This window comes from Rhinopithecus roxellana, chromosome 11, assembly GCF_007565055.1.
Source record: "Rhinopithecus roxellana isolate Shanxi Qingling chromosome 11, ASM756505v1, whole genome shotgun sequence".
Classification (NCBI taxonomy): Eukaryota; Metazoa; Chordata; class Mammalia; order Primates; family Cercopithecidae; genus Rhinopithecus; species Rhinopithecus roxellana.
This window is the reverse complement of record NC_044559.1, coordinates 52,317,070-52,458,668: the sequence shown is the minus strand read 5'-3', so window position 1 is coordinate 52,458,668 and position 141,599 is coordinate 52,317,070. Positions and strand designations below refer to the sequence as shown.

Genomic DNA, 141,599 nt, shown 5'->3' with positions numbered 1-141,599 from the left:
CAAGAGCTGCTCCCCTGCCCAGGATGGGGCCAGCAGGGGGCAAGGGGCGGTCACGAGGTGGTCATCCATTCCCCTGGAATGCTGTGTTTTGGGGGACCCTTGTCTAGTGAAGGGAGTGGCTCAGCTGTTTTGGGACAAGCCCATCTGAGCCTGGAGCATGGTTTGGAACAGCCAGAGCCTGGGAGGTGCTGGGGGAAGCCGCCTTTGCAGCTGAGCCCCGTCCAGGTCCCAGCCAGCCCCCAGCCCTGCCTGCTCCAGGCCAGGTAGGCTGCAAATGCACCCTGAGCTCTGAGAGGGCAAGGGAGGGGCTGACGTAGGCCTGGCATAGAGTGGGGCACAGTGCCTGGTGGGCCCTCCCCTCGCCCTGCCTGTTTCCAGTACTCAGTTCCCCATCTGCAAACTGTAGGACTGAACCAGACATCCCCAGGGATTCTAGGACGCTCAGACTCCAAGGACCATCCCCCATTCAGCCAGGGGCCGCCCCTTCATTTCCTCGGGCCAGGCCTTGTAAAGGGTGGGCCCCGCTGAGGACCTCCAGGAAGCTGATCCACCTGACTTGGGGGCCATGCCCTGGGCTTTGGAATATGCGGGGGGCCCCAGAGGTCAGCCCTGCCTCAGCTGGCCCAGGTCCACGTCCAGTGATCTGTGGGACCCTCTGAGTCTGTGCTGGCTGGACAGGCTCCTGCCACTCCGCCCTGAGCTGCAGGGTCCTGAGACCAAGGCTCCTTGACAGTGAGCAAGACCTTTAGGCGGTTTCTGTGCCCTCAAGGAGGAGGGTGTGCAGGGAAAGGCAAGGAGGAGTGGGGGACGGGGGCACAGGCCTGGACTCCAAGTCCAGGGCAGCTGATGTGAGGGCAGGGGGCCTCTCAGGGGACACCCAGGGTGACCACCCTGGCCCCCACTCTCCCTTCACAAAGGCCGCACCTCAAAATCCACAGGGAGGACAAAGGCCTCCGTTTGGGGCCAAGGCTGCCTCTTCCCACCAGCAGAGGCCTGGAGAGTCCCTCCCCACACACAGACCCCCGAGCACTCAGAGCCTGCCCTCTATCTCCTTCCTTCTGTCACCTTCTCCAGGGTCCACAGTGGAGGCTGGGATATCCGGCAGGGCCCTGGGCGGGAAGGAGTGGGGATGGGGGTGCCTCTGAGCACAGGAGGGCCTTTTCAGGGCAGCAGCCATGACCCAGGAGCCTCCTCAGTCAGGTTGAGGTGGGGGCTGGGGTGGAGGCTGGGGTGGGGGTGGGGGTTGGGGTGGGAGCTGTGGTGGGGGTTGGGGTGAGGGCTGGGGTGAGGGTTGAGGTGGGGTTTGGGTGGGGTTGGGGTGGGAGCTGTGGTGAGGGTTGGGGTGGGGCTGGGGTGGGGGTTGGGGTGGGGGTTGGGGTGAGGGCTGCGGTGGGGGTTGGGGTGGGGCTGGGGTGGGGGTTGGGGTGGCGGCTGGGGTAGGGGCTGGGGTGGGAGTTGGGGTGGGGGCTGGGGTGGGGGTTGGGGTGGCGGCTGGGGTGGGGGCTGGGGTGGGAGTTGGGTTGGGGGCTGGGGTGCCCCTAGTCTGCCAGGGCTTCGAAGTGGCCATCATGAGGATCAGGCATTAGGGAGCCTGTGCCCACCCACCCACTCATGAGCTCCCCAGCAAAGGAGGCCCCGAGGCTGCCAGTGGGGTGGTTCCTGGCTCCTGGGTGAAATTCACCTGCCAAGGAGCTCCACCAACTCCCCAAGCATCCCCCACCCCCCACCCCAGCAGCTCTACATCCTCCCATTACCTGGGAAAGGCCAGCCGGTCGCCACGGACCTGCATGAGGCACACTGGCTCCGTGTCAAAGTCAGGCATGAATATTTCACAAGCGGCATCATAAATAATGCACTTATTTAGAAAGACACTGAATATTTTATAGACTGAAGCGCAGCCCAATTTAAAGAGGGGATCTACATTGTGAGGGGCTGGATTTCTCGTCCACATGCTGAAGACCAGAGTGGCACAGGGGGGCACACACCTGGTGCCCACTCTGGCTGCAGCCCCCACCCCTGCTGACCCCACCTGTCCTCATCAGGGTCCCTTTGGGCCCCACACCTGCCTTCCCAGAGCCTCCCTCTGCTTTAGGGGAGTAAATGGAAGCTGGGTTCCCGGAGAACAGACAGAACCTTCCAGGGCCCGGGCCTTCCACCTCCTTCCTCCACCCCCTGGACTCCGTTCTCCATTTCTCTTCCCAAATGGAAGTTTCTTTTCGGATTTTTACATCTTCCATAATGAATAGCTTTTCTAGTACTTTATTTTATTAAAACTTATAATTTATTTTAAAAACCAAATTCCAAGACAAAGATGTGAGCCCCAGAGGACGTGCTGAGGTGAGGTGGGTGGGGCCAGGCAGGGCTGGAACAAGGGTGGGAGGGGCCAGGCAGGGCTGGGGTGAGGTGGGCGGGGCCAGGCAGGGCTGGAGCAAGGGTGGGAGGGGCCAGGCAGGGCTGGGGCAAGGGTTGGCAGTGCCAGGAAGGGTTGGGACAAGTGGGAGGGACCAGACAGGGGCTGGGGCAAGGGTGGGAGGGGCCAGGCAGGGCTGGAGCAAAAGGTGGGCAGGGCTAGGCAGTGTTGGGGTGAGGTGGGCGGGGCCAGGCAGGCCTGGGAGGGGCTGAGGCCCCAGCAATGGGGGCAGTCTCATCTGGGAGAGGGACCCTCCTTCTCCTTCTCACGAGGTCTTCTCTTTTCCTCCTTTGCGGTTAGAATTGATACTGTTAACGTTCTTCTGATGTAATTAACCATCTTGTTAGCCCTGGCTATTAGGTTGATTTTCCCTCATTCTCTCGGTGTCCAGTGTCTGAGCCTGGAACCATCACTTACTTAGTATTTTAGGAATTTTGACAGGAGATTTGTTTCCTGCCTCTGCCTTTTCCTGGAGATAAGGGACTGTGCCTCGGGGGACCCGCAGGCTCTACACCTGCCCAGGGCCAGCAGCAGTGGGCAGAGAGGGTCCTCTTCCCTTGGGTCAGCCCGGCCTGGCCTCCCAGGCTCACCAGCTGCCCCTTGAGGGCCCTGAGCCGCCATTCCCCGCTGCAGGCTCCAAAGGCCGCATTCGTAAAACCCTGACTAACAGACACCTGTTCGCACAGGCCCAACCCAGAACTGGCTCTTCCAGCCGTCTGTGAGGCCTGACCTACCACCGGAGCTGCCTCAGTCAGGTCCGGGCCACTGGAGTGCGGAGGCCGGGGTGCCTGGAGGCAGGGGCGCTGGGGTGCTGCGGCTGCCGCGGAGAAAGCGTTCTCGTGGTCTGGGGTTGGTCTTGAAGAAAAATGGGCAACGTGCTTCTTGTCTGAGGTTTCTGTATGAACAGGAAGCTGAGAACCCGTGTGTGCTGAGCTATCCTGGGTGCTTGTGGTCTTTTGAGAGGTGGGGAAGTGGGCGAGAGGGAGACATTGATTCAGACAAGAAAGGAGGGAAGGGAGAGAAGAGGGAGGAGGCTGCACACAAGAAGGGGCCCGACTGGGAGTTCCCCCACCCCCCACCCCATCAGGAAAAAGCCCAGTGGACCTCGCCCCACCAGGCCCTGCCTGAAGCACCTGGATGCCCACAGCCAGGCCCTCGATGTGACCACGGCTAAGATCAGCCTGGCTTCCCCAGGACCCCACCGTGCCCCAACCTGCGGTCCCTCCAACCCAAGTCTGGTCCACGCGGAGGCTGAGAGCCTGTCTGCACCACTGCCTGGGGCAGCCCTCCTTGGGCCCCAGGGCTGGCTTCTGGGCCTAGGGGTGACCCCTGCTGCTGGAGGGAAAGGCTCTCCGCCCAGTCCCTGGGTCTCTGGCCATTGGGCCCCAGAACTGATTCCTGATGACCCTCGTATTCAAAGCTAAGGCCGAGGGTGGGTTTCAGGAAGGTCCCAGATGCAGGAATCCCAGGCACAATCCCACAGCTGGGCCTGGCGCCTCTCCCAGGGGCTGGGCCCCGGGGCTCCCATGGGCCTCTCCCAGGGACCCCGGCCCATGCATTGATTCGTGCACTTCCTGCCCTCCCGCCCAGCAGCTGCTCCCGGCCACCTTTCCCTTCTCTCATTGACCCCTGCCCTGCCAGTGCCAGAGGCCCCCCAGAGCCGCATGGAAGGTCCTGCTCAGAGAGCACCTGGGCACCCAGCCCCCGCGTCCCTCCTCCTGTCTCTCCTCCTCCTCCCACTTCTCCCAGCTCCCACCCCGCACTTCCTCTGTGCCCTCCCACGGTGAGGCAGCACGGAGCAGAAAGGCAGGCTCCTCCAGGCCCTCCCGGGCCTCCTTGCTTCCAGAGCACCCAACACCTGAGGCCTCCTCAGCCTTGACCAAGTGCGGGGTGCCCAGGCCCCTGCTGTGGCTCTGGAGAAAGGCCAGGCTCCTTCCCAGCAGGGTGGGCATCCGGCCAGCCCGAGCAGCTGAAGCACTGACCTCAGGACCCTCACCTCCTGCCCACCCCACCCTCCTGTCTGGGCCAGGCCGGGGGCCAACTTGCACCTGCTGCCTGGGTCTAGCCCTCGTCTCTTCCTCCTCCCGCCTCCTGGGTACCTTCGGTGCTCCACCACCCACAAGCCCCTCCAACCTGGGGCAGTGCTGGCTTGGACTGTGCCACGGGCCATCCAGCTCAAGGCCCGGCCTTGCCAAGGCCCACAATACCTTACCTGCCAGTGCTTCTACCCTGGGCCTCTCCAAGAAGCTGCTGGCACCTCCCCACACGCCTCTGCTCTGTAGGTCAGGGGTTCCCAGGGCCCACCCTGAGGCCCCTACCCCCTCGCCTAGTCCCCACCACAGGGCTCCTCTGCCCAGATGTCCCAGGTCCAAAGTGGAGGCTCAGCCTTGGACCTCAGTCAGCTCCTGGCCAGGGTGTGAGGGGTGGGTTGCAGCTGCATGGCCTCACCGCCCGCCAGGCCTGCGGAAGGGAGGACATGCCCTCCCACAGACCCTGTGATGGCGGACTGCCATGGAAGGTGTCTAGGCCCTTTTGGGCATCCCTTGCCCCCGTCTAGGTCCCCAGGTACTTGCAGGAAAGAGGGGGTGAGCACAGCCTTCTCTAAGGGAGCACCCAAGTCCTGGCCAAAGTGACCCCCCACTCTGGGCCTCCACAGTCCAGGCAGCCACCTCTTCAGTCTCTGCCCTTAATGTGAGGTAGAGTGGATAGAGGGACTCCCTCCTCTGACCAGCTGGGCAGGCAGGGAAACCCGGGCATGGGAGCCCAGGGCTGGTGGCCATGCCTGGAGGGAACTGGCTGCATCTGCAGCCCAGGCCACAGGCCCCAGGACACCCAGACCTCTTGGCAGGACTCCAGGGTTAAAAGGCAGTTTGTGGCTCCATTTCTCCCCTGATCATGGGCACCTTGAAGGGGCTCTGGGCACCAGCGGGACAAACATCATAGGGAAACTCAGCAGCCAACCTACCACCAGGACCCGCCTGTCCTCTGCCCTCCCAGACCCCTGGTCATGGGTCCAGCAAGCTCCCAGGGAGGGCACGTCAGGCACTGGGCCCATGGACACACTACAGAGAAACGCCACAATTGTTGGGGGCATGCGACTAAGACGTCTCCTAACCGTCGGCACCCACGGGGCGCGACTCTTTCCAAAACCCCACGTTAAAACAGCTGCAGGAGGACGGAAGGGGCCTCGTGCCCATCCCCTGCTGCTACTCCCCACCCGGCCCTCAGCCTCCTGCCGCCGGAGCTCCGCCCACCTGCGGCCGACTCTTCTTCATCGCGAGCCCCATAAGCAAGACTACCTTGAGGCCAGTAGGTGCTTCCTGAGAGTTTGGGAATAACAGGGGAACTACAGCAAATAGCAGCAATTTTAAAAGCAAACCAGGCATCAGCCCTTGCCATCCTCAAGCCATCACCACCCCTGCCCAGGATGGAGCTCCAGTGGCTGCACACTTCCCCCAGGGCTCGCCCTGCAGCTGCCTCTTGGCTCCTGGGAGGAAACTCCACATTTCAGCTGCTTTATACCCAGAGAAGCCTCCTGCCTCCCTCCCCAATCCTAGCAGATCCTGGGCCTTTCCTGCCTACCTGGGCTCCTGGAAATAACTGGCCGAGCCTCTCTGTGTGTCTGGCACAGCATGGGGCCCAGAGGCCAGAGCCACCGGAGGTGCCCTGCAGAGAGGGTGGGGTTACGAAATCCCCCCACCATCCCCCCACTGCAGAACACACCCTGGGCCCAGCTGGGCTCTAGAGGTGCACAGAGGAGGGAACTGAATTCTTTCAGGAATTGGAGATGCCCTTGTGGTTGAGGAGGAGCTGGGGCTGGGGCAGGGTCCAGGGCTGAGGCTGGGGTTGGGGCTGGAGCTGGGGCTAGGGCTGGGGCTGAAGAGGAGCTGGGGCTGGGGCCGGAGCTGGGGCAAGGGCTGGGGCGGGGGCTGGGTCTGGGTCTGGGGCCCGGACCCTCCATCATTTGCTGGGCTCGTGTTCAGAAATGGAGGAATCTCAGGACCGGTCACTGTGGTCTGCGGGGCGGCAGGCCTGAAGCTGGCCCTCTCTGCAGAGGACACCTTGGGGACTGCTGCTCAGCCTGGAGGCCAGAGGCGGCTCTCACCTCCCCCGCGGCCCCAGCCCCAGGAGGCTTTGAGCAGAGCTGGCTATCTTGTCCCATCACTGTCTGTGTGGGGTCGTCCTGCTCCCCCAGGAGAGCGGGTCTGCAGGAGGGAAGCCAGAGTGGCCCCTGGAGACCTCAGGACCCCAGAGGGAATGGGCAGGGAGCCTCGAGGATCTGGAGGAGGGGAATTCAGAGAGGCAGGAAGCCAGGGAGCCCTGAGGAGCGGGGAGACGGAGTGTTGGGGGAGGGAGTGAGCTGGGAGGGAGTCCTGAGTGGGGGGAGGGGGAAGGGTGAGAAGAGTGGGGGTTGAGAGGAGAGGGAAGGAAGGGGAGGGGGAGGGGAGGGCGATGGGGGAGCCCCCACAGATACCCCAGCTGCTGGCTGGGCACTGTCCCTCCCACTGTTGAGCCTTACTCACACTAGAGGCAGCCATGTCCCAGCCCACAGCCAGGTTGGAGTCAGGGACCTGTGGCGCCCACCCTCCCTCAGCTGAGCTCACCAACAGCTCAGAAATAGTCATTTCAAAATTAAAGCCCCATTAAAGAGTTAACTCATTGCTGTCACTGCAACTTATTTTATTTTATTTATTTTATTTTATTTTATTTTATTTTATTTTATTTTATTTTATTTGAGACAGAGTCTCACTCTGTCAGGCAAGCTGGAGTGCAGTGGCATGATCTCGGCTCACTGCAACCTCCGTCTCCCAGGCTCAAGCAACTCTCCTGCCTCAGCCTCCCGAGTAGCTGGGATTATAGGCGCCCACCACCACACCTGGCTAAAATTTGTGTTGTTAATAGAGACAGGGTTTCACCATGTTGGCCAGGCTGGTCTTGACCTCCTGACCTCGGGTAATCCGCCCGCCCTGGCCTCCCAAAGTGCTGGGATTACAGGTGTGAGCCACCGTGCCTGGCCTGCAACTTATTTTTATATTAAAAAGTTTGAGTCCTTAGAGGACGGAGGCCTACAGAGCCATGGGCCAGACAGAGCAGAGGTGGGAGAGCAGAGGTGAGAGTGGTACCCTCCCCTGCCGGGGCCTGCAGTGTCATCTGGGGCTGGATCCTCAGGCCCCGTCCTCCCACGACCACCTGGCTGTCCATGTGGACCTCTGGTCAGTCCCAGGGGCCTCGGATAGGCAGGAGGAAGTGTGCACCCTGCCCTGCCTGCTGGCTGGGAGCCCACAGGGCAGGCAACACTGTGTGGCGTCTCCCACGTGGTTTCCTTCATTTTTTCTGAAGTGCTCTGGTCCTTTCCCTTCTTTTTAAACATTTTATTATGGACGTGCCCTACCCTACACAAGGAGGAGTCAAGTACCTCATGCCAGCCCCCCGGCCCGACCCCCCCATTCCGGCCTCCCATTCTGGCCCCTTCATTCTGGACCCCCGGCCCGACCCCCCATTCCAGCCTCCCATCCGGCCCCCGCATTCCAGCCCCCCATTCCAGTCTCCCATTCCAGCCCCCGGATTCCAAACCCCCGTCCCGCCACCCCCATTCCGGCCCCCCATTCTGGCCCCCCATTCCAGTCTCCCATTCCAGCCCCCCATTCTGGACCCCGGCCCGGCCCCCCCATTCCAGCCCCCCATTCCGTCCCCTGCATTCTGCTGCTGTCCCTTGGTGTGTAAATGTTTCCGTTTGTCTCTACAAGATCACGAGTTCCCTGCGCTGAGTGCTTTTTCCTTTCCCCTTTCCCCAGTGCCCCTGCTCCGTGCTGCACTTGGAAAGAACCTAAATGTCTCCCCTCCGGAGACTGGTTAAACATCTGGTTATGATCCAGTGGTAAGCAGCAACTCCCTTGGGTTAAGAATACACACGCACACATGCACACTCACACACATGCACACTAACATACATGTACATACATGTACACATGTGCACAGGCATACCTACACACGCACGTGCCCACTCATACACACATACATGCACACATGCACTCTTACACACATATACATGTGCACACATGTGCACACACACTCATACACACATACACACATGCACACACATACACATATACCTACACATATGCACACTCACGCATGTGCACACATGCACACTCATATGCACACATGCACACCTACACTCACATGCATATGCACCTGCCAACAGCCCTGAGGAGGGGACCCCGGGTTAACAGGAGCTGCCCCTGAGTGTGTGAGGGATGGGCTGGATTAGGATACCATGCTTGGCTGTCAATATTTTGTAATTGTTCTGTAAAAAGAGTAGTTTCATTTTGTAATAAGCAAATAAGCTTAAAAAAGAAAAAGAAATCTTGGATCAGGGTTTTATCCATTTTCATTTTAAATTCCATTTCTGCTCTCAATTTTGGTAATGGTTTCATGGTCTTTTCAATTGCTCACATGAGTGTTTCCAACCACCAGCTCACATTTCTGGAATTCGTTTCTTTGGCTGTGCCATTTGTGATCCCCTCTGCTGCACCGTTTGCCTGGGGAGTGCATTAGCCAGTCAGGACCCTGGGCCACTGCACCCTACCAGGACGGCAGAACTGGAAAGGCCACTGACGTGAGTGCGGGGAGGACAGGTGGAGATGAGCTCAGCCCGGCTTAAAGTGGGGCATCCTGACACCCGCAGAGGCATGGGGCAGGAGCGGCAGGGCGAGTGTCTTGCCAGGCTTAAGGCTCTAGGACCAGAAACCGGGCTCAGGGAGAGGCTCCTGGGTGAGGAGTGGACGTGGGGGCTCAGGAAGTGCTGCCTCAGCCTTTCCTATGCTACTTGAGTTCTCACTTTATAAGTATATTTTGACAAAATTCAAAATTAGAACATGAAACTTCCCTTTCTCTTCTGCTAGCCTCGAGGGTACACATGCCGTGGACTGGCGGAGTAGGCCCTGTCCCACCACAGGCAGCATTCTACAGGCCGATTCGAGAGGCCTGGCACCTGCCATGCAACCACCCCCGGCCCTGAGCCATCTTCAAGGAACGGGGCCCCGGGCCCTGCAAAGACTCCTGGTACTGGGTATCACTCGGCCCCATGTGAGGGAACCCATGGAGTAGAGATGGCAGAGGGTAGGGAGGTCCTGAGAGCCAGGGTCTGCACCTCAGTAGTGCCTGGGGCCACAGAGAGGGTGGCTCAGGGACACTGCTGAGGAGACAGTGGGCCCAGATCCCGTGTGCTGAGGGGAGACAGTGGGCCCAGATCCCGTGTGTTGGGGGTGAGAGTAGTGGGAGGTGAGGGCAGCGCTCCAGCTGTTCCAGGAGTGCCAGGTGGTGGTGGGGTGGGGTGAAGACCCCGTCTCCTGCCCTTGCTCCTTGGCTCTCCAAACCCACCCATGGGCAGCGGGTGCTGGGCTGAGTCACAGGCCAGGGAGCAGCTCCCCAGGATGCACCTGCAGCAAGCGGGGTGTCCCCTTAGGGAGGGGGGAGTCCCAGCCTTTGGACCTAATTTGGGAAAGGTGAGATGTTAGAGGGTCTGGGAGGGGCTCCCACCCCTGTAGTGAGCATGGGGGCTGGGCATAAGAGAGGGGAGGGGCCGCAGCAGGTCAGGTGACCCCGGCCTCAGTGACAGTGAGGCAGCCTCGACTGCCAGAGGCTCATGTCAGCCTGGCCTGCCCAGGGGCCCTGGGCACTGTCTGGGCCCTGGGTCCTCATTTGCTGTGTCAGGCAGAGTGGAGAAAGCTTCCTCAGTGGCGAAGGCTCACACATCCAGGGGTCTCACAGGCCAGGAAGTCCTCCCTGTCACCAGGGGAGGAGCCAGGACACCAGAGAAGGACTGTAGGACTGTAGCCAAGATGTCACATCCCACCAGCTCTCCGGAAGCCTCTGCACAACCCTCCCCAGGCCACTGCCTTCTGCCCAGGATGCTCCCCTGGTCCTCCCCGCCAGCCCCTACAGCCCAGGCCGCCAAGGCCAGGGTAATGGAGGAGGACATGGTGACACCTAGGGGCGGCCGCAGAGCTGGACAGTGAGTGCTCAGGAGACAGCAGGCCAGCGAAGGAGAGAGGAAGGGGAGGAAGAAGGGTCTGGTGCCCGGCAAACACGGAGGGGTGGGGCCACAGTCAGGCTTCACCCTCCTGGCCCTGGCCCCAGCACCTGGGGTGAGGGCAGAAAGGAGAAAGAGGGCCAAAGGGAGGGGCTTTTCTGCCCCTTATGGGAGCTCCTCTCCCATAGGGCCTGCTGGGCAGAGCAGGCAGGTAGCATTGGTCCCCACCTGGACTCTGCGCACATCGTCATGTGCTATGAGTGTGGGGGCCAGCAAGGACAGAGTCCCCAGCAATGGCGATGCTGCAGTGGGGAGGAAGAGGCTTGTCCTGATGGGCGAGGCTGAGTCCTGAGGACAGAGGAGGTCCCCATCAGACCTACCACAGCGGAGCGGGGAGCTGGGAGGGAAGGGACAGAGGCTGCTGGTGCCAGTAAATGCCTATGTCCTTCCTCTTCATCACAGAGGCTTAGTACTGCTGGGTTGGGGGTGGGGGGGTGAAAACAATCACCCAGCTTCCCTCACAGACAGGGCCACAAGACAGCGACAGTCCATGTTAGCAGGTCTGCCCAGTGGAATTTCAGGAAATCACCTTAAAAGAGGGGCTGACAGGGCAGGCAGGGTCTTTGCCCTGTGCTCCTCCTTTGCTTCTGCCTGGAATGCACACGGGATGCTGGAAGTGGGCAGCCATTCTGTGACCATGAGGCAACATTCCACTGATGCGTCCAAGAATGCCCTGAGCCCAGGGATGGTGCCTGAACCTGCCAGGGCCTCTTATGCACCCTCCAGCGTCACCTCCCCAGACAGCCCTCCCATTCTTGCCCGCCCCAGAGCCGCATGCTCTCCCGCTCTGGGCCCAGCTCTGGTGGGCCTGTCAGAATGCCCGGCCCACCTTGGCTTGACTCTGCACAAGCCAGCTCCAGTCCCCTCCTCCAGGAAGCCTTCTCTGCCTCACCAGGCCTCTTCTCCACTCCTGCCTCAGCGTCAGGGCGCCCTGCCTATGCTCCAGCTCCCACAGTCGAGTCCGAAGCTCTGGGCTGTCAGCCCAGCTGGGTTGAGCCCTGAGAAGGGGTGGACCCACCGGCAGCCGCCGCAGGCACTGATCCTGTGTGTGCTCCCCAGCGCTGCCTGAACGGGACTTTCTAGCGGGATAGACAGAGGCCAGCTCTCGTTCTCACTCACGCATGACTCACTTTGGCCAGAGACTCAGCAGGACTAAAACGCATCTCTCAGAGACCAAAAGGGATGTTTCCACTAAATTGGGGTGTTTCTGGGTCCCAGGCCAAGGCAGCGCAGGCACACATGAACACACACATCCACACGCAGGCACACACGCACACACACATCCACACACAGGCAAACATGCACGCACACGTCCACATGCAGGCACACATGCATCGACACACAGGCACACACGCACATGCACACATGCATCCACACGCAGGCACACCCACACCCACACACATCCACATATAGGCACACATGCACACACACATCCACACACAGGCACACATGCGTGCACACACACACACACACAGGGACACACACACTCAAACACATCCACACATAGGCACACATGCACACACGTGCACACATATCCACACACAGGCACACAGACACATGCACATCTACACACATCCACACACAGACACACACATGCAGGCACACATGCACATGGGCATACACATCCACACAAGTATACACACGCAGGCACACACACATCTACATGCATACACACACACACATCCACGTGCATCCACACAGGCACACACGGACACGCATTCACACACAGGCCAACAGGCACACACACCCACACACACCCACATGCAGGCACACATGCACACACACATCCACACGCCGGCACACACACACATGCATTCACACGCAGGCAAACATGCACACACACGTCCACATGCAGGCACACATGCATCGACACACAGGCACACACATGCACACATGCACCCACATGCAGGCACACACACACCCACACACATCCACATATAGGCACACATGCACACACGTGCGCACACATCCACACACAGGCACACATGCACATGCACACACACATATCCACACACAGGCACACACAAACCCAAACACATCCACATATAGGCACACACGCATGAACACACATCCACACGCAGGCACACAGGCACATGAACATCTACACACATCCACACACAGACACACACACATGCAGGCACACATGCACATGGGCATACACACCCACACAAGTATCCACACACAGGCACACACACATCTACATGCATCCACACACAGGCCAACAGGCACACACGTATCCACACCCAGGCACACACATCCTCACGCAGGCACACACACACACGCACGCAGGCACACATGCGCATCGCATGTGTTCTTGATGGAATTTGGTCACCTTTGAGCATGGTGTCATGACTCATTCTGGGGTCTGTCTCTGTGGAGACAGACAGAAGTGCTGTGGGCACTTCAGGAAGGTCTTCTGGGTGTGCCTTGGAGCTCAGATTGGCCAAGGCCCATGCTGGTGACGCAGGAGCCCACCACATTCACCAAAGCCATCCTGGGGATGTCGGTGGCATCTTTTCTGGAAGATTCCATCACTTTCTGGAACCCACCCTCAGCTGAACACAGCCTTTGAGAGCCTTCTGCTTCAGTGACAATCCCTCCCCCACGTCCAGCTGATCACGTGCTGCTTTCAGTCCAGGGCTTCTGAGGCAGGAAGAGGCCACCGGGACAGCCAGACTCACTGGGCAGGAAATGGGACCCACTGACCTTGCGCTCTGGGGTGACCAGCTGTGCTTGGTCTCCAGGCAGCCATCTCCTCCTATTCTTAGGGACAGAGTCAACAGCTCAGCAATAGCAGAGCCCAGGGCCGGCAGGACCCCCTGGGGCTCACCCACACCGTGCCGAGAAGCCTGCATTGGGCGCTGGCTCTGGAAACGCACCATCAGAGCCACACCAGCTCCAGAAGATGGGAAGATCTGTATTGTAGGGCTGGGGGCAGCGGTGCTGGTGGGAGAGGGGTCATGAGACTCTCGGAGTGGGTCTGCTCCTGGCCAGCCGCTGACCGTGAGCAGCCCGGTTCTGGTTCTCTGTGTCATGGGCCAGAGCACACCAGACCAAGGGTGCTGGGCTGGGCCTGAACCTGAGGAAGGAGCCTGGCCTGGCCCTCCTGGGTGGTCCCATCTGTCTCTGCATGGGCAGGTGGATGGGGCACCTGGCCTCTTCTGCTCCAGATTCTTCCACTGCCCCAGGGATGTCTGGCTTCGTGAGTGGCCTCCAGGGAGGGCCGGCTCCGCTTCTCTAGGACACAAACACGCTGGGGCCTGACTGTGCCCTTGCTTTGCCACCTCTCCCCGAATGCCCGTATCTGAGGGCCGAGACAGAAGCCTGGCCCCAGGACCTCTGGCCACCACAGGGCTGGCAGGGTCCAAGCAGGATGCTTCCAGAAGGAGCGCAAACACAACCCTCTCCAGGCCCTGAAGTCTGTTGCAGGCATGAGCTTGGCTGCATCAGAAGCAGTCCCTTTTCTAACTGTAGCTGTGCTGTGGGCCCTTGGGGATGGGCCTGCCGGGCATCGCTGCCCTCGGGCATGCATCTCATGGGTGCACCTGGCAGGGGGCGGGGACAGGGCAGTGACTGGGGCGAGCGAATGGGCAGGAGATCCTGCCTGCCCTGCTGCAGGAGGGAGGCCCTGTGGCTGCCTGTGCCAGGTAGGGAGGACGCTGCAGCCCCTCAGGCCCCTGCACGTGCAAGTACCACAGAGTGTAGCAGGCCAGGTGCTTCCCACCACTCTCACTTGGTCTACGTATAAACATACGGGTTTTTATGTGTGCGTCCCAAAAGGAAATATACCACAGAGGTAATGGATTTATCTCTGGTGGGGGTGATTATGGGTAATTCTAATGTTCTTTTCAGATTTTTTACATTTTCTTAATAATATGCGGTGAGCACCTGCAATTTTTGTAATGAGAACAGAAGAGGAGACAGATGCAGAAAGCTGGCCAGCGGGTGGTTCTAGGGATGGGCTGGCTGTGCATCTAGGGACGGGCATGTTTGGCACGTGTAGACTGGCTGCCCGGGCTTCAGGGAAGAGGTGTGGGCGAGTCAGATGCAGACTAGGCCCTGGCCCTGAACACGGAGGCCCAGCACCCTTCAGAGCCATGGGTTGCCCAAGGAGTTGCTGAGGGAGTCCTGTGAGGTCTGGGGGCACGCGACAAGCCTCGCAGGCCCAGCGCATTCCCTCGCCCTCGGAAGAGAGAGACGAGCCTCGTTCTCACACAGGCCCACTGGGTGCCCGCAGAGGGAAGCAGGGAGCCGGTGGAGCAGTCAGGCCAGGGAACAGCATGGTGTCACCAGTCTGTCCCTATGCACAGGCCCACCCGGCCACACCTCCCCCAGCTACCATCCCCCAGGTTGTGGCAGTGGCTCTTGGAGAGGTGACTGAGGGGACAGGGGCCTTGGGGTCAGTCGGACGTCTCCCTCTTGGTCACAAGGAGGCCAAAAGGACTGCCCTGACTCTGACTACTCCTTTGGGGATGTTGGGGTGACATTCAGCCATCTTTCCTGCACCCTGAAGGCCCTGGATTCGAGGTGCGTAGGGTCGCTGGTGGGCTCTGTGCTTCTCCGGGGTGTTCTGGGGAACCAGAGCCCACAGCACCCTCTGGAGCTGTCCTCGTGCTCAGGCTGATCATGGAGGGCGCTTCTTGCCCCTCGACTCCACGGAGAGTGCTGTGGGGCCTCTTGGCCGGAGCTGTTTGTCCTAGCCAAGTGTCCGCAAGCCAAGAGCGCCTTGGAGGGGGCACTTGAGGAGCTCTGGGCTCAATCACTGGTTGGAGCCAGTCATCCCAGGACGCCTGGAAACAAGCTTTCTCCTGTCGTTGTGCAGCTGGATTCACCGGGATTTCCCCCGGGGCCTGGCGGGTTTTCCTAAGGCAGCTGTGTGCTGCGGGTCTCCCTTAGTCTGTCGTAGTGGCAGAGGCCATAAGACTGGCGCTGGGAAAGATCCCAGCCACGCCCACAGGCCCAGGCCCTCCAAGCTGAGAAGACCCATGGTGGGAACCCTACCGAGGGGCCTTGGTGCTGGGAGCCCCTCACAGGGAGGGGAGCCAGGGCAGGCAGGCCTGGGTCAGGGGTGTAGACAAGGCTGGGCCGGAGTCACCCAGGGCACAGAGCTGCCCCTCCCCACTGGGCTGGGTGCCCCTCCCTAAGGCGGCCCGGGTTAGCAAATTCAAAAGATCAAAGTTAGAACAAATCATTTTTTTTTTAAATTATACTTTAAGTTCTCGGGTACATGTGCACAACATGCCGGTTTGTTACATGTGTATACATGTGCCATGTCAGTGTGCTGCACCCTGTAACTTGTCGTTTACATTAGGTATATCTCCTAATGCTATCCCTCCTCCCCCCACCCCACAACAGGCCCCAGTGTGTGATGTTCCCCTTCTCGAGTCCAAGTGATCTCATTGTTCAGTTTCCACCTATGAGTGAGAACATGCGGTGTTTGGTTTTCTGTCTTTGTGATAGTTTGCTCAGAATAATGGTTTCTAGCTTCATCCATGTCCGTACAAAGGACATGAACTCATCCTTTTTTATGGCTGCACAGTATTCCATGATGTATATGTGCCACATTTTCTTAATCTGATCTATCTTGATGGGCATTTTGGTTGGTTCCAAGTCTTTCCTATTGTGAATAGTGCCGCAATAAACATACATGTGCATGTGTTTTTATAGCAGCATGATTTATAATCCTTTGGGTATATACCCAATAATGGGATGGCTGGGTCAAATGGTATTTCTAGTTCTAGATCCTTGAGGAATCGCCACACTGTCTTCCAAAATAGTTGAACTAGTTTACAGTCCCACCAACAGTGTAAAAGTGTTCCTGTTTCTCCACATCCTCTCCAGCACCTGTTGTTTCCTGACTTTTTAATGATCGCCATTCTAACTGGTGTGAGATGGTATCTCATTGTGGTTTTGATTTGCATTTCCCTGATGGTCAGTGATGATGAGCATTTTTTCTTGTGTCTGTTGGTTGCATAAATGTCTTATTTTGAGAAGTGTCTGTTCATATCCTTTGCCCACTTTTTGATGGGGTTGTTTGTTTTTTTCTTGTAAATTTGATTGAGTTCTTTGTAGGTTCTGAATATTAGCCCTTTGTCAGATGGGTAGATTGCAAAAATTTTCTCCCATTCTGTAGGTTGCCTGTTCATTCTGATGGTAGTTTCTTTTGATGTACAGAAGCTCTTCAGTTTAATTAGATCCCATTTGTCAATTTTGGCTTTTGTTGCCATTGCTTTTGGTGTTTTAGACATGAAGTCCTTGCTTATGCCTATGTCCTGAATGGTATTGCCTAGGTTTTCTTCTAGGGTAACAAATGCATTTTTAGCATACATGTGCTCCATGCAAAATTTGGGACAGACGTATACTAAACAATGATACATTGCTAATCTGAATTCATCTTAGCTGGGGATCCCAAGTTTTATCTGGCAGTCCCCCTTCCTGCTCCCCACCACCTCGGCTCCCACCAGCTCGAAGCCCGGTGATCTCTGGAAGCTAAATTGCAGCCAATGGACCACACCAGGTAGAAAAGGGGCCTGGGGGCACCCAGCCAATGGACCACATCAGGTGGAGAAGGGGCCTGGGGGCACTAAGGGAGGCTGTGGCAGGGGGTGGAGGGGAGTAGTAGTGTCTGGGGTAGGCAGGATTCTCCAGGGAAACAGAACCATTGGGATGTGTGTACAAATAGTGTACATATAGGGTATATACCATGTACATATAGGGCATATGCCATGTACATATAGGGCATATACTGTGTACTATAGGACATATACAGTGTACATATAAGGCATATACAATGTACATATAGGTCATATACCATGTACATATAGGGCATATAACATGTACATGTAGAGTATATACAGTGTACATGTAGGACATATACCATGTACATGTAGGGTATATACCATGTACATGTAGGCTATTTATAGTGTACATATAGGGTATATACAGTGTACATATAGGATATAAGCAGTGTACATATAGGCACATATCATGTACACATAGGGTATATCCTGTGTGCATATAGGACATATACCATGGACATATAGGGTATATACCGTGTACATATAGGACATATACCATGGGCATATAAGGTATATACCATGTATATATAGGACATAGGACATATAGGGTATATGCCGTGCACCTATAGGGTATATATCATGTACATATATAGAATATCCATAGTGTGTGTGCATAGAGTGCACATATATACAGTATGTCTACAGTGTGTGCATATAGAGTATATATAGTGTATGTATGTAGAGTTACAGTGTGTGTATGTAGTGTACACATATGGACTAGATATACTGTGTGTATGTAGCATACACATATGGACTATATATACTGTGTGTGTATGTAGTGTACACATATGGACTAGATATACTGTGTGTGTATATAGTGTACACATATGGACTATACTGTGTGTGTTTATAGTGTACACATATGGACTATACTGTGTGTGTACATAGTGTACACATATGGACTATACTGTGTGTGTATAGTGTACACATATGGACTATATATACTGTGTATATAGTGTACACATATGGACTAGATATACTGTGTGTGTATGTAGTGTACACATATGGACTATATATACCGTGTGTACATATAGTATACACATATGGACTATATTGTGTGTATAGTGTACACATATGGACTATATATACTGTGTGTATAGTGTACACATATGGACTATACTGTGTGTGTATATAGTGTATGTGTAGTGTGCATATGGAGAGTATATATGTGTACACATATGGTGTGTATATATTATAGAGATAGCGTATGTATACATAGTGTGTATATAGTATACATTAATACAGATATGTGTATGTGTACACATATATGTATATGTGTGTAATATAGTCTGCATACAGATATATACAGTGTGTATATAGTGTATATATAGTGTACATACATAGAAATTATATAGAGTATGCATACATAGTGTATATAGTGTGTGCATATTGCATACCTATATATTCTATACACAGTATATGTATGTATAATGTGTATACATAGTGTGAATACATAGTATACATGTAAATAGTGTGGATATATATAAAATGTAAATATATACATAGGAAGACCGTGCAAGAGAGATTTATTTTAAGGAACTGGCTTATGTGGTTGTGGCAGCCGCTCGTCTGACACCTGCAGACCGCTGGAGACCCAGGGACACTGGCTGCTGCTGCTCATGTTTGAAGGCCGCCCGGAGGCGGGACTTCCTCGTCCTCGGGCACCACTGTCTTTTTCTCTTAAGGCCTTGGACTGCCTGGATGAGGCTATAATACGGTCAGTACTCTGCTCTCCCCAAAGTCTCCTGATTGAAATATTAATCTCATCCAAGAAACATGCTCACAGCAACGTCTACACCAGTGTTTGACCAAATAGCTGAGGACTGTGGCCTAGTCGAGCTGACACAAAAGTAACCATCATAGCTGCTGCTATGGTCTGAATGTTGGTGTCACCCCCAGATTCATTTGTTAGAACTTAAGCCCTAAGGCGATGGCATCACTGGAGGGCTTTGGGAGATGAGGAGGATGTGAGTGGGACCAGTAGCCTCAGAAGAGGTTTGGGGGTCCTGGTTGCCCTTCCCCACCCTCCCGTCCCTGCCACTGGGTGAGGATGTCTGGGAGCAGAGAGCAGACAGCAGCCCTCACCAGACACTGAATCTGGTGGGGCATTGGTCCTGGATGTCCCAGCCTCCAGAACCTAGCAATGAAATTCCAGTTACAAATTGCCCCCTCTGAGGTATTTTGTTTTAGCAGGAGGAACAGACAAGGGTGACCACCGAGGCCCTTCTCAGGCTGCCGCAGGTCTCGAGGATGGGGACAGTCAGCTGGGGCCAACCGAGCTGCATGTGGTCAAGAGACCATACCTGTGGGCAGTGCAGACCAGGGCCCACCTCCCACTTCACCCGGTGCACCCTCAGCACGGGACACGGACCTAGACACGTCACTGCCAGGGTCTCCACCCTTGCAGGCGCTGCCAGGCACCCTCCCCGGGAGAAGCTGCGGCTCTGGGGCCACGGCCTTGCAGGTCAGCCACCACCTGGCTTTGTGGGCTGTTATGCCCGGCCTAGTGTCCAGGGTGGTGATATTTATTTGAACAAAGACCAGTCTCCACCACCAAAGTCATCGCTCTGCTGTTGCTTCCAGAACCAAAGAAAGGTTGACTTCTGGGCCGGGCGCAGTGGTTCACGCCTGTAATCCCAGCACTTTGGGAGGCCGAGACGGGCAGATCACGAGGTCAGGAGATCGAGACCATCCTGGCTAACATGGTGAACCCCTATCTCTACTAAAAGTACAAAAAAAATTAGCTGGGCATGGTGGCACATTCCTGTAATCTCAGCAACTCCAGAGGCTGAGGCAGGAGAATTGCTTGAACCTTGGAGGCAGAGGTTGCAGTGAGCCAAGATTGTACCACTACACTCCAGCCTAGGCAATAGAGCAAGACTCTGTCTCAAAAAAAAAAAAAAAAAAGAAGTCGGCTTCTCAAGCAGGTGGAATCAGTGCTTGAGAAGACTCCACAATGACTGCATAACGAAGGCCCTCCTCCCTGTCTTCCCCCAGCCGGTGCTCCTGTGAAATGGAGCTGGGAAGCTCCTTTACTGGAGAAGACTTTTGGCATGAGAATCGATTGCCGCAGCCCCTTGTTTCAATTCCGTGAGGCTTGAAGGGAGGAGGTGGCGGGCACCTGCAGACAAATGCATCCCAGGTGTAAGGAGGGTGCCCGTGGTCGCCCACGTGGCCAGCACAGGGCCGAAGGGGGTGAGGGCAGGGGCTGCAGCCTGCACTCTGCTCCAGGCCCACCCGGGGGGAGGCACTGCAAAGCTACTCATTCTCATCAGCTTCAAACTGACATCCTTTCTGTCTTAGTCCAGTATTAGCTTAAAGGGGAAAGCATTCTTGCTTGAAATGTTAACTGGGTGCATTCTGCTTGTTTTCATTCTACTTTCATCTGCCTATTAAGGCAGCCACAGTAGACATGTTCCAATTAGCAAAGACGAAAATCTATCCACTGGATCAAACTTGTAAATATGCATCTCTGGGGACTCCATCCACGTCAGGCCTGTCCCTGGGGTCGTGGGCTATGGGGAGGGCAGGGGAGAGGCCAGTGCTGGCCAAGTGGGACGAAGGCTACTGGGTCTGTTCCAGTCATTGCCTGCTTTCTTCTCTCCTCGTCCCTCTCACTTGGGCCAGGTCCTGACCCCCTTCCTGCTGAGGGCGGGTGGGCTTGGCAGCCTCTGCTGGGCACAGGGTAGTGGCCACATCTGCTGCCTAAAAGGTTGCCCCAGAGCATCCCTGGGGGTGCTGTATCTGCACCTCCAGCACTGCAGGCCCCTCGGAGTACCCCAGCCCTGTTGTCAGGTGGCTGCTCCCCTGCCCTTAGGGCTAGGGCATCCAGGTCCTTTGGGGGCTCTGCTGGCGGTGCCCGGACCTGTGGGAACTGAGCCCCTCCTGATCTGGCCTCCCTGCTGGGTGCCCTCCCCTGGGCCTGCAGGGTGGGAGCCCCCCGGGCTGCTTCTCCTGGGGTCCGGGCTGTCACAGGGTGAACACGAAGCGACCGTGCACTAAACACGCTCCGTAACTACCTGGGTTTGACTCGGTCTGTCCTCCACACCACCCTTACCCAGGCCTAGCCTGTGCACGGCATGGGCAGGAGGGGACCCCCTGCTGTCTGGGTGGCTGGTGGGCCACTGCATCTGCTCCATCCCACCCGTGGCCTCCACTGCCTGCCCCCACCCTACATCACTGAGGAGCCTCCTGGGGCTCTGCCATGGTCCATGCTGCAGACCTGTCTGGGACAGCCCCTGCCAGGCCCCACAGGTTATCCCTGCTGGGCACTCACTCTGGGCCCACCACCATGGCCTGCAGCCTCCCCCACTTCTCACACTGCCTGGCATGGGACCCTGTCTCAGAGAGGAGCTCCCCGCTGCATCCCTCTCTGCTTCAGGACGTGCACTCCTCACTTCCTGTGCAGAAAGTTTCTCCTTCCCCAGTGGCAGCCCACCAAGCTTGCTCTCAGCTCTGTGAGCATCAGCTTAGAAATGGCCTCTTCCAGGGAGTCCTCCCTGATGCTCCAAAGTGGGCTGGTTCCTTCTTTCATGCCAGAACTGCCCCTCACAGCTGTTCACTCCAACAAAGGCACTGGCCTCTGTGATGAACCAGGAGACTGAGAGAGCTGGGGAGATGCCCCAGGGCCTGTCCTGGACTGTCTTGATTCCCTGGGGCCTGGCACATGGCCTGGGGCCTGGAACTCAGCCAAGAGGTCCACAGGAGCTGATGGTAGAATGAACGAATGAATGAATGAATGAATGAATGAATGAGGTGCAGGCTCGGGGTCCTTGGAGCCTCCCAGATTTCCAGGTAACATGAGACTTCACCCTGCCTTGGGCCACTCAGACCCTATGGGGAGGGGCCCTTGGGGCCCAGAGCTAGGCAGGCAGCAGCTGCTGAGCCTGTGTGGACAGATGGGGTGCTGGGGGGCTACTGGGGACAGCTGTGCCCCACAGCCTAGCCCTGAGGACGATTCTGTCCTAGGTGCCTCCGAGGGGCTGGTGCCCCAGGCCTCAGAGTGAACCTCAGGCCCTGCCCAGCTGGGTCCAGTCCCGGGGCCTGTACCTCCTAGATGGCCAGCCTGAGCTGCTGGGGGTCCAGGGACCTCAGCGGACAATGATGGGGAGGAGGAGCCCCGGGAGAGGGGGTGCTATTGAGCCGCAGGAGGAGGCTGAGCAGGAGTGGGGTGCAGTGGTGAGGTGGGCAGAAAGCTTCAAGGAACATCTCATGATCTGAAGGCACCATCTTCCTTCCTGGGACCCCACCAGGCCTACCAGCTTCAGAGGATCACGGCACCCTCACACTCCGCAACAAGTCTGAGCTCAGCCTGCGTGGCCCCTGCACGCCTGCTCTCAGTGGCTAAGGTGAGTTTACCTGAAGGCTCAGGGCCCCTGCAGGGTGGGCTGAGGGGAGCGGCAGTGTTGCTGGGAACACAGCCGCTTGGTTCTGGGTAGACAAGTTTGCCCACCAGGGACCCTCAGGCCCACAGAAACACACTCAGGACACATATGTGACACCCCAACATGCACACACACTGACACGCATGTGCACACACATGCACGCAGAGACACGACAACACCTCCACACATGCATATGCAGACACACGTGTGCACACGTACACAGATACACAGACATCCCAACACACGCACATATAGACACAGGCACCCCAACACACGCATATATAGACACAGACACCCCAACACTCACTGACATACACGTGCAAACATGCACCCCAACACACAGGCGCATGTGCACACATCACACATAGATACACACAGACCCCCACACTCAAACACACTGACACGCATGTGCTCACACATGCACACACACACACACACTGAGCTGCCTCAGACACAGACCCAGGACCCTCAGGCATGTGCCCCACAATGACCTACAAACACACAAGCTCTCAAGGGCACCCCACATGCACACCACCACACTGACACAACCCACGAACACGCCCCACACCCTCCTGCACTCCATCACACACAGACACACACCTCCCACCTGGGTGTCCCCCGCCTGCACTTGCCTGGCAGCCTGCTGTGGTTGCCCTGGAAACGCTGTCACCATGGTGGCTTTGCAGAGCCTGGGGTGTAGCTCCAGTGCAAAGCCCACCCTGGGGCACAGGCAGCCAGTGGGCATGGACTGGATTCGGAAGAGACGCCCAATGGAGGGCTCAGGTGGGCGGGGGACAGGCCCCGAGAGGCACGGTGGGGGCAGGGCAGTTCAATCCCACCAGACTCCCTGCAACTTGGCTGTGCCGCCCCTGCCAGGTCCTGAGATGCGAGGAAATGCAGCCCACCCTGCCCCTGCCTGCCCACGTCAGCAGTGCCCACAGGCAGAATCCCTTCCTGAGCCCCTTGCTCTCCTAGAGATAGCATGGGCCACAGGAGGAAGGAAGGAGCTGGGGAGAAGGTGGGGCCTACAACCTGGCTTGCTGGGGAGGAGGGGTGACCAAGAGCCAGGAATCCTGGCACAGCCAGGAGGAGCCGATGAGCCAGGGCAAGGAGTCAACACTGGAGCCTGATCTCCCGGGCAGGGTGCTGTCCTGGGCCCCGGCAGGGCCAGATGAGAGACTGAGTCCCAAGGCCCACCTCTGCCCTCCCAGGCACCCTGAGGTGTGGTCCCAGGGCCTCCCGACTCGAATGGAGGCCAGGTAGGGCCGGCAGGTGGGAGCACCTAGGCATGCACTGGGTGTGCAGAGGGAGGGTCCATGCTGCCCCCCACTTACCAGGCTGCAGGGACAGAGCACCGGGGCTGCCTCTGGGGCTCTTGGTGGGGCATGGGCTGTGCTGGGAGGCCCGGACATTAGGGAGGGAGGATGGGCTTGGAATGGAGACTATAAAAGGTCACAGTGGGGAGGTCCACTGACCCCTGTCCTTCTCATGGGGGTTCTCCAGCACACCCTGCTGCCACTGCCCCATCGGCCTGGAGCCAGGCTCCATTGTGGAGAGGGTAGTGGCCACCGTGGAAGGGATGGGGACACTTAGAGGCTGAGCTGCTGGATGCAGGTTGACATTTGAAGCCTGGCCTGATGGAGCTGGGCTTTCCCTCGGGCGCTGGACAGGCCACCCTGCCTTCTGGCTCTGCTTCCCTCCTGCATCTGGTGCTGGGATTGACGGGTGGTCAGGGTGCCTGCTCTGAGCTAAGGCCTGACTGGCCCCAAATTCTGGGACCCATGCAGAGGGAAGGGGACATCTGTGGTCCTTGGAGGAAGGAGTCGAAACAACTAGGGCAGAAAATGGGATGAGTGGGCAAGGGCGGGAGAGCACATCTGAGAGTGCCCAGGGATGAGGAGTGAGCAGGGACCCTGTGCAGCTGCTCCAGCCTGGACTGAAGCCCACCAGGGTACACTCCAAGGGCTGGTGGAGTGCCAGGGCCACACTGCTGAGGCTCCCTGTCCTCGAAATCTGCCTGGAGCCCTCCTACCTCTCCAAAGGCAGCATTCTCCTCTCCACTGAGCCTGTGTATTCATCCACACAGTGCCCATTTCCCAAGGCAGGGGGCTTTCGAGACAGGAGCCAGGCCAGGCCCACATCTGCTTCGCATGGCTTGTTTGTGATGTGGTGCTCACAGCTGTTCCTCCAGAAACACGCCTCAGCAGCCCAGCACCTTCCAGGGAGCCTTGCACACAGGCATGCATGAGGAAGCTGTGAGGAGTGTGATGACAACAGCAATAATGACAAAAATGATGGCAGTGGTGTGAGGATAATGAAGATGGTGGTGGTGAAGATGAGATGAAGATGGTGGTGGTGACGGTGATGGTAACGATGACAATGATGGTGGTGTAACGGTGATGATGAGGTGATGATGGTGGAGTGATGGTGATGAGATGAAGATGATGGTGATAATGGTGGTGATGATGACAGTGATAGTGATGATGTGATGATGATGGTCATAGTGACTGTGATGGTGATGATAGTGATGACAGTGATAGTGGCAGTGATGATGATGGTGATTGTGATGTGATGATGGTGATGAATGTGATGATGATTGTGATGGTGATGGTGACAGTGATAGTGATGGTGGTGATTGTGATGTGATGATGATGGTGATTGTGACGATGACGATTATGATGATGATGGTGACAGTGATGTGACGATTATGGTGATTGTGATGTGATGATGATGGTAATTGTGATGATGATGATGATTGTGATGATGATGGTGACAGTGATGTGATGATTATGGTGATTGTGATGTGATGATGATGATGAATGTGATGATAATGGCATTGATAGTGACGAGGTGATGACAACGATGATGATGATTGTGATGATGGTGATTGTGGTGGTGGTGATGATGACAGTGATAGTGATGGCGTGATGATGATGATGATGATGATGGTGATCGTGGCACACCTGAACTAACTTTTTGGGCCAGCAGCGCCCCCTGCCACGTGCTGGGCACCCCAGGCACTGGCACGCTGTTGCTCCCCTGCTATCTCCCAGCTCTCAGGCAGTAACTCTCTCAGTCATGGGAAGACATTGAAATGCAGCCGTCGTGCCTGGTGTGCGGTTGGGCATTGATTACATCTCCTTTTGCAAAGTCTAATCAACTTCTCCTAATTAACCTGTTTCCTGTCAATGTGAAATAATTGAATTCACTCAGAATTGGCTGTGCACATAGAGCCATCAGAAGCCTATGTGGCTATTTGTAATGGTGGAGATTTTGCAAACAACATACCTTGTTTTGAAAACACATTTTTCAATCCCTGTGGGCATATGTTCCTCTGATGCACAAGCTTTCCGTGCTTTCCTAGAGCAGGGCCCCTTCATTCATGGGGTCTGTGAACTTGAACAAGAAAAAGCAACATCTCTATTTTACTAAGCTCTAACTGAAATCTGGCATTTCCTTCCACGAGGAACGTCAGCCATCCCAGGGCTTTATCTCTAATAGAAAACACAGGTGTGTTTGTATCACTTTGCAGTTGTTGCAGATTTTTCCAACTTGTCCTTACTCACCTCCACCTCTAAACATCAGGGGCTGCCAGACGCTGGGTTTTGTTATCCAGTGTGTTGTGGAATGCAGCCACTGCCACCCCACACATCTGCTTTGTTGATATTTTGACATCTGCTCCACTATGGCTGTTTTCCTTGGTGGCCATATGTGTTTTTGTCCAAGTAAATCGATCACGAATGGTAGCGCACAGGGATTTCTAGGGCAGTGAAATGATTCCATACGATACTGCGACGGTGGACACACGGCGCCCGTCAGGCATTTGTCAAAACTGATGGAACTGCAGCCGTGATCCCCAACATTTTTGGCACAGGGACCGGCTTTATGAACGACATTGTCCCTGTCGACCAGAGGCTGGGGGGATGACCAGGGATGAAACTGGCCCACCTCATATAATCAGGCATTAGATTCTCACAAGGAGCTCACAGCCTAGCTCCCTGGCATGGGCAGTTCATGACAGGGCTCATGCTCATATGAGAAGCTAACGCTGCCACTGACCTGACAGGAGGCGGTGCTCAGGTGGCAATGCTTTGCCTGCCCGCCACTCACCTCCTGCTGTGTGGATTGGCACCCAAGCTGATGCAAATGACAAGCATAAGGGCACTGTGGGTGGGGTCGCAGGGAATGTGCTGTGCTCCCTGCTCCCTGCTCTGTAAACCAAAAACTGCTCTACAAAATAAAGTATATTCACTTAAAAAAAAACTATTAATTATGAAAAAAATTATCCCCATGTTGTCAAAGCACCCCCTCCCCACCAGGAGCAGATGCTCTAGGGACAGCTGGCCCCGGCTCAGCCCAGCCGAGCCCCTTGCCAGCAGACATGCAGCCCACACCTGCCGGAACAGGGTGGGTCACCTGGGGCACCACAGCCCCCAGCTCTATGGCCAGGTACAGCCACCAGCAGTGAACACCTCCGGAGGTGGCCTGCAAGGAAGGAACAGTCATGTCATTGAAAGTGCAGGCCAGGCACGGTGGCTCAAGCCTGTAATCCCAGCACTTTGGGAGGCCGAGACGGGTGGATCACGAGATCAGGAGATCGAGACCATCCTGGCTAACACGGTGAAACCCCATCTCTACTAAAAAAATACAAAAAAAAAATTAGCCGGGCAAGGTGGCGGGCGCCTGTAGTCCCAGCTACTTGGGAGGCTGAGGCAGCGGAATGGCATAAACCCTGGAGGCGGAGCTTGCAGTGAGCTGAGATCTGGCCACTGCACTCCAGCCTGGGCGGCAGAGCGAGACTCCATCTCAAAAAAAAAGAAAGTGCAATTCAGCATTCACACGGCACACGCATGCACACGCGTGGGTACACAGCATCCACACGGCACAGACACGCACACACGTGGGTACACAGCAGCCACATGGCACAGACACGCACACAGCTGGGTACACAGCATCCACATGGCACAGACATGCACACACGTGGGTACACAGCATCCACACGGCACAGACACGCACACACCTGGGTACACAGCAGCCACATGGCACAGACACGCACACACCTGGGTACACAGCATCCACACGGCACATGCACATGCACACACCTGGGTACACAGCATCCACATGGCACAGACACGCACACACCTGGGTACACAGCATCCACACGGCACATGCACATGCACACATGGGTACACAGCATCCACACGGCACATGCACATGCACACATGGGTACACGGTCGCACACACGTGTCAGTATCAGCAAGCAGCCCCACTCCATGACAGACCCAGCATGCTCCATTCCCAGTTTTGAGGATCTGAAATTCTTCCTTAACCTCAATATTTTTCATTCTGAACACACACGTGTTGTGTTTTGTTTTTTTCACAGTCATTAGATTCAGAGTAATTAAACCAAAAAGCTCATTTCTGGAAAGAGACAAAGTATTTTGAGTTTCCACATCAATATTCAACAGCTGCCTAACATTCTACATATTGCCCTGGTGGGTAAAACGATTTCTACTCTCCATAAAGATGGACTTGGCCACAAATCCCAAGAGAAAGAAAGACATTTTCTTGTGTAGAATCAGCCATAGTGTCTGCCTTACATAGAGTTTGACAGTTTATTTTTCTTATTTTAAAATCTCAGAGCCAAATTCAGTTCGACAATCAAGTTCAATGATTAGTCGAATTTAGAGCTAATGTGTGTGAAGCTGGAATTTAACACATTAAACATTTCAGGGGAAAAGTGCACAATATGAGACAGAAAGGCAGAGGCTTCCTGTAGAACTAAGCCTAGAGTGGTTATAGGAAAATGTGTCAATCAGCAGGGCCTTCATTCTCTCCAATGTGACAGCTCAGAACATTTGCAAAATCCATTTTGCTGGCTGAGAAAGGAATACTGTGCCCCTCTTCCTGCAAAAACCAAGCCATGCAGAACAAAATTACAGGCCAGGAGGACGTGCCAGGGCCTGTATGGACAGTGCTAGATGGTGCAGAACCCACATGCTGGGTCCTGTGTGCTCGTGCCCATCCAGAGATGCCTTGGGGAGACAAACAGGCCTTCAAATGCAGAGGGCTTGTCCAGGGAGCAGGTGAGGGGGAAACGCAAACACAAGTGCGGCCTCCAGGGTGGCCCAGCTCAAGCCTGTCAGAGCATGCCTGCCTCGGCTCCAGGGCTTCCGGGACCCCACCACTGAATGCCAGGCCACCCCAGGCAGCGGACAGGCTGCGAGAATGGGCCTCAAGCCCTTGCTGGTCTCCTCGCCAGCCACAGAGGGACAAGCTCTGATGAGGTGGCAGAGCCCTACTCATCCTGTGGGCACCCACTGGTTAGAGACACCCTGGCTGCCTGGGTGGCCGAGCCAAGCCTCCCCTGGGGGCCGTGTGCGTCCCATTTGGAGTCCCCCCCATGCCCACTGTCCTCTCCACAGATGCTCTGGTGGGTCGGGTGGTGGCCTACCAGAGTGGAGCAGGGGTCCCCCGAGACACCAGGAAGCTCAGCACCTGCTTTTCAGGCTGAAGCTGGCAGCTGGACCACATCCACTTGCCTAGGACTGCAGAGCACCACCTGGCACCTTCCTGAATATGACACACGTGCTCATGACCCACAGGATCCAGTGGCTCCACCCTAGGCGTGAGCCTGAGAGAAGCAAAAACACACAACCACACAGAGACTGCACGAAAGTCCACAGCAGTTTTATGCACAGCAGCCAAAAGGCAGAGACAGCCCACATGCCCACAGACTGACAGATGGACAAACACCGTGTGTTCACCCACGTGGGGAGCATCATTCGGCATAGAAAGGAGTGGGGCACAGGCTCCAACACGGGGCATCATGAAAGCACTGTGCTTGGTGAGGGAAGTCACACACGCCACACATGACCGCCTGCCAGAACACATGCTACACACAACGGTGTGCCACACACAACCACACGTCACACGGAACACGTTACATATAATGGTGTATCGCAACCGCATGTCACACGGACCACACGGAATGCATGTTATAATCATAAATCACACACAACCACGTCACACGGAATGTGTGTTACACACAACTGTATCTTACAACCACACATCATGCAGAGCGCATGTTACACACAATCATATCTCACACAACCACGTCACACAGAACACATGTTACATACAATGGTGTATCATAACCACATGTCACACAGACCACACGGAATGCATGTTACACACAATCATAAATCACACACAACCGCACATCACACAGAACATGTGTTACACCCAACTGTATCTCCCACACAACCACACGTCATGCAGCGCTCATGTTACACATAATCGTATCTCACACAACCGCACGTCACAGAGAACGTGTGTGACACACAACTGTATCTCACACAGAACCGCACGTCATACAGAGCACGTGTTACACACAATCATATCTCACACAACCACATGTCACACGGAACACAGAACAGGGAAGTCCCCAGAGACGGAAGCAGATGAGGGACTGCTGAGGCCTAGGGAGGGGGGTGATGGTTGAGAGCTGTCGGGTTTCTTTCTGAGGTGAGGAAAATGTTCTAAAAGGGCCCGTGGGGAAGCCGCACGTCTGTAATACGCTGAAAGCCATGGATGTGTCCACTGGAAGGGGAGGAATAGTATATGTGAGTTATGTCTCAAAGAAAACTGTGTTTTCAGAAAGATTTGTTTTCCGTCTCCCCCGAGGGCTTCCCAGACTCCTGTTGCTTGTCTCTGTCACGAACCCTCATCCCAAAATCATAGGGTGAACACCTCAAATAAATCACTGGGACTGTTCTCTTTGTAGCAAACCACCATTCGGAGAAATTCACGCTTGAAACTGCTCCAAACGGATCAGGGTCTCAAGGGCTGGATGATCTGCACCGCAGCTGGTCCCTGAAAACGTCCCTTACGACTGGCAGTGTGGAGTCTGCATCAGCCTGTGCCGCCTGCCGAGACTGTGCCGCCTGCCGGACTGTCCTCTCTCGGGCTCCCACGGGGGCCGGGGGTTGGAGCAGGGCCAGGAGGGAGGGGGACGGACGGCTGGGAGAAGGACAGACACCCACACCTCGGTGACAGGCAACAGGCACTGGCTTGAGCAGAGCCTCCGTGACCTGCCTAGATTTTCTTCCCCAAAGCAGACCCCAAAGCCTTCTCCTCTGTGGCGGGGACGTCCCCTTCTGCTGGGCTGCCAGGCCTCAGGCAGCCTCGACACAGTTCTGCACCCAGCTTCCGGCTCCCACAGAGAGCCCCGCAGCTCCAGCCGCAGTGGCAGCTGCCACTGGACCCGTCTCCCAGCCATGCTGACCTCACCCACTGCGTGGCTCCCCAGAATCCTCCCCCGGGACCCCTCAGCCCCCACAGGCCTCCGTCTCCCCGTCCTTGCGCCCCTGTGCTCTCCGTGGGCCTCCATGGGTCACCCCACTGCCCCGTTCATCTCCCCATCCTGGCACCCTCTGCCCTCCAAGGGTCACCCCCACCACCCCCTCATCTCTCAGGCCTTGCGGTGGGTTGAGCACTGGGCCCACTCCTGGTCCTCCCAGCTCCCTTGGGGCCATCTCTTTCACCTCTCCAGCCCCTCCAGCTGTGGACACTGACCCCTGCCTGGCTATGGGGCTCCTAGGGCAAGCCCCTCAGGCTCCAGGCCTTCAGCCCCGGCCCTGCAGCCACACCCAGGAAGGAAGGAAGCCCCCACTGCTCTGCCCCTTCAAGGGGTCAGCGGTGCCCACACAGGGAAGCTCTCCTGCCTCCCTTTGTGGTCAGGGAACTGGCTGCCCTGGGTGAGGCCCTCAGGCCTCACCCGCCTCTCTCTGCAGAGAAAAGGCCCATGGTAGCAGCAGGCGGGGCTGGGGCTAAAAATAACTCCGCTGGGGCAGAGGCTGGCTGGTGAGGCCGCCTCCACAGGGTGGGGGCAGGAAGGGAGACTGGCCCTGGGATAGCCTCAGCCGGAGCCCAAGGGCGGTGGCCCTGAAGGCCGAGCAGGAGGGCCGCTGACCTGACCTCCCCACGCAGAGAAGCTGGGCAGGGAGCAGGAAGTCCATCTGGGGTCAGAGCGGTGCAGCCCCCCCAGCTGCAGCCCCCTACTTCCAGCTGGGTATTGATCGGCTTGAAGCTCCTTGGGGCACAAAGGAGCTTAACCCTCCTGAGCAGATGACGGCACCCTCAGGCCAGGGGCAGGGCCCCATCTGCGATGGCCTCTCCAGAGTGCAGCCTTCCCATGGCTGGGGGTGGGGCTGGGACTGCTGGGTGCAGGGAGCCCAGCGGGAGAGCCCAGCCCTGCCACGGCTCCTCCCTCAGTGTCCATGAGGAGATGCCCCTGACCACAGGCAGCTGTTGGCACCTCAGACCTAGGGCAGGAAGGGGAGGGAGCCCCCCGGCCACAGGAAGCCATGGAAGGTTGAGCTGGGCACAGAGCTTCCAGGGTGGCACAAGGCCAGGTCTGCAGAGCAAACATCTGTTAATGCCCAGAAAACTCACCCAGGAAGAAATATGCAAAAGGCCCACAGGGTGGGAGACTGCAGGAGATTCTAATTTTGTTGTTTTGTTTTCCTTATTTTGCCTTTTTTTTTTTTTAAACCACCACCAGGGGTTATTTTATCATCAAAGAAACAGAAAACCCTTGCTGAAAAAGGAAGCACGGGCTGGGCTCCCAGCCATGGTGCCGTCCAGGCAGGATTTGGAAGGGTCTGGGCTTTGGGGTCCAGGAACCAGCTGTGGTCCCCCAGGTCTCAGCCTCCCCAGCTGTAATGCAAAGTGCACACTCCCAGTGAGGACTCCTCCCCAGCCATCCCACCACCACCCAGCAAGGCCAGGGCTGTGGGGCTTGCGCTGTGGGAAACCCAGGCAAGGAGGCGACGCAGAGGCCCTGGCCCAGCCCACACAGCCAGGCCACAGAGCTGGAGCCCAGGGCGACCTAGGCTCTGTCCCCAGAAGTCAGGCCAGGACTCCAGTCCCAGGAGCCCCACACAGGCCTTGACTCCCTCTCCGGGGTGACTCCAGGTTCCCCCTAGAAGGTGGGTAGGGGGTTGTGGGCAGGGCCTCCGGGAGATGGGACCAGCAGAAACGGAGCCACCTGGGGGAGGCCCTGCAGCAACAGAAGGAAGAAGAAGAAGACGACGAAGCGGAAGTAGAGGAAGAGGCCGGAGAGCAGCACCCCAGGCCACGCCCCCACTGCGTCCACCTCAGCTCTGCCGCTCCAGGCCATAACAGCCCCTGCATCCACCCCAGCACCCACGCCAGCCCCTGCTTCCAGCTCTGCTTGGAGTGGGTTGGAAGTGTGACCCTCGGAGGTAGGGATTGGGGCTCAGCCGGGACCAGTGAGTGACAGAAAACAGACAGTGCTCCCTACACCTGCCACCCCGTGTCCTCCCACATGGCCTGGTCCATGTCGAACACGATGACAGCTGGCCTCTGCAGAGGAGGGACGGCAGCCCTGGTGGAGATGGGATGCTGGTGACCCTGTGGGGCTAGTGGTGCCAGCAGTGCCTTCTCTGCTCCTGGAGGAGTTGCCCTGGGCCCCCAGCGCAGCGGCTACTGGGGCCACACCCCCCCCAACCCCGAAGCCCTTTTTAAGGCTAAAGGGCCAGAGCCTTCTCCATGACAAACCCTGGGAAGACAGCCAGGGGTGGCTCTGTTCTGAGCAAGGACATCTTGCCAGGTGGGATGCTTGGGAGGCTGGACTCAGAGCAGGGGAGACCTAGAGCAAGAGGGGCCCAGGACCAGCTCCGGGCAGGCCTGCTGAGGACCCAGCTCCCCCTGCTGCACACCCTACTTTGCTCCCAGGACCTCGTACTGACTAGGGTTGGCTCCCCAAGGGCCCCTCCCCCAGGAGACCCCTCCTCCAGACCCCTCCCCCAGGTGCTCCTCCCCTAGAAGACCCCTTCTCCAGACTTCCTCCCCCAGGTGCCTCCTCCCCCAAGGCTCCCCCCAGGTGCCCCTCCCTCAGGTGTTCCGCTCCCGGGTGTCCCCTGACCCCCTCCAACAGAGGGAGGAAACCCTGGTCCCAGAACAGGGCCTTCCCAGCAGGAATTCCTTCCTTAGCTCAGCCTTCCTGGGGAGCCCATGGGTGGAAGGGAGGGGATTCAGGACCTGGTCCAGCCCGGCCTGACCACTGGGTACTGGCAGTCGGGGAGCCCACCTCCCTGGGCCTCCGCTCCTCACCCGATGAAAGCCCCACCCGTGCCTCGCAGGGTCTCAGGGTTGAAGGGCAAGGGCTGGGGCTGGGCTTGGGGAGGAGCTGCAGGCTGTGGCGTCAGTCCTGGCCTCAGGCTTGAAGGCGGTCCCGGTCCCGCTGCTGTCACCTGCAGAGGCTGAGCTGTAGTCCCGGTCCTGCTGCTGTCACCTGCAGAGACTGAGCTCTAGTCACAGGCTGGGCAGCTGGGAGTGAATGTGCCCAGGGCCACACACGTCTTTTGTCCCAGGGGTGTGGCCTGCCCCTTCCACTGGATACACACATTTCTTGAAGCAGTGCCAAGCTTTACGAAGGCCCTGCCACGTCTCTGCCTCAGCACTTCCCCCAAATCCAGGCATCACCCTGAGCAGCCCATCAGGCAGGGGCAACCCCCGGGCACCGGAGCTCAGAGGGACGAGATGCCCAGCCCTGAGGGTCAGGGCCCTGACTGCTGCACCCATGTGGGCAGGGCCGGGGAGGGAGGAGGGGAGAGGAGGGAGGAGGGGAGGGAGGAGGGGAGGGGAGGGAGGAGGGGAGGGAGGAGGGGAGGGGAGGGAGGAGGGGAGGGAGGAGGGGAGGGGAGGGAGGAGGGGAGGGAGGAGGGGAGGGAGGAGGGGAGGGAGGAGGGGAGGGGAGGGAGGAGGGGAGGGAGGAGGGGAGGGAGAGCTGCTCTCATTCCTCTCAAGTCCTGGCTCTGCTCTCCTGGGGTCATGTGAGCCCCTCCCTGGATTTTCAAAGGTTCCCAGGACCCTCGGGCCTGGAGGCTTCAGGAGGATGAGCCCAGCCCCTCTGGGAGGAAGTGATTCTGGGTGATTTTGTTGGAGAAAAGGGCTCTGCTGCTACAAACCAGTTTGAAAACCATGCCCCTCATTGCAAGTCAGGTCCAAAACCACAGGGAACCATGAGGGTTGTTCCCTCATGTGCCCCGGAGAGGATCCTCCAGGTGCGCGCTGCCCTCCCCCAACCCCCCTCCCCCACACGATCCTTGCTGAGGGCGGCGATGCCTTTAGAGCGCAGAATGTTCTAGCAAAACCAGGAACAAGCAAAGCCACCATCATCTCTGAGATGTCCCTTGGTTCTGAATGAGCAAATCAAGAAACAAGAGATGAGAAGTTTCACTCCAGGAAACGAGCAAAGCTCCCGGCGTGCAGAGCACTGCCTCTCGGGAAATCCCAGCGTCGGCTGGAAAGCCAGCAGGGAGGTCTGGAGACAGGGACTCAGCCCACAGCCCTCCTGGAGCTGAGGGTGGTGGCCAGCATTCCCCCTCCTGGAGGCAGCGAGATGCAGCCGGTGGGGGCATCACCCCAACCCACGCGACATGGGCCCCACACAGCAGTGCCCAGGGGACTCGGGCCCTGTCAGCCCCGACAGGGACAAACGCCTGCGTGTGAACCGTGGCCGCACAGGTCACAACTTCAACAACTACAACATAGGTTTCTTTTTTTTTTACATTTAAACAAAGAAAGAGCAGATTAATTTTTTTTCTTTTCTTTCTTTATTCTTTTTGGTCTTTAAAGTGACAAACAGGAGGAAAAGGAACACGCTCTTACAAAACAGAGCAAGTTTATTTTCCTTGTACTGTTGAAGCCTGGTTTCCCAGGGGCGGCCCTTGGCCTCCTCCACACAGTACTGGTCACTCGTAGCAGCATCTGGGGGACAGGTGGCCTTGCAGGCCAGGTGCTGGGTGCCCAGCGGGCCCCACGCTCTGGGATGCACTTGGAGTGGGAGATGGCGGGCAGGTCCCCCAGCTCTCAAGTGCACAGAGACCCCGCACCCAAGGGCTGGGGAAGGACCCCACACGTGCAATTGGGTTTTTCTGAAGCCTGCGGGAGACCAAGCTGAGTCTGTGAGACGGCTGCCTCCAGGACACTGCGAGGCGGGGACAGCTGCCCACACCAGCCGCTGGGCGAGGCCGGGGGACCAGGCCTGGTTCCTCCATGGGACCCCAGCAGGCGAGGCAGCAGGCGAGGCCGGGGCGGCAGGCCCAGTTCCTCCATGTAACCCCAGCACGTGAGGCAGCAGCAGCCAGCAAGTCACGAGTCCCGACTGCCTCACGAGCCAGGGCAGCCACAGGCTGAGCGGCGGGAAGAAATATACTCAGTGAGCCGCTGGGCTCAGGGCCATCCCTTCCCTGAACACACTGCTGGTCCCCGGGAGACCTCACACCAGGCCGACCACCACGCCCAGCGGGCTCTGCACGCAGCCGGCCAGAAGGCTCCCGCGTCCCTGAACGCAGGCCGGAAGCTCCAGGACAGCAGGTGCGCCCTCATCGTCGGTGACCTTGGGGAAAGCAGAAAGAGGCAGAGGTTTAACTCACGGTCGAGTATGGGGAACCAGCCCTTCAAGGTCTGAGCACCAGGCCAGGGTGCCCCGGAGGGTCTGAGGCTCACCCGGAACCCCCAGCACCCCCCAGCTCCCACCGGCCCTCCTTCCCTCAGTGCCCACAGGTCGGCCATGCTGGGGGAGAGTGCAGAGTCTTCCATGATTGGGGGCTCAGCCCACAGGACTCGCCCTGAAGTCCCACAGTCCACAGGCCCGACACGCGGGGCCATAGAGAAGCCAGCGAGCCTGGAGCCTTGTGGCCTCTTGGTGGGGGCTGATGGCCATGCCTGTGCCAGGCTCATGGTGTGGAAGGACCCCCATGCATAACTCTGAGGACCCTCGTCTCGCACTGATGGCCCCGTGGAGACCTAAGCCTGGGGGTGTCCCATGGTGGGGAGGGAGGGCTAGACCCTGAGGGGAAAACCCTTTTCCAGATCTGTGCGGAGCCCCAGGTGTCAACCCTGCTTCCATCGCGTCCCACCTGAGCCCACGCAGGCCCTGGATGGCCACCTCAAGCAGAGAGACCTGGCGGGGACAGACGGTCCCCTCAGCCCCACAACCCAGGGCCAACCCTGGGCCCTGAAGAAAGCAGCCCCCCAGATCCAACAAACAGAGGGCCAGACACTGTCAGCCCCAGTTCTCCACCAGCTGGCGGGTGGAGAGTGCAGGGACAGAGAAAGGAGCGGAGCCTGCAGAGCCCAGGGCACACGGGACCACGCCAGCCCCGCCACTCCTCCTGCCAGGAGGAAGGCGCTCCATGGGCCCTGCCTGACCACAGCAGAGCAGGAGGGACCTGCCCCTGTCCCAGCCCCACCGAGAGGCCGCTGCCACTTCTAGTGCTGCGCTCGTGGAAGCCCTGAGCTGCCACGGGAGAAACTGCAAGCGCCCTGAGACCGCCAGGCTGTGAGGAAGCCCAGCGGCACGTGGGGAGGCCTGGAGGGCACCTGCAGGCGTGTGGTGCGTGAGAGTGAGGGTGTGTGAGAGTGTGAGTGTGAGAGGGGCTTCTTTCTCCTCACGTTGGGCATTCTTGAGTGACAACACTAAACAATGTGAAGACCAAGCACCAAGCCGGGATGAACGCTGCAGAGAAGAAAGGGCTGGCAGCGTCTATAGTCCTCTACGTGGATGGGCTAAAATCATTAATATAAACACCAAGTCTTAACCAAACATTGTGAGTGTGTGAGTGGATGTGTGTGTGTGATTGTGAGGGGGATGTGTGTGTGAGTGGATGTATGTGTGTGAGAGTGGATGTGTGTGTGATTGAGTGGATGTGTGTGTGTACGTGAGTGTGAGTGGATGTGTGCATGTAAGAGTGGATGTGTGTGTGAGTGGATGTGTGAGTGGATGTGTGTGAGAGGGTGTGTGTGAGTGGATGTGAGTGTGTGAGTGGATGTGTGTGATAGTGTGAGAGAGTGTGTGAGTGGATGTGTGTGGATATGTGTGAGAGTGTGTGTGTGAATGGATGTGTGCGTGAGTGGGTGTGATAGTGTGTGCGAGTGGGTGTGTGTAGATGTGTGTGAGTGGATATGTGAGTGTGTGAGTGGATGTGTGTGAAGGTGTGTGAGTGGATGGGTGTGATTGTGTGAGTGGGTGTCTGGATATGAGTGAGTGGATGTAAGAGAGTGTGTGTGAGTGGATGTGTGTGTGTGTGAGTGGGTGTGATTGTGTGAGTGGGTGAGTGGATGTGTGAGTGGATGTAAGCATGTGTGAGTGGGTGTGTGAGTGGATGTGTGTGATAGTGTGTGTGAGTGGGTGTGTGAGTGAATGTGTGTAAGTGTATATGTGTGTAAGTGGATGTGTGTATGAGTGTGTGAGTGGATGTGAGAGTGTGTGAGTGGATGTGTGGTGTGTGTGGATGTGTGTGATAGTGTGAGTGGGTGTGTGTGACTGGATGTGTGTGTGAGTGGATGTGTGTGTGAGTAAATGTGAATGTGTGTGAGTGGATGTGAGAGAGTATGTGAGTGGATGTGTGTGAGTGGATATGTGTGTAAATGTGTGTGAATGTGTGTGAGTGGACGTATGCGTGTGTGAGAGGTGTGAGTGGTTGTGTGAGTGGATATGTGTGTGTAAATATGTGAATGTGTGTGTGAGTGGATGTGTGTGTGAGAGTGTGTGAGTGGGTGTATGTGAGAGTGGATGTATGTGTGAGTGGATGTATGTGTGTGAGTGGATGTGTGAGTGTAAATATGTGAATGTGAGTGGATGTGTGTGAGTGTGAGTGGGTGTGTGAGAGTGTGTGTGAGTGGATGTGTGTGAGTGGATGTATGTGTGTGTGAGTGGATGTGTGTGTGTAAATATGTGAATGTGTGTGTGAGTGGTGTGTGTGAGTGGATGTGTGAGTGGATGTGTGTGTGAGTGTGAGTGGATGTGTGTGTGTGAGTGGATGTGTGTGTGTAAATGTGTGAATGTGTGTGAGTGGATGTGAGAGTGGATGTGTGTGGGTGTGAGTGGATATGTGTGTAAATGTGTGTGAATGTGTGTGAGTGGACGTATGCATGTGTGTGTGAGAGGTGTGAGTGGTTGTGTGAGTGGATATGTGTGTGTAAATATGTGAATGTGTGTGTGAATGTGTGTGAGAGTGTGTGAGTGGGTGTATGTGAGAGTGGATGTATGTGTGAGTGAGTGGATGTATGTGTGTGTGAGTGGATGTGTGTGTGTAAATATGTGAATGTGTGTGTGAGTGGATGTGTGTGTGAGAGTGTGTGAGTGGGTGTATGTGAGAGTGGATGTATGTGTGAGTGGATGTATGTGTGTGTGAGTGGATGTGTGAGTGTAAATATGTGAATGTGAGTGGATGTGTGTGAGTGTGAGTGGGTGTGTGTGAGAGTGTGTGTGAGTGGATGTGTGTGAGTGGATGTATGTGTGTGTGAGTGGATGTGTGTGTGTAAATATGTGAATGTGTGTGTGAGTGGTGTGTGTGAGAGTGGATGTGTGAGTGGATGTGTGTGTGAGTGTGAGTGGATGTGTGTGTGTGAGTGGATGTGTGTGTGTAAATGTGTGAATGTGTGTGAGTGGATGTGAGAGTGGATGTGTGTGGGTGTGAGTGGATATGTGTGTGTGGGTGTGTGTGAGTGGGTGTGTGTGTAAATGTGTGAATGTGTGTGTGAGTGGATGTGTGAGTGGATGTGTGTGTAAATGTGTGAATGTGTGTGTGAGTGGATGTGTGAGAGTGTGTGAGTGGGTGTGTGTGAGAGTGTGTGTGTGAGTGGATGTGTGTGTGTAAATATGTGAATGTGTGTGTGAGTGGATGTGTGTGTGAGTGGATGTGTGAGTGGATGTGTGTGTGTGAGTGGATGTGTGTGTGTAAATGTGTGAATGTGTGTGAGTGGATGTGTGTGTGTGAGTGGATGTGTGTGTGTAAATGTGTGAATGTGTGTGTGAGTGGATGTGTGAGTGAGTGGATATGTGTGTGTAAATGTGTGAATGTGTGTGAGTGAGTAGATGTGTGTGAGAGTGTGTGAGTGGATGTGTGTGGTGCGAACAGGAGAGAGAGCCTCTTCATCTTCCATAGAAAAAGCACGTAACGTCTAAATAGAAAACGCAAGCATCAAGCAGCAGTAGAAGTACGTCGTCTAGAAATACGAAGGTGAATTCTTGTCATTATATACTGCATGTGACCACTCTACTTTTAAAAATTGAACATATATAGTAAGACTGACACAAACACAAATCAAATAGAAGTTGCATTTTGGACCATCTCCCAGTCACGTCCGAGGGGGCACAGGAGGCTGAGGGTCTCCAGAGAGAACCAACACAGCCCTGAGCAGTGGAGGCCCCGGCTCTCCCCACGCTGGCCCCCAGGCAGCCCCTCCGCTCGGGTGTGCGGACGCCCAGGACCCACTCTGTGCCTCCCTCTAGGGAGCCAGTGCAGGGGCAGCAGGCGGGGCTCAAGGAATCCTCTGCCAAGGCCCAGCCTGGCCTGGGGGGTACATCTGCCTCCCTGGGCCTTCCAGCACAAGGCCGCACCAGGCCCAGAGAAGACCCCAGGGCAGGAGGGGTGAGGGAGACCCTGGGACACTTCCTCCCAGCTGCCCTCAGCTGAGTTCAGCTCAGTGACATCGACGTCCCAGAGCTATGGTCCCTTGGAGCACACGGCGGTGAGGTGCCAGGCGGTGGCCGGGAAGGGGTGCCTGTGCCCTGCCTCTGTCTGCATGGGTCACCATCCCAAAGGTCAGAAGAGGCCACCGGTTGCAATCACAGCACATCACACACAAACAGGCTCAGTCCCTCACTTGGCGGCCGCCACCCCCAGGTGTCCCAGGCTCAGGGAGCCGACCTGACCCCATACAGGAGCCTGACTTTGGGGTGCACAGGAGGATCCCCATTTCCTGACCTCTTGTGTCCTAGCTGCCCTGGGGGCTCCATCATAACCTCCTCGCCCAGAGCAGACCCAGCCCCAGGCCCCGTCCCAGGAAGCACCCCCAGGGTCGGGGGAAGCCCTGGAGTGTCACAGACATTGTGCATTCTCCGCTGTCCCCAGAAGGACTCACACCACGCTGCTGGGTGTGGCAGGGACTGACTCTTGCCACCACACAAACTAGAAAGACCTTGTAGGGCCCCGGCTTGGGAGACCCTCCAACCCCAGGAAAGCTGGCTGTCCAGTCAAACGGAGGGACAGAGGCTGCCAACCCCAGTTCTCCACCAGCCCGCAGGCAGAGAGGGAGGGGACAGGGAAGGGAGTGGAGCCTGCAGAGCCCAGGGCACAGGGGACGATGCCAGCCCTGCCGCTCCTCCTGCCAGGAAGGGGGCGCCCCATGGGGCCCTGCCTGACCACAGCAGGGCAGGAGGGACGTGCCCCCATCCCAGCCCCGCTGAGAGGTCGCTGGAGGGACCTGCCCACAGCAGGTCCTTCCCTGCTTTCGGAAGATCCTGGCTTTCCCGGGCTCACGAATGCACCCCTGTGAGCTCTGCCTCTGTCTCCACAAGGCCTTCTCCGTGTGTCTCCAAGTCTTTGTGCCCAAATTTCCCTCTTCTCATGCAGGCACCAATCATTGGATTTAGGACCCACCCTGATCCAGTACGACCTCCTCTTAAGTTCATTCCATCTGCAGTGACCCTATTTCCAAATAAGGTCCCACTCACAGGGACTAGGGTGGACCTGAATGTGCCGTTTGGGCGACATGATTCAACCTACTGCCCCACCCCAAGATGAAGCAATGGAGACCTGGTGGGCAGTACCGTCCCAGGGCCCAGGACAGCACTGTGCACTCTGGCACTCGCAGCAGGGACATCTGTTTAAGCTGTGTGTGTGCAGGTGTGTAGGTACAGGAGTGCGCATACGTCCATGTGCAGGTGCATACACAGGAGTCCACGAGCATGAGCAGGTGCAGATGTGTGAGTACAGGGTTGTGGGCATGTGTTCATGCGTGTGCATGTGTGTGTGTGCATGCATGTCCATGCATGTGTGTGTTCATGAGTGTGCATGTGCATGTGTGTGCGTTCATGCGTGTGCATGTGTGTTCATGCGTGTGCATGCATGTGCATCTGTGGACATGCTAAGCAAGAACAAGCAAAAAGCCAGGATCCCACAGAAGTGGAGGACTCTGATGCTTCAGGATCCGAGCGATGAGTGAAAAGCAGAAGATGGACTAAATCCACAGAGAGGCCACTGACCACTGAGATGCCACGAGCCGGCAAGGGGTGGCAGGAGAGGGTCCTGCCCCTGGAAGACGGCCTGGGGTGCAAGCAGCATCCACGCAGTCGGTCAACGTGCACGTGCCTCACAGTCCCACAGAGCCCAGGAGGCTCTCAGAGGCCCCACTGACACGGTCCCCAGCCCAACACCAGCTGAGACCTGCCAGGGGCACCGACAGTGACTCCTAAGCAGAGCCATGCATCAGAGCCTCCAAACCACGAGGCTTCACTTTCTAGTCCTGGAATAACTTCCTCCGACCCCGCAGATTCCGTATGGGAAGCTGAACAGTTCCCTGTGAGAAACGTTCGCCAGGATTAGAGCGGCCACACAAACGCATTCCTACAAATACCGTTTTCCATTTCTCAGAAGGAAGAGGCAGCTGTGATAAGGGCAGCCTGAGCCACCTGCTCCACAGCTGACAGGGAGGAGGAGGCCGACCCGAGAACTGCAGCGGCTCCACCTATGTGCCCTGCCCCCGGGGGGTCCCTCCCAAACTTCTAGGGAGTCACCAGGCACTGTGCACAAGACGGGTCAGGAGGAGGGCTGTTTGGGGCGTCCGCAGAAGCCACAGCAGGTGCTGTGGCACTAGCGGGGTCCCCGCCATGCCTGGAACCTGCTCTGTCCACCCCTTCTAAGGCAGCATTTTAGGGTTTGAAAGAGGCTCGAATCAAAGGCAACTGTGCTTCCCTGAAAAGAAACGCAGCCCCGGGAGGTCATTAAAACTGTCCAAGTCCTTCTCCATCAACAACAGCATAACCTTTGGAAATGTCGGTAAACATCCATCAGCCACTATCCTCATTAGAAAAATGCGTAACGGACCTTGGGAGGAAACAGCCCGGATGGGCCCTTTGTCCCGAACAGCAGCAGTGGCTTTCGCAAGGGCCTTCCCTCTCCCAGCAGCAGAGACACGGACTCCAAAGCCGGAGCAGCACTGGCCGCTCCTCACGTCTCTCCTACTTTCCTGGCGTGGCCCTCGCTCATGGAGCTGAGCTCAGCTGCTCCACGTCGCTGAGGCCTCAAGGACACGAGGCGTCCTCAGGAATCTGGAGGCCTTGGGGCCCCACCTGCCTGGGAGCCCGCAGAGCCCTCACCTGGACATGGGGTCGGAGTCTCATGCTCACCTACCTCTCTCCCACCCCACTGTGTCTGAGGCCCCAAAGACACCAGCACCTCCCTGCCTGGGCCACGCCTTCTCCATGGTGAGAAAGCTGGTGGCTCACACCCTCCCCACAGCTTGTTGGAGAAAAGACTGGGACAGCCAGAGTCCCCCGAGGGAGCTGGGTGTATCCCACAGCTCTGCACATCACAAGGAGGCGAGGGGCGGGGAGAAGCAGCCGGCGTGGGGCCCTGCTTAGGCTGGAAGCCCGGAAGGACGACCGGGCCCTGCCCAGATGTGGCCACGGGAAGGCCGGGGAGACCAGGATGGGAGCAGACCTGGGGCCGTGGAGAGGCCCTCGGAATCCTATCACAGCGGATTTTAAAAAACGAGGAGTCTCTAAAAATAGAAAGTGAATGAAACGAAGATGCCGAAGTGCGTTCCGAGGTCATGACTTGGCCGCAGAGAGAGGGTGTGACACAGCCCAAAGGGCCAGACCCCAGGACAAAAAGATGGGCAGGGCAAGCTCAGGCATTCGCTTGCACCACCCACCAGGACGCCTGCGGGCACCCTCCTTGGTGGGTGGTGTCAGGGTGTTTTCTTCCTAACCCATCATACTGTATCATAATAATATTATATATATTATTTCAGTAATATGTGACATTATATTGTTATATTTTAAATATTTTACACACCTATATTAAATGTTGATATACATATATTAACCTTTACATCTATAAAATGGATCATGTTAACATTAAGAGTCAAGATTTCTGGCATCAGACACAAAAGTGAATCCCAGCTGTGTCGACTGCAAAGGTTTCGAAACCGCAGCGGCCCCAGGAGCAGCAGGAAGCGGGGCTCCCAGGAACGTGGCTGCCTCAGGCCTGAGCCAGAAAATGCACAGTGAGCCCAGATGACGTGGCACGGCGGGGGCAAAGCCGCCAGCAGGCTACTGTGGTCACCACAGGACACGGATGCTGGCCTCTGTCAGCTGACCCAAGATGGCACCGTCTGAGCATGGACAGAATAGCGCTTGGATGGATCGAACCTGACTGGATATGTCAGCAAGCACGTGCACTTTTATGAGACACACGCTCAGGAGGGACTCCTCGGCCTCGCTGGAAGGGGCTGGGGAACCAGCCCCCGCATCTGCCCTGGCCTCCGTAAGAACTCTGCAAGCGGGGGGTGGCCGCAAGTCTTGGTGCAGTGCCACTAAAAGCTGGTAAGGAAAGAGGTTTTTTTTGCAAGAATTCCAGTGAGTAAATGAAGACCAGGGCCAGCACCAACGGTGGGCAGAGCCCCAGGGTGAAAACCTGGGTGAACCTGAACAGATTAGGCTGATAACCCCAAGCCTACAGCCAACCCCAGGGTCTCCAGCCAACCCCAGGGTCTCCAGCAGAGAACAGCCTCCTGCCGGGCAGGAGCCCCCACTGCCCCTAAAGGGGTTCTGACGAGAGAACGAGCCCCATGGTGTGGAGGAAGTCCCACCCCTCCACTCCCAATCCTCTGACACGAGGCACATGCCCTGTCCAAGGTGTCGAAGCCCGGTGAGGTCAGGGGCGAGGATTTGGAGCTGCAGGTGAGACCCAGGAAGCAACTAAGACGCCTGGCAACAGGTCCACATGGCATTAGGGCATCTCACCGGAGGTGGGCACAATGCTTGGCTTTGAAGGCACGGATGGGCAGGGGCCTCCAGCAGCGTCCCCCGACACTGGGAAAGTCCCCCAGGTCCCAGGCACCTGACCCCCCGAGAAGCAACTCCAAACTCCCTGGCACCTGCCCGCCTGTCCCCCCAACACGGCCTCAATGCCCAAGTTGCTGGCCAGGAGGAGGCGGCAGGGACCGGCTGCAAGGCTGCTGGGAGCCAGGAGGTAGGGTGGTGCCTGAGCCCCTGCAGCAGGCTCAGAATTATAGGCCTCTGTTTCCTTCTGGAACAAAATAATTACAGCCTTCACGTGGGACCTGAATTCCCTGAAATCAACGCAGGGAAGTCAGCAGGGAAGTGGGAAGTCAGCAGGGAAGTCAGCAGGGAAGTGGGAAGTCAGCAGGGAAGTGGGAAGTCAGCAGGGAAGTCAGCAGGGAAGTGGGAAGTCAGCAGGGAAGTCAGCTGAGAAACCCGTCCTTGGAAGCAGAAGAGCGTTTTTATTTAGAGTTGGAGGAAGAGAAAAGCAAGTTTTGTGCAGGAAGCTCAAGGATGCTGTTCTAAAAGAAAAACATACATCAGAAGCCAAACCCTGGAGACAGCGGCGTTGCTGCTTCTGCCCCAGAGACTCCAGCGAGCACCACGCTCTTCCAAGTCCCGGCAGCTGCTCCTGCCGACTCAGCACTCCAGTGCCGGGCAGCTTCCTGATTATCATCTTTATTTCCCAGGAGAAATCAACATTATGAAGCTGAAGGTCAGAAGTGGCCCATGCTGCCCCCATAGCCTGTGCACCATGGACCTTTCTGGAGCAATGAGCCCCTCCCTCACCCCCACAGACCCCTGAGCTGAAGCCCATCTCTAACCCTGCTCCCTGGGATCTTCCCTTCTGTCAGACGAGAGGCTGGGGTGGACTCTGGACTGTGCCCACACTGCCCACACACACAGCACTGGAGATGCGGAGTGAATGAGACCAGGTGCTCCTCGTCCCGGGAGCCTGGGAACAGCACCTTCTGCGACATGGTGTTTGCGATGTGATTAAATGAGGATTTTGAGATGAGCAGCCCCTCTCGCCCTATCTGCGGGTCCTCAGATGCCACCAGGGTACTTTGAAGAGGCAGAGGCCTTGTGCCCATGGAGGCAGAGCCTGGGGCGACGTGGTCATGAGAGGGGGACGTCTGGACCCCTAGAAGTTGCAGAGGCAAGAAAGCTCCTCATCCGGAGCTGAAGGTGCACAGCCCTGCACGCCTTGACTCACGCTCCTGACCCCCAGAGGCGCGGGAACAAACGCCTTGGTCTCAGGGCCCAGTGTATGGAAGTTTGTTACAGCAGCTACAGGAAACTCACAAAAGACAAGGATGACCCCAGGGACACGGGCCGTTCCGTAGCGCAGAAGCCGGTGCTCCCAGCTGCTGACAGAGGCTGTGCTGGGTACATCCCCGAAAGTCTCCTGCCAGAGCAGGAGGGGAAAGGGTTGGGCCCCTGGACCCGTCCAGCCTGCACTGTCTGGGAACCTGTGAAATCTCCCCCTTGCCCAAGAGGCCGGGACACCAGGAGAGCAAGTCCCCACTTCAGGGAGATGCCCAGCTTCTAGTCTGCATGTCAGCGGAGCACGGCCTGCCCCGGCCACGACAGGGCAGAGCAGGAGGGGCCTGTGCAGGACCAAATGCCCCTGTTGGCCTTCAGAGCTCCCAGGACCGGATGTCCCTTCGGCCCTCACGGCTCCCTGAACACCAGGCAGCCCGCCGCCCCTCTCCCATCTGTAGTGGTGCTGGGGTGCAGGGCGGGCAAGGCCCCGAGCCCCTCAGGTCCTCCCCACAGGGCTGGCCAGTGCCACCCACTCTCCGCCACCCTCCCTCCTGCTCCCGCACAGCGCACACGTCCAGTCACCTGTCATCTCCACCCGCCTCCGCTACTCTGAAGCCTCTGCCTCGAGCTGCCAGTCTGTGGAGCCTCCTGACCCCGGCACTGTCCTGGCCCAGGTCCCCCCAGTGAATGCGGATCCCTGCCCCCAGCCCCCTGCCTGACCCGCCTCTGAGCTTTCTCCTGAGATGCCTCCAGCCAGGCCTCAGGCGCCTCCCGAGAACTGGAGGCACCCCTGAGGGTGGGGCCCCATCAGGGCACAGACGGTGACTCCCCTAGTTCCAGGAGTGACACCTGCACACCGCCCAGCCTCCCCCGTCCCCCGCCATGCTCCCTGTCCTCACAGCTGGATTTCTTTTATTTATTTGTAAAGCTATCAGATTTTTTTAAAGTTTCGTTTTATTTTTAACTGACAAATAATAACAAGACCATCTCACTCCTCTGTCTGTAATTATCCAACAGCACCCACAGTCTGTGCTTTGGCCCACCAGGCCCTTAGTCAGCCTCTGCCCACTTCCGCAACCCCTGGAACATGTCCTGCCCTCCTCCTGCCTAGAACACTCACCCCCACCCTCGCCCCATCAGCTTCTGATTAGCTCACCATTCAGAGCCTGGCTCCTGCCACCTCCTCCAGGAAGCCTTCCCGGATCCCAGTCCAGGCCAGGTTTCTCGCTGGATGCTCTGCTTCCAGCCCCTCTTCCCTTCCTTCTCAGCAGTTCCTGTGCGTGATTATGCACTAATTTGGGAAGTGGTGATTCACAACCCTCCCCATTCCGCCCCCCCTTCTAGCCTGGGTCCAGTGGAGTGCTTGGCCCTCAGCAGAGGGGCGGATGGGTGGTGAAGGAGAGACCAGGGGAGCAGAGAGAGGACCCTGAGCCTGGACGGGGGCAGGACCCCGGCCCGAGGCCCCGGGGCTCACACTGGGGAGGAGCTGCCTTCCCCTCTCAGGCTCGGTGGGCCCAGGCAGCGGTGGGGTGTGGGCGAGATTGCCTTCTCTGTGTCCCCATTCCCAGCTTCACGACAAGCCTGGCCAGGCAGCTCCTGCTGGGCCCCTGACTCTGCAGGCCCAGTGCCTGTACCTGATGCAGGAGGCTGCTCCCAGGCACCATCACCCCAGAGCCTGGTCTCCACCACCTGCCCCTGCCCCGGACCTCAGCTCTAACCCTAGGGGATCCCTGTGGGTGTAGGAGTCCCAGGGAATGGCATCTCCTGCCGGCCTGAGAAGGCACAGTGGTCACCTCCAAGGGCAGCAGCCACAGGCCATTCACAGGTCCCAGAGCCGGCCATGGCCACCAGGGTGGAGTGCCGCTCACTCAGAGGCGGGTCCTGTTGTCACCCAGAGAGTGGTGAACGAACAGGCTCAGAGGTGTCAGCTCACTAAGACTGCAAGAGCAGGTGACCAGCTGGGACAAGGCCCGACAGCCTCTCTTCCTGCACAGGAGGCCGGCCCAGCCTCGGCGAACCTGGGTCAGGACCTCACATGGAGGGGTGCCCAAGTGTGCCACACAGCCAGGCATACGTCCTGGCGTGGCCCCTGCTGAGGCCGATGTGCCCGTCCCTTGTGCCAGCCAGGCCGCCTCTTGGCACCGCCGGCCACAGGCCCAGTGCCCTGGCACCCTGTGGTTTGTGGGGCATCCGCCCACCCCTCAGCTGAGCCTCCAGCCCCGCAGCAAGCTGAGAGTGAGGGGCCTCTCACGGGGAGATGCTGGGCTCAGTGTCCCTGCAACGGAGCAGATCTCGCTGTGCCTGCGGTGACTGCTCCCCAACAAGTGCCTCGGGCAGCAGACACCCACAAACCTCAGGAAGCTTCTGGCACCGCCCAGCCGTCCTCGTCCTTGGGTGGCTGCAGGAGCCGCTGGGGCCAGGCCAGGGTGGCCAGTGGGCGGGGACTGGGAGGACGACCTTCCTCAGAAGGCCTCCCTGCCCGAGCTCCAGCCCCCATGCCAGCCTCCTCCTCCCGCCCCTCCCTTGGGCATGGCCACCAGCGCCCCACACCTCACTCAGCCTCTGCTCAGGGAGGTGTACCTTCACGGTGGTGTTGGCGGGTCCCCCTTCCCAGGAAAGGCAGGTACCCCTGCATTTCCCCTACAAGGAGCAGACCAGAGGTGCACTGCTGACACTTCAAAGCAAACGTGTCCCCCAGGGACCACCAACCCCACAGAGGACAGGAGATCCCAGGCCCCACGAGGCACCAAAAACCCGACCAGGCACGCACCACTCTGCGCTTTGGTGCTGAAAGGATCTGGCACCCCCACTCCCAGAGCAGGGGGCTGGTCCTGGCGCAGGCCCCTAGCGCAGGCACTGCCCCCCGTGGAGGCAGGCAAACCCGTCTGGTGAGATTCTTCCTCTACTTCCGGATAAACACAGCCGGCCCTGAGCCTGCAAGACTGCGTCCTCCCGTCCTCCCAGTTGGGCACTCCCTGCCAGCCAAGGCCTCGGGCCTCACTTGGGGACGTCCTGCATGGGGAGACATCATGCCCTGTAAATGCCTGAGTCCAGAACTCGGGGAGGGCCCCCAGGACAGCAGACGGGAGTCCTCTGACCTTCCTCCTACCCCTCAGAGGATGGCGTCCTGGCTTTACACATTCCCCAGACTCAAGCTGAGAGGCGGCGCCCACACCCACTCCCCAACCCGGCACCTGCCCCACCTCTGCCCCAAGGCCCCAGAACTGATCAGAAAAGGGCCTGGTTCCTGGGGTTGGGGGAGCAGCCACGTTTGTGCCTGGCCTCAGGACAGCAAGGCAGATGTAGCCAGGTGGCTGGAGGGAGCGGGTGGGGCCAGGCCAGAGCCTGAGCAGCCAGGCAGCCTGGGGACCCTGGGGACCCTGGGGACCCTGGCTTGACCACAGTGGTGTCTCATCACTGCTTCCACCCAGAACCACAATACGCAGGGTGCAGCAGTGGAGGGGCACCCAGGCACTCCAGTCCCCACCCCCACCGAAGGCTAAGGCCCAAGGATTGTCACCTGGGAAACTCTAAGGCCTCTGGGCAGGTGGCCAGGGCAGACAAGGTCACCAGACGTCACCAAGGCCTAGGCGGAGCCCTGCCCCTGCCCTCTGCATACAGCCCCCGGCCCTGGAATCTCTGCATCCAGGTGGCAATTAGGCCATGGAGCCAGGAAGAAGAGCACAGAGGACCACCAGCTGCCCCCACCCAGAGAGGACTCCTCCCTGGCCTGCCTCTCCTGCCGGGGAGACAGGAAGGGCATCTAGGAGGTGCTGGGAGGCCTCTGGAGCTGGGAGAGCGGCCTTCAGAAGCTCAGGGCAGACAACAGCCCCTCGGCAGGCTCCAGATGCCCCACATAGTGACCCGCAGGGACATGGGTGGCTCCCCCAGCCCCACGAGATGACACCCCCACACCTCCACACAGCGTAGTGCCCCCCAGGTACAGGAATCCACACAAGGCCTGGCTGGAGATTCTACAAAGTGCTCATAGGAGAGGCCAAGAGTGAGACGCTATCCCCAGGAACATGTCCTGGGTCCCCGGCGCCTGGCCACGCACACAGCCTGCTGACAATGGAGTGCGCACTGACCCAGGAGGAAGATTCGGGGGTGGTGGGGGCAGGGCTGGGCCAGTCTGGGGAGTCGAGGTGGGGGCTTCATCTGAGGGTGGGAAGCTCACCTCGCCCTCCCTCCTTTAATGTCCTGGGATGGCCTATCCGTGTGCAGGAGGGAGACTCCCACTCTGATCTTCGGGAAAAGCAGTGAGAGTTTGCTCCCTGCTGACAGGGCCCCAGCCTGGGCTCTCCCCTCCCCAGGACCAGTCAAGCCACATCCCTGACTCCAAACAACTAAGGAGAGCATGAGAATCTCCCTTCTGGCCTTTGAAAAATGGCTGCCAAACACAAACTCACTTTGTGCTTTGAACAAGCACCGGTGGTGACTGGCCTCCTTACAGTGCGCCTCTTGTGTGAATCAGAAGCGCAGATGACATTACCAGTGAGGGCAACCATTTTCCAGATGCCTGGGCCCCAAGCAAGGGAGCTGAGGAGCACAGGCAGCGGCTCCCTGGGCCTCAGGGCTCGGAGCAGAGGCACAGCCTGGACACAGGTGTGAGCCTGGGCCGGGCCGGGGGAAGGAGGCTGCCACTGGCACACTCACCTGGTCAGGGAACCAGTTACGTTTCAAACTGGGTTAAGAGCTCCCTGATTTCCGGGGCCACGTGTCGCGCAGCATTTGCAGCCTCGGTTATAGCTTTCCGATACATCCCCTTCTTCTTACGGTTAAATCTCAGTTTGAAAAATTCAGAGAAAGGGGAGAGTTTTGAAATAGACAAGAACGACGTCGTCGGAGAACCAAACCACGAGACCTTCGCTTCTCGCCAAGACGGCTCTCCGTCCTCCTTCTGGCCGAGGCTGATGTCAAGAACACGCGCCGGCCACCAAGGAAAACCATGGATCTTACCCCACACGATGTCCCCCACGGCCACAGTCCTGCCGTCCTCCGTGATGCACTCCGACACGCTCTGTGTGTGCAGCCTGACTGTCAGGGGTGGCACGGTTTGGGGAGCCTCTCTGGACGCAGAGGGCGCCGACGTGCCGTGGCCAGGGGAGAGGTCACCCGTGTCTGCCGGTGTCCCTTCCGAGCCGGTCGATCTGGCCTCGTCGAGGCTGTCGCTGCTGCATGCCGACTCGCTGGCACAGTCCGCTCTCCCCTCAGGGCAGCTGACAAGAAAAGCCAAGTCCTCACCTCCCTGTGCGCCCTGGGGACAACTCTTGAAGTCATCTTCCTCACCCGAACTTCCGGAAGACAAGTCCCCCAGCCCACCGGCAGGGCCGTCCGCACAGGGCGCGGGCGAGCTAGCCCGCGGGTACCCGTTCAGCTCCTCCACCAGCTCGGCCCGGTACACGGGCTCGTGCTCGCTGTCTCCCAGGCGGTGGGGCTTCAGGCGGATCTTGGGGGGTGGCAGGTCCGCGCTGGGCGGCACGGGCCGCGTCAGTTTCAGCTTGGGGATGGAGGCCGAGGGTGCGCCAGATGGCCGGTCCCGGGACTCTCTGTCCAGCACCTCAGGGTCCAGGCTGCCATCGTCCTGGGGGACCTGCTGGGGACGGAAGGGCTCCAGAGAGCCGTGCACGCGGGAGGGGATCTTGACCACCTCTCCCTTGCCCTGGGGCGTGCTGTAGGAGATCTTGATGACCGGGCTCCGCGGGACCTGCTCTGCCGGTGCCCTGTCCTCCTCTCGCCTCTCCCTCTTGCTCCTCCTGGCCGTGGCCCCAGCCATGGGGTCGCTGTTCTCTGGCTCCTCCGGCTTGCGGAGTTCCCTGTCCGGGCCACTGCCCAGCCTCCTACGGGCCCTGGGCGTGGCTGGGGGTCCAGGGCTGGCCTCCAGAGGGCTCAGCGTGCTCTTGCACTTCTCACAGAGCACCTGGCGCGGCCGCAGGCGGATGGTGCTGAGAATGAGGCGTCCTGGGTCGCGGTTGCGGGACAGTCGCCGCCGGGTGCGCTTGATGGTCCTGGGCGGCGGCTGGGGCACCCACAGCTTGTACGTGTCCCGGAGCCACAGCGGGTGAGGGAAGGGGGCGCCTTCGAAGTATGGCGGGTACGGGGGCAGGCTTCCGGCGGGCAGCGGCGGCACGAGGGGCGGGGGTGGCTCAGGACCGGTGGTCTCAGGGGGCTGAACCCCGTGGGGAGGAGGTGGGGAACCAGGCCCCAGCTGCATCACCTCTGCGTCCCCCTCTTCGGGGACCTGGCCATGGCTGTTGTTGGCGGGGGGTTCGTTGACCTGGGGCAGCAGAGCCGACGGGGGCAGGCCAAAGAGGCCAGACCTGGCAATGGAGAGAGAGAAACCACAGTGAGAAGGGACCCTGGCACACCCACCACCTGCACCCAGAGCCAAGGCCCCCAACCCATGAATGCTCCAGCAGGTCCGGGCAGCGAGCCATGCCCTGAGCCCACGCCCGCTATGTACACCCTGGGCTGGACACATCAGGGCAAGGCATGAGCCTTCCAAAGCCACGCAGCATGTAGCCTGGAGGCCAGCTGCTTCCCTGGCCTGAGAGAGGCACAGAGGCTCCGAATCTCAGTCCATGGCCCCGGGGGACATGTGGGGCCCGGCAGGAATGCTCCCAGGAAGCCTGACCTTGCTGCCTGTGGCCCGTGGCCCTGGGCCCCAAAACTCAGGCCCCTTGCTCACAGCCTCAGCCGTTCCCTCCTCTCCTCTCCGAGGGGCTGGGTGACTCAGGGAAGACCCCGTAGGGCCAGGTAACCCTTCACCCCCCAATGCAAGCCCCTGGAGAATGCCATCCTGCAGGAGCAGGGTTCCAGGTACATGACGTGTGCCTGGGGTGGGGCTGCATGTGGCCCAGGGCTGAGCCCTCTGGAGGTGGCCCAGATGCTTTCAGTGACTCCGAGAGACACCTCATCCCCATCTGCCCACACAACCTGGAAGGCCCTCCCTGCCCGCCTGGCACCCTCAGGCCCTCCCCCAACGGGCGACACGATCTGAAGGGGCACAAGGGGGGGAAGGGGCACGGGGGGAGGGAAGGGGTACAAGGGGGGGAAGGGGTACAAGGGGGGGAAGGGGCACAGGGGGGAAGGGGCACAAGGGGCAGGAGCAGCCACTGCTGGGGGAGCCACAGTTAAGGCCCTGCGGCTGCCACAGCCAGGACACCAATCCCAGGTAAAGGCCTTGTCATCCTGGGACTCGATGGGCCAGGCAGCCTGCACTTAACGGGCAGCACCCAGCACTGTGTGTGGCTTTGGGGGATTTGTCATCAGAAGCCGGTGGCAGCTCACGTCCTAGAGTGCAGGCCACCTCGCTGCACAGACACCCGGCTGCCCCATCATTCTCAAGGCCCAGTGCAACAACATCCCCGGGCCTTCTCCCACCCGAGAAGCCGCTGTGAGCACGTCAGGAAACCAGTCTGGGAATGCTGATGTTACCACAAACCACGGAAGACAGGGCCACGGAGTCCACGTGTTTCCACAGTGAACACGTGTCACTTGTAACAAATGGGATGCAATTTTCAGGACTGCTCTAGCTAAACCAGAGAAAGAGAGAGATGGAAAGAAGAGACAGAAGGGCAAGACAGCACTGCGACTCGCTGGGAGGGCACAGCAGCGGCCTTTGGGCCTGTGAGGGATGAGCATGGGGCGGGGGTTCTGCTCTGTGGTGGGGGGGGGTGGTCACAGTGAGCCCCACCCACCCCATTCTTTTCTGGCCCAGCACCGCTGTGGTGCCTGCAGCCATGGGCTAGCGACGGCAGGAGTGTCTCCGGAGTGCGGGCCAGGCCCCCTGTGCACAGGGTCTCACTGAGCCCCGCAGCAGCCATGGGAACCAGGCTATCTCCAACTCTGATGGGCTGGCACTTCCTCGGGAAAGGAGAGTCAGGCACACGGGCCTAAGGGCGTGATGCACTGAGGCCAGTTCCGGGCGGCACCCTCACCAGCCCCAGCCAGGTGCTGGTGCCAGGACCGAGGAGCACAGACCCCATGCACCCGGGGCCAGCGGGCCACACCTGGCCACTCCAGCGTTTGTGAAGAAAGTTTTACCAGCACATAGCACAGTCCCCAGGCTCCTTTATACACTATCTGTGAGCCAGGCCATCGTGGGGCCACCCAAGCCAGCGACTTTCACTTACAGAAAAGGTTTGCCAGAGTTAAGCCGGAGAAGATGCGCCTTTGCCCAAATCCGACCCCCACCCCAGGGTTCCAGGCTGGTGTCTCCAAGTCCCCTGGTCTCATAGCCAGGACTGGCCTCCACAACCCAAATCAGCAGCCAGTTCGTCATTTTCCACAAGCACTTTGTGAGCATTGAACACAAGCTGAGCATTCTGAGAACCAACCTCGTGTGCTGACACACAAGCACGTCCATGTGCGTGCACACTCCTCACACTGGTGCACACGCCTGCTGGGGCACGCAGGCACCCTGAGCTTCTGGGTCAGCGTGCTTACGGCCCCTTGCTGTTGGGGGAGCCAGGAATCCCTCCATAGGACCCACTGCACCCCATGAAAGGGCCTCAAATGAGGGCAAATGAGGGGATGTTGCAAAGAGAAGGCCCCCCAAGGAGCAGAAGTATCCCTGCCAGAGGACAGTGGCTATGACAGTCAGAGGGAGGGGGCAACCCTGCTAGGGCTGGGGAACATGGCACCCTGATCACACGGGGTTGTGGACTGGGCTGAAGGTGCCAGGAGCCTGAGGAGGGCCCCACAAATGGAGCCAGCCCCACCCCTTGCCCCAGGATCTTTAGCCACAGGGCTGGGGTTAGTCCCCCCCAGGCAGATCAAATGGGTGGGGAGCAGCCTGCGCTTTGCCATCCCCTTTGGGACCCTGAGTCACACCTGCATCAGTGCCCAGGGACCGGACAAGCCAGCCCTGCAGAAATGGCCGGTGACCCTGGCACGTCAGGCAGCCGTACTTCCTTCCTGGAGCTGCCGCCCTGCCCAGGCCACACCCCAACGCACTGGTGGGTAAACAGGGTGGGAATAGCTCACTCCCCAGGCTGGAATGGATGGGGGAACCCAGCCCCTGGGATCTTGCAAAGCTAACAGCAGGGCCGCCGGGCTGCTGGGACCTCGGCTCCTGCCCTGCTTGAGCAACCCCATGAGATATAGATCACAGTCTTCCCATTTCAGAGTGGCCGGTGAGGCCGGTGAGACCAGGGAACATGCCTCCAGGTTGAGCAGGTGGGTGCTGGCTGGGGTCTGCTGCCTCCAGACATGAGGATGGTGCTGGCACAGGAAGAACCTCAGTGGCTCATCCTGGACCCTGGGATGTGAAGAGTGGTCCTTCTGGAAGTGCACAGGTCCAGTGTGGTTCCCCACACACCCACCCCTAGGGACAGGGCCCCGCAGGCCTGGCTGTGCCCCGCAGGTAACACCGAGCCTGGGCAGGTGGGAAGATGAGGTGGCCCTGGAGCCAGATGACCCTGCTGGGTCCAGGCTGCCCTTTTAGAGCCACCTGTTGGGCCCTGCCTGTGGGGAAGAGGACATGTGAGGGGCCCCGTGAAGTAAGCCTCACGCAGCATCCTTGTGAGCTCAGGGACAGAACAAATAACCGTTGCTTTGAGAAAGGGCTGGGGAAACTGAGGCAGGGGTGAGATGCCCAGGAGTCTCTAATTGCAGAACAGACCAGACCCCAAAGCAACAAGTACCACAGTGCCATTCCTAATGGTACAGCAGCGCCCCAGCAAGGACATGGGGGCCCTGGAGACCAGGCCTGAGGTCCTCAGCCAGACACAAGTGGCTGAGCTTTAACTCGGCCATGGCGGCCCGAGGGCCTTGCCTGGATGTCAGCCTCAGCCAAACTCCCAGAAAGGCCCAGGCCTGAAGTCTGCCCGGGGCCGTGACCGGGAGGAGCACAGCCCTGGCTGCCTGCCCAAGCCCCCTGCACTCACCGGCAGTGCCTCCCCACGGCTTCCCCATTCTACAGACCAGGGCCACGAGATGGCAGATGCCCACATGGCAGCCTCCTGTCTGCCCTCCAGGGCCCACATTCATCCTGGACCTTCCTTCCTTGCTTTCTGATGAGGAAAGGCCACCCTGTTGTGGCCTAAAGAGGTAAGGAAAACGTGGCTCCTGGAACAGGAACAGGCAGCCTCAGTGCAGCCCAGGACAACCTGAGTCTGGCACCCAAGACCTCGGCTGTGCTCCCGTGTCAGTCTAGAAAGCGTCTGCAGTCTCCCCACAGCCCTGCAGACACCCACAGCAGGACAGCATGTGGGAAACAGGGTGGGCGGGTCAGGCCTGCAGGGGGCAGTGGGGCCTCCTGGGGCCACCTCTCTCAGGGGTTAGGGAAAGCAGGCTGGCAGGGGAAGCCACAGGCTAGACACCAGGGGAGCACCTCCTCCAAGGCCTCCCAAGCGGAGCCTGCCTCACCCTGTGGGCACTTGCCCCAGGATCTCCAGGGGAGAACAGGTGGGGCCAGGTGGCCACGGCCAGCCCAGGTGTCCTGGACTCAAGGGTTTATGAGCCATCAGCATGGTCCCTCTCTAAGCCCTGTGGGGCTCCCCAAGTAGCACAAGGCCTGGTCCCCACCCCATACCCTCCTTACCCACTCACTCAGATGCCACCCCCTTGAGACACTCCTAAGACCAGCCATGCTAGCCAGGCCTCCCGGTGCGCTGGCCTTCAATGCACTAGGCCTGCGTCCCTCTCCCTCCCCAAGGGCAGAGGGCACATCCCCTCACCACTGCAGCCCTGGCCCGGTGCTCCCGCTGGGTTGTTGAGTGAATCATCCCAAGAGCGGCCCCCAGCAGTGGAGCCTCCACCTGGACAGGTGAGCCCAGGACAGAGCTCAGGGTGCCCTTCTGCTGGGACAGGCAGTGTCTGGGTGTCTGAGCTAGGGTGTGGCTCACAGAGGACGGTCCCCTGACCTTTCCAGCAGTCTGTGTCTGGAACCATAGGTAACCCACAACTGGGGGAGGCCGATAAATACCAGCTCAGAGATCGAGCCAGGCGGCCCTGGGGGCAGGCCAGCCCTTCCGCTCTTGGAGCCTCGTCTGTCCTCAGCCACCCCTCAGCCAGGGCCACCCCACCGAAGATCCTCAACTGCAAGTATACACCTAAATCACCCACAAAACAGTGCAGGTCAGGGCAAGGCTTGCGTCATCAGCGCTCTGAAAGAAATCACCACATTGGTCCAGACGCGGGGAAGATACTGGAAGCTGCCTGCTCCGGGCTCAGCCCACTTCCTGGCACACAGTAGGTGTGCAGTGAACTCACCCGGATGTACACGCAGGCTGATACTCAAGAGAATCTTGCTTCAGATCCCATGGCCTTCCGGCACAGGCCAGGCAATTCCACCCACCTGCCAGGCCCCTCTCCCCTCTGCTTTGCAAACAAGGGAGATAATGCCATCTCCCAAACCGGCTGACAACAAACGCCGGCTGCTGAGCCCACCTCAGGCCTGCATCCTGGCGCCTGTGTGAGCGGGGCCGCCATTCCCATGGGATTGCTCTGAACAGGTGCCTGGCTGCCCGCCTCCTGCGCTCAACAGAATCTGCACAACGCCGGTTGCGCTGGGACCCACAGGTTCCCTGAGGTGGGCGGACACCTGTCACAGGGCTCCCAGCAGCTCTTCCCTACGAGTCAGCACCCACACTTGGGGACTGGGCCTCCACTGTCACACGTGAGGGATAAGGGCGGGCACCACACCCTGACAAGAAACTGTCACCTGGGGAAGGCAGGTCAGCACCCTGTGGTCCGAGGCAGGGCTGGAAACAGGAGTCCTGAGACTCAGAATACAAGGGCAGAGAACCGGCCGGAGACTCAGGCACAGGGGAGACAAGGGAGGGGGCAGGGGTCCTTCCAGGACAGCCTCAGGACTGAGGGTCCTGGAGAGAACAGCTGGGAAAACTCAGGCACAGGGACAACGAGGGAGGGAGCAGCAGTCCTTCCCGGACAGCCTCAGGACTGAGGGTCGGGGAGCCTGCTCTACCTTCAGATTCCCCACAAGGACAAGGGGGCCAGCCCAAGGCAGCAAGGGCGGCTGCTAAGTGGCTGTGCCCGCAGAGGCCTAGCTCCAGGCTCCGTGGGCGGCTCTGGTTACAGCTGAACGTGGCAGGCAGGGTTGACACCCATGCATCCTACAGCTGCCAGTTCCCACGCCGGGGGTCCCATCGGGCCTGGTTTTTTCCACGAAGTGCAGGTGGTGGTGTAGATTTGCAAACCAGGTTAGCCATGGGCCTCAGGGAAGAGAGCCCAAGGCCACTGCAGATATTCTCAGCCTCCCTTGTCTTGAGTCAAGGAGCCCAGGAAATGGGGCGACCCGCTGCTGCTCGTGCCCCTCTCCAGGGAAGAAAGGCCAGACAAGGTGGTGCAGGTTTGGCAAGGGTGCGGCCCTTCGGACCAGCACCGAGCCCAACCCTGCCTGCTGGAGGAAGCTGAGACTGACGGTGGAGGGGATGGCAGCTCCCAAGTGGCGATTCTGCAGCCCCTGAGTGTCGCTCCGTCCTGCCCGTGCACTCCCAGCGGTAGCCCACACGGAGCGGGCAACAGCCACACGGGAGCCATATGTTAAATCACATGACTTGTGGATAAATGGCTTCTGGCACATCTAATGAAGAGATAACGTCTGCGAAATAATTGTGGAAGGAACACGGTCCTCTCTGCTAATTCATGTCACTGGGCAAAAATCTGGGCTCCGCTGATGGAAAAAGTTGGGCCTTTACAAGAGGAGCCTTTTCCTGCTCCCAGTTTCAAAAGAAAGCCCTGCAGGAGCGCAGGGAGGCCACAGCCTGATTCATGCCTAATCATTGATCTGGCAGCGACAGCTCCCTGCCATGTGACACGGTGTCCAGGAGGCTCATCTGCACTGCATGGGTCTCTGCAGCCGGTGCACAGGTGTCGCTCGGGGGAGCCGCCCCGCCCTGCCCTGCGCCCCCCACCCAGGAAGCCAGGGCTCCCAGGGAATGTACCCATAGCTCCCACAGCTTGTACCTCTTTAGGTCCCCATGACTCAGGGCTCCCTGGCCTGAAACTGTTCTTAAAATGCACAGCTGGGCGCAACTGCTCTCCCTGAATCCAAACCTCAGCCGCGGAGTCACTCCCAGCAGCCAGGGGCCCATGGCCTTCGACAGGGCACCCCCACCTGTGAGTAATTGCCAGGGCAAGGCCACGGGGCATCTGACCCTCCCCCGTTTTAACGACAATTCTGCCAACAGCTGAATTCAACAGTGGGTCTGAACAAAGAAAAGTGCGTTAATTATGGCAGATGTGTGGAGTTCCGGGACCCCAGTCCCGCGCCCCCCTCCCGGGCCCGGCCCAGCGCCGGCCCCGAAAAGTCGCGACGACTTTGAGAACCACTTTCGCCCCCCGAGTGGCGGCCGCGCTCGCGCGCCCGGGAACCTGGGCTCGGCAGAAACCGAAAGCTGGCGCCAGGGTCGCGCCACCCCCACCCCGGAGGCGGGTCCCGGGTCTCCGGGCGGCGGAGGGAGGTGTCGGGGGGGGGACCCCAGGGGTGTCCCGGCCCGCGCCCCCGCTCACTTTTTCGTGCAGTCCAGCAGGATCCCCGCGAAGCTCCGCTCGCCGCAGCTCACCGTGACCACCAGCGCGCCGTTGACGACCTGCTCCACCCGCACGGGCAGCCGGCAGCCGGCGCGCGGCTCCATGCTCCCGCCGCGTCCCAGGCCGCCCCCGCCCCGCCGCCGCCGCCGCCGCCGCCGCCGCCGGGTCAGCCCCGCGCGTGACGCCGCCCCGCGGCCGCCTGACGTCACAAAGCTCCGCTGGGGCGGCCGCCACCGCCGAGCCGGGCCGGGGGCGCGCGGCCGCGGGCTCCGCTCCCGGGCACCCCGCCCGCCGCCGCCGCCGCGTCCGGGGAGAAGCCGCGCCCGCCCGCAGAGCTCGGCGGCACGCGCGCTGCGGACCCCTGGGGTGGAGAGGGGACTGCGCCCGGGCTCGCGGCCCACGCTGGCCGGGAGTGTCCTCCGACTCGGGAGGACCCGAGAGCCACGATCTTGGGGGCGGCGGGGGGGACACCCGCCCTGGCCGGAGCCCCGGGACTCCATCCCCCGACTCGCCTGGCTGGGGCCGGTCCCGGGCCCCCCTCTCCCTCCGGACCCGGCCCTGCGCCCTCCCTCCCTCCCTCCCCGGTGGCCCGGATCCCCCCGCCTGGGTTCGGCCGCCCGCGTGTCCCGGCAGCGCCCCGCGCAGGGCTCTGGTGGCCCCGTGCACTGCGGCGAGGAAGTCCCGGGCGGCGCGCGCAGGAAGCCGGGGCGGGCGGAGGAGACGCGAGGCGCCCGGGGGCAGCGGCCTAGTGTCGCCCTCGCCGCGTGGGGGACTTGACACTGGGTCGCCCCACTGGGCTCGGCGCCTCTCGGGCGACAAGCGGGCGCGCGCCCGGCTTAGGGTCACCCTGCGCGCCTGGGGGTCGCCAACGCCGGGGCCCGTGGGGTTAACTCCGTCGGGAGGTTCCCGCGCCCAGGGGCCAGGCGCGCCTCCGCCAGTTTACAAAGGAAACAGCCTCCTTCCTCGGCGGCAGGGGCTCCCCGACTCGCGGGCGAGGAGTGGAAGGTGACGGCGCCGGACCCCCTCCCCCCGGGACCCCCGCAGGGTCCCGGCTCCCGCGCCTTCAGGCGTCAAAGCCCCCGAATTCCTCGAGCACCAGCGCGTCCGCACCCGGCTCAGAACGCAGGGGCCCGGCCTGCTGCGGTGACCTTGGCCCCGGGCCGGGCTGGCAGCTCCTGACGGGGCCTGGAGGCGGGGCGGGGAACCGCGGAGTTGTCCCGGCGACCCAGCGCCGCGCGGCACGGCTCCTCCCAGCCTGGGCATGGAGGACCACCGCCCCTGTTGCCGCTGGGGTCTGTCGGGCGGCTGGCGCCGCTCGACCTCGCCCTCCGGCGGCCGCACGGCAGAGGGAGCCTCAGAGGGGAACCAGGGCGGACGGAGTGAGGGAGCCCGCGGGGCCTGGGGCACCTGGCGGTCCCCGGTAGAACAGGGGTGGGGACCGAGGCCAGGGACAGTCCCAGAGGAGGCCTGGAAGCCCAGCGAGCGCGTGTCCTCTTCTGTGTGGCCTGGGGCTCCCGCCAACACTAAGCCCTTACTGGGGCCTCAGGCACCTCCAGGCGCCCTAGCCGCCAGGCCTGCAGAGGAGCCTGCCTGCTGTCCTGCCCACAGGCCTCTGCAGCTGCCCCCTCCAGGGGGTGGGGCTGACTTTGGAGGAAAAATGCCAGGCAGCAGGGACCCCCTCGCCACCCTGCTCGGGGTTGGGCTAAGCTGCCATCCTGAGGCTGCCCACTTGCTTGGCTCTTCTTCCTGCCTGCTTGGAGAGGCCTGCTGGGCACTGCCCTTTCTGAGCACTGGGGACTGCCAGGGCGAATCAGCTTTCAGGCTGCTGGGTCCAGCATGGGGTGGGGTAAATGCACAGGGGGCTGTATGTAGGTGAGGGGATCCAGAAAGAGTGTCAAGGGAGCACCAGCATCCACCAGGGCCTCACCAGGTGGGCAAAAGCAATGGCTTCCGAGGTGGGAGTGGGAGTGGCCAGGATCCTCTGCAAGGTGTCTCCGTGCGCATGGGGCTCCTGGTGACTTCCCATGCTGGCAGGAGGAACAGTTTGGGGTGGGCTGAGGGACCCACTTGTGGACTTGCTGGGCTTTAAGAGGGACCGAGGCTGGGTGGCGGCAGGCAGGACGGGGGAAGAGGGTTCTGGGGCACAGAGGGCTGGACAGATGCACTCAGCAGCTGGCAGCTCTGGCTGGAGAGGGGAAGAGGGCAGTGAGAGGCATGGCTGGCCCGAGGCACCTCCTGCCCCTCTGCCCCTCTGGCCCATGCTATTTACTGTGTATTTTAAAGTAAACTTGGAAGCCGTTTTTAAAACGGGCTCTCCACTGGGTAAGGTGTAAAAAAGACTATCTGCAGACAGGAAGACCATTTTTGCAACTTAAATGGTGGCTGTTCAGGGCCTACCCCAGCAGCCCCCCACCCCCACCCCACCGGCTCCTCACTGGCTTCCTGCCCCGCTCCAACCTGTTTGCTTAAGAAGAGGCCTTGGGAGTTTCCAGAGTCTCTGATTAAAGTGCAGATGTCCTTGGGGACCTCATCAGCCCAGATATCCCCTCCTGTCTGACCCAGTATTCAGGGGTTGGGGGGCTGTCCTAGGCTTGCCGCTCTCAGCATCTCCCCAGGGACCACCCTGCTCATGCCAGTCTGCCCAGTTCTGGGAAGGACCATGGGTACTGGGACCGGAGCTGCCCCCAGTGAGAGGACCCTGAGCTGCCTGGCTGGGCTGGAGAGAAGCCTCGGGAGTACGCCCCTGGCTGGGGCAAAAACAGGGAGTACGCCCCTGGCTGGGGCAAAAATGCCAAGAGTGGGAAGAGAGACACCTCCGAGGTCTTTAGACTGTCTTCAAGAGACTTGATCCAAACAAAAGGTCCTAAAGCCTTTGGTCCCCTGGCTATAGGCACAGCCACAGCCACAGCAAGGCCTAGGACATGCCCACCTCAGGACGGCCCAGCTGGGGCAGGCTGAGGGGACAGGAGACTGTCCAGAACTTCCACAGGGGCTGGGGGTGGGTGACCAGCAGTTGGCAGGATGAGTGGCCTGAAGGGGCATAGTTGAGGGAGGGATAGGTGGCTGGAGGAGGAAGCAGGGGCTAGCCTCCGTGTCCCCAGAGACAGCAGGGGAGCCAGGCAGGATCCCTGCAGGCCACCTCCCCTCAGGGTCTGCCTCCCCTGCGGTCCTTGGAGGAGCTCCAGAATTTGTCCTCCCCAGCAGCCTGGCTCACTTTCATCACCAGCTCCATGCCCGCCCCTGGTCTTTCAGGGTCCAAGCTTAGAGGGCCCTCCTGACTGGGGACCTGGACCTGCCCAGCACTGTCCTACTGCACTACGTCGCCACTGAGACTTGTCCCTCCCTCAACTGTGCCCCTTCAGGCCACCCATCCTGCCAACTGCTGGTCACCCACCCCCAGCCCCTATGGAAGTTCTGGACAGTCTCCTGTCCCCTCAGCCTGCCCCAGCTAGGACGTCCTGTGGTGAGCAGGTTCTCAGCCTTTGTTGGTCTCTTCCACTAGATGAGGCTTACAGGGGCCTCCCCATGACTGAGGTGCAGCCACAGCCTGGCCTGTGTCCAGCCTGCTTCAGAATCACCTGGCCAGACAGCTGGTATCCCCCCAACCCCCAACACACCTGGGCTTGCTTGATCTTATTGGAGCTCACCAGGGCCTGGCTGTGTGTGAGTCTCATGCGGCATAGTGAGGTGCTCCCGAGATGGACTGAAGCTGTCTGGTCAAGACGGAGGCCTCGAAGGCCACAGCCATGAGTCAGAGACCACAGATTTCTCCAGAGCTGGTGTCCAGAGGCCAAAGGCGGGGATGGGCCCTACTCCGGAGGCTGAGGCAGGAGAATGACGTAAACCCGGGAGGTGGAGCTTGCAGCGAGCTGCGATCCGGCCACTGCGCTCCAGCCTGGGCGACAGAGTAAGACTCCGTCTCAAAAAAAAAAAAAAAAAAAAAAAAAAAGCCTGGACAGACTGGGGTGCAGGAGCACGCCAGGCCTCCTCTAAGGTGTCTGGCAGGGAGGCCGGCCTGGGGAACACACTTCTCATCCCTAGTCATGTCGTCTGAGGCAGGGGCTCAAGGCAATCTTTGCAGGTGCTGAGCCGGGAACCCTCGACCTTCTAGCAGGCCACAGATCCTTTGGGCAGTGTTTGTTTTGTTCTGCTCCAGTCTGGAAGCCCTTGGAGGGCAGTGTGGGTCTGCAAAGCCAACTTTGTCTTGTCTGACCACCCTGCAGGGGCTGGTCTGGAGCTGTCTCCCTGCCCCATGGGTTATCAGGATGATATAGGGTCACAGCCCCTGAGGCAGTATCTCAAAGGACTGGCTAGGAACAGAACTTGCCAAGACTCCACTGGAGGTGGTGCAGAGAGCTGACCAGGCACATAAACTCTAAGGCCAGACTGCTAGAGTCCTGCCATGTGACCTTGGGGAGACTGCCACCTCCCCTGTGCCTCAGCGTCCTCCTCTGTAAAGTGGGAACTATCATGGTACCTACCGTGTAGGATTGTATTGAATATTAAATGAGTTAATAAACATGAGATACTTAGTACAGCACAAGCCCCAGTAAAGCTTCCATGAGTCAGCTGCCATCACCATCATCAACACTTTTGTCATTATCACCACTGTCACCACCATCACCACAACAGCCTCCACCATCACCACTACAGCTATCATCACCATGATCATTACCATTCCACCACCACCATCACCATCACCTTATCACCATTACCACCACCACCCCCCACCACCATCATCACGACCACCATCACCATTACCATTACCACCACCACCACCACCATCATGACCACCATCAGCATCATGACCACCACCATCATCACCACCTCCACCATCACCACTACTACCATCATCATGATCATCACCATCCCACCTCCCCCATCACTACTGCCACCATCACCATCACCATTATCACCATTACCACCACAACCATCATCATGACCACCATCACCACCATCATCATCACCTCCACCATCATCATGATCACCACCATCCCACCTCCCCCATCACCACCACCATCACCATTATCACCATTATCATTACCACCATCATCATCACCACCACCATCACCATCACCAGCATCATTATCACCACTACCACCATCATCATCATGATCACCATTCCACCTCCCCCATCACCACTACCATCACCATCACCATTATCGCTATTAACCAAAACCACCATCATCATGACCACCATCATCACCACCATCATCACCACCTCCACCATCATAATCACCACCATCCCACCTCCCCCATCACCACCACCATCACCATTATCACCATTGTCATTACCACCATCATCACCACCACCATCACCTTCACCAGCATCATTATCACCACTACCACCATCATCATCATGATCACCATCCCACCTCCCCCATCACCACTACCATCACCATCACCATTATCACCATTACCACCACAACCATCATCATGACCACCATCGCCACCATCATCACCACCTCCACCATCATCATAATCACCACCATCCCACCTCCCCCATCACCACCACCATCACCATCACCATTATCACCATCACCACCACCACCATCATCATCACCACCTCTGCCATCACCATCACCACCACCATCACCATCAGCACTACTGCCATCATCATCATCACGATCATCACCATCCCACCTCCCCCATCACTACTACCACTACCACCATCACCATCACCATCACCACCATCACTATCACCATCACCACTGCAACCATCATCACTCTCACCACCATCACCATCATCACCATCATCACCATCACCATCACTGCCACCACCATCTCCACTATCATCACCATCACACCACCACCACCACCACCACCACTGTCACCATCACGACCATGACTATCTTCACCACCAACACCATTACCACCATCATCATACATAGCTTCACCACTACTATCACCATCATCACCATCATCATATCACCATCACCATTATCACCAGCACCATCAGCACCATCATAATGATCACCGCCACCACCACCACCATCACCACTACCACCATCATCATGATCATCACCATCCCACCTCCCCCATCACTACTACCACCATCACCATCACCTCCATCATCATGATCACCACCATCCCACCTCCCCCATCACCACCATTATCACCATCACCACTACCATCACCGCCATCACCATCACTGCCACCACTATCTCCACTATCATCACCATCACACCACCACCACCATCACCACCACCGTTGTCACCGTCACCACCATGACTATCACCACCACCATTATCATGCATACCATCACCACTACTATCACCATCATCACCATCACCATCACCATATCACCATCATCATTATCATCAGCAGCAGCAGCACCACCACCACCACCACCACTCTTATGATACTTGTATAGCTGGGCCCTCAGTGGGATCCTTGGGTGCACCTGAGGCCTTGTGCTATGCTCAGGGCCAGGTGGGAGATGCAAACCCTGTGCCCACCTGCTGTGTGCGCGATCTGCCCCTGCTGGTATCTGGCTGAGGCCCGTGGTGCAGAAGAACCCAGGCAGGTGAGCAGCTCCCAGGTAAGCTGCTCTTGAAGCCTCCACCCACCCCATAACCTGTGCTCTCCCAGGTCCTTGGCAGGGGAACCGAGGCAGCCCCCAGGGCCAGGCTGGCTCTCAGCAGTGGCTGTGAATCCCGTCCAGATGTAGGTTCAAGAGGCCCTGTGGCTGCAGGCATCCGGGCAAAGACATTTTTAGGGTGGGACATCCCATCCCCAGACAGCTGCTTTGGTTTCCAAACAGTGGATCTGCGACCCTTCTGTTTCTGAAGGAGCTGGCTGTTTCTCAGCAAGACCCGTCCTGTTCTCCATGACCAGAGAACCAATCCAGAACACCCAAACCTGGCCCTGGGCCCCTGGGATCACAGACAACACAGCAGCCTGGCTTAGCAGGTTGTAAGCTTTCTCCTCCGAAGGTCATTCCCAGGATCTGAAGTTCTCGTTTCCTGGCTTGAAGTTAACCCTTGAGGTCCTAATGTTGGAGAGAGGAAAAGCCTCCGCCATGTTGATCCAAACGGCTTGGCCAGACACAGATCTCTCAGAAGAACCCAAGACCAAGGACACTGGCACATTCCTGGTGAGGTTCTCCACAAAGAGGTGCAGTGCAAAGTGGCCCATCACAGAACAAGAGTCCTAAAGCCTGCGTTCCCATAAAAGCCCCTGGCCTGGGCAGCAAACACAGACTGGGAAGCCCCTGCCTGGCCTGAGCAGCTCATGCAGACTGGGAAGCACTTAAAAGCAGGAGACCTCTGGAGCTGCTGGTCCACAGGGAGGTGAAGCTGCACCCCCGCCCTAGGGTCTTCCAGGGCGCCTGCCATGGAGGTTGCTGGAGATGAGCCCACCACTTGAGGGTGTGGGCACCAGGAACACAGCAGGCACTCGGGCACCTCCAGTTCACGAGAGGCACCTACCAGACGCCAGTCTTCTCTGCCTGCTTTCCCGAGTTTGAGTGCGGAAGAGGCTGAGGTGAGAGAGGCAGCTGAGCTATGTCCTGATGCATCTCCCAGAGGCACTCTGGGTGGACGCTGGGCCCCTCGGCCTTGCCAGGCTGGGGTCTCCCTTCACAGAGCCAATGCCTGTGGGCCCCACAGCCAGACTAGCACCTTTCCGTCAACACAACCATGGACACCATGAGAAATTCCCGCAGTTAAACACTGCCCAGAGTCCTGGTGGCCTCCTGGTGTCGTTTTGTAAGGGACCTCACCAATCTCATGAGAAGTCTTTGCTGTAGGGACTCATTTATTGTAAATGAATCAGGGTCTTGCTTTGTCGTGCAGGCTGGAGTGCGGTGGCACAATCATGGCTCACTGCAGCCTCAAACTCCTGGGATTAAGCAATCCTCCCACCTCAGCCTCCTGAGTAGCTGGTGGTTTCGTCACCACACCTGGAAAATGTTTTACTTTTTGTAGAGACGGGATCTCGCCATGTTGCCTAGGCTGGTCTAGAACTCCTGGACTCGAGTGATCCTCCCACTTCAGCCTCCCAAAGTGCTAGGATTATAGGCTTGAGCCACCATGCCCTGCTTGTGGGTTTTTTAATCTGACAGTTTTGTCAAACCTCATACTAGAAGGTGGGGCTTCTGTTTGCTAAAAACACCATGATATTTCGTCATTCAACTAGTTGTTCTCCACATCTGGGATACTTGGAGGAAAACCTCTCAGGGTATATTAACATTTCACGCCCAGCTTGCAAAGGCACCTTCATGCCTTCTGCTCTCTGACCCTGACCTCCCACTCACCTAAAGGGGCAGGAGCCAGTCGGTGTCCAGAGTGTTGGGGGTAGGCACGAAGGGTCCTGTGCTCCTCCCTCCAGGCAGAGCCTCCTAGTGACGGAGTGGTGGCCTGGGGCCCAGGGGTCTCCCTGCAAACTCTTTCCCCTTAAACCCTCCTCCTGGTGGGTGTGGCTGTGCATTTGTCCCGACCCCTCCACATGCAGAACCTGGCGTGAGCCCTGGGGCGTGGGGCTAGACACGGAGTTCAGGTGACCTCAGGGTTGTCCTGAGCCGAGGCGTAGACCCCAGGCGGACCCACAGACAGAGTGGGGCTCTCTGAGGTGTGGTTGGAGGGCCGAGAGCAGAGCCCTGTGCTGGATCTAGGGAGGCACTGGCATGTCAACAGGTGCGGCAGCGTGCAGCTGGGCTGGGCTGTGGGGCTCCTGTCCTCGCCCTCCTCCAGTGGCAAGGGAGAGGTCAGGTGTTTGTGCTGTCCCCCACAGGATGCCTGAGGGAGGAGGTGCAGAAGGGAGTAGGGTCCCCTGGGCTGGGGCTGGAGGGCGCTGGAGGCTGTTGCCTGCATTCTCCCAGATGCACAGAAATGAACACCTTCTGGCTGAGAAAGGCTGACTGGGGGGCCTCTGGGCAGCCCAGGGCCTGAGGGGAGCAGAGCTTGCTGGGAGGGCCTCATTCCTTCCTGGGTGGAGGGAGCAACCAGGCAGCACCCCGACAGCTCCAGCCCTGGGATGGAGAGCTGCCCCCACACTGGGCTTCAGCCCTGAGGACTCTCCCCAGCCTCTCCACTCCTCGGCCTCCTGATCGCATGGAGGAGCTGGTGAGTGTGGTGGGTGCAGGGCCAGCTTCCAGCAGTGACGAGGGGGACCCGAGTCCAGCTGCCCCCACAGCCCAGCCAGCACTTGGGGAAGTCCAGCAAGGCGCCCTTGAGGTCACCTGAACTCTGTCTGGCCTCACGCCCCAGGGCCCACGCCGGGTTCTGCGCTGTGTGTCCTGAGACCCGCACCAAGCGCATGGGGCCTGAACGGCATCTTCCCTGGCTGGCTGCCCACGGACGTTTGTGGGCTTGGCCCTCCTGTTTTGGGCTCACTTGTGGGGCAGGACTGAGGGATCCATATAGGAGGTGAGCCAGGCTTCCCTGGGGGACCCCGGAGGGCCGGAGTTTGGGCCGATTGCTTTCTCAGCCTGGGACATTGCCCTGTAGTGCCCACCCTGTTCCCATGGCCTGGCGTGGGACCTCCAAGGCCGGGCAGCTGCTTCCCTCAGTGAGAGCCCCCCAGCCCCTGCAGGTGGCTCCACGGCAGCCCCCCTCCCCCCACCATGAACCTGCGCCACGCCCGGCCTTGGGGCGCCACCTGCAGGTGAACTCGGTTCACGGGAGGCTGGGCCTGCGTCCTGGGCCCCAGGGCTGGCGATGCCCATCAGCACCGCTGGGACACGGCCTGTGACCCTGTGACCCCCTGGCAGCGTCCGCCAACCACATTCACGTTTCCCCCGCGCTGGCCCCCTGCTGAGGCTGCTGCTCTCTCCAGGCCACCCCAGACCATCTGCGGCCACCCCAGACCACCTGCCTTCTGCAGCACGGTTCGTGCCCCCTGGGGGTTCTCAGGCCTGGCTCTGGGCTCTTGCCTCCCTTTTCCCTTCCCAAGGCAGCTGGGCAGAAAAATGAGAAGTCCCAGAAGCTCAGGACACCCTGATCTGGAAATCAGCGTAGACGGTACTCACTCAGCAGCTAAGGGAGGCAAAGAGAACAGCAGAGCAGGAACCAGGGGAGGGGGACCCCACCCAGACACCCCAAATCCACCAGGGAGAGGGGGGATTCCTGCCCAGACACCCCAAATCCACCAGGGAGAGGGGACCCCATCCAGACACCCCAAATCCACCAGGGAGGGGGGACCCCGCCCAGACACCCCAAATCCACCAGGGAGAGGGAGACCCCGCCCAGACACCCCAAATCCACCAGGGAGAGGGCACCTCCTGCCCAGACACCCCAAATTCACCAGGGAGAGGGGGGCTTCCTGCCCAGACACCCCAAATCCACCAGGGAGAGGGGCACCTCCCACCTAGACACTCCAGATTCACCAGGGAGAGGGGCACCTCCCACCCAGACACCCCAAATTCACCAGGGAAAGGGGGGCTTCCTGCTCAGACACCCCAAATCCACCAGGGAGGGAGACCCCACCCAGACACCCCAAATCCACCAGGGAGAGGGGGACCCCGCCCAGACACCCCAAATCCACCAGGGAGAGGGCACCTCCTGCCCAGACACCCCAAATTCACCAGGGAGAGGGGCACCTCCCACCCAGACACCTCAAATCCACCAGGGAGGGGGTGCCTCCCACCCAGACACTCCAGATTCACCAGGGAGAGGGGGGCTTCCTGCCCAGACACCCCAAATCCACCAGGGAGAGGGGGGCTTCCTGCCCAGACACCCCAAATCCACCAGGGAGAGGGGTCTTCCTGCCCAGACACCTCAAATCCACCAGGGAGAGATGGGGGGCCTCCTGTATAGACACCTGAAATCTACAAAAGGTTACAGGATCCAGAGAGGCCGCAGGGACTTGCTGGCCACAGGGCCCAATCAGGAGCAGGGTCACGTTCAGAAGATGGGCTGAGTCACAGGGTGGAGGGTGGGTGCAGGGCCTCCAGCACCACTCCCCCACCAGCCTGTAAGCACCTTCCAAGCAGGGGTCTGGGTGGTGGCCTCTGTGCCAGCTCCTCTACCCTGCCCAGCAGAAATTACCCACCATAGCCATCCTGGGGCAGGCAGGCTCTCCCGGTCCCCTTGAAATGGGACCTCTCACAGAGTGAGATTGGGGTTTAGAGGGTGAGAGAGGGCAGATGACCACGGGAAGGGTGATGTGGAAAATGAGGGCATGATGGTGGCCTCCGGAAGACAGGCAGGAGAACACGGATTCCCACGGTGGGCCCTCCCAGAGGACAAGTGGCCGGCTCATCTCTGCCTCCACCCCACCTTCCAGCTGCTGCCTCTGCCGGGAGCCCGGTCTTCCCCACGGGATATACGGCCTCTCCCCAGGGCCCGTCCAGCAGCCCCTTGTCATGAAAACTCCTTAACCCACAGGACTTGGATTCCATGGCAACGCTAAGGCTGGGCTGTGCCCAGGGCCTGAGGCCAACTCAGGGTGCATTCTCCTGTGTCACAGCAAAAGCAGTGACTGGGCTTCAAGGGAAAGGTGGGCAGCATCTTGGCAGGTTCATAAAAACAAAAGGACCCCAGTTGGAATCCCCCAGACAAGAGTCAGACAAGGGGGCACCACATGGTGGGTGCACCTCACTCTTCCTGTCTCCCACGAAGAGCCAGCTCTGGGCACCCACACCCCATCCCGGAGATGCCAGGACAGGCAGTGATGCTTGTGCACGTGTTGCCCGGGGGGCCGATGGCCGCAGCACTGGCCAGAGAGCAGGGAGGGCCCTGACGTACCGCCCATGGCTGGTAGCAGGGCCTGACCCAAGCCGGGCCTGACCCAAGGAGCCACCAAAGAATCATCTCCTATCTAAAGGCGCAATTCTCGAGTGAAGGCCACTTCAGTCAAACAGACCCGTGCCAGAAAGATGGCACCGGCAGCGCCAGCCAGGGCCCAAGGAGACCCCAGCACGGCACTCACCACGCGAGGCTTCCAGAGTCAAGAAATACAGGGTTTTCCAAGGAAACATCAGCAAATGAACAAAGAGGATGCAAATGTTGGCATCCAAAGGAAAAGCGTGGAAGAGGAAGCAGAAAAAAGTCCACAAACACTGAGCAGAAGGAAGGAAATGAAAAGAGGGCGGCTCGGGGACACAGCCAGAGCTGAACAGTCCATCAAAGGGGCCCCTGAATGACAGAGGGAGCAGGTGGAGGAGAGGCCGCTATTTTTGAAAGAAGAGAAGCAAACAGCTTTCCTGAAATGGAGGAAGAGCTGCACCCACAGTCCGGCGGCTCCTGACACCCCAGTGTAGCTGAAGAGAAGGACCTGAACTCAAAGGCTGGTGAGTATCCCACGGCCTCCAGAGAGACAGGAGATGCCTCTACAGGAGATGGAATCCTGCTGACCCGGGCTGTGCCTCCACAAGTCTAGGAGCCGGAAGACAGAACAATAACATGGACTCAGAGAGACAAGGACGAGACTCAGCACTTCCGGATCCAGCCCAGGACAGCTCACAGCATCCAGGCCACAGCCGAGGCACGGGGCAGGAGGCAGGCTGTGGTCGCTGCCTGTCATTCTACAGAGACCTGGGCTGCCCTGGGACTCACCTTCCCCAGGAGAATACGGAGGAACTGGGGCACACCAGGATAGGCCCAAGTCTTTGGAAGGCTTGGACACTCCCACTCTGCACTTTTAGAGCCCTGAGCCTCCATGGAGGGAGGCCAGGCACCCTGCTAGAGACCCCAGGGAGGGAGCATGGAAGCCAGAGACATCCTGAGAAAGGTAGTTCCAGTGATCCCAGCATCCCATCTGAGACCAACCTTCCAGGCCACCTGGCCAGAGTACCAGGTGCGTGAGGGTGCCATCCTGCACGTCTCAGCTCAGCAGGGCCATCAGATCGCTGGTGCCCCCGTGGACAGCCCAAGGACAGGAGAGCCACCTGCTGAGCCTGGTCAACCCAAAGCATTCTGAGATTGGGGGAGGCTGCTGTTTTCAACCACTAAGTGGTCTGTCACAGCAACAGATAACTGAGACAGGATGGAGAGAAACAGGACATCAGGACGTTCTAAAGGCCTCGGCTGAGGCAGGGGAGAAGAAAACGAGGGAAGAGAAAGCCCAGTTTTCAAAAATTGATAGAGAAATATCTGTCTGATTATGAGAGAAAGTGGGGAAATGTAACTATTGATAGAAGGGAACAGCATAGAGGTACCGCAGGTTCACAAGAACAATGGAATGAAGAGACTTGATCAAAACAAAGATGGAGGGAATGCAAGTGTGTGGTTACCACGTTAAATGCGAATTACCTGGAATTTTCTATTAGCTGTATATATTTTTTTAACACAACCTAACAGGCTTGGAGTTTTTCCTATACACTGTTTTAAGAAGCATAATCAAAGCAAAGTGATTCTTTTAAAAAGACTGCAGTGAATGAAGTGTGACTTCCGGGCCAGGTGAGCGATGACCTCCTGCTCTTGTAGCCACGGGGGAAGGCCAGATGCAGGAGTCACAGGCGCGGGTGAGGCTGCGAGCCCGGGGCAGCCTTGGAGGGCCTTGAGGGGGACCAGAGTTGCTGCATCCCAGCCTGCCCATGCTGAGGCCCAGGGTGTCACAGACAGGAAGCAGGGCTGCTGGAGGCCGCGGGGCGGGGTCTAGGGCATCAGAGAAACAGTTGGTCCCCAGGCCATTTTCAGGGTCTGGCACCAGCACAGGAAGCTGAGGGGCTGCTCTGGAGAGAGGGTGAAATCTCAGGGGTTCACAGCAAGCCCAGGACAGGTCTCACCCACCCGCCTGCCAAAAGCAGAGGCCGAGCAGGAGTAACTGAAGCTGTGACCCAGGCTCCACCCAGTGCAAGCCCTGCCGGACGAAGGTGATAAAACCTGTCCCCACGTATGTGCTTAACAGAGGAAAGGGCCAGTCCTCTCAAGGAAACCTGCACTGTCCTTAGTCTCTGGTTTGTTTACAGAGTTGACCCGTGAACAAGGTGGGGTTTACGGTGCGCTGATGCCCCACGCAGCTGAAAATCCACATATTGCTTCTGACTTCCCCAAAATGTAACTACTAATAGCCTACCATTGATGGGACGCCTTCCCAGTAACACTAACATTCAATTACTGCATATTTTGTATGGTATATTATATACTGTACTCTTACAGTAAGGTACAAACAGGAGAACGGTAAGAAAATCATCAGGAAGAGAAAATCTATTTACTATGAATTAAGTGGACGAGGATCCTCAGAAAGGCCTTTGTCCTCGTCCTTCTCGGGCTGAGTAGACTGAGAGGGAGGAGCTGGTCCTGCAGTCTCAGGGGTGGCAGAGGCAGAAGCGGGGGGGAGGAAGGGGAGGCAGGAGAGGCAGGCACACTCTGGGTGACTTGACAGAAATGCACGTAATTTCTGTCGGACTTTGCGCTTTCATTTCTCTAAACTTTCTGTGCGGTCCCAGTCCTTCCAGTGCTCGCTTTAGTTTCCCTGCCTGCATCATAGACAGGCCCATGTCCTCCCCAAGAGGGCAGAGACAGCTTGAATGACGGGAATGTTCCTGCCAAGGTCCCAGCTCAACTTCTTTCCCAGCACTGCTTCCTCTCTGTCCTCCTCCTCCTCATCGCCCGGTTTGGAAGCACTCGTCTCCCTCAGTCTCTTCTGTTCATTGCTCTGGTGCAGCGTCTATTAGCTCCTGAATTTCTCCAAGACCTGTATCTGGAAACTCTTCGTCCTCATCTTTTTTGCTCTCTCCCCAGTTTCTTTAATTGCTATATAATAAACGTACATATTTTGGGGGTACATGTGATAATATGGTATACTCGTATAACGTGTGAAGATCAAGGGTAATGGGGTGCCCATCACCCTGAATATTTCTGCTCTTTCTGCTGGGAACCTTGAAGGATTCTCTTCTAGCTATGTGGAAATGTGCAATTGACTAACGTGAGGTAGTCGCCCTATTGATGTATTGAATGCCAGGTCTTATTTCCTCCATCTCATTGTGCATTTCCACTCATTAGTCACCCCCTGCACCCCCTACTTCCCACTTCCTGGCCTCTGGTCACCACCAGTCTGCTCTCTATCTCCACGAGATCCACTTTTTTAGCCCACACAAGTGAGAACAAGTGATGCTTGTTTTCCTGTGCCTGACTTACTTCATACCATAATGACCTCCGTTCCACCCAGGTGGTGGCAAGAGACAGGATTCCACTCCTTTTCCATCACTGCCGGGATTGGCTGTCACCGGTGCTGCGAGGTTATACACAACATCTGGACACGGTTTTCCCAGCAAGAATGTGCCCTTTCAGGGTTTGTGGTTTTCCCAGCCTTTTCTCCAACCATGACGGCAAGTCCAGTGTGTAATCCCTCAGCCTTTCATGGTGTTCTCTGAGGTTCTTTTTGCCAGCACTACACTCCTGTCCACACAGTGCTGCATACAATGAGGCTTCAAGGTCCCTATGGCCTCTGGGCCAGAGGCTGCATTGGAGACGTGTTTGGGGGCAAGTGGGCTCCTTTGACACCTTCATTGTTGAATCATGGGGTTCTGGGTGGCCAAGAGGCATTGTCCGATACCAGAGCTTTAAAAAGCAGTCACTTATAAGAAGCAAAGTACTTCCTGATTTCAGGGACAAAGCATTGATGGAATCAACCCAGAAAAGAGGTTCTTGTCCAGCCTTCTTGTACAACCAAGGAGAAGCTGGTGTTCTCTTTTCCCTTCAAGCTCGGGGGTTAGCAACTTTCTGGATAAGGGCAGTCCTGATCATAATCTGACTGCATTTGCACAGAACAGCAAAGCTGGCCTCTCCCCTCCTGTCCTAAATTCTGGTACTTGCTTGTCTTCCTAATTCATGCCTATGGCATTTTTTTTTTTTTTCAAGAATAGGGGACTTAGGTCTGCATTAAAAACCTGTTCAGGCAGATATCCTTTATCCTCTTTCTCCTCAGTGACTTCTTCATGGTATCTGTATCCAGGAACTTGTCTGCTGCCCCTTGGCCGACAGAAGCTGCTTCTCCGTATCTTGGTATTCTTCCAGCCAAGCCTCTTTCTAAAATTGTCAAACCATCCTTTGCTGGGATTAGATCCTCCAGCTTCAGCTCCTTCCCCTTCCTTTTGTTTGAGAAGTCTATCGGTACACCTTTCTCACGGTGTATCAGTAAGGGTTCTCTAGAAGGACACAATAGGATACATACATATACGAAAGAGAGTTTATTAAGGAGAACTGATGCAGAGGATCACAGGGTGAAGTCCCACAACAGGCTGTCTGCAAACTGAGAGGCAAGGAAGCCAGTAGTAGCTCAGTCTGAGTCCCCAAACCTCTAAAGGAGGGAAGCCGACACTGCAGCCTTCAGTCTGTGGCTGAAGCCCGAGAGCTTCCGGCAAAACGCTGGTGTAAGTCCAAGACTCCAAAAGCCAAAGAACTTAGAGTCCCATGTTCAAGGGCAGGAAGCATCCAGCACGGGAGAAAGAGGAAGGCCAGAAGACTCAGCCAGCCAGCTTCAGCCACCTTCTTCTGCCTGCTTTTTCCAGCCATGCTGGCAGCCGATCGGATGGTGTCCACCCACACTGGGGTGAGTCTTCTCCTAGTCCAGTAACTCAAATGTTATCCCTTCTGGAAACACCTACAAACAATACTTTGCATTCTTCAGTCGAATCAAGTTGACACTTAATATGAACCATCACACACGGCAACCCTGCACCCACATAAAAGCTGCATTCCCAATACAAGATAAAAAGGTATTTCACAGAAAGTGTTAACGCTTTTGTGCCTGCTCACAAATTTCCTTTTTTTTACTATGGTCCTTACGCTGGATTCATTTATCTTGAATTGGTAGGCAGCCGCAGCTGTAAACCTCAATCTTAGGAACATATCAAGAAACTCAACTTTTCCTTGAAATGTCGTGACTTTTCTCTGCTTCTCAGGAGTCCTGCGGCGTGACTGGTGGTGCTCCATGGGCCCCGAAGTGTTCTTCAAGGTTTATAGTATTGCGCCAAACACAAGAAATACACAAGAACATCCAGATGGCACCTTTTCTTCAAGTTGGGGTCTCACTCTGTTGCCCAGGCTGGAGTGCAGTGGTGCAATCACAGATCACCACAGCCTCGACCTCCTGGGCTCAAGGGATCCTCCTGCCTCAGCCTCCCAAGTAGCTGGGACTGCAGGCATGTGCCACTATGTCCAGTTAAAATAGACCACTTTTGGCCGGGCGTGGTGGCTCAAGCCTATAATCCCATCAGTTTGGGAGGCCGAGACGGGCGGATCACGAGGTCAGGAGATCGAGACCATCCTGGCTAACACAGTGAAACCCCGTCTCTACTAAAAATACAAAAAATTAGCCGGGCGCGGTGGCGGGCACCTGTAGTCCCAGCTACTCGGGAGGCTGAGGCAGGAGAATGGTGGGGACCCGGGAGGCGGAGCTTGCAGTGAGCTGAGATCCGGCCACTGCACTCCAGCCTGGGCAACAGAGCAAGACTCCATCTCAAAAAAAAAAAAAAAAGACCACTTTTTATTGTGATACACAATGTACTGAAGACATGAACTGCCCATGCACAGATTAGCACCACATGGTGTTTTAAGCAGATCCTTGAAATGCTTACGTTTACTGTAATAGCAACAGGAGGTGGCTTTGTAATTATTCCAGCAGCACACTGTGGACTGCAGTTAATTTAATGCAGTTCTAATTTAATGCTGTGTTTTTTTTTTGTTTTTTTTTTGAGACAGAGTTTTGCTCTTGTTGCCCAGGCTGGAGTGCAATGGCGCAATCTCGGCTCACCACAACCTCTGCCTCCCCGGTTCAAGCGATTCTCCTGCCTCAGCCTCCCAAGTAGCTAGAATTACAGGCATGCGCCACCACGCCCAGCTAATTTTGCATTTTTAGTAGACATGGCGTTTCTCCGTGTTGGCCAGGCTGGTCTCAAACTCCTGACCTCAGGTGATCTGTCTGCCTCAGCCTCCCAAAGTGTTGGGATTACAGGCGTGAGCCACTGCCCCCGGCCAACGCTGCATCTTTATGGCGACATTTCTCTCTACTGTGAATGGTCCATGATGGTCTGTATATTTTATGCATTCGTGACATACCTTTTTCTTTCTTTTTTTTTTTTTTAGATATTTCTAGGCTATGTGGTTCATCTGCAAATTTTTTCAAATTGTTGCAAATTTCCAAAAATTTTTCCAATATATTTATTTTAAAAAATCCACTTATAAGTGGACCCTTATAATTCAAACTCTTGTTCAAGGGTCGACTTATATGGTGCTTTGCACTCACTAAAATCTTACGAGACAAATGTAATATGTTATAGAAAAAAGAAGAAAAGAGATATAAAGGGAATGAAAAGATGGAGAATTTCAACAGAGAATCGGCATTCACAAAAAATTACCGGACACCTTAGACCTGAAAAACACAACATCTGAAATTTAAAACTGATTGAAAGAAAACACTTATTTTTAAAAATCATTATAATGATGATGTAAAAGGATCTAGTGGAAAAGGTGGACGGCATCTGCGAGCAGATGTGGAATTACGGCAGAGATGAGAATGAGAACACGGAGGTGACAGGAGACGCTGGAGATGAGAAGGATGGCATCTGAGACCACGCACTCCCTGAGAACACGGAGGTGACAGGAAATGCTGGAGATGAGAAGGATGGCATCTGAGACCACGCACTCCCCGAGAACATGGAGGTGACAGGAAATGCTGGAGATGAGAAGGATGGCATCTGAGACCACACACTCCCCGAGAACATGGAGGTGAGAGGAAACGCTGGAGATGAGAAGGATGGCATCTGAGACCACGCACTCCCCGAGAACATGGAGGTGACAGGAAACGCTGGAGAGGAGCAGGATGGGTTCCGAGACCATGCACTCCCTGAGAACACGGAGGTGACAGGAAACGCTGGAGATGAGCAGGATGGCATCTGAGACCACGCACTCCCCGAGAACATGGAGGTGAGAGGAAACGCTGGAGATGAGCAGGATGGCATCTGAGACCACGCACTCCCCGAGAACATGGAGGTGACAGGAAACGCTGGAGGGGAGCAGGATGGGTTCCGAGACCACGCACTCCCTGAGAACACGGAGGTGACAGGAAACGCTGGAGATGAGCAGGATGGCATCTGAGACCACGCACTCCCCGAGAACACGGAGGTGACAGGAAACGCTGGAGAGGAGCAGGATGGGTTCCGAGACCACGCACTCCCCGAGAACACGGAGGTGACAGGAAATGCTGGAGATGAGAAGGATGGCATCTGAGACCACGCACTCCCTGAGAACACGGGGTAAGAGGAAACGCTGGAGAGGAGCCTTGCCATAGGGCAAGGCTTCACAGTTTCAAAGGACTGGGATCATAGCGGACACACTCTCTGATCAACAACCAGGTGAGCAACTTGGAAGCTGAGCCCCAAGCCCAGTTAAACCTTCAAAGGAGAGCAGCTCAACCCATGGCTGACTCCAGCCTCTCAAGAGACCCTGACCAGCAACGCCGGCTGAGCTGCCCTGACTCCTGCCCTCAGGCCTGAGAAATGAGAAATGGCCAAGGTCTGCTGCTGCAGCTGCTGGGCCGCAACAGGTCACTGACACCTCTTCTAGCTTCTTGAATGGAAAGCTTAGATGATCAATTTCACACCTTTCTTCTCTAATACGTGGGTTTGGTAGTGATGCATTTTTCTCTAAGCACCAGTTCCTACTTTCTGAGCGTTTAGCTCGGAAAGTAGGAAGTGTAGGGCGCAAAGACCCATGAGACAGAAAACAAACAGCAAATCCAGTGAAGCCAAAACCCAGGGCTTTTGGAAAAGAGGAACAAAATTGATAAATCCATAGCAAGAATGATGAAGAACACCAGGTCAAGAATAAAAGAGGGGACATTATTACAGATCCTAAAGATACTGAAAATAAGAGGAACTTTATGCTAATACATCATACAACTTGGATGAAATGAGGAAACTCACTGAAAGCCATATTTACCAAAATTAACAGAAAAAGAAACAAAGTCTGAATAGTCTCACCTCTGTTAAAGAAATCAAACCAAAGATGTTTTCAAGATCCAATCAAACACTCATCACAAGAGACTGAGTCACATGGAATCTACACAGCCCGCGCAGACAGCGTGAAATAAGGCTATCTACGATGCCGAGGTCTGCGGACCCTGCTGTGTCCCTGGGGTGGAGTCCGCTGTCCCACGTGCAGGCTGAGTGGTAGCAACCAGGAAGGGGTCAAGGCTGAAAGGAGGGCCCTGTAGCCGAGCAAGGGGCAGGGGAAAGGAGGGCCCCATAGCTGGGCAGGGAGCAGGGAAAAGGAGGGCCCTGTCGTTGGGCAGGGAGCAGGGTAACCACTCCCCTGAAGCCCCTTTTGGCTCTTATCCCTCCCTCCTAGCCAAAGGTGGTGCTGCAGGGACTTCTGGCTTGGCGGGAATGGGATGACCTGGTCTCCTATCTCACACTCAAATAACTAAGTGAATGAAAGCTGTGAGTACTGTTGTAACAAGGGCTCCAGGGCAGGAGAGAGGCAGGCGCCTGAGCACGAGCATTCTGTCACATGGCTTGGCAGGAGCCTGCGGAAAGAAGTGAAAGCAGACCACGTGCTCACAGTGTCCTTTCTTTTAATACGGCTGAAATCTTCCACAGCCTCAGGAGAGGAACACGGACTTGTCTAAGGAAAACAGCAGGCTGCCGAGAAATCAGCCCTAAGGGTAACACTGAACCTGGCGCTCTTCCGGCCACCACACAGGAGGCGACGCCTGGGAAAGAAGAATGAGCGGCTCCTGTCTGAAGATGTCTCTATTAGTCCAGCCACCCGGTGTCACTGGTATCTGCGAACATTTCCTGATTCTTCATATTTTGTATTAAAAAATGTATTTTGTGGCTGTGATGCTGGCGGGCCAAGCGACAGGTTTCCAGCGAGGGCCGCCCATCGACGGTCTTTGTTCAAGGCTAATACTTCATCCTGTAGCTCTTTGGCCTTGTGGGAGACAAGGAGGGGGAGACGTTACTTTGTCCTGTAGCTCTTTGGCCTTGTGGGAGACAAGGAGGGGGAGACGTTAGAAAGGCTGGCAGGACTTAGGGCATCCATACGTCTCTGGTTCAGATTCCACGTGGGGCCCAGGCCGTGTGGGAGTGAGCAGAACCAGTCCTGCTCCCCTGGGGCCCCTGCAAGCCGCATCATGGCACGGTCTTCCCTGCAATGGGGCCCGGCAGCCTACTTCCAGCCAGCTCCCAGGCCTTCCACCTCATGAGGACACCACCCTCTGCTGGCACACACATGGCCACTCATCCTGGTGTCCCCACAGCCCCACCCAGGTGTCCTGTGCAGACACAGGTCAATGGATGAACAGAGACTCAGGGCATCATCCTGTGGGCACAGGGAAGGCTGGTGCCACACCCAGTGTGTTGGAAAGCATCACCACAGCCATGACCACACCTGAAAGCCTGGGAAGCAGATGGGGCCACAATCGCCACCTCTACCCCACAGACACAGAAGCCATGGATCAGGGGTTCCTAGAGAAAGAACTTGCCGAGCCTGAAACCAGAGGCAGGCTTTCTGTTCCAAACCCCATGGTCCAGGGCCAATCCCCTGGGCAGAATAAGGTGAGGCTGAGAAGGGCACTGCAGGGGGCCTCAGGTGGAGAAACTGAGGAGGGGCTCTTCCTGTTCCTGTCCCTCCAGCCCTCTGCAGAATCCCAATCTCCCCACTCCAAGCACAGGAGCCCTGGGCTACCCGGCTTTCCTCTCCCTCCCCAGCTTGCCTCACTGGGGGCACAGGTTGGACACGACCTCCAGTGCAGGTCTCAGGAGACCCCTGCAGCCTCCCCCCCAATACAGACAAATCATAGCAGGTCCCTGGAGAGCACTGCATCCCACCCCCCATACAGCCATAATGACAGCAGGTCCTCGGAGAAGACCCCTGCAGCTTCCCCCCACCCCATACAGCCATAATGACAGCAGGTCCCTGGAGACCCCTGCAGCCTCCCCCTCCATAGAGCCATAATCACAGCAGGTCCCCGGAGACCCCTGCAGCCTCCCCCTCCATATCACAACTGTGGACTACAGCAGCACTCATGGCTTCTGGCTCTGTGACTCGGTCAATATTACTTGTCACTGACCCAGTAAATAGTCATTGATAACGTTATTCGCTTCCCATAGAAACCTGTATTCCCTGTAGGATGCATAACTGCCTCCTTTAAAAATGTTTGCTTTGTTTTCTATATCTGTCATTACATCCTTTCCAACTGTAAAACCTCTCTCAACATCCTCCTCCACTGGCCAAGTCCTCAGACTGACCTGGTCTCCCTGGGGAGACCCCCGACAGGCCCCTCTCACAGCAGCCGGTGGCCAGGGGCTTCTGGGTCAGCTTCCTTTCCTCTGGAATTCTTACCTTCCTCTCTCAGCATCTACTCCCTTGTTTTGATAGAACAAATTCTACAGTGGCTTCTGGAGAAAGACTCGCTAGATGGGAAGCAGCATTTTGAGTCCTTGCATGTCTGAAAACGTCTTATTGTGTGCTGACCCCTGACCTTGCACTCGGAGGACCGAATCCCTGTGCCTGCTGAGGGCAGTGCCATCACTGAGACCAGCTCCCTCCCAGTGCCTGGTTCTGTGTGGGCCTCTCTCCCCGCCCTCCCTGGAGTCTCGGGGGGTCCGTCCTGCTCTGGTTTGGGACGCTGAGCCGTGGTGCCGGCTGTGGGCCCTTCTGGCAGGAAGCACACTGGCTCCTTCGGGAAGAGCCCTCCTGCACCCTCTCCCTCCGTCTGCTCGCGTCTCTCCTGCTGGAACCTGCCGGATGCTTTGCTCTGCTTGGGTCGTCCTCTAACTTCCTTTCCTCTCGTCTCATCTCTGCTTCCCATCTCCCCTTCCTGGGTGATTTATGCATCGACTAATTTAATTTTTAAAATTTTTCCCACATTTTAAACTTTGCCTTGGGAGTTCTTCTGGGTTATCTGAGTGTTCACTTTTTTTTTTTTTTTCCTGTTTTTTGAGACGGAGTCTCGCTCTGTCACCCAGGCTGGAGTGCAGTGGCCGGATCTCAGCTCACTGCAAGCTCCGCCTCCCGGGCCCACGCCATTCTCCTGCCTCAGCCTCCCGAGTAGCTGGGACTACAGGCGCCCGCCACCGCGCCCGGCTAATTTTTTGTATTTTTAGTAGAGATGGGGTTTCACTGTGTTAGCCAGGATGGTCTCGATCTCCTGACCTTGTGATCCGCCCGCCTCGGCCTCCCAAAGTGCTGGGATTACAGGCGTGAGCCACCGCACCTGGCCTGAGTGTTCACTTTCTAAAACAGCCTGCTGGGTTTCATGGCAGCAGATTTGTCTGTTCCCATGGGGGGATTTTAATTCTGACTTGTCATTTTTAAGTGTCCCCTAATGTCCGCATCCGTCTGAAGCTTGCTCCCCAACCAGCTAGCTTTGGCCTCTCCCTCACCTTGGGGCTTCCCTCAGTAGCTGAGCAACCACTCGTGACTGAGGCCCTGGAGCGAGGCTGAGATTGGGGTGTTGGTGGAGAGCTGCTGGCTGCTCAGTGCAGGCCGGGGCTGTCTGGGGGACACCCAGGTGGCTTCTGTCTTGGTTGGTTGATATCTCAGACAGCACCACGGAGCTGGCTGGCCCTCCTGGTCAGTTGTGCACCTGATCTTCTGCAGGGCTCTTTAGGTCATACGTGGCCGCTGTCACCACCATGGCGCTTGGTTGGTCAGTTTCTCTAGAGGCAGCCCTGTCTCCTGCTGGGTAGGCTGGAGGAGTCAGTGGGCTGGGCAGAGTAGGGAAGCTGACTCAGGGCCCTATCGTGACCCGTACAGAGTCCACTTAATTTTTTTTTTGAAACGGAGTTTCGCTCTTGTTGCCCAGGCTGGAGTGCAATGGTGCCATCTCAGCTCACTGCAACCTCTGCCTCCCAGGTTCAAGTGATTCTCCTGCCTTTGCCTTCCAAGTAGCTGGGATTACAGGCAGCGCCAACATGCCCAACTAATTGTTTGCATTTTTAGTAGAGACGGGGTTTCACCATGTTGGCCAGGCTGGTCTCAAACCCCTGACCCCAGGTGATCCACCCACCTCAGCCTGCTAAAGTGCTGGGATTGCAGGCCTGCGCCACCGCGCCCCGGCCTCTGCTTCCAGTCCCTCTGTGGTTGGTTTTGTCTTCCTGTGCTCTGGGGCTGCATCACCTTGCATCTTTGCTGGCATTTTGTTCGGCAGGCCCTTCACGTTGCACCACTAGGGGGCTTCCTTCGTGCAAAATCGCCCAGGCCTCCGTGTGTGAGGACAGGGCTCCCCTGCCAGCCCCCCGACGACAGCAACTGAGACCAGGTGGAGCAGTGTGTCTGAGAGGACAGCACCCACACCAGAGACAGACTACTGCACACTGGCTCTGCAGCCCTGGCCCACGGCCTCCACCTGAGGGCTGAGGTGGCTGCCCCTGCTCTGGCCATCATGTTTGCATTCCAGCCAGGAAGGGAGAGGACAAAGCTCAGGACGTCCATGCTCATCTGCTCGCATCCTGCCGGCCGGAACAGAGCCACAGGCCCATGTCTGGCTGCAAGGGAGGGAGAGAAATGTGGCCATTTGTGGGGCAGCCTGTGCCCAGCTGAGACGTGAGGCTCTATTACTACAGGAAAGACCTGGGGAAGGGGGAGCCTCCTGACAAGAGGGCAGGCTCCTCTCCATTTTCTCGTCCTGAGGAGTGAAGGTCGTTTTTGTTCCCTCTCCTGTCATTCTGGTGGCTTCTGGGCAGAGTGGAGATCAGTCTACGTGCAGAACGGGCCGTGTTGACCTGGAAGGGCCACGTCTGTGGCTGGTTTGTTTTCAGCAGCTTTTTCATCCCTCTGGTCTTTCTTCTCTCTCTCCCTTGACCCGTCCATCCTGGCCCTCTAATCAAACACAAGCTCCTGGCTCATGGGCTGGACTCCAGCCCCTCCTACTTCCCCCATTTGGCATCCCCTTCTCCCACGGGCTAGGCTTCAGGGCGCACGGGGTGGTGGTGGGTGCTCCCGACGCACACCATGTCACCGAGGACTCCTCGCTAGCGCCACACCATGCACGGCACTGCGCAGAGGCCTTGAAGGAAACACGGGGGCCGGGGAAGAAGCCGGCAGAACGAGACTCTGCTTCTAGAGGCGTAGTGTGCACTTGGATGGTTGTCTGCCTGGAACATGCCAACCGTCTCAGGCACGTGCGTGCCCGCCTCCACACAGGCCGGCGCCTCCACACAGGCCGGCGCCTCCACACAGGCCACGGAGCCTCCACACAGGCTGGCTGCACAGCCACGGAGCCTCCACACAGGCTGGCGCCTCCACACAGGCCACGGAGCCTCCACACAGGCTGGCTGGCTGCACAGCCACGGAGCCTCCACACAGGCTGGCTGCACAGCCACGGAGCCAGGGCCCGTCTCATGCTGCTGCAAGGTTTGCTCAGGCCCTGCCTGGGGCCCGGCTCTAAGGAAAGACACACTCTTCTGGCAAAGCCCGAGGCTTCACCTGCAGGGAAGGCCAGCATGATCGTCTCGCCAGGATTATACAAATAGCTTCCCTACTGAGTCTAAAGAACACAGCCCTTTCTTTTTTGCTAGTGGGCCTGTGTAGACAGCAGAAAAAGGGAGGGTCATTTGGAATGGACTGAGCCTACAGGAGGTCCAGTTTCAGAAAAAACTATAATGAAGATTGTTTCCTAAAAATGAGGCCATCAGGTGGCACGGATGCCTGCCACACTGTTCTGGACTGTCTCAGAGGGTCCCTTCTCCCCTGCCCCACCCACCCACCTGGTCCTCTGTGAGAGGCAGTGGGACAGAGGAGAAGGATGGCTGGAGCTTGTGGACGGCCAACACCACCTGTCTCCACACAGTTCACCTCCTCCAGGGCAGGATCAGCTGCTTCCCAACTCATTCTTGGGAGTTTTAAAACCCCTTCCTCTGGCTCTCCCAGCCAGGACTGAAATGAAGGGAACCACCCCATGGGCATCCCCTGGGCTCAAGCGCTGCAGGAGCCTGTCACGGAAAGTTAGCGGGTGTTCATGTCCCTGTCTCCTGGGCAGGGTGACACAGCACATCCCTCCCTGCCTCTTGGCAGTAACTTGGAGTTGGCACACGACAGAAGCCAGTGCTGGTGACCTGAACCCTTCATCAAGAACTTCACGTGAATTTTTTTTAGTCACAGAAAAACACGAGACAGGTATTAAAGCACGAGGTGAATTTGTGGCAATTCACGTCCCCAAGAAGACAGTGCAGCATTTGGACCTTGGCTTTGCATTCAGACATGCCCAGGTTGGATGGAAAGCGCCGCCGTTCACAGTGTCACCGTGGGGCCAGTTACGGCACTTCTGGGAGTCTTGTTTTCTGATCCGTGAAATGGGTGGCAGTGCCTTCCTCCTAAGGTGGCATGAAAGTCAATGAAGAGACAGGCGTGGCCTGGGGTATGCATTTGAGATCAACTGCCACAGTGTCCTTCTGGGTCATTCTCTTTTGTCTCACGGCCCCCCTTCTCTGCGTGTAACCAGGGCGGGGGAGCACAGGAGAATCGTGGGGGACACGAGAGCCAGCTCTCAGGTTTCAGATTTCCAAGCAGACTTTAAAAAACCAGGACTTGATTTTTTTAGAGCAGCCTTCATCCCACACCGGAGTGGTACACCTGATGCACACACATGGACGTAGTTTCCACCACCGAGAGTCCACAGTCGACATGCGGGCTCACGTGTGGGGTGGCACAGTCCGTGGGGCTTAGACAGACGCATCACCACATGGATCCAACAATACAGCATCACGGAGAGTAGTTTTACTGCCCTAAAACCCTTTGTGTTCTGCTGATTCACCCCTCAATATCCTACTACCCCCACCCGGTCACCACGACCCCTTTACCATCTCCATCTGTGTACGGCCGTCTCACGCTGGCGTGCTGGCTCCCCTGCGTCTTCTCATTGCTGATGGCTCGTTTCCTGCCAGTGCTAAGCAGTGTTCCACTGTCTGGATGTTCCAGTTTATCCAGTCACCTGCTGAAGGACATCTTGGGTGCTTCCAAGTTTTGGCAATTATGAAAAAAGCTGCTATCTCTATGTGCAGGTTTTGGTGTAGACGTAACTTTTCATTTCCTTTGGGTAAACACCAAGGAGTGTGATTCCTGGATTGTAAGATGAGAGTGTGATTTATTTTGTAAGAAACTGTTAAACTGTCTTCCAAAGTGGATGTACCATTTTATATTCCCAGCAATTAATGAGCGTTCCTGTTGCTCCACATCCTCGCCAGCGTTTGGTGGTGAGTGTTTTGGATTTTTTGTGTGGTGAATCTCCTTGTCTTAACTTGCATTTCTGACGACACACAATGTGAAGCTTCTTTTCACATGCCGATCTGCCATCCACGCATCTTCTTTGATGAGGTGTCTCTGCAGATTCTTGGCCCATTTTTTAATTGGCTTGTTTGCTCCTTTTTGTTGAGATTTTCAGAGTTCTTGGTATAGTTTAGATAACAGTCCTCTATCGGGTGTATCTTTTCCAAATATTGTCTCCCAGTCTGTGGCCTGTCTTATCCTCTTGGCAGTGTCTTACATAGAACAGAAGTTTTTGATTTTAATGAAGCCCGGCGTATCAATTATTTTTGTCACGGATCTTGCTTTGGTGTTGTATTTAAACATCATCACCATACCCAAGGTCACTTAGGTTTTCTCCTATGTGATCTTGTAAAAGTTGTACAGTAACACATTTTACGCTTAGGTCTATGATCCATTTTGAATTAATTTTTGTAAGGGGTGTGAGGTCTATGTCTAGATTCTTTTTTGTTTTTGGCAGTTGTTCCAGTACCATCTGTTGAAGACTATGCTTTCTCCACTGAGTTGCTTTTGTTCCTCTGTCAAATCAGTTAACTATATTTGTGTGGGTCTATTTTGGGGCTCTCTATTCTATTTGTCTATTCTTTGGACAATATCATACTGCTATTGTAGCTCTAGAGTCTTCAAGTTGGGGGGTGTCAGTCCTCTGACTTGCTTTTCCATCAGTACTGTGTTGGATATTCTACGTCTCATCCTCTCCATCTATGCTTTAGAAACAGTTTGTCAATATCCACAAAACAATTTGCTGAGATGATGATTGGGAATGCATGTGAAACCTAAAGCTGGGAAGAACTGACTGCCAACAGCACTGAGTCTTCCTGTCCATGAACATGGACTATCTGTCCATTGATTTAGTTACTTACTTCATTAACGTTTTGTAGTTTTCCTCATATAGATTTTGTATACATTTTGTTAGATTTTTTTACTTAGTACCCTTTTTTTGGTGCTAATTTAAATGTTACGTTTTTAATCTTAAATTCCACTTGTTAATTGCTGGTTCATAGGAAGGTGACTGACTTATGTATATTAACCTTGTATCCTGTAACCTTTTCTATAATCACTTATTAGTTCCAGGAAATTTTTGTCAATTCTTTGGGATTTCCTCCATATATAATCATGTCATCTGAGAACAAAGACAGTTTTATTTCTTGTTTCCCAGTCTGTATACCTTTTATTTCCTTCTCTTGTCTTTTTTTTTTTTTTTTTTTTTTTTTGAGACGGAGTCTCACTGTGTTGCCCGGACTGGAGTGCAGTGGCCGGATCTCAGCTCACTGCAAGCTCCGCCTCCCGGGTTCCTGCCATTCTCCTGCCTCAGCCTCCCGGGTAGCTGGGACTACAGGCGCCCGCCACCTCGCCCGGCTAGTTTTTTGTATTTTTTAGTAGAGATGGGGTTTCACCGTGTTAGCCAGGATGGTCTCGATCTCCTGACCTCGTGATCCGCCCGTCTCGGCCTCCCAAAGTGCTGGGATTACAGGTGTGAGCCACCGCGCCTGGCCTTGTCTTCTTGAACCAGCTAAGAGTCCCAGTGTGAGACTGAAAAGCAGCAGTGAGAGGGAATACCTTTGCCTTGCTCCTGATCTTAGTGGAAAAGTGTTTAGTTTCTTGCCATTAAGAACAACGTTAGCTGTGGGTCTTTTCTGGATGCTCTTTAACAAGCTGAGGAAGTTCCCAGCTTATCCCAGTTTGCTGGGAGTTTTCATCATGACAGGTGTTATATTTTGTCAGATGCTTTTTCTGCATCTATTGATAAAACTACCTGATTTTTCTTGTTTAGCTTACTGATGTGATGAATTGCATTAACTGATTTTTGAATGCTGAACTACAGTGTGTGATTGCTTTTATACATTGCTGGATTTGATTTCTGAATGTTGATAATTTTTGCATCTATGTTCATGAGCGATACTGGTCTATAGTTTTCCTTTCTTGTAATATCTTTGTATGGTTTTGGTATTAGAGTAATGCTGGCCTCAGAGAATGAGTTAAAATGTTTTCTCTCTGTTTCTATATTCTGGAAGAGATTATACAGAATTGGTATAGTTTATTCCTTAAACCTTAAATGTTTGGTAGAATTCACCAGTGAACCCATCTGGGCCTGTGATTTCTGTTTTCGATGGTAATTAATTATTGATTAAATTCCTGTAAATGATACAAGCATATTCAAATTGTTTATTTCTTCTGTAAGTTTTGGCAGATGTTGTCTTTCAAAGGATTCATCTATTTCACTAAATGTATCAAATCTGTGGTTAGAGTTGTTCATAATACCAAATCGACTTTTGTGTCCATAACGCGAAGTGATGGGTTGAGACACAGATGTTTTGAAGCCCTAAGAGGCAAGGTTTGGGTGTCCAAGGACAAGGTCATACTCATAAACGACAGATTCAGAGAGAAGAAGAGTTTATCTAAAGGCAGATACAAACTCCCTGGGCTGAGAGGAAAAGAGTCTCAGAACTGGGGTCCGAGTCAGGCTGGGTGGGGTCTCCATGAAGTGGCTCCACTTCCTGCCCTCACGCCTCGTTTCTCCCATCTCTGGCTCTAGGAGAGAGGGAAACAGTGGAAATGGTGGGAATGGAGCCTGCAGACGGGGTGTGGGGACAGGAAGGCCGGGGCTGCTTCCTCCCCCGTGACAGTGCTGCTTGCTCTGGGGGCAGCCCGGATGCAGGCCGCAGCAGCCTGACCTGTGTTCGGGCATGGCACACTGACCTGGAAGACACCACCAGCCAGGGGCCTTGGGTAGCCTGAGAAGACAGGCCAGTGTTCTCATGGCTGTAAGAAGGGTGGGGACACGGGTATCCAGGTTCACTGCCAGGGAGGGCAGCTGTGTCCTTCTACAGCTGGATGGGCTGGCCACGCAGCAATTCGGGCAGCAAAGCACTTTCCTTCATTCCTGTGTCTCTCCCACGGCCCAGGACACTCCAAGTACCAGGAGATGGGCCTCAGCGTATGCTGAGTGAGTAAACACCATTGGCAGTGGCTGAGAGGATGGTTAACATTCTAGACATAGAGGAGACGCTTCTGTGAGCAGTTCCGGTCAGCAGGCTCCTGGTCAGGAGGCCTTGGATCCCCATGAATATCGGCCTCCCGACATAGACACTGAGCATGTCAGCCATGCTCCAGGTGGCCTCAGCCAGGCCCCTCTCTGCAGTGGCACCCCTCATGGCCCAGCCCTGGGCCTAGAGCCTGGTTCAGCTGGGTGCAAAGCCTCCAGCAAGGACCCCACAGACATGTGCAGAGGACAGGTTCCCAGTCCCTGTCAGCAGGCCGCCACTCCTGTCACAGATGCCCAGTGCCGAGATGCCAAGGTCCGTCTGCCATGTGGCCTGGCACATTTGAGGGCTCAGCCCCTCAGCTGAAATGTTTTCCTTCTCACGTGACCAACTGCAATTCTGGGAATTTTCACACCCTGATAAGACACATTCCACACAGTCCCATGGTTTTAGAGAGTGCATGCTCTGAAGAGGCACAATGGGTTCCCTTCATTTTTAACAAAACAATGTTTTAGGCTGGGTGCAGTGGCCCAGCACTTTGGGAGGCCAAGGCAGGTGGATCACTTGAGGCCAGGAGTTCGAGACAAGGCTGGCCACCATAGCAAAACCCCATCTCTATTAAAAATACAAAAATTAGCCGGGTGTGGTGGCGTACGTACACTTGTAATCCCAGCTACTCAGGAGGCAGAGGCAGGAGAATCTCTTGAACCTAGGAGGCGGAGGCTGCAGTGAGCTGAGACTGTGCCACCGCACTCCAGCCTGGGTGACAGAACAAGACTGTCTCAAAAAAATAAAAAACAAACAAAACAAAACAAAAAAAACACCCCACAATTTTTACACAGAACCAAGAAATCCTTACAATTTCCAGATCCTCGGCAGCCTTCCTCATCTCCTCCAGCGGGGCTGGGCCATGGAATCTTCGCTCAGGCATTTGGTGGATGTGCTGTTTTATCTTCTCTTCTAAATTTCCCTCCTGGAGGGTACTGAGAAACAAAGGGCAATGAGGGAAATGACTTGACACATTTACTCTGATCCTAGCAACTCCTACCATAACCAGGGAGAAAGCGTGTTCCTTTCTTCCCAGACCAAACAGCGGTCCTGAGGCTCCCGCACAGCAGGGCCAGTTGCTGTTGAGCTACCCTGGGGCTCCGCAGCACCCACTCTCCTCCAGACTCACGCCTGGGGCCTGGGCTGCCTCTCCCATCCCTTCTTCAGTAGTTCAGAAGCTGCCAGAACACACACTATTCTTATTTAAAAACCTCACATTGATTTAAGATATGACACATTTAGGATACTGCACATTGCACCACATGAAGGGAAAAGCAGGTTTTTGTTCCCACATGGAATACATGGTTTTCCTAAATCCTTAAATAGATGAAAAGAAAAGTGTATTCAGTTATGATTTTAAACATATTTTCTCTGTTACTATTGGGGCTCAGGGGTTTGGGGTTCCTTTAATTTTAAAGATAATGACTCAGGGTGGTAGAAAGAGCCAGGGATCTGCTGCAGGTGAGCTGTGGGGTGGCGAGGTCCACTCCAGTCTGCATGAGTGTGGGGCCCCAGGGTGTGGGCATGGATGTAAGCGTGGGCGTGGAGGTAGATGCAAGTGTGGGTGTGGTGTGGGTGCGGGTGTGGGTGCATGTACCGCTGTGAATACAATGGCACACACTCTCACTCGGCCTCCTCGAAGACCCTCTCACTCCCAGCAGCAGGGTTTGTGCTGGTTTTGCTTGCTTTTCAGAGTAACTATGGACAAGACAGCAGGACACCCTCTGGAGTCCTACAGAACAGAGCCCCCAGGTCAGGGCACGCTCCGTGTCAGTGCATCAGACCCCAGCTCTTACTGGGCCCCAGGGTGATGGGGCGGTTAGCCGGCCACTGTGGTCTGCTGTGGGCTTTTACTCCTTGGAGGATGTAAGAGAACATTCAAATGTTTGAGACGAAATGGTTTTAGTCTAAGCCATTTTCACAAGGTTGGGGAGTTAATCCAACCTAGTTGGCTATCCAGATTTTCCCCAAATACTCTCAGTCTCCATGAGGAACAAATTCTGCAGGAACAGAACATGCCCTTTGTCACCCACATCTCATCCCACCTTGCCCTTCCTCCAGGTTTGTTACACCACAGCCGGGATCCAGGGTATGGTAAACTGAGTAGGGAGGCCCCTGGCAGACGGAGGCTGAGCAGCAGCAGGGCCAGGGGCCAGGCCCGGGGCCTTCCAAGCTCAGGCCCCACGGTCTCTTCTGCTCTGGCCTCTGAGCCCAGTGAGGCGCCTTCAGTGAGAGCCACAGTGAGCCTGGTGCAGGTCAGAAGAGAGCGGCCAGGAAAGTATGGGGACACCGGAGAGCAGTGCTCATGCCCCAGGGTCTCCAGTGGTCTCCCTGAAGCCACCCTCGGCTTCCCAGCATGCCTGGGAGGTGCGAGGGAGGAGCCCAGCTGAAGAGTCAGCAGGAAATGCCTGGACAAGAAGGTGTGTCCACACTGAGGTTCCGTGTCAGCTTGGTCCTTATACACGGCTCAGAGGAGGTGGAGACAACTAGGGAGCCCAGTGATCATCCCCAAGACGCAGCCACTAACCCAGCTATAGAAGCTATGACCGCGGAAAATGAAAGGAATGCTGCTGTGAGGTGAGAGGGGTGAGCCCCGGACCCCCGAGCTGCTGTGAGGCGAGAGGGGTGAGCCCCGGACCCCCGAGCTGCTGTGAGGCGAGAGGGGTGAGCCCCGGACCCCCGAGCTGCTGTGAGGCAAGAGGGGTGAGCCCCTGGGAACCCTGAGCAGCTGCTGTCACCCTCCCAGCGAAGCTCCTCCCCTCCCCTCAAGGCCCAGACAGGGACCCACCCAGGGACCAGCCTCCAGCTTCTGTCCTTGCCTTGTGCCCTGACTCTGCTCTGTCCAGCAGTCGCTGCGGACCGTGTCTTGCCCCGCGAACTTGTCGGGCCACCCAGTGCTCCTCAGCCCCATTTGCTCCATCCATCCCTATTCCCCGCTGCCAAGCGCAAGTCTCTGAGCCCCTACCCTTCCCCTCACGTTGGTCCCAGGTGAGCACCAGGCTTCCCAAATATCCCTCCCTGCTCTCCTGAACTTCAGGCCCCTATGTGGCCCACCAACGATGCCTGATGGGGCCGTGGTTGCCTGCCTCTCCCGGGGATGACAACCTGCCCAGCAGCCTGGCCACCCCCTGGCCAGGGACTCAAAATCAAAATGTCTCAAGTGCTTCCTAACACAGCTTCTCGATTCTGGCTGTTTCCTCCACCACATGGTGGCTACCTTGCCTGGGTCCCCTTCACCTGGGTCAATGCTTGGCCTCGCTGCCTCACCCAACACCCCATGAGGGGAAGGGCTGAGCAGCCCTGAGGGTCAGGTCTAAGAAAGCTGGGGTGGGAAGGAGTGAGATCAGAACTCAGCATGAGAAGACTGAGGGAGGCAGAGGGGGTGGGATGGGGACGGCATGGCAGGGACTGCAGCGGGCGGGTGTCAGATCACGTCTCCCCTCAGTGCCCACAGCAGCACCCACTACAGAGGGCTCGGCAGCACTCTGTATCCTGGTGACCTACAGGAACCATGGCTGGGCGACGGCAGTTCCCTGAGGGCAAGGACCGCATCGTCCAGGCTTACCTGGCTCTCTCTGGAGCCCACCACAGACTGGAGCCTGCCACAGCCTGGAGCTCGCCGTAGCCTGGAACCCACCAGAGCCTGGAGCCCGCCGCAGCCTGGAGCCCACCACAGCCTGGAGGTTCAGGGCTCCTCAGTGCATGCTCATGAAATAAACAACAGCACCTGTCCGTGGGTGGCTGGCTGAGCCCTGGAAGGACTAAGCCCCTGTCGCAGTTACCAACCTCATTTCTTGACTTGCTTGTGGCGATTTCTCTTTGCTTGGTTTCATTTTTCTAAGTGGATTCAGTGGCACTTTCCCGTTATCTATCAGATCCGTGGCAGAGGGAATCTTTGATGCCACCTAGGAAAACCCAACGAGGTCATTTCTGGAATCCCAGTAAATGCTGTTTTCCCACAAAGCTAACCTGCCAGGTGTGTTAGACTCGCTCCCCGTCCATGAAGAGGTGGGTCCGAGGTCACCCCGGGTAGATGGTCTCTGTGCAATGCGGTCATCCCCCCAGGTCTTGGCTAGCTCTCGTGCCCTGCTGGGATCTCAGTTTGGACATCTTTTTGGGGCCTCCCTGACAGCACAGGCTGGGGTAGGAGGCAAAGATGCAGAGTGAGGGGAACCTGGGGTTGCTCAGAAGGCTGCCCCGCATGCCCTTATGCCCCCCACGCCAGGTTTGCTGCAGTGGCTGGCTTCCTACAGGCGTCCTGAGATGGTCCCTCTCCACAGGGGCCCCAGATCTGTTTCTCCAGCTTCAGTGCCAGAGCCTGGGAGGCCTGGGGGGACCCGACACTCGCTGTGATGTGCACCCTAGGCAGGAGGAGGTCAGGACCCCAAGGGCGGCGTGACCAATGCTGCTCGCTGCTGCCTCCAGTGGACACACCTGAGAGCCACACTGACCCCTCCGGACCTCAGGGAGCTTTGGGCCTGTGTGGGCGCCTGCAGTGTGCAGTGTGCAGTGTGCAGTGTGCACGTGTGTGTTTGCTGTGTTCCCTGGGACTGTCAGAAACTGTAGGATGACAAAAACAGGTAGGAGGGAACCCTGGCAACAGGGTGGGGGAGAAGAACTTCCAACCAGGGGCTACTGCAATGTGGAGACTTGTAGGATCCGTTTAGCATTTACCGAGTTGATGTCTGGAACTGTTCTGCCGTTCTCTCCTCTAAATGAATTTCCAGGCCTCGGCCCTTGTCTGGCCATTAGCTTAACCCTAGTACATGCCTGACACTTAAAAAGTGTTTGGCAACCAGAAAGGGTGGAAAGACGGGAGGCAGGGAGGACCAGGGACCACCCACCAACCTTTTCCTATCCCTCCCACCCTACCATAAAGCGAGACACAGGCTGCAGCCACGGCAGAGGAAACTCTTGGCTGACTGAGAGCTGGGACACTTTCAGGTGATCAGGATTCTCCCAAAGATTCTTCCAACAGAAAGAAAAGAACAAATGCTAAATCCTGGCCGGGCACAGTGGCTCACGCCTGTAATGCCAGCACTTTGGGAGGCTGGGGCGGGCGGACTGCTTGAGGTCAGGAGTTCAAAACCAGCCTGGCCAACATGGTGAAACCCCGTCTCTACTAAAAACACAAAAAATCAGCCAGGTGTGGTGGGGCACGCCTGTAGTCCTAGCTACTCAGGATGTTGAGGCAAGAAAATCACTTGAACCTGGGAGGCAGAGGTTGCAGTGAGCCAAGATTGAGCCACTGCACTCCAGCCTGTCTCAAAAATAAATAAATAAATAAATGCTAAATCCAGTGGGTGTTTTTTTCTTTTAAAATCAGACATTTAATTTTATTTTAAAAGACATTAAAAGTATGTATTTGGAGGGAAGCCCACCCATCCGCACTTTACTCCCACTCTAAAATATAGAGAAGGAAGACTTTTTCAAACATCCAGATCTCGAGTGAGCAAGCAAAGAACCAAATACAAACATGAACACACAGGCGAAGCCTACAGCAGGCTGCCGCTTTGGTGGTGTGCAATGGGCTTTGCACCAGGGTTTATCTGTTGAGTGTCAAACATGCAATTGATCTGAAGCCCAAAATATGGGCTCAAGTCATGGCTGGTTTCAGAGCGACATGAAGAGAAGTGCACTGCTTTTTACAAAGCAGGTGACGCCCCAGGCTTTACCCAGCCACAGGCTTTAGCTCTGCAGCCCTTTTATCAGCTGCAGCCTCAAGGCTCCCACCCCATCGAATGTACTCGGGGTGTGACCTCACAGTGACGGATCGGCAAAAGCACATGCAGGGCAGGGGGGCACACCCCTGGACCAGTCTGCAAAGCCAGGGGCCATGATTCCCCAGGCCCACCCAGCCCAGCCCAGCCCAGCCCAGCCCTGCCCGTGGGTGCCACTGGCCAGTGGGATCCACCCAGCAGCGGCCGCCTGGGGCTGTGGCGCCATCTTGTGTCCTCCTGCCCAGCTGCAGGGAGCTGGGAGGCCGGCAGCCTGGGAGCTTGCGCTCCCTGGGCCCGTGCATGGAACCACTTCCCTGTTATGGACATGGAAATCGGAGTTTTACTTATTTATGCTTGTCTCTCCAACAATACTGAAATACACAGAGATACATCTGTGTATATAAATGCTTATATGATTGCTTTTATTTCTATAACGTGGACTCCTAAATGTGTTCAAAGAAGAACATGTTCTTAACCTGGAAAGATGCCTTCGGAGCAGCTGGTGGCAGCGGCCTCCATGCCCTATCCAACGCTCCACCACCCCGGCTCCTTCCCACGCTGCTCCACCACCCGGGCTCCTTCCCACGCTCCACCACCCGGGCTCCTTCCCACGCTCCACCACCCCGGCTCCTTCCCACGCTGCTCCACCCCCCCCCCACGCTGCTCTACCCCCCCCATGCTGTTCCACCGCCCCCGCTCCCTCCCACACTGCTCCAACTCCCCCACCTGCTCCACCCACCCTCCCACGCTGCTCTACCCCCCACCCCCGCTCCCTCCCACACTGCTCTACGCCCCCCCCCCCCCACGCTGCTCCGCCACCCTGGCTCCTTCCTGCCGACCACACAGGCGCCTGCACTGAGCTCACGTCCACCCTACGTCTTCCTCGCAGACTGAGCTTTTTTCATGTCTTTACGGTAGCTTGGATTGCCTCTTCTGTGGACTGCCTGCCATACTTTTTGCCCATTTCTTCTACTGGATTCTCAAATTTTTAAAATCAATTAGTAGCCATTCTTTGTATATTAGACATGAACGTTTAGGCATAAAGATTTTCCCTTGGACTCTGACTGCAGCACTCTGGACCGTACCAAGTATCCCACCAGTGCCTGGGGCAGCGCAGGCCAAGGGCGGCACAGGGCAGCAGCAGCCTCTCCGTGCGTTCAGCTGCCTCACCCAGGGCCTGGTGGGGTGTGCACAACAGCACCAGCTACCACGGAGCTCTGCCTGCTGCCGCGGCTGAGCGTCTGCCTCTGCACGAGGTGCACGCTCCCGCGGGCAGGGCCTGTGCCTGTCCCTCCCTGCTCACAGCAGGCCCTCCATACTCGCTGACTGAACTGCTCTATCTCATGATGGGTGAGTTTCTAGAAAACCTTTTTTTCTTTTTTAAGAAACTGCATACACTCTCGCTGTGATGGGCTCACAGGACTCAGAAGCACACACTGTGGCAGCATCGACCCCTCCTCTGCGCCCCCTCCCTGGAGCCACAGCCCTCCCCGCAGTCATTGGTTTGGTGTACATTCTTCCAGACCAAAGTGAGTCTTTGTGCACTGTCCTGCAAATTGTGCTGTCTTCACTTACAACGATTCTTCAAGACACTTTCAGGCCAGTGGATATGGTCACTGACCACCCTTCTGTCAACCACAGAGGGAGCTCATGGTCTGGACGTGACGATTTAGCCGTCTCCATCTGTTGGCATTTAAGTTTCCCAGAGTTTTGCTATAATTCAGCTCTGAAAGCATTCTTAGTGATGTCTAATTGTGCAAGTATTTTTATTCCGGGAAGTGGCAAAATATGTATTTTTAAACTTCTCCACATATTGGGGAAATTAGGAAAAAGGTGACAGCAAAGATGATGACTGAGTGTCCTATGGGACCCGGGACCTGAGAAGGGTGAGGAGGTGCAGTCCTGGTTTATCCACCGTGTTGGACACCGTGAATTCCTAACTCTGAGCCTTGTTCTGAGGTTATGCAAGATGCCACCATCAGGGAAGCTGGGCCGGGGGGAGATGGAAACACTATTTTTGCAACTTTCCTGTAAGTCAAAAACTAGTTCAACACAAAGTTAAAACAAGGAAAGGCTCCTGAACTGCCCCAGCAGTCCACGCCTGCAGGCCCACATGACCACCCTCTCTGCTGTGGGCTGAAGCCTTCGGGGGCCTTACCCTAGCTAAGGGGGCTGCAGAGGCAACCCCTGGCCTTTCAAAGTAACACACAAGGAACATTTCTTAAAAGAAAGAACCAGAGAAACATTTGTGGCCAAATTCAAAGGCACATTTGCCTAACTATGCTCACAGGACAGAGAAGCAAGCCAGGCGCATTCTGGAGGGAGGAGCCGCGAGCTCCCACCACTCTGTGCCCATGGCCCATGCCTGCAGCTCTGTGCCCACTGCCCTGTGCCCACTGTCCTATGCCCACAGCCTTGTGCCCACTGTCCTGTGCCCGCAGCCCTGTGCCCACTGTCCTGTGCCCGGCTGGACTAAGACCCCATACAGTCTGGGGAAAACAGGAAGAGGGGACTGTACTCAGGATATCCCATGTCCCATAGCTTAAGAGAGCTGGCAATCTTGGCTTCTAGGGAAACTGCCTGCCCCAAGGTCCAGAGACCAAGGGTGAGGAGCCCAGAAAGATCTCTGTAGGGCCCACCTCAACCTCAGCTGCTTTTTTTTATTTTTTGAATCTTTCCCCCCACCTCCTCTTCCCCCTTCCCTCTTTGAGCTTCTAATTCCTCAGACAGGAGCCAAAAGTCAATGAGCCAAGAGGCAAGCCCTCAAGGCTGGGGCAGGAAGGTGTCCCCTCCGGCTGGGTCGTGAGCAATGGTTCTGGATGCTGCACTCCAACCCAGCCCCACCAGCCAGCAGCCTGCACAAGCAGCTTCCTCCCCAGGTCTGGGCTCATCCTCCACAGACAGGGATGCGTGTGAGCACCCACCCACCCCCGGGACTGGACTAGTGCCCGGTCACCGCCCATGCCTGCCGTACCATGCTCCTCCGCGGAGGCAGGAGTTTGCTGAGCTCTTCCTTCCTCTTCCTCATCCTCTGGGCTCGCCCTCTCCACTCCTGCAGTGCCCTTTTCTCTCTGGAGAAAGGGAAGGTTAATGTCATAAGTTACAGGCAGCTTCGAGCCAAGGCTACAGGATTTCTCTGTCATTTTACAGTTTGTGGTGCCCCTGTCTCCAGGGGGCACAGGCTGGGGGTGTGCATGCCCTCTGGGTGGGAGTCTGAACCACAGCCTCTTCCTCCCGGCACGTCTGGGCAGAGCCGGGAATGCTGGGTTCTATCCCGAAGCTCTGTGTGACGGTGCTGCCAGCAGTGACTGACGCTGGGGGCCAGCCCCACCCAGTGACCGAGGAAAAGGCATCACCACCCCTTTCAGGTAAGGGCACCAGCTGGGACTGCCACCACAAGCACCGCACGACGGGTTGGGGGTGCCTGGCTGCAGGTACTTGTCGACATAAGGTCTGTCTGTGGAAGATCTGAACGCCTGTCTCTAAGTCTCTCCCTTCAGACACTTGAGTTTCACTTTTAAAAACAAACAGGCATCTGGCTGAGGTGGGCGGATCACAAGGTCAGGAGATCGAGACCATCCTGCCTAACACGGTGAAACCCCATCTCTACTAAAAATACAAAAAGTTAGCCAGGTGTAGTAGCAGGCGCCTGTAGTCCCAGCTACTCGGGAGGCTGAGACAGAAGAATCACTTGAACCTGGGAGGTGGAGGTTGCAGTGAGCCAAGATTGCGCCACTGCACTCCAGCCTGGGTGACAGAGCAAGACTCCGTCTCAAAAAATAAAATAAAAATAAAAATAAAATAAAATAAGACAAAAACAGGCATCTTCAGGCCTCCTCAATCCTGAGCCAGAGTCACATGCTCCTTCCTCACAGCTCGTCGCCTAGGACTGTGAACGTCCCAAGTAACGCCCACATCTGCGGCTGGGCTGGGCTCCTCGTGTGTGGCTGGGGTGGAATCAGGTGCCCAAGAGCCGTCGCCCAAGCCCAGGGCTCCACCCCAGGAAGGCCACATCTCCAGCCTGCAGGACTCCTGTGGTTGGTAACCCCTCTCCATCCTGCCCCCGGATCTGGCCTCCTCTTGTCTCTCCCATCATCATCCTGGATGCCGGGGCCCCAGCCTAGGTTTTCCCCGAAGCCTCCACCCGACCTCTGCTCTTCCCTCCTTGCGGTCACAGCAGCTCAGCCCTCCTAGGCTCCACCCGGCCCACGGCCCACCTCTGACCACCTTCCTGCTGAGGGCTCCATCCTGAGTCAGTGCTGCCAGGAATCAGAGCCTGGCTGTGTCCTCCCCCGGTGCCACCTCAGGGCACAGGTGGTCTCACCAGCTGCCTCAGGTAAGGCCATGCCCTAACACCTGCCTGAGTGGGTCCCAGGCCCCAACCCCCAGCCCCAGGCAGGCTGGTGCCCCCCATGTCCCCACTCAGCACCATGTGTGGCACTGGCCCCGCTGCGCTCCTGGACGAGGGCCCCCACTTAGTGTCACTGTCTTTCTGGTCACGCAAAGGGGTGACGCTGTTCACAGGGTTGATGTGAAGGGGCCGGCTCTGCTGGGTCTGGACCCTCCGAACAGGCCTGTGGAGCTGCTCACTAGGAGACTGCAGGACACTGGCTCTGGGCTCCAGGTAGGAAAATACAGAAGAGAGGGTTCACTTGCTCTTTGTATCCAAGAACTTCTCTTCCATGAAGGTGTGGGACGAGGCCCGAGCCTGATGTTTGGGGGTGAGACTGCCCTTTCTGCCCACTGCAGTTGGTGGTGCCCCAAGAGCCTAAGGCAGGGGCTGTGCCTATAGAAGTTCTCACCACAATCACCTCCATCACAGCCGTGGCCAAGAGGGTGCGGGTGAGTGGGACTCCCACAAGCAGCCTCCTGGCAGGGCAGGTGATACCTGAGGAGTCAACGGGGCAGGTATCTGGACCGCCCACTTCAGAAAATGGTGCCCTGAAATTGGTAGAGCCGAACAGGAGTGGGACCCGCCTGCAGCAGGGCACACAGGGGAGGGCAGCTGGCATGCTCGACAGGCAGGGCCGGTCCTGAGGGGCTCACCTCACAGTGAGGGACAGGCCCGGCTCTGTAGAGCTACCCCAAGGGACAGTGTGGGGCGACTGATGGGCACCAAAGGAAAGCCTTCCCAGTGCTCCCTGGGCCCCGGCAGCTGTGGCCCATGGCTGGCAAGACCTGATCCCACAGTGCTGGGCTTTCTGGAGCAGCCCAGACCACACTCCCATGTCCTAGGACAGCCCTAGAGCAGTCAGTCAGCCTCACCCCTGCCCATCAATATGACAGCCTAGGGCAGGGGACCAGCTCGGAGGGCTTCACCTCACTCATATTTTTACTGAAAAAAAGACAACCAACTGCAATGTCTGTCTGGACATCAGGTGACAGCTGTGGATAATCACAGAATCTGTGTGCTAAGCACGGTCCCTATCACATGGTCCCGAGAGAAAACAGCACACACACAACAGGGTGGCTTCAGGAGGGTTTATTCATGTTGGGGAGGGAGCAGGTGAGCCACAGGGGCAGTGCAGGAGCCCTGTGCCAGTCAGGGTCGGGCTGCAGCTATCTGCAGGACGGACCAGGGAAGGAGAGATTGCCAGAACCCAGAAGGAGGGAGAGGCTGGACTCGGCCAGCTCCAGGCAGCTCAGAGAGAAGCCAGGCAAGTAAAGACGAGGCCCTCGCTCTCCTCTTCCTCCTTGGCCTCCTGCTGGGAGCCTCCACTGGCCAAAGCCAACCACCAAGTGAGGGCCACAGGGGTGCTATGGCTGCGGTCCATGCCAGCCGGACTCCTGGGGCCCAGGGATGGGTGGAGCCAGGTGGTCAGTGGAGCTGGAGGACAGAGAAGACACTGAGGACACTGAGCACGTTGGTCACAGCAACACAAGAATGAGCCTCCCCGACGACTATGTCAGGGCCTGGGCACTCTAGGGAAAGTGAGGAGGAAAGGACTGAGGAAGAATAAGAAACGAGGGAAAAGGACAAGCAAGCAGGCACGTGTCGTGAGGAATCCAGGGCAAAGATGGACACAAGGGGGCGACCGCAAGCACTGCACCTGCGCCTGCCCCACATGGAGGCCTCGGGGCTACAAACAAGGGAGCCCATGCATGCAAGGCCCTGCAGACCATGAGCTCCGTGCCTGCCCCACACGGAGGCCTCAGGGCTGCAAACAAACGAGCCCATGCACGGCGCTGCAGACCACAAGGGGCACGAGCAGCTTGGCTTCCAGGTGAGGAAGAGACGGATCCTGGATCAGCATCAGTGAGGGGAGAACTAACTAAACACTTCCACAAGGGCTGCCATAAAATCATAGCCCAGCCCCAGCTCCAGGTGCACTGGGCCGGCTGCGTGGACCCCCGCCTTGTGTGGACTCACCGTCTCTGCTGCTCCATCACAGCCTGCTTCTCCCGGAGCTCTCGGAGCGCTGCCGCTCGGCTCTCTTCCAGTCTTTTTGCTCGGATCGCCATTTGGTATGGTGACAAGAGGTCGGGTAAGATGTTCCTGGAGGAGGCCATGTTCCTTCTAAAATTACAGAGTGTTTTTAGCCGAATGTTTAACAAAAACCTGTGACGGTAACTCATACAATATGTGAAATGTAAAAGGAGGGCCTGTGGCTCATCTGCTCATCAGAACAACTACCATGACTAGAAGCTGCAGTCACCCCACAGAGTCCACAGTCTTGACGGTTGATTTCAGGACATGTAATGAAGATGCATGGATGGCAGCACGACACTGTCCCAATGCACCCACTGCCAGCCAGCTACTTTCCTGGGATGCTTGACAGTCAGCCTGGGAAATGCACCTGAAGGACATGCAGCCTCGGCAGCTGCACCTGACCTGCTTGAGACCAATGCCACCCCCTTGTCTGACCTGGACAGATGCCCACAGAAGCAGAGGTCCTGGCCAGCAGCTCGCCCGGGCTGGAGGATGTGACATGCCTGGAGTTCAGGTGCACGGGGTGACGCTGCAGCAGGTCGGAATCCCGCTGCTGGGTGATGTGGGAGCAGGGGCGGGGCAGGCAAGGCCATCAGAAGGCGCCTGGCCTCCATACACACATTCAGGCAGGGTCAGATATTGGGTCCCCCTTGAGGGAAGCCCGCAGGACAGCAGAAGGGACAGCCAGTAACACCGTGGGGTCTCACGGTGCTGGGCACTCCCTCTCTCTGCCCAAGAGAGGGAGCTGATAGGTGTGCCCTAGTGTTTCCTCCCAGCGAAAACGCCTGGGGAAAACCAGGCCAGAGATAGGTGCTCTGAGCCCAGGACTGACAGCCAGCCAGGTTCCAGAACGTGACACCTCCTCGCCATGACCCTTGCACCAAAGCAGCTTGAGAAACACAACTGGAAGCCCTGCCTGGTCTTCCCTCCAGAACCAACACCTCGCCCAGAGGAGAAAGGCCCATCCCATTCCACGGCCTGCCCTGTGCAAGCCTCACACCAGCAGCACGTCGTGGGAGGCCACAACCAAGCATCACGCCTGGTGGCCACGTCCCAGGAGGCTGGCCCGCACCCCCACCCCCCACGCCGCACGACCTCCCACCCTCATCTTCCCCGTCTGCGCAGGAACAGCAGTGACTGTCGCAGCAGAGCAGAGAAGGCAGGCATGGCCTGTGCTCTGGGACAGGGGTCACCTGGGGTGCACGCTGGGCACTGGCCTTTATTTAACTTGCTGCTTTTGGAAAGGCAGGTGGCCCGGGTTCTATGGAACACCAGGTTTCCCCTTGTGGTCTCAGGGTCCGGAGGAGTGTGGAGGAACTGCCCCAGAGGAAGGCCTGCTGGATGTCAGAATCAGGCTGGGGCAGTGATGCTCCGTCACACTCCAGCTCCATGTCTGATGCCTTCAGAATGCTTTTATTCCCTCCCATTATAATTTTGAGATTTCAGGACCAGACCATTATTTACCTATGATTTTTACATAACATTACTTTTCTTGCAAGTATTTTGAACACGAGCACCCAGCCTCATAAACAGGCCCAGGCCACGCGAGTCACCTTGGAGTGGGCCTGCTGCTCCCACCATGCCCACTGCTCCCCAGCCAGAGAACACAGAACAACGCCAGCTTCCCGAGTCCCAGACCCTCAGGAAGGGCCACCATTCCGAGCGTGGACCAGGGCTACAATCTCAGAGCTTCTCCTTAATACCTATGACCCCACGACAACCCGACCAAGTGGGGAAACTGAGGCCCCGATAATGCATGTGACATCACAACCACCCCCGTGGGAAAGCTGAGGCAGAGTGGCTCTCTATGGCTCACTCTGGGCAGAGGCAGCAGAGGGGAAAGACAACATTCAGGGCCCACCCAACCATGGGGCACGGGCTCCAGGTTGAGGCTTCCTGCCAGAGGCTCCAGTTCTCTGCTCCAACTTCCCAAGGCACCCAAAGCAATCTCTGAAGGCTAGGGTCTAGTATCCAAATCTGACGTATTGATCAAATTATAAGTACTATTAATAAGCATACCACAATTCACTTGGATTCACTATTATTAGAGTTCCTAACAACAAATAAATACATGAAGGGAGGAGGCGAGAAAAGAGGATCCTAAGCAGCAGGCCCAGCATATTCCTGACCTTTCACCATGAAACTGTGTGGACTGAGAACATCACGAGTGTGTTGGAGCCTCCGAGGCCTCGCTGTCACTGGGAACCTGCCGTGCATGCTGCCAGGACATCCTACACTTTGTTAGTAATGCTTCCAAGGTTTGTTTCGTTCTGTTTTGAATGTTCAAACCTACAGGACAGCTGAAGGATCAGGGCCGTGAGCGCTTCATGCCGACGCCTCCAGGAAGGTCTGGTGCCATCTTGCGCCTGCCCATGCTGGCCGCTGCGTGGAGCCTGAGGGCCCACAGACCACCACGGCCTCCCAGAATCTGCACCCCCCTTAAGCCATTGTTGTCCCCTTGGCTATGACAATGTGCCTCTTGAGAATGCATGATCTAGATTCACCAACTGCTATTTTGCAGCATTCTCTCTCTAGATATTTATACACACCCAGGCACACACATGCACACCACAGATACACACCTCCTATATGTGTAGGTGCATGCCCTGCCACACCCATGAGTCAGTTTTTCTCTCATGTAGCCTCTGCAGAGCCTGTTCTCCAGGGACCCTCGCCCTGGGTGTGAAAGGAAAATAAAATCTCGGCCCCAAACTCACTGTGCCAAAGGGAAAGGTAAGCTTGGGAAGTGGGCCGCACAGTGACTGCCTTCCTTTTCTCCCCAGACATGGGAAGTGGGCCACACAATGACTGCCTTCCTTTTGTCCCCAGGCAGCTGCCATTTATTTTCTGCATAACTGACCTTTCCCCCAACTCCTCTCTTTTCACAGGTAAAATGTGGATTCAGTGAGCGCTGATCGAAGCCCCACAGGAATGTGACCACTTGGCTCACCACCTGCCCCCACTTTTACTTTTCTTTCCTCCTTCCCCTGCTATCCATTGTTTCTCCTTTAAACGCTGATGTCCTCAAAGCTCTCTCTGGAGAAAGCACAGGCCATAGATCTTACTGTCACTTGTGTTTCTTTTCCCTGGGCGCAACCTCAACCTTGGCAAACTCAGCTTCTGAATGGACTGGGCTCTGACACAGACGCTCTGGGCTTGATGCAGGTCCCCATGACCCTAAACCTGGGACCCGCACTTGCCGCACAGTGAACAGCGGCAATGTGGAGGGACACTTTAAAAGCTGGACCTGATGTTTTAAAAGATAATTTAAAATAATTGTATGAATTCGCAAAGATCAAGAAAATCCCCTGTTGCTTTTAAGTTTTACCTGAAAACGTGTCTTGGCTTTGGCAGCTCTTTCTCACTGTTCAAGGCCGCCTTGAGATTTGGAGGTAATTCCCTCGGTAAGAGCTGCTTTCCCAGAGTGTCTGCTTTCCCGTGCTCAACAATCTCCTGCCTCAGCTTCCAAAAGCGCCTGATCTCCTCCTCGCTGGGCCAGTGCTCTGAGGAGTCAGCAGACTTCCTGAGCTCACTCAGGTCTGGCTTTTCCACAGGCGGGAGAAAGCCGGCCTTCTCTTTCATCACAGCCCCCTCTGGGCCCTGAGCGTTCACAGCTCCTTCGTTAGACGCGTGGTCTCTGGACAACTCCAATCCTGGGCTCGGGAGGTCATGGAGGGTCGTCTCTTTCACCGGTGGAGCCTCTGGTAGAGGAAGAAACCGCTTTAGCAGCTACCATCAACGCCATTCCTCTATGACTCACTCAAAAAGCCAGTGATGGTGCCTCTCTGTGAAGAGCGCCTGGATGGTGGGGGGTGGGGTGCCCATCCTCCATGGCCACCACATTCCCTGTCAATCCAAACAATTCCTGTCACCCCACCTGCACCATGCTAGGCTTCTATGCTATGGCACGCAAAGCAGTTACACATGGAGGGAATGCAAACAACACTGCCAGAAGCACACCAGGACCCTCCCACGCAGGCCCCGCCGGGCGCGCCTACTCTCCCAGGCAGGCCCCGCCGGGCGCACCTGACCCTCCCAGGCAGGCCCTGTCGGGCGCGCCTGACTCTCCCAGGCAGGCCTCGCCAGACACGCGTGACCTTCCCACATAGGCCTTACCACTTTGTAGGGACTTTTTGTATGTGTACACAGGGTAATCTCGCCACATTTAATCAACATTTCTGCTTCCCCTCAGATCACTTAGAATCTTTATTTCTAAGTCATGTTTGCCCATTATGCCTGCTTTTCTTGTTTGGTGATGCTTTTGTTGACTTTCTCAAAACATGACTTCAGGGAGGTGCTCCAGGCACTTCGGGAGCCACTGGGACCTAGTGGGCCTTCTTCTCCCAGCACGTGCCCATGACGACCTGAAGGCTGAGTGAGACCCCAGGTGGCCATCGCAGTGGACACAGGTGCATGGACATCACGCCCCTGGCTGCCACACGCTCCTGACTGCTGCATGCTCGGGGTCTTAAGTTTGAAAGGAAAAGTTTTTAAAAATGGGCAAACATGCTTCAAAACATCCTAAGAAGCTGTAAAATTTCCCCTGGGGCACAAGTGACTAGAAACATGCATATTTGAACAATCTGACTGTAGTTGGGGCCAGAGACAAAACTGAAATTCATGAAAATGTAAGCAGACAGGAAAAATGGGATACCGGCAAAAAGACTTTTTTTTTTTTTTTTAAAGATGGAATCTCGCTCTGTCACCCAGGCTGGAGTGCAGTGGCACCATCTTGGCTCACTGCAAGCTCCGCCTCGCAGGTTCACGCCATTCTCCTGCCTCAGTCTCCTGAGTAGCTGGGACTACAGGCGCCCAGCACAACGCCCGGCTAATTTTTTGTATTTTTAGTAGAGACGGGGTTTCACCGTGTTAGCCAGGATGGTCTCGATCTCCTGACCTCGTGATCCGCCCACCTCAGCCTCCCAAAGTGCTGGGATTACAGGTGTGAGCCACCGCGCCCGGCCAGCAAAAAGACGTTTTAAAGTAATTGAAAGGGCAAAGTGCTAAAAATGTACATAGTAGCTGAAAAATCACTCCAGGTGGCTCTAAAAACTAATAGAGAAGAGTTAGAAAATATTTATTTTTGACCAGTCACTTAATGTATTTTTTTCAAACTTATAGAAAAGTTGCAAGAACACTGCTGAGAAATTGGTGGGCCCCGCACCCCATCAGCAGCCGCTGCTGCCTGGCCCCTGAAGCTGCCTGCCCCCGTGAGCCTGCCCGCCACTGCCTCTCTGTCTGGGGGTACTCATGCATTTCCTAAAACACTCAAGGGTAACTTCAGACATCCTGCCCCTCCACCCTCAGATGGAGACGCTCACACATCACCATAGCGATTCACCAAAACCAGAAGTGTCCCATCGCTGACTTCTGTCATTCACTGGCTGGCCTTCCTCACGCCTTGATAACTGTCCTGGTCATGTCCTGTATCATGTTTGTCCTGGCCCAGGATCCGATTTAGGATGAAGCACCACACCCAGTTTCCTTTAGTCTCCTTCAATCAGAATGAACCTTCAACTTCTCTCTTTTATCCTGATCCTCCAGCAGAGCCTGTGTCCCCTGAGGCCCCTACGTCCTGGCTCTGGCTATGCCTGACGGTTCTGCCTCTCCATCCTTGTCCCGGCTGTCTCCAGGTCCTGGTCCTACCTCTCCTCTGCCACCCCATGCCCTCAGCTACCTATCCCCACTCCTGCCAGGTGCCCAGTGCCCTCCACACTTCCAGTCCAGCGGCTAATTTTCTTTTCCTATTCTTATCGCAACATCCTGGTAGCGTCAGGGTCAAGGGTGCCAGAGCCAGGCGGCTTCAGTGCGATGCACCAATGGAGGACGCTACAACCTGGTTAAAATATGTTTACAAACAACTCAGCAAGCACAGGGCCAACTGCTGATTCTTAATCATTTAAAACAATTTCCAAATAGAGGCCATCTGGGTCAAAAGTGCAAGGTCAGTTATTTACAAAGACCTAATTATTTACACAATTCAATTACAGCATATATATAATTATCTTGGCTAATTGTTCCAAACATATGCATTTTTCTTAAGTATCAAAGTACATCACAAATAGTGAAATTTAAAATATTCTGAAAATATTTCAGAATATGCACTATTTTGGCGAACTTTCATTATGATTCTCCTTTATCACCATTTAACTTTACTGTTTCCAAGTGTAACTAGAATGCATACTCAAGACCAGAACACATCATGAGCATCCGAAAATACCTGGCTGGTCAGTATGTTGAAAGAATGGAACAGGTTAGTGAGCACCCACCAACAAGGTGATTAGATAAAACGTGTCTACAGGGCCATTTTCCCGCCAATTTCCTTGTACCTCGTTAGGAATGAGGACATTTCATTGTGCTTATTTTAAAACAGCTGTCTAACGGAGCGTCGGGTCTCCAGCGGAGCGTCGGGTCTCCGGCGGAGCGTCGAGTGTCTAATGGAGCGTCGAGTCATTCCTGAAGCAGCTGCCCACAGGTGGCTTGGAGGTGATAACTGTTTCATTTGATTGATCACAATAAAATTCTACCAAAATCCACTCAAGACAGGATCCATAATGTGCCCAGATTTACAGAACCAAGGAAAAGACACAGAGATGACTGGGCAGGCCTGAGATCAGCGTACACTGTGTCAACTCAGCAGAGGATGCATGGCTCCTGTATTTCTCAGGATGTTATTAAAGAGAAGACAGGTTCTAACCTGATTTTAAAAAGCTGTAACTTCAACGTTAATGTGATTTGTCATAAATCATCTCCTACGAACCTTGAGAAGCTGGATTTCTGGGGAGAGAGTGTTCTACTGCCCACATCCGCAGGAAGCGCTGGATAGCCACCAATCCCTTCTGCACGATGAGCTGAGGAGGGAATTCCAGAGGGCAGTGTCTTAAGTTCAGTGCTTTCAGCGTGGTTACACTCCCTGCAGTGGAGAAAAAAAAACTGCCAGCATTTTATATACCATTCTTGAAATGAAAATGAGGAACCAATAATAGTTACTCTTCACATTTTAAAATATGATTCTATTCAGTATTTGGGGTACAATGATGTTAACCGAGTCAAAGATCTGCTTTAAAGGTAACTCTGCAGGAGACAGATTCCACAAATTAAGACCAGGATAGTTATCAAAAAACAAATAAAATCAAACAAACAGAAGCAGTCACAACCACCGTCACAATTCTGTAAAATTCAGAATACGAAGTTGCTATATTATCTCAAATGCCCATTTTCAACATAAAACTACGAGACACGCAAAGAAAAGGAAAAGGTACCCTACACGCAGGAAAAGAGCAGACAATGGAAACTGTCTTTGAGGAGGCCCAGATGTTGGGTTTAACAAAGACTTCAAAGTAGCCATTTAAATATGTTCAAGCGAATGAAGAAAATTGTGTTTAATTAGAAGAAAACAGAATACAAGGGCTCCACAAATGTGAAATGTCACTAAAAACGGAAATTACTTGAACTCTTGGAGACTGTGGAAACGATGGCCACTGAGAGATGAGGCTCCCGTGGTGGGCAGTGGGCTGATGGGGGCTGGGTCACTCCCCAGGCTCAGGGTGAAGTCCTTGGAATGAGGAGCACTGGGGAAGCCCTGCAGGGGCCCTAGTCCTGTGGAGTCTCCCAGTTTAGAGGAGCCAGGGTTCAGGGTGAAAGATGGATGTTTAGATTTGGGGTATTTGTTCTGCCTTTCAGTTGCGCTTGCTTTTCACATAGGGTAAGTATTAGCATCTAAAAACTGCAGACGCTTTGTTGGCCCTGTCCGTTAATGGGCTCTGCCCTGAGCTCCATGGTCCAGCTGGAAAACAGAGACTAAACTAGAAGCTACCTATCTAAATGAAATTAGTTTCCTTATCAAATCCTGTGGCAAGTGACTTTGTATTATCTTGTCATCCATTTTTAGTCTTCAAACACACCCAAACTCCTTCTTTAAAAAGCTTAAATTCTCTCTGTTCTTTGAGGTATAAATTTGTTATTGTTTTCTCTAAACCTGTGGAAGGGTTCCAGCCATAACTTGTTCCATTTACAAAGGCACAATTTAACCCAACTGTTCTTTTGTGGTTTTTTGTTTTGTTTTGTTTTTTTTAGGGAGAGGGTCTCTCACCCTGTTGTCCAGGTTGGAGTACGGTGGTGCAATCAGAGCTCACTGCAGCCTTGAAGTCCTGGGCTCAAGTTAGCCTCCCCCCTCAGCCTCCTAAGTATCTACGAACACAGGCACGCACTACTGCACCTGGCTAATTTTATTTTATTTTACTTTTTGTAGAGATGGGGTCTCACTATATTACCCAGGCTGGTTTCAAACTCCTGGCTTCAGAGGATCCTCCCGCCTTGGCGCCCCAAGGTGCTGAGATTACAGGCATGAGCCACTATGCATGGTCTCAACTGTTCTTTTAAACTGGTGAGTTTTACCTGATTCATGGCTAAAAATAAAATCAAAGCAATAAAATCTCAATGTTTGTACTTTTATGTACCCACGTGTATACGTGTCTGTTTTTTATACTGCCCACATGGTAGCAACTGACTTATCAATAAACGAATACTCATAAATTAGTTCTCCAAAATGCTTTTCAAGTTCATAATAGAAATGCCTTCAGAATTTTAGACATTTTTTCCTGGGCTACTAGTTAGACAAATTTATACTGTTTCTGCTAGTTATTTTAAAGGTCAGAAAACTTGCTTCTGCGATAGTTTATGCTTGTTTGATTTGTCTGTCAGCATATGCCTTTGGTTTTGAGTGTTTAGATTCCGAGGTCTAAACAAGTGCTCGTGATGAGGCCTAGGAACATACGTAAGGGGTCAAACTTCCCAGGAAGGCCAGCGAGATGCAGCGGAGACAGCACGCGGGGCCTGCAGAGGTGTGTGCAGGGCCTTCGGTTTCCTTACCTGTGTGACTGTGCCTCACACAAGGCTCACATGTCACACCTCCATACGAACAGTACGTGCTGTATCAACAGCTCTTGAGAGCTATGTTATCTTAGTCTTAGAGGTAGGAAGGATTTTAAAAATATCTAGCTTACCCTCCTTTGTCATGCCTGATACTTCCATTACAAGGTCTGGTAAGTTCAAAAGATAGCATTTTAAAATCATCTTTTTATTGTTTTATTACTTACCCAGCTCCACAGGTAACATTTTGATAGGATTCCTTTCTAAAAGCAAAGTTTTCAAATGCCTGTAAAGCAAAACAAAACAAAAACACTTAAAAAGCAGAGAATAAAATGATTATCTCCAAAATACACCATCAAGTTTCTTCATTTTTCTTCTCTTTCAGGGGCAACTTCAATACAGATACACTTACATTTACAACATGGACACACAAATGGTCTGCTGCCAAACATAAACACAGGTCTAAGCCCTGCTCCACTGACACGTGGGACCAGGCAGTTCGTAGGGGTGGCGGTGCCCCTGCTTTGCAGGGTATTGTACACCTCCAGCCTTTCTCCAATAGATGCCAGAGGTACCACCCACCCCCAGGTGTGGCAACCACAGATGTCTCCAGACATTGCCAACAGTCTCCTTGGGGGCAAAACCTCCCCCAGTTCAGAACCTCTATTTTAGGCTTTCATACCTTCCAGTTATAACCTCACTGCAAACCAGTCTTTCCTAAGATGTGCTGTGAGGAATCCCAGTGTTTTATGATGCTCTGTGAAAAAAGTTTTCTGTGGCCAAAATTGCCTGAGAGACTTCCGCTGCACAGTATATCCTGCCCTGCTTGGAGATGAATGATTCGTACACTGGGGACTCTGAGAAGCCTCTACATAAGAAACTCAGCTAAGGCAGCATTTCAGGAAGGCACCTACTTTCATTTAGCACCTAGTAACATCCTCACAAAATGCAGCCCAAAATATCTCATGGATGCCTAGACAGACAGACAGACAGGAAAGAATGTAAACATTTACTAGCTGAATGATGGAAAAATCCATATATTCTATTAAACTCTATGTTGTACCTTTTACTGTACTATGCTTCTTGGTTTTCGCAGTTAATTATTATGATTATTTTTTGAGACAAGGTCTCCACTCTGTTGCCCAGGATGGAGTACAGTGACGTAATCTCGGCTCACTGCAACCTCTGCCTCCTGGGCTCAAGCAATCCTCCTGCCTCAGCCCCTGCAGGTAGCTGAGACTAATAGGTGTATGCCACCACACCTGGCTGAGCTGAGACTAATGGTGTGTGCTACCACGTGTGGCTGAGCTGAGACTAATGGTGTGTGCCACCATGTCTGGCTAATGTTGGTATTTTTTGTAAACACAGGGTATCTCTATGTTGCTCAAGCCAGTTTTGAACTCCTGGACTCAAGTGATCCTCCCGCCTCAGACTCTCAAAGTGCTAGGATTATAGGCATAAGCCACCATGCCCAACCCTCACTTAAATTACGTTTAATTTTTTGATTACCCTACAGGAAAATCAGATTATTTAAGGTTTAGACAATTTTCTTTCTACTTACTTTCTTGGATTTTCCTGGTTATTTGAAAATTTTTTTTTTTTTTTAAGATGGAGTCTCACTCTGTGGCCCAGGCTGGAGTGGAGTGGCATGCTCTTGGCTCACTGAAACCTCTGCCTGCCGGGTTCAAGCAATTCTCCTGCCTCAGCCTCCCGAATAGCTGGGACTACAGGCACATGCCACCATGCCTGGCTAATTTTTTTATACTTTTTTTTTTAGTAGAGATGGAGTTTCACCATGCTGGCCAGGTTGGTCTCGAACTCCTGACCTTGTGATCTGCCCACCTCGGCCTCCCAAAGTGCTGGGATTATAGGCCTGAGTCACTGTGCCCGGCTGTTACTTAAAGTTTTTAAGGAATAAACTTTATGAAGTAAACTTTTCTTGAAGTGCACAAAAGTGGATTATTTCAATGTGGTTCTTTCAGTTCACTGTTTTTGGTTTACTCCCTCTGAATTTTGCTCGTATAAAACCAGCCAACAAGAACAGCATCTGCTCTCTAGAAGGTGAACAGAGGCCTCCAGATGCTGAGGAGGGCAGCAAGGGTAGCGCCATGCCCTCGGCTTCTCCAGCACTAGGGCTTCGTCAAGGCAGAAAGGTTCTGGCCACTCAGGCGCTGCTGGGTGGGGCTGGGTTGGGTTTTGCCTAAGAGGGATTGCAGGGGGTGCATGTTTACTATTTTTTTTTTTTTTTGAGACGGAGTCTCCCTCTGTCACCCAGGCTGGAGTGCAGTGGCGGGATCTCAGCTCACTGCAAGCTCCGCCTCCCGGGTTCACGGCATTCTCCTGCCTCAGCCTCCCGAGTAGCTGGGGCTACAGGCGCCCGCCACCTCGCCCGGCTAGTTTTTGTATTTTTTAGTAGAGACGGGGTTTCACCGTGTTAGCCAGGATGGTCTCGATCTCCTGACCTCGTGATCCGCCCGTCTCAGCCTCCCAAAGTGCTGGGATTACAGGCTTGAGCCACCGTGCCCGGCCGCATGTTTACTATTAACCTGAAAGTATAGCACGGGTTTTTCTACCCTATGTAATAATATTATTAAAATATTCTGAAACACTTTAAATGACAAATTTATAAATGTTAATTCCTTAAATACTATCAGTAATTCAAAGCGTACCCATTGATTCTTTTGTTTCATTGATTTTAAAATGAATATATAAAAGTAAATACTGAGTTGGACTTGTTTGCCTAAGGAGGTAAATGAACTGATCCACGCTTCCCACATCGTCTCTCTGCTAGCAAGCTCACACATCCAAGACACTGAGAAGGGGGCACGCTAACACCGCCACTGTTTTAACTATGTTTTGAGAGGTTTAAGGCTTTAATAAGCCCATAATCACTTTGCATTTCTGAGTAATATGTCTCAGCTCTGTAGCTGATCTAATTGGAATGTTATCATGGGTTACAAATCACAAATAAAAGTGTATCTTCAAAAACATGAGGCCGCCAGCTTTGGCAAAATCAAAGAATTTCAAATTTTAAGGACTGTATACTTATTTCAGGGAAAAGACGAGTAGTTATGAGAACAGGTCTTAGTGCATTTACATCCTCTGAGTAGCACTTACTTTCCAGAACTGTGTAAGGCTAAAATGATTTGTTGATAAAACAGCACCCAGTGATTCTAAACCCAGAAGATGATGATCACGTGAAGAAGAAATCCTTCCCAAAGCACTCTCAGCCACAGGCTCGGAAGCCTCCTGAGGCCGTGAGGACAGGGTGGACCACTGCCCGGAGAGTACCTAGCTCCCATGCAGCTCCCATGACACAAGCGGCTGGCCGGGCTCAGCAGATGGACCAGCTGAGTCCCGGGACACTCTTCTCCTCGAGGTCTATCTCGAGGATCTGTGTGTCTGGGCACAGATCACACTGTGATCCGCCCTGCAGACCCGAGTCCCTGGAGCCCCATGGAGATGCCCCGGTGTGTTTCCACCTGCTCGAGACACCACTTCTCATTAGATAAGTAGCTTCCTCGCAGAGCCTGAAGGGCGAATGATGCCTGGTTCTCTTCTATTACGTGTGGCAAAATATACTGACCTCTTATAAAACATTTTTAAAACCGGTGAGTTCAAGGCAAGTGAAGGGCCGCCTACAAGCCTCTATTCTACTGTGCCACAGAGGCCACCATGGCTTTTGGGAGACACAATTCCTCATGTAGGAACTGGGGGTGTCCTAGACACCCCTTTCCTTCTTGGGCCCCACACCCACCCGCATCCCACCAGCTCTGAAGTCCCACCAAGCCCACGCCCAGGCTGCCCCTCCTGCATGGGCTGCTGCCGTGGCCCCAGCTGGTGACCCGCCCCACCCTTGCCCTGGAGCCCCCCTCTTCACAGAGTGACTATAAACCAAGTCTGATGCCACCCTCTCTACTCAAACCCTTCTGTGACTTCCCTTCTAAAATAAAATTCACAAAGAGACACTGGCCTCTGAGCCCCACTGCCCCTCTTTAGAGACTTCCCCCACCCAATAGGCCTCCCTGCCAACCTGCACCTGCCAGGGACACGCCCACCTCAGAGCTGTGCCCAGACACACTCATATCAGAGGAGGGGCTGAAGCACTGGTCAAAAGAGGTTCGGGCAGCCGGGTGTGGGGGCTCACACCTGTCATCCCAGCACTTTGGGAGGCCAAGGCAGGCGGATCACTTGAGGTCAGGAGTTTGAGACCAACCTGGCCAACATGGCAAAACCCTGTTTCTACTAAAAATACAAAATGTAGCAGGGCATGGTGGCGTGCACCTGTAATTCCAGTTCCCCGGGAGGCTGAGGCAAGGGAATCGCTTGAACCCGGGAGGCAGAGGGTGTAGTGAGCTGAGATCACGCCACTGCACTCCAGCCTAGGGGAGAGCGAGACTCCATCTAAAAAAAAAAAAAAAGAAAGAAAAAGAAAAGAATAAGAGGTGAGGGCAATCATGGCTTCAGAAGGAGAAAAAGCCACGGTGCCAGGGATGTGGACACAGAAGCAGAAGGCTCAGGAAAGAAGGGAGTCTCCACAGTGAGGGTAGATTCCTGGCTGACGGGAAGGGCCAGGCTGAGCAGGGAAACGAGATGTGGCATTTCCACCGCGGGCAGGACTACGCCCCACAGGTCCACAAGTGGGAATGCAAGGAAACCCCTGGAAGGGAAGTGGTGGGGACGGGCAGGACACCCGGGGCTTGGGTGGGTGCTCCCAGTTTTCCAAAGTGAGAAGAATTTCTCATTATATGCCAAGAACCAAGGTGGGTTACACAAGAGCCCTCAGGAGCAAATGAGCTGGTTTATTTATTTATTTATTTTTGAGACGGACTCTTACTCTGTCGCCCAGACTGGAGTGCAATGGTGTGATCTCAGCTCACTGCAACCTCCGCCTCCTGGGTTCGAGCAATTCTCTTCCCTCAACCTCCCAAGAAGCTGGGATGACAGGCACCCACCTGGCTCATTTATATATATATATATATATATATATATTTTTTTTTTTTTTTTTTTTTTTTTTTTTGACAAAGAGTATCGCTCTGTCATCCAGGCTGGAGTGCAGTGGCGTGATCTCTGCTCACTGCAAGCTCCGCCTCCTGGGTTCACACCATTCTCCTGCCTCAGCCTCCCGAGTAGCTGGGACTACAAGCGCCCGCCACCACGCCTGGCTAATTTTTCTGTATTTTTAGTAGAGACAGGGTTTGCCATGTTGACCAGGATGGTCTTGATCTCCTGACCTCAGGTGATCTGCCTGCCTCAGTCTCCCAAAGTGCTGGGATTACACGCGTGAGCCACTGCGCCTGGCCAAAGTTGCTGGTTTAACTCGTCAGAAGTATTTCTGATTTTCAGGCAGCTTCACACAAGGAGAGTCAGAGCTGGAATCAGCTGTGACAAAAATCACACCGGCCACCCAGCAAAAAGACACTGTGGCTACCAGCATTTGTTGTGGCACCAAATATCCCAAGTTATAGTTCTGCATGTTGCGTACATTCAACTGTTGCACCTCTTAGCTGGATTTAAAAATACTATTAAATGTTTCTGTTCCGAAATAAAAATTCAATTGAGTAAAGGACAAGGATGATTTTAAAATCTGGAAGCATAAACAACTTACCTGTGGGCTCCGATCCCGGAAGGAAGCACCTTAATTCTATTGTACCGGAGGTCCAGCCAAGTCAGGTTCGGCAGCAACTGGAAGAAATCTTGAGGAATGACACACAGGGCGTTCCTTTGCAGATGCAATTGCTTCCGTGCAAAAGAGAATCAGAGAATGTTTTGTCAACCAACTAATTTTTAAAACATGATATATCCAAAATCCATTTCCAAAAGAACTACTAACCACGTATACTAAGTCAAAAAACAAAAACCCAATCTCTTACCCTCAAAAGATGTCAATAGTAAACACGAGAATCAGAAAGCAAAGAACCAGGGCTCCTTCCAACGGCCTTCCGAGCGGGGACTGGCTTCCTGAAGAGCCGGCACTCTGCTGCTGACCAAGCACACCACGGTTTCTATCCCAAAGCCTGCGACACGGTCTGAATCCTGGGGCTCCACACGCAGTGTCTTGGCCCTTTCTCCAGTGTCTGCCGCAGCACCTGGCCCTCGGCAGCCCCCGAAACCACCTGTTTACTGAGCAAATAGCCAGAACCATGTCTGGTATGGGGGATTCAGCCCAACTCAATCATTAAGAGGAAACTAAAAGACAGGGACAGAGATGTCTCCTGTGGTGTTCTCTACGATCAGCAGCACACAAAAATAACCTCAGCGAGCATCATTTCAGAAGCAGATCAACACATCAACTCAGTGACACTTTAAAGTTATTATAAATAAGGGAAGATGGAAGATGAAATGTATACACATTGATTTTAGCTGTGTAAAGTGCATATAACATATATATAATTTTACAGTCACAGTGTGGGAGGATAATAGCTAATTTTTACAATACCGTCATTAATGCTGCTATGTTGTTTATGCTCACATTATTATATATATTTATATCTATATCCGTATTTACTGAGGGAGTAGAAACAGATCATTGTTCAGAACAATGATCTCGAAGCCAGACTGCCTGGATTGACATCTACGTTTCAAAATCTATTGGCTGTGTGACCTTGAGCAAGTTCCCGAACCTCTCTGGGCTCCAGGGTCCTCATCTGTGAGACGGGGCAATGTGGGCAGCACTAAAGGGCAGTGCGTGGATTGGCTGTCGTGATTACATTGACTCTATGAAACACACACTGCATATTGCACAGAGCGCCACCGTGCCTCCCCATTCCACCTTCAACACCGTGTCCCTGATCCAAATCACTGACAGATTCCAATTGAAGAAACACTGACTGGAAAAAATCACGCTCTTCATAAAGGCATTGGAAACAGTGTCTTATCTCTGTTAGGAAATTGCTGGAGTCACTGCTTGCTGGCAGCTGGCTCGGTCTCCAGAAAGTAGCCTGGCAATCACAGATCACAGTGTGCACCGCCATGTACCTGGGCGTGCAATCCCCACATACAGGCATGCGCAGGCCTCCACGTGCTGCCTTTCTCGGGCCTCTGCAGAAGTGGCTCTACGCTTTTTGGTTCTGTCCTTTCCCTCCCAGGGCAAGCTGATTCCAGTGCTCAGCTTTGAAACCACGTTGTCCTCAATGCCAGTAAAAGGAACCTCAGAAAGATAACACTCTTCTTCCTCCCCAGCACCTCTGGAAATGCAGGCACCACCTGTGACTTGGAGCTGCTTATGGTTGAAGGAAATAATGTATACAGTGGTCCATTTCCAAGACAAAGTGCCTTGAATCGGCTTAGGTCAGCAAACTACAGAAGAAACAGGATGTACTAGGCCTCTGCTTGGATAGCCAACGCCTGCTTGTTGGGCACCCCCCACCCCTTAGCTGCCCTCACCCGAACCAAAGAGGTTTAGTCTAAGATGAAAGTTTACTAGTCTAAAAATATCTCGTTTTGTCTGTTCTTATCAGCCTGCCCGGCTACTTAGGTCATAAGTCAAATACCTGAAGAGCCCCTGAGCTGACTGGGATTGCAATGCATTGTGGGCCGCAACAAAATGCAGCAGGACAACCCTAAAGAAAACACCTACAGCCCCTGCCCAACAACCAATAGGCGACGTCCAGGAAGACTGTGACCCCCACAGTACTCAGCCTATGAGGAACTGGGGCAGGACCTGTGCACTAGGGGATAAATGGCTTGTTGTAACCCTGCTGGGTGTGCCTGCCCACCAGACACCCGATCGTGCAAAACCATCATTAAAAGTCTCACTTCCACTGTTCTCTGGGTCTCTGAGTCTTTGGGTTTGGGTGAGTTTGTTTCTCACAACCTGGTGGTCCGTACGGGGAAGAAATGACATCTTTGATCGACACTGGAGGGGCTTGCTTCTCCCCAGTGTATCAACCAAGGGGCACAAAACTCTCTAAGGAGAAGTTAACAGTATCGGGGTAAAGAGGGAGGGATTTCAGGTTCCGATATTTAAGAAAATGTTAATTAGCTTGGGATCAGAACAAATTAAGGGGTTGTTCTTACATGTTCCTGAAGCAGGAACTAACCTCCTGGGTCAAGACCTGATTGTCAGATTAGGTTTAGGATTAGGAATAGAGAAGGGGCAAATAAAAGTTATGATGGGCCTTCTAACAGAGGAGGAAGAAAGTAATCCCCTTGTGTGGATTAAGGAAGGCAACGGGGAGGATTAAAAATCACACCCTTGGCCGGGTACGGTGGCTCACGCCTGTAATCCCAGCACTTTGGGAGGCTGAGACGGGCAGATCACGAGGTCAGGAGATCGAGACCATCCTGGCTAACACGGTGAAACCCCGTCTCTACTAAAAAATACAAAAAACTAGCCGGGCGAGGTGGCGGGCGCCTATAGTCCCAGCTACTCGGGAGGCTGAGGCAGGAGAATGGCGTGAACCCGGGAGGCGGAGCTTGCAGTGAGCTGAGATCCGGCCACTGCACTCCAGCCCGGGTGACAGAGCAAGACTCCGCCTCAAAAAAAAAAAAAAAAAAAAGAAAAGAAAAAAAAAAAAGAAAAAAAAAAAATCACACCCTTACAGATTGAACTAAAACATCCAGGAGAAAGAGAAAGAGTTTGCAGGAAACGATCCCATACCCACTGAAGGGAGAAAGGGTCTCCAAGCGGTAAGAGAGGAATGAATTAAAGATGGACTACTGGAACTCTGCATGTCACCATACAACACTCCAATTCTCCCTGTAAAGACACCGGATGGGTCCTACAGATTAGTGCAAGATCTAAGAATTATAAATCAAATTGTACAAACTCACCATTCTGTGATGCCTCACCCCTACACCCTTCTTAGTAAAATACTCCATTAACATAAGTGATTCGGTGTAGTGGATCTGAAAGACGCATTCTGGGCATGTCCCCTAGACTCTAGGAGTAGGGACCTCTTTGCCTTTGAATGGAAAACCCCATAACTGGGAGAAAGCAGCAGTACTGTTGGACTGTGCTGCCAAAAGGTTTCACGGAAGCCCCACACTTATTTGGTCACGTCCCAGAAAAAGTCCTGGAGGAATTCCAACCTTCCAGAGAAACCCAGTTGTTACAGTATGTGGACGATCTTCTAATTTCTGGGGAAAGGAGAGACAAGGTATCAGAAGCCACCGCAAGCTTGCTTCATTTCCCAGGGGAAAGGGGCTTGCCTCATTTCCCAGGGGAAAGGGGCTTGCCTCATTTCCCAGGGGAAAGGGGCTTGCCTCATTTCCCAGGGGAAAGGGGCTTGCCTCATTTCCCAGGGGAAAGGGGGTTGCCTCATTTCCCAGGGGAAAGGGGCTTGCCTCATTTCCCAGGGGAAAGGGGCTTGCCTCATTTCCCAGGGGAAAGGGGCTTGCCTCATTTCCCAGGGGAAAGGGGCTTGCCTCATTTCCCAGGGGAAAGGGGGTTGCCTCATTTCCCAGGGGAAAGGGGCTTGCCTCATTTCCCAGGGGAAAGGGGGTTGCCTCATTTCCCAGGGGAAAGGGGGTTGCTTCATTTCCCAGGGGAAAGGGGGTTGCTTCATTTCCCAGGGGAAAGGGGCTTGCTTCATTTCCCAGGGGAAAGGGGCTTGCTTCATTTCCCAGGGGAAAGGGGGTTGCTTCATTTCCCAGGGGAAAGGGGGTTGCTTCATTTCCCAGGGGAAAGGGGGTTGCTTCATTTCCTAGGGGAAAGGGGGTTGCTTCATTTCCTAGGGGAAAGGGGCTTGCTTCATTTCCTAGGGGAAAGGGGCTTGCTTCATTTCCTAGGGGAAAGGGGCTTGCTTCATTTCCTAGGGGAAAGGGAGTTGCTTCATTTCCTAGGGGAAAGGGAGTTGCTTCATTTCCTAGGGGAAAGGGAGTTGCTTCATTTCCTAGGGGAAAGGGGCTTGTTCTTGTTTCTCCAAGAACAAACTCCAATTTGTAGAAAAAGAAGTTAAATATTTAGGACATCTAATTAGTGAAGGGAAGCAGAGAATAAACCCAGAAAGAGTATTGGGAATAGTGGGTCTGCCCTTGCCTAAGACAAAGAAAGAACTCCAAAAATGTTTAGGTTTAACTGGTTACTGTAGATTATGGATTGACTCATATGCTCAAAAGACAAAGATTTTGTATCTTAAGTTACTAGAAGAGGAACTCCATCCTTTGCAATGGTCCCTGGAAGAAATCAAGGCAGTGGAGGATTTAAAGCAAGTTCTCACTACAGTCCCAGTCCTGGCCTTTCCATCTTTAAAGAAAATGTGTTATCTGTTAGTAACAGTAGGCGAGGGCGTGGCCCTTGGGGTGTTCACTCAAATCTGGGGCGGGGAAGAGGCAACCTGTTGTTTTTATCTCCAAGCTTCTTGATCCTGTCCCTTGAGGGTGGCCCAAATGTGTGCAAGCAGTAGCTGTCACAGCCCTGCTGATTGAGCCCTTCGACTGGGCCCTGGTAGGGAGCACCCCACATCAGGTCAGGCATATATGAAATCAAAGAGCTGGGAGATGGTTGACTAATTCCTGGACATTAAAATATGAAGTCCTATTACTAGAAAAAGATGATCTGGTCTTAATAACAGATAGTTGCTTGAATCCAGTCAGTTTCTTATTGAAAGGACAGGAGAATAAGGTGGCATCAGACCATAACTGTTAGGTATCATAGAATATCAAACTAAAGTCACACCAGACCTTTGAGAAGCTCCCCTACATGATGGAATGAGGCTGTTTGTGGATGGGTCATCCCAAGTGACTGATGGTAAAAGACAAAGTGGCTATGCTGTCATTGATACAAACAATCCTTACGTGAAAAAGGTAGATTACCCAACAACTGGTCAGCCCAAACCTGTGAATAATACGCTCTTAACCAGGCCCTAAAGCTTCTAGAAGGCCAAGAAGGCACTATATATAGTGATTCCAAATACGCCTATGGAGTAGGACATACCTTTGGAAGGATCTGGACAGAGTGGGGCCTGATAAATAGTAAGGGAAAAAACTGATACATGGGGAACTGGTCAAGCAAGTTTTCGAAAGCGTCCTGCCTCCAGCAGAGGTAGCCATGGTTCATGTAAACGGCCGTCAGAAAGGAAACACTAGAGAAGCTGTAGGGAACAGCTTGTGGATGAAGCTGCTAAACAAGCCTCTCTAGAGGAAGAAGTTAGACTGTTCAGCCTAATCCCAGATATCCCTAAGGCGGTATTAAGACCCCAATTTTCTAAAGAGGAGGAAGAGCTGGGCAAGATAGGGGTCACTCAAACTGAGGATGGGAGGTGGGTGCTCTCTGATGGGAGATAAATGATAAACCCATAATGAGAGAACTGATGTCCATACTGCACAAGGAGGTCACTGGGGTCCCAAGACCATGTGTGATGCAATACTCAAGAATTAAGGGTGTGCAGGGATTTACACCCCTGCTAAACAAGTGTGTGGGGGTTGTGTGGCCTGCCAGGGATTTACACCCCTGCTAAACAAGTGTGTGGGGTTGTGTGGCCTGCCAGGGATTTACACCCCTGCTAAACAAGTGTGTGGGGTTGTGTGGCCTGCCAGGGATTTATACCCCTGCTAAACAAGTGTGTGGGGGTTGTGTGGCCTGCCAGGGATTTACACCCCTGCTAAACAAGTGTGTGGGGTTGTGTGACCTGCCAGAGAATAAACAAAAAGGTGGTTCGACTACCAGCTGGGCGCGGAGGCTCACGCCTGTAATCCCAGCACTTTGGGAGGCTGAGGCAGGTGGATCATGAGGTCAGGAGCTCAAGACCAGCCTGCCCAACATAGTGTGAAACTCCATCTTTACAAAAAATACAAAGAATTAGCTGGGCGTGGTGGCAGGCACCTGTAATCCCAGCTACTTGGGAGGCTGAGGCAGGAGAATCACTTGAACCCGGGAGGTGGAGGTTGCAGTGAGCCGAGACTGCACCACTGCACTCCAGCCGGGGCAACAGTGCAAGACTCCGTCTCAAAAACACAAACAAACAAACAAACAAAAGACTACCAGAGGGAGACCTCCTTCAAGTAGATTTTACAGAAATGCCCAAAATAGGGAGACTAACGTGTCTACTGGTAATGGTAAACCACCTCTCCAGCTGGGCAGAGGCCTTCCCCTCCCAACTGCCACCACCAAGTATGTGGTCAAAATAATCTTAGAACAAATTATACCCAGATTTGGCCTGGTAGAAAATATTGATTCAGACAATGGGAGCCACCTTACCTCGAGGGTGCTAAGGGGAATTCTGGAGGGTTTGTACATTAGATGGGTTACCACATCCCTTGGCACCCCGCTTCCTCAGGAAAAGTAGAAAAAAGGAATTGGACTCTCTAAAAGCGTATTTACTAAACTAATCTTAGAAACTAAAGTGCCTTGGACCAAACGTCTCCCCAGAGCAACTCCTGAGGATTAGTACAGCCCCTAGGAAAGGTCTGGGATGGTCCCCTTACGAGTTGTTATATGGACTCCCATATTTAGGTGGGACTACCGACCTTCCTACTATGAAAACCAAAGATGAATTTTCAAGAAATTATATACTGGCCATATCCTCCACCCTGTCATCCCTCAGGTTGAAAGGATTTCTGACTCAAACCCTGCCTCATGAGTTCACGGTTCACCACTTCCAGCCTGACGAAGCTCTGCCCAAGCTGGGAAGGTCCCTACCAAGCTCTCCTGACCACTGAGACAGCTGTATGAACAGCTGGATAGGGGTGGACACATGGCACTCAGTCAAGAGACTGGTAAAAGAACTCCTGGAAGGAAGGGGAAGGGGAAGTGGGAAGTGTATGGACCTCCTAAGGAACCCTTCAGCTAACTCTGAGGAAAACCTAGAAGGAAGCTACGAGCAGGCTCTGCCTTTGGGGTGGATGTAGTTAGAATTAATCGGTACACAATTATTGGACGGAGCCTGGTAGAAGAATAGCCAATCAAACTAATAGTCAATATAGCTAGAACCTCCACCCCCCGGACCATAAGTTTCGATGCCTGCCAAGTCTTACCTTGAGGGAATTTAGGGAACCAAAGGCAGCTGTCACGAGCAAACAAATATCTATGTCCTGAAACAGGTCGCTATGGGGAAAGCCCTGTGCTAGCTGGAATGAGGTCTGGTGGACCACCCAATTTTGAGGCTGGGTGAGCCATTCTTCCAAAACCAAACCCTTAAAGAATAAAATACAGTTGGCCGGGCGCGGTGGCTCAAGCCTGTAATCCCAGCACTTTGGGAGGCCGAGACGGGCGGATCACGAGGTCAGGAGATCGAGACCATCCTGGCTAACATGGTGAAACCCCGTCTCTACTAAAAATACAAAAACTAGCCGGGCGAGGTGGCGGGCGCCTGTAGTCCCAGCTACTCGGGAGGCTGAGGCAGGAGAATGGCGTAAACCCGGGAGGCGGAGCTTGCAGTGAGCTGAGATCCGGCCACTGCACTCCAGCCCGGGCGACAGAGCGAGACTCCGCCTCAAAAAAAAAAAAAAAAAAAGAATAAAATACAGTTATATAAGAGTCCCACACCACCTAACTGTAGAAATTTAGAGTGCAATCCTATATTAATTAACATAAACACCCTAGCTACTCTAGACCAAGAACCTTGGAGGTAGGGATCAGGAATAAATATCTCAGGAAGGGATCCTGTGGAACAGTTAGCTTTCAGGCACGTCACCAACTCTACCCCGAGCCCACCCAGGATTACTATAACTCCCGGTCCCAGTACTTCCTTTAACCCACCGGACAATACCCTAAGAGAGTAAAAATAATGAAGGTAACGGATTTGAGGCAGACTTTAGAAACTGAGACTGGATATGGGGATATCAATGCCTGGGCTGAATGAGTCAGATTTTTGGTACTAGCTCTTAATAAGAGCGACTGTTACGCATGTTCTGCTGGGCAGCCTCAGGCACAGGTGGTTCCGGTTCCCCCAGGATGGGATACCAATCCTGATGGAATGCAATGCATGTTGGCTTTATACCAGGACAGGGATGCATGGGGAAATGAGATTTGCAAAAGTCTATCATTGCTCTTCCCACCTTGTGAAGATCAGACATGAGAGCAATCCCCTCATCCTCCATAGGGAACACGAACCACTCCTCTTGTCTCTCTAGGCAGGGGGCAGAGTTCAATAAGGCTGTGGGAGAACTCTCAACTTGTACCCACATCCTAAACATTACTGGTGAGTCAAACAAAGGCAACAACTCAGCTCTTCAGTGTATGAAGAGCTGATGTCTGGCGGTAAGTGGGAAGACGAACCTCTGTGACCTGTTACCGTCCAAATGGACTGGGACTTGTGCCTTAGTTCAACTGGCCATTCCATTCACCCTGGCATTCCATAAGATCCCCAAGAACCCCCATGGCCACCTAAGTCAGAGAGATCTAGCAGATTCTTTTGATCCCAGTATTTATATTGACCCAGTAGGAGTCCTAGAGGAGCACCTAACGAATTGAAGACCCGAAAACACACAGCTGCTGGGCTTGCATCAGCACTCTTCTGGTGGTCAACTACTAATAAAATTGTAGACTGGATTAATTGCATCTATTATAATCAACAAAGATTCATCACCTATACTCAAGATGCTCTCAAAGAAGTGGCTGGCCAGTTAGATGCCACCAGCCGAATGGCATGGAAGAACAGACTTGCATAGACACGAGCTTGGCAGAGAAAGGGGCGTACGTGTCATAATGGGAGGAAAGCATTGCGCTTTCATTCCTAACAATACTGCCCCAGATGGAATCATCACAAAAGCATTAAAAGAGTTAACAACTTTAGCCAACGAATTGGCGGAAAATGCTGGAACTAAAGATTGGCTAGAGAGCTGGTTCGGGAAAATGGAAAGGAACGGTCGCCTCCATTCTGACATCCCTTATAATAGGGGCTGGAGTCCTGAGAGCTACAGGGTGTTGCATTATCCTCCGTCTTAAAGGGTTAACCCAAAAATTAATTGAAACAGCCATCAACAAACAAATGCCCATAACATATCAACTATTATTAGAAACCAAATCAGATCTACTCTGTTATGATGAAGACAGTCAACAGCTTTTGAAATGATTTGAGGAACAAAGGACACAAAAATAAAGGTGGAAATGGGACTAATAGGAATAAAAAGAAAAAGAGGAGGGAATTGAAGGAAATAATGTATACGGTGGTCCATTTCCAAGACAAAGTGCCTTGAATCGGCTTAGGTCAACAAACTACAGAAGAAACAGGATAGACTAGGCCCGTGCTTGGATCACTGATGCCTGCTTGTCGATCTCCCCGCCACCCCTTAGTTGCCCTCACCCAAACCAAAGAAGTTTAGTCTAAGATACAAGTTAACCAGCCTGCGAAATAGCTCCCTTTGTCTGTTCTCATCAGCCTGCCCAGCTACTTAGGTCATAAGTCAAATACCTGAAGAGCCCCTGAGCTGACTGGGATTGCAATGCATTGTGGGCTGCAACAAAACACAGCAGGACAACCCTAAAGAAAACACTTACAGCCCCTGCCCAGCAACCAATAGGCGACATCCAGGAAGACTGTGACCCCGACAGTACTCAGCCTATGAGGAAGCAGGGGCGGGACTTGCGCACTAGGGGATAAGAGGCTTGTTGTAACCCTGCTGGGTGTGCCTGCCCACCAGACACCCAATCGTGCAAAACAGTGTTTAAAAGTCTCATTTCCACTGTTCTCTGGGTCCATTCTTTGGGTTTGTTTCCCACATGGTGAACAGTGAGTTGGCTATGTCACAGCACAAGTTTCATCTTTCCTATTAGGTCCTGGGAGCCTCAGGTGAGGATGGGGGATCTCTGGAAGTGCTGTTTGTGACTTCAGTGACTGCAGCCATAGCTGCAGAAAGTCTACCACTCTGATTACCTCATTTAAAGACTTGATGCCATGGTAATAAAATTTATACTGACACTTGTCTTCTGAAAGCTATAAGCAGTTATCAAGTTTCTTCATTAAGCCTGAAGACCTCTGGAATTTCCTCCTTCTCCCATTATGCATACAGGTAACAGAAACCTCAGGGCTCTGCTGGATCCCTAATTCAGGGCTGAGTTTATCTGTTCATTAAAAGTGACACCTGTGTAACAGGAGCCAGGACAAGGCAGGTCCCCGTGACCAGTGCCTTATCCTACATGTCAGCAGGAAGGAAAGAGTGAGACCAGTGCTGCCCTGACAGCAAAGACAAGGCAAATGTAGAGTTTATAACTTAAGCAGCCACTAAAAATCTAAATACGTAGCTCTGGTAAAAGCACTCAAAAATGTCAATCTGGCCAGGTGCGGTGGCTTACACCTGTAATTCCAGCACTTTGGGAGGCTGAGACAGGCAGATCACCTGATCTCAGGTGTTCAAGACCATCCTGGGCAACATGGTGAAACCCCATCTCTACTAAAAATACAAAAAGAAAGTCAATCAATATCATAACCGTGTTCCAGACACTGAACTTTCACGTTATTCATTTTTACAATAAATGATGTGAAAATATGATCGTTCCCACATTCCAGATTAAACCAAATGAGGTTTAAGGAAATTCTGTGAGTCCCAGCAGGGACAGGTGCTGCAGGGGGAACCCTCAACTGTCTAACATCAAAGCTATGCCCTCACAGAAGCTTCTCTAGAAATCATAGGGACAAGACAGCATCTACTGCGGACTGACCTGGAGAAGGGCCGGGCACGAAGTAAAACCAGTAAAACCAGTAAAACCAGTGTAACATGAGCAAAACCATGGGTGAGAGCAAAGTTTTTAACTGTTAATGTTGCCTGATTTTCTTTAAGGTTTTGTGTTTTAATTAAGAGATCAAGGGTGTTTGGCAGTAGTTACTACCACAGGTTTTGAGAGGTGAACTGCAAGGAAGAGAACAGATGCCTTCATCTAAATAGATGCACTATCTCCACGGGTTGGTCCCCATCATGAATTTCCCATTTTGTATGAAACTATGAGTTGACCTTTCCTCTATTTCATTTTAGAATTCATCACTTCCAAAGAGAAAGAAGCCTACAAATAAAGCTCGGGGTAGATTCCCATTTCTGCCTCCCAACGTAAGGGGCCTGTGGGCACACAGCCAGAGGAGCAGCCCCACTTACTTGAAGGCTGGGGATTCTAAAGACCTCCTCCAAATGGCACAGACCACTTTCACTCAAGTCTAAAATCGGTGAGGAGGAAAAGATGATGCCTCCAACACACTTGTGAACATCTTTGGAGGGGGTGGCAGGCAAGCTCCTAGTCTGACCAGCACCCTCCTCCAGATCAGCAGCAGCCACAGAGGGAACTGTGTAGGAGCCGCTTTCCTCCATCCGTTCTCTTCCAGGGACAGCAGCTCATCCTCCTTGGTCCGGAGTCACCTGGAGACACAGGAAGGGAAGATGTAGAAACAACTAATTATACTGAGGCAAAACAGAGTAGCTGTGTGGCAGATCTACAGTAATTTAACTTGCTTTAAAAGCTATCCTTTTTCATAAGCAGTAGCAAAAATTTGACTTTTAAACATGCAAAAAAAAAAAAAGAAATACAAAGAGGTTCAGATTAAAATTCTCTGCTTTGACTTTGTACAATGGAGTTCCAAGATTTAACTCCTGGAAAACGCAAAGGCGCACAATAAATAGGAATGATCATTTTAGGGATATAAACAGATCAGAACACTTCAAAGCCTGTCAACCAACTGTAACGCTTCCATGAAATGATTGGGGGGGGGGGGGTTGCACTGTTTCTTATCTCTGGTGTGGTTCTGTGCCTTTTGAAATATGTTTTTCGTTCCTTGAGGCCAGGAAGCCTGTCTTTTGTGTACCATTTTGGCCCAGTGACCAGAATTAAGTCTGGCTAACACCCAGTTAAGCACCGGGGAAAAAACCTGTTAAATTAAGAATCTTGAATTTTCGTTGTCCAGCAACACTTTTACTCAGAAGTATTGTTCACCAAAACCTCATTAAGCGAGGCACACTTACACTTGCAATTTCCAAACAATTTATTCGGCAATAAGAATCAACGTTGGAATGTACCAGTTCGTCTAATTGAAATCACTCAACAGCCCAAGGATTGGCATATGTGTGTGTACTTCATTCGCGTTTTAGGGAGGAGGAGGCTGAGGCGTAGGTCAGTTAGGGAACTGCTGCGGGGCGCAGTTAATTGCGGGGTAGCGGCGACACTGGGACCAAGCAGGGTTCGACCCCAGGCGGCCGGCATTCCATGGAAGCCTGCGGGCTTTTTCACTGTCAGTTCACTTGTTTTCTCCGAATCACGGAACTTAAAACAGAGGAGGGGAGGCTTCAAACCTCAGAACAGGGAAAATATCTTAAAACCAGAAGTGAAACGACAGCCTGGACTTACACAGCGCCCAGGCAGCGCGGGCTCAGTGGGGTTTCCAAGGCTGCCTTCAAGGGATCCCCACGCACGCCCACCCCGCTCCCTGCCTCGGTTTCCCCATCCGGGCGAGGCTGAGTTGGATCCGACGCTCTGGGCCTCACATTCCAGGCCTGAGGAGTGTAGCCTTTGCCGTCAGCATCGGGGCTGGAGCTACGCGACAAAGCACGAGGGGCCGCAGCACCACCTTCCTGCCACCGCCCGCCTCGAGGGCCCAGCCAGCTGGCCGTGCCCGCCCGTCTCACCTGCCGCGCCCCGGCCCACTGGAGCGCAGGCGAGTCCCGCCGCTGAGAGCCGCAGCCCAACAATGGAGGCCACCCAGACAACGCGGTCGCCATGGAGACGCCGGTACCGAAGCCCGCAGGCGCCAACCCGCGCGTGGGTGTGTCCGTGGTGGGCCTGCGCGAGGGGTGTGGTGCGCCTGCGCGGGGAGGGGGTGGTTGCGCCGGCTGCGGGGAGGTTGTGGTGCGCCTGCGCGGGGGCACGGGTGTGGTGCGCCTGCGCGCGGGTTGTGGTGCGCCTGCGCACGCACACAACCAACGACAGCATCCGTTTTTCCGCGCCAGCTGCCGCGGAGGGGCGGTGACCGACGGGCAAGTAGAGACCCAGGGGGTGTGGAGGGGCGAGCGCCCTCGCACAGAGGGGAAGGAAGACAGCGGGATGCTGAGTGCTGTCTGGGGAGCCGGAGGGCCCGGGGCGGGCGGGGCTGCTCGAGGACAGCCGAGCAGAAAAGAATTGGTGCTGAGGCACCACCTTTGGAGCCGCCCTCGCTGCCTGCTCTTCCCGCCGGGCTCACTCCCCGCTTCTCTCCTGGGGCTTCCTGGAGTCACTTCCCACGTGAGCTGCTGGTCCCCAAATCTTGCCTCAGGGCTTGCTCCCAGGGGAACGCAGACTCAGAGCGTCCTCCTTGGAGAAGCAAGGCTCCTCTGCTGAGTCTCCTGCCGTGGACGGAGGAGTGAGGGGGGCGAGGAAACGCAGTGAGTGTCCTGAGGAAGGGTTTTGAGAATTTGTGAGAAGAAGAAATGACACGGGCGGAAGGGGAGGTGCTCCGTGGTCACGTGGAACCATGGAGCCCCATGCACCTTCATTCCGGGATCCAACTGTTAATGAAAAGCAGCACCCGCCATCCCGCCCGGACACACTCTTGAAACCTGGACAGTTTAGCTAGAGCCAGCCATAATTTCTTTTTTTTTTATTTTGACATGGAGTCTTGCTCTGTCTCCCAGGCTGGAGTGCAGTAGCGTGATCTCGGCTCACTGCAACCTCTGCCTCCCAGGTTCAAGCAATTCTCCTGCCTCAGCCTCCCCAGTAGCTGGGACTACAGGTGCCCGCCACCACGTCCAGCTAATTTTTGTATTTTTAGTAGAGACGAGGTTTCACCATGTTGGCTAGGCTGGTCTTGATTTCCTGACCGCAGGTAATCTACCTGCCTCGGCCTCCCAAAGTGCTGGGATTACAGGCGTCAGCCACCCGGCGGCCGGCGTGATTTCACTTTTTTAAGGAAACAACATATATGGAGAAACGACTACCCACTTAGGGGAGTTACATTTTATTTTTGTGAAGAGATTACAATAAGAAATGTTTTCAGGCCGGACACGATGGCTCATGCCTGTAATCTCAGCACTTTGGGAGGCCACGGTGGGAGGATCGCTTGTGGCCAGGAGTTTGTGACCAGACTGGGCAACCCAGTCTCTACAAAAATTAAAAAAAATAATAATAATAATAAATGCTGGGTGTGGTGGCACACACCTGTAGTTCCAGCCGTGTGGGAGGCTGAGGCAAGAGGATCGCTTGAACCTAGGATTTTGAGGCTGCAGTGAGCTGTGATTGTGCCACTGAATGTCAACCTGGGTGACAGAGCGAGACCCTGTCTCAAAAAAAAAAGTTTTCGTACGTACCCAACTATCGTACCAGTCAGGAAGCCGAAGGCACAACCAGTACCTTCCCAGGAGCGTGGGGAGGCCAACCTCCTGGGCAGAGCAAGGAGAGAATGGGGAGTGGCATGGGTGGTGCCATGAGCAGCAACGAAAGGGATGGAAGATTTCAGCACAATGCTGTTTCTAACATGGTTCCGCATTCCAGTATCTCTTCACAAATAAAACATTTACTAACAATTTGAGCCTGTTCCCTCTTGTTAATTGTTGCCTCAGGTTTCTGTTTCACATTTTTCATGCTAAATTAATTTTTGTAGTCAGTAGTTCATTGTTTGTACGGGCATGTTTTGCCCTTTTCTGTTCTCAGTTTTTACCCAGCCAGATTGCATCCAGTGGTTGTCTTTTGGCAAGCATTCTTGGGTGAGCCTCCCAACGTAGGAACGAATGAAGTGTTCATTTTGATCTGATTATTGAGTGGCTATGAAGCTGGTGCGGCGTATGGTGGTTTTAGGACCTTCCTCTGGGGCAGCAACTGCTGCTACCCTGACGAGAAGTTTGCTGCCCATGGCATTGCCACTTCCATGAAGGAAATCTGTCTTCTCTTTTCATGTCTTTGTTCTGAAATTCTGCTGTGGTATTTCTGAGTGTGGGTTGGTTTGGCTCTGCTGTCTGGCGCTGGCCGTGTCTTCTCACCTGAGATAGCAAGGTTCTCGGCCATCTGTCCTCCCGTGGCACCTCTGCACCCTGACGGAATTCTTGTTCTGGGATCTCCTAAGAGGGAGTAGGTTGCACCCACTCAGTGTCTTCTCCATCTCTCAAACTGCGCTTCCCAGTGTTGGCCTCTGTTCTGGGTTTACGATCTTTCCATTCCTAGCTCTCTCTCCGTCCAACTTGTTTGTTTCATCCATTGAGTTTTTAAATGAAACCGCATTGGTCTGTGTTTCTAATTTTCTTTTTTGTGTCCATTTGTTCTTATTTCTTCCAGTTTTTGTTTTATAATGTTGTTAATGTTCATTGCTGTTTTCTTTCTCTATCCACCATGAGAATCCTAAGCACATCTATGTATTTATTTTATTTATTTTTTGAGATAGGGTCTCAGTCTGTCACCCAGGCTGGAGTGTAGTGGTGTGATCTTGGCTCACTGCAGCCTTTGCCTCCCAGATTCAAGCAATCCTCCCACCTCAGTCCCTCAAGTAGCTGAGACTACAGGCATGTGCCGCCATGCTGGGGTAATTTTTGTATTTTTTGTAGAGACGGGGTTTTACCATGTTGCCCAGGCTGGTCTCGAACTCCTGACCTCAAGCCATCCACCTGCCTCGGCCTCCCAAAGTGCTAGGATTACAGGCGTGAGCCAGTGCCAGGCCTGAACCGCTGCCTGGCCTAGACACACTTATTTTAAACTGTGCTCTAGTGTTTTCTGGGTTGATGCCTGATATTGTTATCTGTCTTCTTTGAGTCCTGTGTTTTGAAATCTAGGCTTGCAGGCTTCTGCAAAGGGGGTTATGTTCTGTTTCCCTGGGTATTCACTGTGTGTCATGCCCTGGCTGGAGCCTCCGTCCAGCCTTTTGGGGTCATGCTTGGGTGCTTGCCTGGCCTTGCCGTTGGGAGCTGTAGATCCAGTCCTGGAGCCAGCAAGAGGCTGGGCCAAGGGCTGTCCTCGTCTCCATCCCCAGATATCGCTGCAGAAGTCATATGTTTTTCCACATTCCTGTCATGGAAGTGAAACTGCCTTAGAAAATTACAACTGAGGAAATGATGATAGTGAAAGAGATCAGACCTAACCGACCCCATCTTGCTTCTAACTTTTAAGCTGTCCTTGTTCATTCCTGGGCGTAGGCTGAACTAACGTTGGGAAGGAACTCTGAAACAAAATGGGTAACAGCCCTTTCCTGAAAATACCCTCTTCTTGCCCAGGGACCAGTCTGTCTTTGCAGGACCAACAAATTAGCTACAATATTAGAGATTACAGGTTAGGGGTCCTGCGCCTCTGGCTCCAAGAGTCTAAACCTCCCCAAATTGCTCCTGGGTATAACATCATTATTGTAAAACCCTAGATCAGAGCTTGAGATATTTTGCAAACCCAGCACTCCATAGATCAGCTGACACCACCCAGACCCTTAATCTGGCTCCACCGGTTCTGGCACCCACCTGGGAGTAGAAAACAGCAAGGAAACCTCACTTCGACCCCCTATGATTCCAGCTCCAACCTGACCAGTCAGCACTCCACATGTCCCAAAGCCCCACCCTCCGAATTAGCTTTAAAAACTGATCCCAGAATGTGCAGGGAGACTGATTGAGTAATAGTAAAACTCCAGTCTCCTGCACAGCCGGCTGTGCATGAATGATTCTTTCTCCATTGCAATCCCGCTGTCTTGATAAATCGGCTCTGTCTAGGCAGCAGGCAAGGTGAACCCATAGGGCAGTTACAGAGGCAAGAGACTTACTCCAGCCCTGGTTTTCAGCGATGCTCTTGGCTGTTCTCCACTGCTCTCAGGCACTTTCTGCCCCTCACTCTTCAGGGACAGCCTTCCCAAGCACCTTTCCCTCTTTCTGGGACCAGAGCCCCCACAGGCCCAAAGTGTGGGTCCTGTGAGCTGCTATGTGTTTCTGATTCATTTTTAGTCTATGAAGTGTTGTTGGTTTTTAAATTTGTCTTTAAAAAATCATCTGTCATAGGCCAAGCATGATGGCTCACACCTGTAATCCCAGTGCTTTGGGAGGCTGAGGTGGGCGGATCACCTGAGGTCAGGCGTTTGGACCAGCCTGACCAACATGGCAAAACCCCCGTCTCCACTAAAAATACAAAAATTATCCGAGCATGGTGGTGCATAGCTGTAGTTCCAGGTACTGGGGAGGTTGAGGCAGGAGAATTGCTTGAACCTGGTAAGCAAAGGTTGCAGTGAGCCGAGAGCATGCCACTGCACTCCGGCCTGGGTGACAAAGCGAGACTCCGTCTCAAAAAAATTAAAAAAATAAGAATTACTTATTGTAGCCATGGGTGGGGAGAATTGTGGGAGGGCCTCTGTATTAGTTTGTTTTTATGCTACTGATAAAGACATACCCAAGACTGGGAAGAAAAAGAGGTTTAATGGACTTACAGTTCCACATGGCCGGGAAGGCCTCACCAGCCTAGTGGAAGGTAAGGAGGAGCAAGTCACATCTTAAATGGAGAGCAGCAGGCAAAAAGCGAGAAAGCTTGTGCAGGGGAACTCACCTTTTTAAAATCATCAGATTTCGTGAGACGTGTTCACTATCACGAGAACAGCCTGGGAAAGACCCGCCCCCATGGTTCAGTTACCTCCCCCTGGGTCCTTCCCGCAACACATGGGAATTCAAGATGAGATCTGAGTGGAGACACAGCCAAACCGTATCAGTCTCTAAGCTTGAACTTGCAATACCATCTTGTCCGGAGAAAGTAATATTTTCCAATACAGGAAATAAAACAGTTTTACTCTGCTTTAGTTTTTTTATGTAATACCTTATTGTGAAGCTGCTGTAAGTTATGTGTGATGTTTTTCCAGTAATTAATATTCTTCTACACTGTAAACCAAAAACAAAATTCTAAGTCCCCCAACCAACTGAATGAAGCCCTCTTCTCAGTCAAGGGGATTCCAAAGAAACCTGAAAAACTAGTTCAGACCATTACAAGCAGTGAAGGATTGGGCATGCTTCATGATACTCCTCTCCTTTTTGGGGGTTAGGCAAACTCACCAGCATTAACATTAAAATAGAGATCTCGGCCGGGCAAGGTGGCTCATGCCCGTAATCCCAGCACTTTGGGAGGCCAAGGCAGGCAGATCACTTGAGGTCAAGAGATCGGGACTAGCCTGGCCAACAAGGGGAAACCGCATCTCTACTAATAGTACAAAATGAGCGGGGCGCACACCTGTAATTCCCACCACTCGGGAGTCTGAGGCACAAGAATTACTTGAACCCAGCAGGTGAGGTTGTAGTGAGCCGACAATGCACCACTGCACTCCAGCCTGGTGACAGAGTGAAAATGTCTCAAAAATAAAAATAAAATAGAGATCTTAAGACTGACAGAATAGACTGTAGCAATAAGATACCAACTCCAACTGAATCTGGCATAATATCACATGGCAGATAAAGAAGGAAAGCAAGATAATTACCCCCAAATTTGTTTCTTTTCCGTAACTTGAAATAGTCCTGCAAAGCTGTCTTTTGTGGGGCAGAGATTTGTATTTGTAAAGAATCTGTAACATAACTAGATCTTTACCCTTCCAGGCCTTCCCAATCCTGAAGAGATGAACTGAAAGTCTAGCATCTTTTAAAGATCAACACAGGAAACCGTGTTAGTCCATTTTCACGCTGCTAATAAAGACATACCGGCCGAGTACTGTGGCTCATGCCTGTAATCCCAGCACTTTGTGAAGCCAAGGCAGGCGGATCACGAGGTCAGGAGATTGAGACCATCCTGGCTAACACGGTGAAATCCCATCTCTACTAAAAATACAAAAAAAAATAGCCGGGTGTGGTGGCAGACACCTGTAGTCCCAGCTACTTGGGAGGCTGAGGCAGGAGAATGGCGTGAACCTGGGAGGCGGAGCTTGCAGTGAGCCAAGGTCGTGCCACTGCACTCCAGCCGGGGCAACAGAGCGAGACTCTGTCTGAAAAAAATAAAAAAGACATACCAAAGACTGGGCGATTTACAAAAGAAAGAGGTTTCATTAGAACTGTAAGTTCTACCTGGCTGGGGAGGCCTCACAATCATGGCGGAAGGCAAGGAGGAGCAAGTTGCGTCTTACCTGGATGGCAGCAGGCAAGAACTTGTGCAGGGAACGCCTCTTTTTTTTTTTTGAGACGGATTCTTTGCTCTTGTCACCCAGGCTGGAGTGTAGTGGTGCGATCTTGGCTCACTGCAAGCTCTGTCTCCCGGGTTCAAGCCATTCTCCTGCTTCAGCCTCCCGAGTTGCTGGGACTACAGGCGCCCGCCACCACGCCTGGCTAATTTTTTATATTTTTTAGTAGAGATAGGGTTTCACCGTGTTAGCCAGGATGGTCTTGATCTCCTGACCTCGTGATCCACCTGCCTTGGCCTCCCAAAGTGCTAGGGTTACAGGTGTGAACCAGTGCGCCCGGCCAGGGAACTCCTCTTTTTAAAACCATCATCTCTCATGAGACTTATTCACTATTATGAGAACAGCACAGGAAAGACTTGTTTCCATGATTTCATTACCTCCCACCGGGTCCCTCCCACAACACGTGGGAGTTCAACATAAGATTTGGGTGGGGACACAGCCAAAGCATATCAGAAACATCAGAATTTATCATCAATTGTTTCTAACGGTAGCCACCAATGAGACTTCATCTACTAATAAGAACCTTGATCTCCACAACCCTTTATCTTAATCCAGACACTCCTTTCTGTTGATTCATTCCAGGTCTTTAGATAATAATTATTTCAACCAATTGTCAATCAGAAAATCTTTGAATCCACCTGTGACCTGTAAGCTCACTCTCCTGCATCTCTCCCCATCCCACTTTCAGTCGTCTTGTCTTTCTGACCAAACCAATGTATACCTCACATGCACTGATTGATGTCTTACGTTCCCCTAAAATATATAAAACCAACTTGCAACCCAACCCCCTTGGGCACATCTCAGGGTCTCTTGAGACTGCCTTGGGCCATGGTCACTCTCATATTTAGCTCAGAAATAAACCTCTTGAAGTATTTGACAGAACTTGACTCTTTGTCAACAACATCAAAAGAAAGGCAGTCTTTTTTTTTAAATGTAAAATATACTTTATAGAAAGTTGAATGTAAGGCCAATACACATTTCTCTATAAGTTTACAGATTTCAAAATGGCCTAAAATTGTTTTTTGGAAGATGTTCAAAATGCCGCTGGCAGCTGATTCCATTTCTGCTGTGCTGTGCCTGCTAAACCAATCATCATACAATGTGACAACTGAAATACATTGCTCTTCCTTGAAAAGAGTTCAGACTGCAAAGTGAAGATGACCTCTGTTTCCTCATGTAGGTCTTCTGAGAGCACAACACAGGACTGGGATTGTGCCAGGAAGATGTGGAATGGTGTGGAAAGACAAGAAGCTGCAGCCTTCAGGCTGCCGTGGAAAAGCTGGGGGTGTCTTCTGTGGCCCATCAGGAGGGGGTGTGTAATGAATTATTAATGAATTTCTCAGATGAGCCAAAGTGGTGAACTTGTCTCAGTACCCAGGGAGACTCAGCCTCATCCCCAGCTCTTGGCCTCCATTTTCCCAGCTGCTGTGGTTGGAGTGGGTCCCTGGAATTCATCTGTGGGAAATTTGGTCCAGGTGTGGGGGTGTTGGCAGGTGGGGTCTTTAAGGTGTGTTTAGGCCATTAAGAGATTCACGCTGCTCTTTAGGGACTGGGCTAATTCTTGAGGGAGGGAGTGGGTTCCCACTCTCTCCGGATCAGCATTAATTTCCACAAGGTTGGGTTATTATAACATGAGGCCATCCCTCAGGTTTTGTCCACTCCCTCTTCCACTTTCCTTCCGTGTCGTGATGCAGGACAAAAGCACCACCAGAAGCTGTTGCTGTGCTCTCGGGCTTCCCAGCCTTCAAAACTGTGAGTGAAGTAAACATCTTTCCTGTATAAATCATAACCCAGTCTCAGCTATTCTTTATAGCAACAGAAAATGGACTTAGACAGTGGCCTTGAGACTTGGGTGCAAAATGGTTTAGCTCCATCCATCACCCCATCCCAAGCCAGTTTCATGGCTTGTAAGCCTCTGATCCCCGTGCACCCCACCTGCTATCTTAATTCTTTAACTTGAATTCATGGACCTAACATATACACAGGTTCTGGGGATTCAGACATCGACATCTGTGAGGGCCATTATTCTGTCTACCACAATTAGATCAGCCCATCTCTTGGAAAGGAACTGTCTTTATTGAAGGAAATACATTGATGAGGTGCCAGGGTGGGCAACAGTCTGTGAACATTGGTGCTGGCCTAGGCCAGTGAGAACGCTAGGGATGGAGTCTTAAGCCAGCCAGTGATGGCCCTATTCAGTCCATACAGTTAAGAGAGATCAAGGATGAGTGACCAGGAAGCCAAGGGCAAGCACCCCAGTAACAATCATGATTCCTGGCCCATTTCCAGACTTGAGCCAGGTTTTGGACCCAGAATGCATTGTGCAAGGAGAAATTGATTTGGTGGAAAATTACATGGTAAGTCTATTGTAAGAGGTAGGAAGAATTCCCAAGAGGTTCAGCGAAAACTAAGCAACTGAAAAAGTCATTGTTTCAGGAAGGACAAGCAGTAGGAAGGGAAATAATCAGTACACAGAATGAAAGGATGGTGAGTCCTATTCAGGGCAGCACTCAGACCAGGGAAGAGATGTCCTCCTGCCCTGGGCTTTGTGTTTTAGAGGGCCTGCATTTCACAGACACAGAACCAGGTGTCTGTTCTTTTTGGTTTTGTAAGAACACTCTGGGATTGAGTAAGCGATCAAATGTGTTCAGGAGAGGGACGCGTGAACCAAACCGGCCCCTGGGCCAAAGAGAATGGGGCTGAGACATGCGCACGTTTGTGGAGAGAGGAGAGAACCACGACCTCCATGCCAGGACACTGGAGGAAGAACAGAGTGACCACTGCAGATCACCCCAAATGGGTGTCAGGCAGGAGGGCTTCCCGATCAGGGTGCCTCCTCCCCTGCTGGGTAGTATGGTCCTGCAAAGGGCTTAGTAATTCCAGGGCTTCTCAGATGCTGGCAACATTTTACTTCCTGTGCTGGTAGTTACACTGGCATGTTCCCACTGTGAAATTTGGTTGAGATGCATGCCCATTACCTGTGTAGATTCCCACAGGTATGCTATGCAAGAGTTTATACACATCCTTAGGAGAAAATGTCAGGGAATTTTACTTTGTTCTTAGGCTAGGAAAGGATTTCTTAAACAAGATATGAAAACACCATAAAAATAAATATTGATAAATTCACTATACTAGAAATGCTCCTGTTCATCAGAAAGATACCACAAAGAAAATTAAGTTAGCCAAAAACTGAGAGAAGGTATTGGCGATTCTTATATCCAGTGAAAATCAGTACCCAAATCTATAATCCGATAAAGATAGTATGCAGCATTCCTGTGATTCAATAGGGAAAATATAGATGCACATTTACAGTAATAGATAAGATATAAACCAATAGCTCACAGTAGAGGAGAAATAAATGGTCCATAAAAGTATGAAAGATGTTTCACTTCACTAGCTGTCAGAGACATGCAATTTGATCCAAGATTGTATTTCCGATGAACGAGTCTTAACACTCACTCAGCTGGCACCAGCAAAGCAGCTGCCGTGTGTTGGTGAGCTGGTGAAGCCCACGGAACCCGCTGCTGTGAGAGGGTGTTTGTCAGTATCTTGGGAGCATCTGGGGACTCCTGTGCAGCGTTGAATTCTCAAGTGCAACAGCCCCAGAATTCCCCCTTTGGACTCTTCAGTAGAGAAACAGATGGAGGCATGCGCCAGGACACAGGTGCCAAAATGTGCCCTGCAGGATCATGCATTTAAGCAAAAGCACTGGAAAGGCCAGGACAAGAGAAAGCACGAATACATCACAGTGAAACCAAACAAGGAAGCATATTACAACCTCAAAATGAATGAACAATAGTTGTTCGCAACAATGAGAAAAAGTCTCAGAAACAGCTATTTCCAGAAAAAAAAAGTGGGAGACCTCATACAGTATGGCACATTTTTACGAGGTTTATAAAGCCAAGAAAAACTAGATGGCACATTGCATGTGTGAATTATGAAATTCTAAAACAAGAAAAAAAATCCAGGAACGTCCCACAATCCAGGCTGGGGAGGGGGCAGGGAGGGGATGGTGGGGGCTGTGCAGGGTGGGTGTTATTGCCGAACGTGTCCTCCGCTGTCATGCTGATTAAAGATAAACACAGCCCGTCGCCACAGTGGTGAGGGCAGATTGTGATTAGTCATAGCTGTTGCAATGGAGAAGAGTCCAGCGTGACCTGACTCAGCTTGAATCTGCACAGCGGTGACTGGGGGGGTTTTAAAGGGACAGGGAGGGGTGGGGGTCCACTGGGGCTCAGGAGAGCCGGGGAGGTGAAAACTTAGAGTGGGAAGTGGGTGTGTCCACAGGAGACCTGTCTGTAATAGGTTTGTTGACTGCGGTTATGGAAGTGAGGCCCTACCCCTGCAGAGGCTGGGGCATAGGGCCGTATTCTCAGGGGTTGCTGGAGCCAACAAGAGATCCTTTGGGCAGCTTAAGGTTTCTCAGGCAGGCATTTGGGGGGCTAGGTCACCCTAGGGATGCAGCCTGGAGTTCTTAGAAATGATGTTGGCCTCTGTTCAGTCCTTCGTGGGCCGTGTTGAGGCCTGGTGGAGCAGAGGGCCTGGAGGAGCCTGGCTTGTGTGGAGTCAAGGGCAGACTTGATGTTCTAACCCCTGGCTCCTCAGAGTGTGACTATATTTGGAAATAGGGCTCCCTGTCCCCAGGAAGGCCAAGTCCTTGCCGCCATTGTGATTTATTACAGTCCTGGAGCATCTGGCTGTCCTCACCCTCTGCTGGAATCTGTAAATTATTGGTCCACCTTATCTGTCCATCTTACAATAAATGACATCTCCATACCCTGCCATGGCCTTGGGGTGGGTGCAGTGCACCTCACCATCCTGGGACTGGCTTGTCGTGTGGTTTGTTTGGCCAATGGGATGTCAGGTGGGAGGGAGCAGAGAGGCCCAACTGGAGAGTGGGATGGAACACGGTGAGGCCCGACTGGTCAAAGGGATGTTGGGGGGATGCCAGCAAGGTGGGCCCTGTATGTACTCCCACAGCTACCCTCTTGTACCTTTGCATGTTCATGGGAGGCACATGGTGACCTGCTTGTCCCAGAAGAATGAGACACCCATAGAATAGATGTGAGCTGCATCTGTGGCCCAGAGCCAAGACTGACCAAGCCCAGCCAAGCCCAGCCAATCCCAGCCCACCTGCAGAGTGAGAGGTAAATGCTTGGCGTTCATGCTACTAATTTTGGGGTGGCTATGTAGAATTACATTGAGACTAGCCAACTGGAGTCACGTCACCCTCCACATAGCCTGCTGGGACAGTGTCTCAGATGACCCAAGGCCAACTCCCCAGAGGGTCCCCAAACTAGTCCCAGGCCAACATGTGCCTTCTTCCTGTAAACAGAGCCACTTCACTCACTCTCTGGTCTGTAACCTCTTTAAAAATTCCATCTAAGGGCCAGGCATGGTGGCTTACACCTGTAATCCCAGCACTTTGGGAGGCTGAGGTGTATGGATGGCTTGAGTTCAGGAGTTTGAGACCAGCCTGGCCAAGATAGTGAATCCCCGTCTTTACTAAAAGTACTAAAAATTAGCTGGGTGTGGTGGCAGGCACCTGTAATCTCAGCTACTGCTGAGGCAGGAGAATCGCTTGAACCTGGGAGGTGGAGGTTGCAGTGAGCTGAGATCGTGCCATTACACTCCAGCCCGGGTGACAATGTGAGACTCCATCTCAAAAAAAAAAAAAAAAAAAAAAAAAAAGGCCGGGCGTGGTGGCTCAAGCCTGTAATCCCAGCACTTTGGGAGGCTGAGCGGGTGGATCATGAGGTCAGGAGATCGGGACCATCCTGGCTAACACGGTGAAACCACGTCTCTACTAAAAAAATTTAAAAAAAACTAGCCAGGCGAGGTGGCGGACACCTGTAGTCCCAGCTACTTGGGAGGCTGAGGCAGGAGAATGGTGTAAATCCGGTAGCGGAACTTGCAGTGAGCCGAGATCCGGCCCCTGCACTCCAGCCTAGGCGACAGAGCAAGACTCCATCTCAAAAAAACAAAACAAAACAAAACAAACAAGCAAAAAACAAAAAAATCCATCTAAGGTGCAATAGATGAGTTTTATATTATGTAAATTATGCCTCAATAGAGATGACAAAAGGAAGTGGGGGGGGAACCTTTGGCCACAAGCCATTGTGAAGACAAAATGCCAAGATTTTTATTCAATGTACAGTAAATTTATACCATCCCACACTCCCACTTTAGGATGAATCCCTCAGCCCCTGCATTCACACAGCTGTCTGCAGTCCATTCTGCTCTCACCCCAGCCCTAGGGGAGCACAGCCTCTACACATTTGCCTGGACAATGGGGTGCACATTTTAGGTAAATAGAGTCAGGCAATATGTCGTC

General features: G+C 54.6%; 2 protein-coding genes and 1 long non-coding RNA gene across 10 annotated transcripts; 1 reads left to right on the top strand and 2 right to left on the bottom strand.

Moving 5' to 3' along the window:
- Positions 1 to 35,092: 35,092 nt before the first annotated feature.
- Positions 35,093 to 59,715, bottom strand: PWWP2B (PWWP domain containing 2B). 2 transcript variants are annotated; one of them, XM_010359848.2, is made up of 3 exons: positions 59,099 to 59,715; positions 50,276 to 51,939; positions 35,093 to 35,896 (listed from the first exon to the last, which is right to left on the bottom strand). In XM_010359848.2, exons 1-2 carry the CDS (start codon positions 59,617 to 59,619, stop codon positions 50,292 to 50,294), a joined length of 2,169 nt encoding a protein of 722 aa, XP_010358150.2. In that variant the 5' UTR covers positions 59,620 to 59,715; the 3' UTR covers positions 35,093 to 35,896; positions 50,276 to 50,291. The 2 variants fall into 2 exon arrangements, with proteins under 2 accessions (XP_010358150.2, XP_030797144.1); XM_030941284.1 differs by having other exon boundaries at positions 50,579 to 51,939; positions 59,099 to 59,714.
- A 19,847-nt stretch (positions 59,716 to 79,562) lies between these two features.
- Positions 79,563 to 129,076, bottom strand: LRRC27 (leucine rich repeat containing 27). Of its 7 annotated transcripts, none has more exons than XM_010359852.2 (11): positions 128,817 to 129,076; positions 127,299 to 127,556; positions 115,936 to 116,066; positions 110,555 to 110,613; positions 108,217 to 108,369; positions 104,785 to 105,157; positions 101,397 to 101,543; positions 98,001 to 98,097; positions 93,093 to 93,211; positions 90,118 to 90,241; positions 79,563 to 79,938 (listed from the first exon to the last, which is right to left on the bottom strand). In XM_010359852.2, exons 2-11 carry the CDS (start codon positions 127,506 to 127,508, stop codon positions 79,780 to 79,782), a joined length of 1,572 nt encoding a protein of 523 aa, XP_010358154.1. In that variant the 5' UTR covers positions 127,509 to 127,556; positions 128,817 to 129,076; the 3' UTR covers positions 79,563 to 79,779. The 7 variants fall into 7 exon arrangements, with proteins under 7 accessions (XP_010358154.1, XP_030796566.1, XP_030796568.1 ...); XM_030940706.1 differs by lacking the exon at positions 128,817 to 129,076 and adding an exon at positions 116,201 to 116,450 and having other exon boundaries at positions 127,299 to 127,433; XM_030940708.1 differs by lacking the exon at positions 128,817 to 129,076 and adding an exon at positions 116,201 to 116,307 and having other exon boundaries at positions 127,299 to 127,423.
- Positions 129,077 to 129,093: 17 nt separating this feature from the next.
- On the top strand, positions 129,094 to 136,612 carry LOC115900376. The gene is made up of 2 exons (XR_004060037.1): positions 129,094 to 129,548; positions 136,446 to 136,612. It is a non-coding gene; the product is annotated as an uncharacterized LOC115900376 (long non-coding RNA).
- Positions 136,613 to 141,599: the final 4,987 nt, after the last annotated feature.

What these genes read in the sequence shown, in the direction of transcription:
- PWWP2B (XM_010359848.2), bottom strand. Translation starts at nt 59,619, where the DNA reads ATGGAGTCCCGGGGCTCCGGCCAGGGCGGGTGTCCCCCCCGCCGCCCC. An exon ending in CTGCTGGACTGCACGAAAAA is followed by an intron (nt 51,940 to 59,098) that starts GTGAGCGGGGGC and finishes CTCCATTGCCAG; the next exon opens with GTCTGGCCTCTTTGGCCTGC.
- LRRC27 (XM_010359852.2), bottom strand. Translation starts at nt 127,508, where the DNA reads ATGGAGGAAAGCGGCTCCTACACAGTTCCCTCTGTGGCTGCTGCTGAT. An exon ending in CAGAAATCCAGCTTCTCAAG is followed by an intron (nt 105,158 to 108,216) that starts GTTCGTAGGAGA and finishes TTCCTCTACCAG; the next exon opens with AGGCTCCACCGGTGAAAGAG. An exon ending in GTGATGGAGCAGCAGAGACG is followed by an intron (nt 98,098 to 101,396) that starts GTGAGTCCACAC and finishes CCCTTTCTCCAG; the next exon opens with AGAGAAAAGGGCACTGCAGG.